Below are 144179 nucleotides of genomic sequence, written 5' to 3' on the forward strand. Positions count from 1 at the left end.
AAGTGTCTTAGTCACTGTCCTGTTGCTGCAGACACACTATGACCAAGGCAACTTATAAAAGAAAACATTTAATTAGGGGCTTGCTTAAGGATATGTATTATACGATGAGTCTATGACCATCATTGTAGGAGCATGGAAGCAGGCAGGCATGGTAATGAAGCAGTGGCTGGGAGCTCACATCTGCAAGTTGGAGGCAGAGGGAGAACTAACTGGGAAAACCTTGAGCTTTTGGAAACCTCAAATCCCACTTATGCTAATTCGTTCATTTGGATCTTCTTTTTCTATGCCTTTTAGTTCACTGGATAAGGGTTTGTCAGTCTTTTCTCAAAGAACCAACTCTTTGGTTCATTGATTGTTTGTATTGTTTTGTTTGTTTGCATTTTATTGATTTCAGCCCTGAGTTTGGTGATTTCTTTCTGCCTCTTCTTTTAGGTAAAATTTCTTCTTTGTGCTCTAGAGCTTTCAGATGTTCTGTTAAGTTGTCACTCAGATGAGAATGCAATTGCTAGAAATTTTTTTTATGAAGGCACTCAGTGCTGTGAACTTGCATCTTAGAACAGCCTTCATTGTGTCCCCGTAAGTTTGTGTATGTTGTATATTCAATTTCATTCGAGTCTAAAAAGTTTTGAAATTCTTAATTTCTGTCTTGACCCTTTTTTTCTTTCCTTTTCTAGAGAGTCATTCAGTTTCTATGAGTTTGTAAGCTTCCTGTTGTTTCTGCTGGTATTCATATCCAGCTTTAATCCCTGGTGGTCAGATAGGATGCAGGCTGTTGTTTCAATTTTCTTCTATCTGTTGAGACTTGCTTTGTATGTGAGTATGTGGTCAGTTTTGGAGAAAGTTCTATGAGGTTCTGAGAAAAAGGTATATTCTTTTTTGGGTTTGGGTGAAATGTTCTGTAAATATTGTTAGGTCATTTGGTTTATAATGTCTGTTGGATAATGAAGTCTCTCACTGTCAGTGTGCGAGAGTTAATATCTGGTTTAAGCTGTTCCGTTTATGAACTTGGGTGCCTGTGTTGGGGGAAATATGTTAAGAATGGCAATGTCCTCTTGCTGGACTTCTTCTTTGATCAACATGTGGTGTCCTTCGCTAACTCTTCTGGTTAGTTTTACTTTGAAGTCTATTTTGTCGGGTATTGTAATGGCTACCTTGGCTTGCTCCTTAGGTCCATTTGCTTGCAATATCTCTTCCATCCCTTTCTCTTGATGTTAAGGTGTGTTTCATGGATACAGGAGAAAGATAAATCCCATTTTTACATCCTGTTATTTTCAGTTTATATAATAGTTTCACATACTGTTATTATGTGTCTTTTTATTGGGTAACTGAGACTCCAAGTGCCAGGAGATATCAATGATTAGTGTTTGTTGATTCCAGGTCTGGGATTATTTATTTCTTCCATTTTCTTAGCTGTGGTTGGCCTCTTTATATTGGAATTTTCCTTACAGCACTGTCTGTAAGGCTAGATTTGTAGATAAACGTTGCTTAGATTTGTTTCTTTCATAGAAAGTCTTATTTTCGCTACCTATTGTGATTGAACGTTTTGCTGGGTATAGACACCTGGACTAGCATCTGTGGTCTCTTAGAGGCTATACAAGCTCTTTCCATGCCCTTCTGGATTTTATCGTCTCTATGAGAAGATGGGTGTTCTTTTAGTAGGACTACCTTTATATGTTACTTGGTTTTTCCATTGCAATCTTTAACATTCTTTCTTTGTTCTGTATATTTACTGTTTCGATTATTATTGGTTTTGCATGTGGCCTCTTCTGCTGCTGCTGCTTTTCCTCCTCCTCCTCCTCCTCCTCCTCCTCCTCCTCCTCCTCCTCCTCCTCCTCCTCCTCCTCTTCCTCCTTCTCCTCCTTCTTTTTCTTATTCCTCCTCTCTTCCTCCCTCCTCCTTCTCCTCATCATTATTCTCCTTCTCCTTCTGTTTCTCCTCCCCTTCTTCTTCTTCCTTTGGTTTTTCAAGACAGGGTTTGTTTCTCTGTGTTGCCTTGGCTGTCCTGGAACTTGCTCTGTACACCAGGCTGGCCTCGAACTCACAGAGATTTGCCTGCCTCCCGAATGCTGGGATTAAAGGTGTGTGCCGCCACTACCTGGCTGTATGCTTCTATTATCTTCTTGTTTTCTATTTTTTTTTTTTATTCTTTGACACTTTTATGCATACATACAATATATGTTGACCATGCCCACAACCCACCTCTCTCCTTCCAGTTTCCCCAGACATCTCCCTCCCATCTTCACATTCTGCCTTGCCTCTTCCATCCCCACCCCACCCCACCCCACACACACTTTTTTTTTTTTTTTTTGTAACTCTCTAATTTAACTAGTGCTGCCTCCTAAAATTATGACTGGTTTTTTTGCATTGAACTTGTGCGGGTTTTATGGAGGTAACCACGGGTGAAGGTCAGAAGGCACATGCATCTTAAGGACCATTAGTGAAGCAAATGGACAATCATAATTTCCCCCATCACTTTGAATTCCAGTTAGGTTTCCAGTTAACCACCCACCCCATTCTGTAAAAGCCTGTTACAAACACCCTAGTTTTCCACATCTCTAAGGTTAATGTCTGCTCTGCTTGAGGCCCTGCCAAGATCCTGCCTCAGCATGAGCGGGGTCCTGAGAAAGGCAAGAATGGAAATCGTGCTGATTCAATAATGACTCGGAGTCAGTAGTGGATGCAAGCTGCTAGTTCAGGACTCTCTCTGTTCCCTGATGACTCTCGGGACTCTATATTCTTCAACCTCAGTTTAATTTCTTCTCCCTTCTCATTCTTTTGTCTTCTCTTCTCTCATGCCGTTGCCTTCTCCCAACGAGAGATCCTGAACCCAATCTTTTATTTGCTAAAGCTACATCAAGGCTTTGATTATTGATAATAATTATCAAGAGTTCTTAGATTTTTCATAAACTCTATGAGTCCTGGATCAATGGTCCCAGCCCCCGTTTCCTTAGAACCAATCACAAAGCAAAAGCACACCTCCTTATAGGTTTACACAGCCTGTCTTTTACGGGCAGATGGGCACAGCTCTTCCAGTTTTCTGGTACAGCACACAGCAGCCTTTAGAAACTGCTTCCATGTAAGAATAGAAAAATGACAGACTACTGAAATTAAAGTAATTCCTTACAAGGTTTTGAATTCATGTAAGTAAAACAGTAAAACAGCTCTCTAATATCTTTCCGGGCATTGTTATCTTCAATCTTCAATCAGCTAGAAACACAGAGTACTAACTTTTTATATGCTTCTACATCATCGTTTAATTCTCGAATCTTCATTTCCTTATCCTAGCAATTCCATAGTCTTGTGCACTCTCTTTCTAATACTATTTATTCCTAAATCACACATGAATTTATAATTTTTTTTACCCTTTTTTTTCTGAGACCAGTCAGACTCTCTCTCCTTGATGTCTCCAAGTTCATCCTGGCTAATCAAGGCAGCAGTCATTGAACCGAACGGTACATGTGCTTCCTCGTGATTCCAAAATCAAGGCCAAGTCTGACAATGAACCATTTCCAAAAAGGACCATGTAGGCTTTTTACAGTCCTTGTGGTTATATTGTCTAGATCCTTTCCCATGGCCCTAAAGGCCAAGTGGAAGGCCTGTTCCACAGACTCATGACTGTCTTTGTTCCTCAGTCCTGAAAACCACATCTGTTTCATTTATTATAAACGATTAGCTCTGAGTAATGGGGGATATATACTACCAGAAAGAAAGATTGGAAGTAGAGTAGTAAATACAGCAGATCAACTTTGGGGGCAACAGCAGCCATCAGCATGTGTAGGGATCAGGGGGTCAAGGCTTGGTGATGCTCTGTTGGGCTGAACTCTTGTGTCTGCTCTGCCACTGGGCACAGCCACTTGGGGAGGCAGAACATGGGGAGTTTGCACTTATCCCACACCAATGCCATCAAGACGGGTGCTGGGCCATAGGATGTGCCATGGTACCACTCTGAGGGTAAAAAAACACAGTCTGAGATATGGGAAAGTCAAAGCTGGTTCAGGGGTCCCAGGGCCTATGATGAGGCCTGCGCTGTGAGGTTCTCAAACTCTTGGACACCCAGGAACTTCTGGGAGTCACAGAAGAGCAGAGAATGGAGTTAGGGGCTCTCAGGCTGGAAACAGCATCTAGTCTGGGCCCAGGGTGGGGTGAGCCCAGGCTTGTCCCAGCAGGAATGAGTGTCCATAGCTTGATGGTCATTGGCTTGGTGGCAGTTGTGGCTGAGAGCACAGAGAGGTCTTCTAAGAGAGAGTACGCTGTGGCTCTGTAGGGGAAGGTCTGCATGGCTCCCCATGGAAGATCTTGGTGGAAAGAGATTGTCTGTGGTTCCAAACAGTTTATTGTCATGATGAAAAATGGATGTATAAAACCATACCCCACTTCTCAGGGTGGGCCTGAGATTAAATACCTTTTGCAGGGAGGAATGTCTGGGAAGGGAAACTTATTGACTAAGCCCTCCAGGCCTCTAGGTACCTCATTAGCATGGAGAACTCTGTCTTGAGCCTACATGACAAAAAGTCACATCTCTTTTATGTGAGAATTATGGCATGTGTTCCAAGTCAGGAGTCTGGCAGGGATCTGGGAGTCACTTAAACCTCAGGTGTATGCCCACCGAGTCTCCAGGTCTCAGCCAGCTCTACCTTACCAAACTTCCTGGCATGGTTTTATGTTCCACAGTGCTTCAGGGGCAGGGACTGTGTCACACTTCCCTTACCCAGCCATGTCGGACCTGGCAAGGCCCAATTGGAATACAGCCTGCATTTACTTCTCCACCTCTTCTCCAATCACAGAGCTTCATTTGTGAAGCAGGTAAGTAGACAATTCATTCATCCCAGCAGAAAACTTTCTTCCCAGCAAACTGAGATAGCTACTCTTCCTCTTCATCTTCTTCCTCTTCTTGCTCCCTCCCTCCTTCTCTTCATTCTGCCCTTTTCAGTGCTGGAAATCAGTATATGCTTTTGTTCAGCTGAGTTAAATTCCCTCTCTTGTGCCTTTCTCAGACTTTTAACTCCTCCACATACACCACCAGCTTTCCTTGTAATGTGAATTTTGGATGGGGAACTGTGCAGCGTAGGTGTTGTGGAAACACTGCCTGACACAGGGTGTGCACACTCAGAAACCTGCTCAGCATGCTGGGAAGAATGCTGCTTCTTTTGTTTTGATAGGTATCTCCTTCTGTATATTAGGGAAATTTTCTTCTACGATTTCGATGCAAATATTTTCTATGTCTTTGACCCCAGATTCTCCTCTTTCTCCTATTTTTGTTATTCTTAGATTTGATCTTTTCATAGTGTTCAGGATTTCTTTTATATTTGTACCAGATATTTTTAAGATTTAACATTTTCTTTGACTGGGTATCCATTTCTTTCTACATTGTATTCAATACCTAAGAGTCTCTCTTCTATCTCTTGTATTCTGTTGGTGAAACTTGCCTATGAAGCTTCTGCTCAGGGTCCTAAATTTTTCATTCTCAAATTTTTCTCCCTTTATTGATCCTGTTTTCACTTTCAGGTCTTGAATTGTTTTATTTATTTCCTTCTATGGTTTGTTTAAGTTATAGATTTCTTTAAGGGATTTATCCATTTTCCCTGTAAGGACCTCTATCATAATGGTAACAGCTATTTTCAGACCTTTTTTTTTTTTTTTTTTTTAATGTATCAGCTATTTTGCAATACTCAGGGCCTAGTATGGTAGGGTTGCTGGGCTTAGTGGAGACATAATGGCTGTTATTGATAGTGTTTTTATGCTGGTTTCAAGGCATCTGGATTTTGAACAATTGTAATTCGAGGCTCAAGTATCTTGTCTTGTTCTTGCTAAGTGGCTATTTTGTTCCTTGGTTTTTGTTCGCCTCTTTTGTTCTTAGGAGAATGTGTGGTCTGTGAATTTCCTGGTAGGATATTCTTCTTGGATCCTGATAGGCGTGGGCACTCAAATTCCAGGTAAAATGTGTTTTAGGTATTGGGAGTTGACACTTAGAAATACGGACGTTTTAGGGAAGAGTGAAGGAGTCCACAGGAGGGAGGAGAGCAGGCTGTTTCTCATGGATCTGCTTAGTCTTCTGGGTATTGCAGTGAGGAAGAAGAGGGCTTAGGAGGTAGTCCATTCCGGAGTTGAGGACGAGACTGGGTGGTTGCTCTTGAAGGAAAACCCGAATTTGGCCTGTCTGCTTCTCTGGCTGCAGTAGCCTGTGGGTTCCCAGTAAGTACTTGCTGGAGTTGGGGGAGAGAAGTGAGGAGAAGATCTGTGTGATCCACTGGAGATAGGGAAGAAAAGGGTGAGTGCAGCAGGAGGCCTGCTGTCAAGCTGGAGATGAGGCAGGGGGTTGGATTCAGAGGAGTAGAATGGTAGGTAAAATCTGCAGTGATCTTACCTGCTTCTCTGGCAACTATAATCTGCCAACTTTCAAGTCACAGAAAAGGCATCTTTTATATTGTTTTAAAATTTGGTTATAAGAGTGCCTTTGTCAAGGTTGCAGAGTAAGACATCTGGCTTAATAACTTGTCTGGTTTTTTTAGCACGCGTACATATGAAACACAAACCCCATTGGCTTGTTCACTTGTATCACTTCTTGTTGACAAGTCTTCTCATCAGACAACGAGCATCCTCAGGAGATTCTCCATGTCAATGCTCACTTCCCTCCACCCCAACGTATGCCCTAGAGGAAGGGAAATGAGACTCCTCTCATCCTCTTCCATTGCTTGAGTGCCTCTATAGTATAGAGAATGAAACCAAGTTCTGTAAGACATCTCTCTCCATGGACCTGGCAAGTGGAAGGCCAGCCAGGCCTTTGATCCTAACACCTACTCATTCTCCCAGTTTCTGTGAAGATAAGAAACTCTTATTGCAAGAATTCGCAGGCACTATGTTTGTCCTTCCATCAAGCTGAGGGGAATTCCAATACGCATGTGAAAGAGCAGGATGCAGGTGTCCCACTTCCTGCTGGGGTTGGTCCAGCTGCTGGAAGTCACCAGCTCATCACACCACCGCAGAGAAGCATCTGGTGAGAGCTCTTGGGAGAGTCTAGAATTCTGGATCCACAGGAGAATTTGACAGTCCCTGGATTTATGAACTTGTGTTCATACATGTAGACGTATGAACTACTCACACATGTAGATGACTAGCTTCTCATGAAAAGTTAATGAAAGCAGAAATTGATCCAAATGGCCCATGACTGAGGCAAGAAGGGCGTGGAGAGAACTAGGAAATTTCATATTTCTAAGACTCTGCATGGCAAGGCTAGTAGTGTTCTCATGAGGCCAGTGGGATGGTTTGGTTCTATCTGTCTTGAAGGAAACTAGCATTGGGGCTGATGGAACTAAAGAACCCCAGACAGAGTCATCTCCTATGGACTGGCACTTGTGGTGTGTTAGCCAGGTCCCAGGTGGTCCTCTCTCCAAATCCTTGCTTCTAGGTAGCCACAATCCCCTAGTCTCTGCCCATATACTACAAAATCCACTCATTTAGCAGAAGAGAGACTATGCCACATGAAGATTGAATTGTAAAGGGATAGTGTGTATATTTACAGCTGTTTTCTGTGTTACTCTCTCAGATCTGTCCTCTGAGGACAGGCAGCACTTGCTTCTCCTTGCAAGAATTCACAGGGACCATGGTTCTTCTACCATCAAGTATCTGAGGAAACTAGAAGAGAATGAATCTAGCATAACAGGGAAAGCATTATGTCAGCCTTTACTTCTTCACATATACTGAACATTCCATAAACATGCCACACCATGCAAAAGGGTATACAGAAAACCACATGCTAGCAAAATGAGCCCCACCCCTCAAAAGTTCTTCAATCAACCCCAGGCTTCTATTTAAATATTCTAGCCTCAGTTAAGACCTAAGATATCTGTATTCTAATCTAATAGCTGGACTTCAACATCTTGAGATATTGTGGTCCCGAACCTCTGAGCTAATTCATTCCAAATTCTTGATCCTAAAATATACAAGTCAATAAATGCTTGTTGTCATAAGTGGCTCCATTTGCTATGTATCAGTTGACAACCAGCTGACGAAGGCAACCTTTGACTCAAAGAACTTTGTGGGGTAGATAACCTCTGAAGATCAAAAAGAAATCGCCAACTGTGCCTTACAAGTTCCATCAAGATGCCAGTAAGAAAGAGTATAAACAGGATTTTATCTTCAGTATACCTGGTCTAAGACCTGGCTAGGGGAAGCCCAGAAGGACAGACAAAAATCTAGAAGGTAGAGGGAAAGAAAAATAAAAAGAAAATTGTGTGGGACTTTTTCTTTTATCTATCATCTATCTATCTATCTATCTATCTATCTATCTATCTATCATCTACCCATCTATCATTGATCTAGTATATGTCTTTCTTTTTCTTCTCTTCTATTTTTTTCTTTCTTTCTCTCTTTCCTTCTTTTTTGAGGCAGGGTGAATGACCTCCAACTTCCTATGTAACCTAAAATGGGCTTGAACTTCTGATTCTCCTGTCACTACCTCCTGAATGCTGGGATTATAGGTAAATACCACCAGGCCCTGAACTTTACAGTGCTAGAGATGGAACCCAAGGCTTTCAAGCACTCTACTATATCCCAAGTCCAGAATACAGGCCTCTTTCCTGCTGTAGCTGCTAATGCCATAGTATAGTCCAGAGTTGGGGAGGAAATAAGGTGGGCAGAAGAAAGTTTGATTCCAGTGGTTGTAATTTAGCCTTATTTGAAAGATGTTAATTTTTTGTTGTGGTAAAACACATAAAATATAAAATATAAAAACTATCATAGCCATTTTAGGTATATAACACATACACACAGGCTACTATGGCATTGTCATTTCCCATCTCCTGATCATTCCCACTTCTCTGACTGAACTGTGGTCCTACATGACAGAAACTGAGTTTTCTCATTCCCTTTGGGCAAGACTTTGGCAACCATGACTGAGATTTTTTAGTTTAGCTACTTCAGATATTCCGATACTTTAAGTAGAATTTTTCAATATTTGTTTTTCTTTGACTGGCTCTCTCTCTCTCTCTCTCTCTCTCTCTCTCTCTCTCTCTCTCTCTCTCTCTCTCTCTGTGTGTGTGTGTGTGTGTGTGTGTGTGTGTGTGTGTGTGTGTGTGTGTAATGTTCTCAAAGTTCATCTCCATGTTAAAAGCAAATGTTCCTTTTAGGGGCGGAAAACTGTTCTATTGAACAGACACATTGCACCCTGAATCTCTTTACCTGAGCCAAAGATCCTTTAGAAATGACATTAAGTATGTAGTTCTCATGATATTCAGACAAAAAGGGCAGTGGCCAGGCCATGACCTTCCATGTGCTCAGAGCTCAGAAATCTAAAGAGTATGTTTTCCTTTTTTGAATAATGATAACATTTCTAGAAAAAAAAAGTTAATTCCATAATGCAAAACATTATTCCTAACATACACACCTATTAAATGAAATTTAGTCCTTTAAGAACATTGACCCTAAAAGTGCCATTTAAAAGAATACATCAGTTCCAGACTTCCATCTTGAAAAGAAGACAGAATGATTATACATGGGATTGGATTTGGTTTGGTTTGGTTTGATTTGGCTTGGTTTTCTTGAATGCTTTAACTCTGTTTTTACAGGTTATGGAATAATTTTACATCCTACCTCATGCACAAGAAGGTTATAATTCACCAGTGTAACAGAAGATTTCCTAGTTTCTTGCCTTGATTAAAAATTTTTGTTCTTTACATTTAGGTGTACGAAGCCTGACCAAGCCAAGGCTTTCTCAGAGGCCCTGATAAAAGAACACAGGGAACCTTTGTTCTGTGTCCTTGTCCAGAAGTAGACTTGGAAAGGCTAGTTAGGGCTGGAGCCAGGCCCTCACAGGAGTCAAGGTTACCAAGTCTAGAGACACAACTCTTTCCCCTGAGCTGTGGTTATCAATCCTTAGGCAGCTGTGTCTGAAGCACCCTAGGTTCTATTTGCCAATATTTGTCTGATTTAGTTTTCTGCTAACCTATGTCATCTCCGCCAACCCCCTGCAAAGAATATGATGCTATATTTCTCAATAAATTTACTGCGTAAGTTATAAGCTTATGCAAGACCTCCTGGTCTAAACTATTGCTTTTGTCTTCTTTATGTCTTCTTTTGTCTCACCCCTGTCCTCCTAGTTGACACCTCATTATCCAGGACCCTTATTTCTACAGGCTTAGGTCACATGGGGATGTAACTCAGTTAGTTTACCTAGACAGAATGCATGAATTTTACCTGGGCTTAATTCTTAGCATCGCATGAATCTGCCCTTGTGTATAATTTCAGTTATTGGAATGCAGACGCAGGAGGATTATGAGTTCAAACTCATCCTTGGTCACAGTTTGAAAGCAGCTTGGGCTACATGAGACCTGTCTCCAAAACAGGTACCATCTATAACAAAGCTTTGCTAATGCCTAAGGAATTTTCTGAGTCGGCATAACCAGACACAGTTTCTTGGAAAGTCCCTGAATATTTCTCCCAAGGGTTTGGTTTTGGGGTGTCTGGAGGTGGAGGGGAAGGGGGAAGAAATGCAGAAGAGGTGAAAGGAACCTGCATGAGAAGTTACATGTCTTTGTATTATGCTACTAGGTTATGTTTCTCAGAATTTAACAAACTTAAAAAACCAGAGGTTCTTTCTCAAGGCAGTGTTAAAAGAAGAAGTAAAAATATTTATAAGGAAAGGTGAGGTTTTTGAAAATAGAAAAATTCAAGTAAAAATGACATAGTGTCTTCTTTTGAAAAATTCAGCAAAACCTAAAAGCTTTGCTAAGATGTGTTTCCATGTGTGACACTGTAGGAAAGTAGGCGCACATCCCACCCTGCATAGAATGAGGAATTGAACCTTAGGATATCCTCAAAAGTTAAGCTAAGTGCAGTCAACAAAATTATGTAGTATAAGGACTGGAGAGATGGCTCAGTGGTTACCTGTGTACTGCTCTTCCAGAGAACCTGAGTTTGGTTCCCAGCATCCATGCCAGGTATCTTGGAACTTGATACCTCTGGCCTTTGTAGGCATGTCCACTCATAGCTACAGACTCATACACATACTCATAATTATAAATAAAATAAATTACAAGATACAAATGTTTGTTTACTGTGTGTAAGATATAGAATATAATTATATGTAATGTCTATATAATACATATATAAAAGAGGACTTAAAACAGCCATAAGTTGGAAGCTACCTAAAATGTAAAAATAAAAAGCATTGAAAAATCATACTATAGTTACTGTTACATACTGCACAGGAATTAAAATATACTGATGTGAGACATTATTGATTATTCCCCACCCCGAAATCATGCTCATCCTTTTCAGGGCTGAGGTTAGACTGCCTGAGGTACTTTTTAGCCTTTTTTTTTTTTTTTTTTTTTTTTTGCAGCTAGGCAAACTTATGTACTTTAGCTCTCACCAAACAGGAGTGAATGGAATTGGCACAAATACCTGCCAGTTCATCCTCTGAAAGAGTTGCTTTTGAATCACTACTGATATTTTTTCTCTGTTTCTAAAGCCATGGGACTGTCTGGCCAAGATGTCTTCACTCGTGGTTGCTGAATGGTTTCATAGAATAGAACCCATTGACTAGTTCTGTGCTGGTAAGAAATATCTGTCAGACTTAAGCCAGAGACCTTGCGTCCCCTTGACAGCTCAGTACTTGCCCTGAGTAATACAAGTGAGTGTGGCACCAGTGTAACCAAAGCCTAGAGCAGTGGCTCTCAGCCCTCCTAACGCTACAGCTCTTTGATACAGTTCCTCATGGTGTGGTGACCCCCAACCATGGAATCATTTTTGTTGCTATTTCATAACTGTAATTCTGCTACCTTTATGAATCATAATGTAAATATCTATGTTTTCCAATAGTTTTAGGCAAACCCTGTGAAAGGGTCATTTGACCCCCAAAGGGTCACAACCCACAGGTTTCAAACTGATGCTCTAGAGTGTGGCATTGGTACAGTGGGAATGATAGGGAGAGTCTTAATAAAGGATTGTCTAGACCAGGTTGGCCTGTGGACTTCGGGAGAGATGGGGTTCACAGCTAATTGCTGTGGAAGGACCTAACCTAAAAGTGTGCTGTCATTCCCTGGGTTTGGGTCCTGGAAAGCATAAAGGAGAGAAAGTGAGTTGAGTATAAGCACGTGATCATTCATTCTCTCTTCCCTTGACTGGTTGGATCTGCTGCTTCCAGTTCCGGCCATCTTGACTTCCTACTGCAACCTGGGCTTGTTTCTGAAATAAGCCCTTTCCCTTCATTTGACTGTTAGGGTGTTTGATCACAGTACTGGGAAATGAAAGCAGGACGACGGGAAGATCGATGATAGCGGAAACCCAGGCATTTTGCACCACCGAGGTCTGATGCCCTGTTGTCACATTTGGTAAAAGCAGCATCTGCAATAAGTGAAAACACGTAGGCTCCTTCTGCTACTCAGTGGAAGACATTGGAAGCCATGAGGAGGCTGAGATGGAGCAGCTATCCTGCTGTTTGTAGAAATTTTTTCTTTAAAGAACGAAGACAAGACATGGCAAGCTTGCAAGTGGGGATAAGCAAAAGTAGAAATCCAGAAAGATAAGGCAGGTAAGGCTTGATACAACAGCTGATAACACGGCCCAAGCTGAGGGAGAGAAAACTGTTGCACACGGGCTTTATCAGGGGCCTGTCAAGACTCCTCCACCAAAGTGAGCAGCCCTTGAGCAAGGAGAACTGTCTTCCCACACATCCTCATATTCTTCAGATGATCTTAAAGAAGAGAAGAAATCTGTCAAAAGACAACCATACCATGTTCGACTAAAGGTCTGGGTACAGAAAGGAACTGTGAGGGTCTTCATTGGCTCAGATATCTGACAGGAAGCATAGCCACACTGACAGGAAAAGGGACGCTACAATATGCCTCATCTGGAAAACACTGTTGCTTTCACAAGACACAATTAAAATTGTTTAGACTTAACAAGAGATTAGGACAGCTCATAAAATCACCTGGGTGGGAGTTAGTTGGGGAGAGAGAGAGAGGGTTTTTTTCTTACTTCCTGGGTTTTACTAATCTGTCTCCATAAACTGCCTGCTGTTACACGTGGATTGCTCCTCCATCCGGAAGTTTAAGGGTAAGACACCCTGCTAACAGTAGACTAGAACACGGCAGCTGGATATCTGCTGTTTTTCATATACAGTTCTTACTCAGTCGACGTAGGAATATGCAAACCCAGCTGCACAGAGGGAGATGGTAATGGAGGAGATTGTAGGGAGAGCCACGGTACCAGGACTCTCAGAGACAAGGCTGACCACCTGACCAGAGGGTTTGCACTTAAACCTTGCGGTGATTAGTTCCCATTTTTCTTTGTTTCCACTCCCTGCAAAGTCTGATACCTGGAGATGAGATGTAAAGCAGATTTCTAGGATGCCGATCAGCTGCCTTCTCAGTGGTTCTGAGTTAAGTTCAACTAAAAGACTCAAATCCAGGAGCTCTGTCCATTTCGCTTTTGCAGTGACAGGCAATACAAACTCTGGTGTTCCAGAGCAAGTAGACTTGATGTCAGTGAAGTTTGAGTTCTTTTGTAAGAAACAGTGCTATGTGTTGAACCACGAAGGAAGATTAAGTGAAACATTTAAGAAACCCACAGTCCTATCTTGTACCTCACTGGTACAATTAGGAGTAAGTATGCTCCAATTGTATTTTGAGAGGAAAGTTTTACTTTAACAGGAAGAGAGATATGTAGGAGGAGCTAAGTGGGAAGGAGTATTGAGAGGAAGAGATGGAGTAAGGAGAGAAGATGAAGGAGAGGAGAAGCTAGGTGATGAGAGAGAGAAAGAGAGAGGGGGCATGGAGGCAGATGTTCACAGGTCTCCACCAGTCAAAGATAGTTTTTATATCTATGTTGGGTATTAGGTTATGCTTCTTCTGATTGAGCATTACCAAACTTATAGATCCTTTGATTAACATTTTAAAAAATTGTATAAAAGCAAAAAGGAAAGGGGGGGGCATGGGACAGGGGTTTTCTAGGGAGGTGAAATGAGGAAAGGGGATGGCATCTTAAATGTAAATAAAATATAAAATTAAAAAAAAAAAGTCACAAAAGAAAAAGCCCACAGTCCTGGTCAAACAGAAGCATGATAGGCTATAAAAGCCAAGCCAAGTATAGATGTGTTCATGCCCCTCAGGGCAAATCACCGTGCTTTCCAAAGCCAACGCGCTGTGTGTTTACCCATTGCTACGACCATTGGCTGATGGGATAAATGCTAAGACTTCTCAGCCTAAGGAGAGGAAGCCCCAGCTTGCCTAGTCAATGCTGCTGCGTTACTTTCCTCATTTCAGTGACAGAATGGGTGACAAACAGAACTTCAATAGGACAGGTTGACTTTCACAGTGTGAAGATGCAGCCCTTCACGATGGGGCAGTGATGGAGGCAGGAGTGGAGGCCCTGACAATCAGGATGCAGAGAGAGAGAGAGATGAATATGTGTGTCTAGCTTGTTCTCTCCTTTCTATTCTGTGTCAGGACCTCAGCCTATGTAATGGTGTTGCGAACGTTTAGAGTGGATTTTCTCACCTCCGTTAATTCGGTCTGGAGACTCCCTCATGACTTGCCCAGAGCCTTGTCTCTAGGTAACTGAAGGTTCGAACAAGCTGACAATATTAACCAGACACCAGAACTCCAGAGGGCTCAACTCCCTCTGCATAGGGACTTGTTCATGAGCACACTGAGGAAAAAAGGATATGTCTGTGAAAGAGACTGAATGGGTACATTTTCAGAGTGAATCCCCCCGTGCTTATAGATCCTAAATATCTTGCAGCCCATTTATTACACAGAATTATCAACCAGGAAAGAACTGGGGTACACTACAGAAGAAGAACTTATTTCGAAATAGGAATGGCACTTTTGGCACACAGCCAAGCGCAGGCCCGGAGCATGTTCTGACAAAGGACAGGGATAGAGGCTGCAGGCAGAAAAGCTGTTGGGGTAAGGCTGTTCTATGGCAACTGGTAGCATACAGTCTTACAACCATCCAGGTCTGGAAAGACGGAGAGTTGCTTGTTGGGGTCCACACTAGCCCCACGTTGGGGCGGCCAAAACATGTTGCGGCCCAAGCAAAATGTTGAGGCCCGGGCTGACCCACGTTTGGGCGGCCACTGTTTCCCGGCCCAAGCTGCTGCTCTGGTCCACGGGTCAGGGTTCAGCAAGAGAGAGAGTGAGGAGGGACTCGAAGAATGCAGACCAGACAGAGTGTGATTCAATCCCGTTTATTCTTCAGTCTAAGTCCTAAGTCTTGAGTTTCTAGTGCCTAGTCCCTAGCTCCTAGTCCCACCAAGTTCCAAGTTACTTCTTCCAAGTTCTCTTCCAAGTGCCTGCTACCTGTCTTCTCTCTGCTGTGCCTGGTTCTCTCCTCTGTGTCTCCCTAATGTCTGATTCTCTCTAAAGCCAAGTGTCTTCTACCTAATGTCTGATGTGTCTGATTCTGATCTGTTCTCTCTGCCTTTTATATGTCTCACTTCTAAGCCACGTCTTTTGGTCACACGTTTAATCATGCCTTTAGGTCTTGTCTCTAAATCTGATCTCTACACTTCTAAGTCACGCTCTTAAGTCACACACCTTTAATCTCACACACCCAAGGTATCTAAACCAGGATTATCGGAGTGTGCTCAGCTGTTGTAGGCTATTGTAATCCAAGTCTCATGTCAGGGTATATGGCTCAAGATGGCTGCAAAGCTGATAGCCGCTTTCTGCTAAAAGTCGGCCCCCAACAGTTGCTCAGCCATGCACATTCAGCTAGTTTCCCTTTTAAAATGATAGGTTTAAGAGTCAAGATGGGGTCCATTTGGCTTTTTCTACATTCCAAGGGACGTGGTTGCATTGCATATAATCATGAAACGTTCCTCCTGCTTTATGGCTTGAAAGAACAAACCACATCCACTCATGATGGAGTCCTCACATCACGTCAGCATATGGAGTCTCACGCACAGCCTTCCAGCCTTCCGCTGCTAAGCCAGTTGCGTTTTTCAGACTAGACTATTACTATTATCTGTTGGCAAAGATAGGAAAGCATCTTGGCTAATATCGAGGCATGTTACAGACTTCCTGTTTGGTGCAATGCCTGCTTTTACCTACTTCCTTTTAATTTTCATATACTTCCAGAGTAACCTTTCTAAAACTAAAATCAAAACAGGCTAAAATCTTATCGTCAATTCATTCAATCAGGATCCTTTCATATGTAAATAAACACCAAATGTGCCCAGTTATAAACCATGCAGCATAAACAGGGAACAAAGAAGAAGACAGTTGTTTATCTTTTGAGTCTCCAAAACAGGTGCCTCCCTGACAAAGTAACTTAAGGCACTCATTTTTTTTTTTTTTTTTTTTACTGATGCTTAAAAATTTGTTATCAGACAGTCATTCTTTGGACAAAGTTGTTGAGTTTTCTACCAAAGTACAAACACACTTGTCTCATAAACAGGAAGAGAATTTCCTTCTAGAATAGACTTCAGCAAGATCTCAGCCCCAAACTTGTTCAGTGTTGTATACATAAATATTATGGGTTCTTTGGCTGAAAAGAAGGTGAAGATATTATATATTTTTAATTAAGTTTGTAAAAATTGTAACTTCAAACCCTTGATATCACTTGAGTTTTTAAGTTCAGCTAATGTATTTTGTTTTTCTGACTGCTTATGAATCTGGCAGCTTTTAACAATCACTCCTAAGAAAGCTTCCACAATTTTCTTACCTTAAATATATATAAATTTGGAGGGTTCAGCCTTCATGGTTTTCAGTGCTTCACCAAAGGACAGAGGAGTGGTCAGGAATGGCAGACGATGTGATCTTTAATCTACTTGGAATCAACTAAGTGAACTTGTAAGAGCTTTGTAGAAGACTCCTGAATCAGACAAAGGTCTTTTCACAGCATCAGCGAGCACCATCTTGTAGCAGTTCAATGTGCAATACATCTAGCTTGGGGCCCAAATGTCACATGCTGATTATTTTTAATGTGTTATCCTGAATGATACCTGGGAACCACAACAACAAAGCGCTAGGTAAAAATAAGGCCATATTTATTTGAAAAGGAGAGGCTTTAGGTAATGACAATGTATTGATTTTAGGTCATCAACCACACTAAATGTACCCTACTAACATCTGACGCTAATAAGGGGAGAACGGAGAACTCCACGTGTGGTACACGTGAGCTCTTTGTGCAACCTTCACAGTGATCTTGCTAATTTTAAACTTTTTTAAGTTTGTTTGTTTGTTTTAAGAAGAGTACATTAAATATTTTAAACAAGTGGCAAAGCATATTTTACTTGTATTAGAATCATTTAGAAAACTGGAACCAACTGGCTGAAGGTTGGGAAGGCTGGGAGCAAGAATGGCTGAACTGTCTGCTGACCCCTGCTTTTTTTCCCACCAGTGGGACAGAAAGATGCATGAGTAAACTGCACAACATCTGCCCACAGGTGGCGATTTCAGCCACTTCTTCTGTGGCAATAATTAGAAGAGTCTTACATCAAGTGCTCTAAAAAGAAACAGCACCTAACCACCAGAAACAGAGCTGACACTGCTTGGGAAGTGAAACATCTGTGCTGTCTGGAGGGAACCAGGTTGTCTCGGAGTCTGGATTCCCCGGGGATTTCTTACCAAAGTGTCATTATCAGCACTTGGTTTACCACAGGGCATGACCCTCCAGGAGCCTCTTTTCTGTTAGTGGCCTACCTTGGCAAACATGAACCCTTATCTGCAGACAAGAACTATTACCCCAAGAGACAAGAGAGGGAGCTGAAGACTACCGGCCTTCTTAGTCCTTTACCATCTGACTCCCCATGCTGTGCACAACCAGAGGAGAAGGATCTGGGGAAGAAGTGGGTTACAGCACAGGACGCAGTCCCATCCTCCAGAGTCCCATTCATTCTGCAACGATTTGTATTTCCAACAAGTCCCGAGGCAATGGCTGAGACCTGGGTTGGGCCCCAATTTAAGATCTACTGGTTCAAATGATCACAAGAGCAACTTTCTGCTCTCGTGTTTGTTAAATTCATTTGTCTTGAGTGCATGTGATGGTAAGAATCACCTGGAAATTTGGCTACAGCTCAGCCATCCCCACTTGAGGCTCTCAGTGAGTCTTTGGTGCAGCATCGTGGTGAGTCTTACCATTTGATTGCGCCAACACTCAAGGGAACACTGGTGAAGGTGGACACTGAGCAAGCCATGAAGGAATAATAGTGGATATTCAAAGACAAGTGTACAAGGATGAGAAGGCACCAACAGGGCTCTGGTTCAATGTGTGCAAATCATCTCAACCAGTTGTCAAGGGCTTTGTTAACCCACTACTGTTCCCATGGGTGGGGAGCAAAAGACTCAAGGCAATACATTCAGTCGATGTGTTCCAGATCAAGGGACCATACTGGAAGATCACTGATGAAACGTCAAGGCCACTGAGTATATTAGACACCACTGTCCTCAAGCACTTAACATATGCATAAAGAAATCCTCTGCTTACTTTTTGGCTTTTTTCTTCTTCTTGGTTATATGGTGGTGTTCAAACACAAAGCTGGCATGATGGGTACTTAGTACATGTTTTTATCAACTTAAATATCAAAAGGAAGCTCCTGAAAGAACAGTAATATTTAATCTAATTGGGATTAGAGTGGGAATACGCAGGCCATAGTCAGCTATGAAAACATGCACTGGTTTGGGTAATGGGAAGCTGTTGTGTGTCAGTGTGTGTGTGTGTCTGTCTCTCTGTGTGTGTGTCTCTGTGTGTATATGTTTTTGTATGTGTATGTTTCTCTGTGTGTGTTTCTGTGTGTGTCTGTCTGTCTGTCTCTTTGTGTATGTTTCTGTATGTGTCTGTCTATGTGTGTGTGTGTCTGTGTGTGCATCTGTCTGACTATCTCTGTGTGTGTGTCTCTCTCTCTGTATGTCTTTGTGTGTGTATGTCTCTGTGTGTGTTTGTGTGTGTGTGTCTGTCTGTCTCTCTGTGTATGTTTCTGTGTGTCTGTGAATGTGTATCTATGTGTGTGTGTCTCCCTGTGTATGTCTTTGTGTGTGTATGTCTCTGTGTGTGTGTTTCTGTATGTGTATGTCTGTCTCTTGTGTATGTCTCTGTGTATGTCTGTGTGTGTGTCTTTCTGTCTCTGTGTGTCTGTGTCTCTGTGTTTGTGTCTCTCTGTGTGTGTGTAGGTCTGTGTGTGTGTGTCTCTTTATGTGTGTCTGTCTGTCTCTCTGTGTGTGTCTGTTTCTCTCTCTCTCTCTCTCTCTCTCTCTCTCTGTGTGTGTGTGTGTGTGTGTGTGTGTGTGTGTGTGTGTGTGTGTAAGGCTGTGGTAGATTGTGTTTCTGATGGTGATTTGCGAGTTACTATCAGGAAATCATGAATGACAGTTCCTGCTTTGTGACTTCTCTGCTTTATTTTTTTGTTGCTCGTATAAGGGACTCAATTTTCATTATGACAGCTTTCAGAGTTTCTAGTTACTCTTATAGACAGGAATAATAAAGATGCAGGTTTTCCCTGAATAATTTGTTATTATCCTAGTAGTCTCTACAGTCTTCACTTTTTTCTCTCTCAAAAATATCCTACTGAGAATGGTAATTAAGTCATCGTATTATAAACCAAATACTCCACATGTCCATAAATATCAAATTGTAGTCAATATTTGTTCAATGTCTTGTGTCTTAGGAGGTACTTTATATGGGTTGGAGATCTTAACCCCATTGTGAAATTCTGGAAACACAGATCTGGAGAGACTAGGTAGTATAGTCAACATCACAAGTTTATATTGCTGGCAGAATAAATACTAATGTCTCTTCTAATGTCTAGGGCAATGGGCTTCTTCCAAAATGGTGTTACTGAAAGGTAAGATAGTATTTCTCTTTCCATTATTTTACCTGCTTGGCCTAGAAGATGCAATTCTACAATGAAAAATTTTAAAATGAAGTCTCTTTTAAAAATATTCCAAGCCTCTTCCAAATTAGGAGTTAAAAAGAAAGGCAGTGGAAACCAGAGTCTAATACTACCTAACTACCTCTTCCTGGTGAGCAGCACGAAGAACATGGGAAAAGAAGGGAAGGGCAGTGAGTGAAGACAGGTCAGAGGCCTGTGGTGTGCAGTTCTGAGCTAAGAAGGTTTCTTGTTTACTCTTCTTGTGTCTGCATTACCGGGAAGAAAAACAAATTACGAGTGAATAGGTTTATTTGGGATCAAATGTGAGTGTCCAGACCATCATCACATAGAAGGCGTAGCTATGGAAGCATGAAATGCTGCCACACACATCTGCACTCAGGATGTAGAGAGGTAGAGGCTGAGGTTCAGCTTGCTTTCTCTTTGTTGATTTGTCTTAGATTCCAGCCCACAGGACAGTGTTGTCCATATTCAGAGCAGGTTTTCCCTCCTCATCTTAATCTCTGTAGAAATGCCCCATAGATAGACTCAGAGCTTCCATGGGCAGCTCTAACTCCAGCTAGACTGACAGATATGGTTAACCAACCCAGAAAGCATCATTGTGCTTACCCCTCTTCGACAATATAGTCCTCAGTGAGTATCCGCTGCTTTGAACTAAACAGAAACTAATACTCTCACTGGAAGCAATCAGAGGTTAGTTTGGCCTAAATCTTCCTTTTATGAATTAAGGAACAAAAAGACCCTATCCAGTGATGACAGCCCAAGACTCTTCTTGTGAAAATGTAATTTCAAAATGCACCCTCATTTTCCCCTGAAGGTGGTCCCCGCTTTTTCCCTGCAGTATCATGAGGCCGCTCTACTGACTAGAGGCTCAAGAATAAGGCTGTTAGAAAATTGGAAAGAGAGGCAGCTAGAGAGCAGATGCTCCTGCCTTATAAATTAGGAGAAGATTATGCATGGCCAGCTGTACCGTATAAATGCCCAGTTTTTATACCACACCATGATTCTCTGTGTTTATCATATGGTCCAGCAGCTGGTCAATTCTGCCCCCGACTCCCATATATCTATTCCAATCAAGCATTGGCTGGGGATTTATTTGTGTGTACTTCTCCATCTCAGTCAGGATCCCTGCCTGCAGTGTTAGCTTGCAATGTGGTCGGGAATTAAGCCAGCTCACAGATAAGATCCTCACTCAACTGAGCATAATGGTGGTGAGACAGAGAAAGAGAGAGAGAGAGAGACAGAGACAGAGACAGACAAAGACAGAGAGACTAGAGTTCAAAGTTTTTATATATTTTATATATTAAATATTTTATATATAATATATTTTATTATTTTATATGAATATATTTTATATATTCAGAGACACTGAAATTAGGTAGAAGCAGTGTGTGGTTTGACTTGTATAATAACTAAGAAAAAGGACAAGAGGTTTCACTGTGTTTTAAAATATCTTGAGCTAAATCTGAGCCTGTGCATATGCCTCGGTGTATCTCCTGTGTACAGTTCATCCATTGTTCTTTTGCTTGGGACCTGGGTGCATGACTGAGCCCATCTCTGTGGTTCAGTCAAAGGGGACACTGTCCCTCTTCTCAGGTCATCAAAGAAACTCAAGGCTGACCCAACAATAAACCTGAAAATACTACTGACTTAAACTTAGAAGGCAGTGCTTACTTTTCCATTTCTCTAGAAAGTGGAGGGATTTTAGAGCATAAAACAATGGAGGGGGGTCAGGCTGAAAAAATTTTCAGTATTTTGTAGCATGCAGAAGACTTTATGAATCTTAAAATTCTCATAAAGTGAATTTAAGGGGAAACAATGAGACAGAAATTCTTTTGCAGAGATCATAAACAAAGAGTTAATATTCTTAATATTTAAAGACTTACAAATCAATAAAAATGACAGAGCTAATACACAGACAGTTCTCAGAAGAGGAAATTTCAGTTGCCATTCATTTTTATTTTTCAACTCATTACTAATTTTCAAATCTTAAACAAAATGCCATTGTATATATGAACTAAAAAATATTGAATTATAATATTCAATTTGCTAATGATGAAATGAGATAAATAAATTAGAGAAACCAGTTTGGAAACCAATTGGCTTTAAAAGACCATATCTTTTGACTGAGTAATAGTCTTCCTGGGCTTAGTTATATCAAAAGCAAAAGATTTTAGCCCAGATAGAAAAAAAGAAAATGTAGAATTTAATGAAAATGAAGACACATCATACCAAAATCTATGGGACACAATGAAAGCAGTGCTAAAAGGAAAACTCATACCTCTAAGTGCTTACAAAAAGAAACTAGAGAGAGCATACACTAGCAGCTTGACAACACACCTGAAAGCTCTAGAACAAACAGAAGCAAATACACCCAAGAGGAGTAGATGGGAGGAAATAATTAAATTCAGGGCTAAAATCAACCAAATAGAAACAAAAATAACTACACAAAGAATCAATAAAACCAGGAGCTGGTTCTTTGAGAAAAACTACAAGATAAATAAACCCTTAGCCAGACTAACCAGAGGGCAGAGAGACAGTATCTAAATTAATAAAATCAGAACTGAAAAGAGAGACATAACAACAGAAACTGAGGAAATTCAAAAAAATCATCAAATCCTACTACAAAAGCCTATACTCAACAAAATTGGAAAATCTGGATGAAATGAACAATTTTCTAGACAAATAGCAGTTACCAATGTTAAATCAGGAGCAGATAAACCATCTAAACAGTCCCGTAACCCTGAAAGAAATAGAAGCAGTCATTAAAAGTCTACCTACCAAAAAAAGTCCGGGATGGTTTTAGTGCAGAATTCTATCAGACCTTCCAAGAAGACCTAATACCAATTCTCTTCAAACTATTACACAAATATACAAATTATACAAATTGCAAAAATACTCAATAAAATTTTCACGAACAGAATCCAAGAACACATCAAAACAATCATCAATCATGATCAAATAGGCTTTATCCCAGGAATGCAGGGATAGTTCAGTGTATAGAAATCCATCAAAGTAATCCACTATATAAACAAACTCAAAGAAAAAAAACCACATGACCATCTCACTAGATGCCGAGAAAGCATTTGACAAAATTTAACACCCCTTCATGATAAAAGTCTTGGAAAGATCAGGAATTCAATGTCCATATCTAAACATAGTAAAAGCAATATACAGCAAGCAAGTAGCCAACATCAAACTAAATGGAGAGAAACTTGAAGCACTTCCACTAAAATCAGGGACTAGACAAGGCTGCCCACTCTCCCCCTACCTATTCAATATAGTACTGGAAGTGTTAGCCAGAGCAATTAGGCAACAAAAGGAGGTCAAAGGGATACAAATTGGAAAGGAAGAAGTCAAAATTTCACTATTTGCAGATGATATGATAGTATACTTAAGTGACCCCAAAACTTCCACCAGAGAACTCCTAAACCTGGTAAACAACTTTAGTAAAGTGGCTGGTTATAAAATTAACTCAAACAAATCAGTAGCCTTCCTCTACTCAAAAGATAAACTGTGCTGAGAAAAAAATTATGGAAGCAGCGCCCTTCACAATAGTCACAAATAATATAAAATACCTTGGTGTGACACTAACCAAGCAAGTGAAAGATCTGTATGACAAAAACTTCAAGCCCCTGAAGAAAGAAATCGAAACAGATCTCAGAAGATGAAAAGATCTCCCATGCTCATAGATTGGCAGGATTAATATAGTAAAAATGGTCATCTTGCCGAAAGCAACCTACAGATTTAATGCAATCCCATCAAAATTCCTACTCAATTCTTCACAGAGATAGAAAGAGCAATCTTAAAATTCATTTGGAATAACAAAAAACCTAGGATAGCGAAAACTACTTTCAATAATAAAAGAACTTCTGGGGGAATCACCATCCCTGATTTCAAGCTATACTACAAAGCAATAGTGTTAAAAACTGCATGGTATTGGAACAGAGACAGGCAGGAAGATCAATGGAATAGAATTGATGACCCAGAAATGAACCCACACCCCTATGGTCACTTGATCTTCAACAAAGGAGCTAAAATCATCGAGTGGAAAAAAGACAGCATTTTCAACAAATGGTGCTGGTCCAACTGGAGGTCAACATGTAGAAGAATGCAAATTGATCCATTCATATCTCCTTGTACAAAGCTCAACTCCAAGTGGATCAAGGACCTCCACATAAAACCAGCTACACTGAAACTAATAGAAGAGAAAATAGGGAAAAGCCTCGAACACATGGGCACAGGGGAAAAGTTCCAAAACAGAACATCAATAGCTTATGCTCTAAGATCAAGAATCAACAAATGGGACCTGATAAAATTGCAAAGCTTCTGTAAAGCAAAGGACACCATCAATAGGACAAAGTGGTAACCAATGGATTGGGAAAAGATCTTTACCAATCCTACATCTGATAGAGGGCTAATATCCAATATATACAAAGAACTGAAGAAATTAGACTCTAGACTATCAAATAACCCTATTAAAAATAGGGTATAGAGCTGATCAAAGAATTCTCAACTGAGGAAACTTGAATGGTTGAGAAGCACCTAAAGAAGTGTCCAACATCTCTAGTCATCAGGGAAATGCAAATGAAAACAACACTGAGAGTTCATCTCACACCAGTCGGAATGGCTAAGATTGAAAGCACAGGTGACAGCAGATGCTGGTGAGGATATGGAGAAAGAGGAACACTCCTCCATTGTTGGTGGGATCGTAAGCTGGTACAACCATTGTGGAAAGCAATTTGGCGGTACCTCAGAAAATTGAACATAGTATTACCTGAGGACCCAGCTATACCACTCCTGGGCATATACCCAAAAGATGTTTCAACATACAACAGGGACACATGCTCCACTATGTTCATAGTAGCCTTGTTTATAATAGCCAGAAGTTGGAAAGAACCCAGATGTCCTTCAACAGAGGAATGGATACAAAAAAATGTGGTATATTTACACAATGGAGTACTACTCAGCTATTAAAAACAATGAGTTCATGAAATTCTTAGGCAAATGGATGGAGCTTGAGAATATCATCCCAACTGAGGTAAACCCAATCACAAAAGAACATACATGGCATGCACTCACTGATAATTGGATATTAGCCAAAAAACTCACAATACCAAAGACAATGCATGGACCACATGAAACTCAAGAGGAGGAAGGCAGACCAAAGTGTGGGTGCTTTGGTCCTTTTTAGAAGGAGTATCAAAATTCTCATCCACAGCTCCCAGGGTCTAAACCACCAGCCTGAGAACACAAAGGGAGGGACTCATGGCTCCACCTGTATAGGTAATTGAGGGTGGCCTTGTTAGGCATCAGTGGAAGTGGAGGGCCATGGTCCCCAAAAGTTTGGATCTCTAGTGTTAAGGAATGCGAGAGCAGGGAGGAGGGATTGGGAAGATGGTGGGAGCACACCCTCATAAAAATAGGAAGAAGGGGTATAGGATAAGGGGTTTGGGGGGAGAATGGAAGAGGAGATAACAGTGAAAGGTAAATATATAAAATATCCAATTTAAAAAAAAAACAGATAATGGGTCTGGCAAAAAAAAAAAAAGATAGTTCACTTATTTCAAATTATTTTCAAAAGTTTCCAGGAGATGCTTATTGGCTAAGATCTTATTTTAAGCTCTTCACAAAAGAATTTAAGTCTCTGTTTAATATTCTCAAGAGAGATGCAAATCCTAATTTCCCTCAACAATAAATTGACAAAAGAGGAGTAATTTTACAAAAAGTAGAAGAAGTTATCATTAATCGATATATTATATAGATTGATTAATTGTTGGCTTTTTTATAACAGTTCTTTGATAAAGAGATTATTAATAAAGATTTATATTTCTTTAAATAGTGTCTTCATGACTCTCTGAGGGTGGAAGGAGTGGCTGTTGGCGCTTCTGCCCTGATTTTACAAGAACTCTGAAAAATTGGCTTTAAAAACAAAAACGTTACTCCCAGAATGAGTCTCCCAAAAATACTGTCATACCTTGTTCACTTTTAACTTTCTAAAACTGAAAGCTCATGGCAAATCTGCCACTGACTGCCTCTGGCATCACTGAGACCAATAAAAACTATGCCACAGCTATGTGGAAGGACCCTCTTACCCTTAAATAGAATGGCCAGGACCCAGTTCTCATATGGGGCCGAGGACTGATATGCCTGTTTGATACCACAGAAGGCACAGCTAAATGGCTGCCAAAAAGATCAATGAAATAAATAAATAACCCCACAAAACCAGGCCCAATTATAAATAAAATGAATAACAATTGACATCCAGGGAAGAAAAATCTCCCTGAGAATTCCCTTCTTTTTCCTTTCCAGGTAAAAATGAATCACCCATGATGTCTGCTGTTAGGAGTTCTAATCCTGATGCTGGCCTCCAGACTTATACTACTCAGACCTTCAATGGGCCATTGACAAGGACATCAAACAGCGAGAGATTGCCATCACTAATCTGAAGAAATCTTGTTTTGCTGTCTGAAGTGATCTCCAAAAATTGCAGAGGATTTTATTGGACTTAATTTACTCTTTTACAATAGAAAAGACTGTGTACAGCTCTAGACTGTGTGCAGCCCTTAAAGAAGAATGTTGCTTTTACATAGACAAGACAGGGATGGTTAAAGAGAGTATGAAAAAGGTCAGAGAAGGTCTTGCGAAAAGACAGAGAAAGAAAGAGAAAAACAAGAGCTTGTAGAAGAATTGATTTTCAACCTCTCCATGGTTGTCAACCCTACTTCCTTCCATCTTGGGACCATTAATTGGGTTATTTTTGCTTATTTCTTTTGGTCCCTGGGCCTTAAATAGGCTGACTAACTTTGTGAAACAACAGATAATCTGATAGCAAAATCTATTCTGATACATTATCATAAGTTAGCTATGGAGGACCACAAGACTCAAGATGAGGTTGTTACTCTATCCAGGGTGCTCCCGAATCCCATCTCCACCCAGCCTAAAAGAGGGGACTTCCACCCCTAGACCAAGCAGAGAGGGGCCACCCAGAACCCCCTCAGACTGGTGATCTGAATTTTTGCTTAGGCTGCAAGGCTAAGCACTGCAGGGGAATACAAATAAAGTTAAAAATATGTTTCTGGGTTCCCTGAGGGACAAGCCTGACTGCAAAGGGGTTGATGTCAAAAGCATCCCCTCTCCAGAAAAAAGACAACAGGATGGGTATGACCCTCATGCCTTACTGGACAACGACAGGAGGACCAGAGCCATTACAAGGTCCCCTTTAATTACTGGAGGTCAGGCCTCTATCCCTGCCTTGGCAAGATTAAAATCACCATGGCCTTGCTATACTTGGAGAAGGGAGGAGATGTCAGGGGCAGTTCTGCTTATATACTGAAGGCCTAAAATCAGCCATAAGCCTAAAATTAGCAATAGGCCTGACATACATGCCTGCTAACAAAAAGTCTTGGGTCTCTGTGGAGAAACACTGAAACAGATGGCTATAACTTATTGTAAACAGGCAGCTTTTGTGGAAGTTTACCAGCCTGAGTAGTCATAGACCTTGTAAATAGGCAGCCTTGGCAGATAGTACCAACTTAGATAAGGACAAGTGAAGCATAGGCAGAATCATAGTGACCTGACCCCTGAAACTTCACCCAGCTGATACCCTGTTCTGAAAGATATCTGTACTCCCTCTGAACACCTATGCTCCTGTGTCATCCCCTTCCCCACATCCTGCATTTTTGTGTTTATAACCCCTGTGTTAAAAAGTAAAAATTATGATTTGATAATAAAAAAGAAAAGGAAGAAAAGAAGAAAAATATTTCTTTATTAATTCTTTGTTAATTATTTCTTTATTAATTATTATTAATAATACCAAAACACACAAAAGTGGGAAACATCAAAATGTTTTTCAATTATAGGGATTTTGTAAAACATGTAAGTGTGTCCATTAAGTTATTGTATTCTCATTGAAATATCTTTCTTGGAGCAGGTAAGAGGACTGGCTACTTTCTCAAGGACCTAGGTTCCATTCCCAACACCCATTGTCTATAACTCTCATCTCAGAGAATCTACTGCCCTCTTCTGGCCTGTGCAAACATATATGCAGCATAACACCCACACATATAAAATAAAAGTGAAATTAAAACATAAAACTATGTGCTCTTAAAAGAACTTATAGTGACTGGAGCGGATGCACACTGTTTTGTTTGACTTCCAGTGACAGCTTTTCTATAGACACTCGTCGGTAGGTATGTTATCTGGCAAAGCTCTCATCCACACCTAACATGTAAGGATTCCTTTTTGGATCTTAACTATTACTTTCATTCTCAGTTGATCTTTGAAATAACTCCCTGAACTTGACTTACCTTTCTCTGCTTCACCAAAGAGTAAGACCAAACTCCCTGAGTTCGGTTTCCAGGGCGCTGTTGTGGGCTCTAGTTCAAATGCAGATTGACCGAGCTTCACAGCTATGTTTTGGCCAATGCATCACACTGTCGAAGGTTGAAGGATTCAAGAGTGGTCACCACACTTTGCCAAATGCCTTTTTAAGACGCTGTTGCCTGGAGCAAAGACTGAAGGAGTGGCCAACAAATAACCAGTCCAGCTTGAAACCCATCCCATGGTCAAGCACCAATCCCTGACAGTATTAATGATACTCTGTTAATGCTTACAAACAGGAGTCTAGCATAACTGTCCTCTGAGAGGCTCAACCCAGCAACTGACTGAAATAGATGCAGCAGTTTCCCACAGCCAAACATTGGAGGGAGGTCAGGAACACTTATGGGACAGTTTTGAGAAGGATTGAAGTCCCTGAAGGACACAGGAACCCCACAAAGAGACCAACAGAATCCACTAACCTAATCACCTCAGGCTCTCAGAGACTGAGCCACCAACCAAAGAACACACATAGGCTTGAAACAAGGACCCAGCATGTGTAAGAGTAGGCATTAAGCTTGGTCTCCATGGCAGCTCCACAACAACCAGTGTGGAGGCTCTCCCAAAAGCTGTGGCCTCACTGTGATACAGGCTCACTAACAGGAAGGGCTGCCTTGTTTGGTGGGAGAGGACGTGTCTAACCTGGCAGAGACTTGATGTGCCAGGGTTAGGGGAGATTCAGAGGGGCCTGAGGGGGCATCCTTTCAAGGGAGATTGGGAAGTGAGAGGGGGAGGAGGGGTTCTCTGTAAGGGGGAATCAGAAGGGGGCAGCGTTTGGTATGTAAATAAATAAATAAATATAAATAATAAATAAATAAATAAATAAATAAATAAATAAATAAGCTGTTGTCCTATATGCTAAGCTTTTAGTTTGTACTTTGATGGGGCTTCCAACTGTGTGAGAGTGAGTCTCTGATTCCTGAACCTACTTTGAGATTCTTTAATTTTATATTGGCTTGGCTTGTCCAACTTCAATATGATGGTTTTGTTTTATCTGACTATATTTTATTTTGTTGTTACCTCTTAGAAGCCTGTTCTTTTCTAATGAGAGACAGAAAGGCAAAGGGTCTGGGTGGGAGAGGAGATGAGGAGGAGCTAGCAGGAGGAGAGGGAGGAGAAAGTGTATTCAGGTTCTATTGCATGGGAAACGAATCTGTGTTTAGTAAAAGGGGGAAATTTATATACTGCCATTCTAACTTTCAAAGTGACAATACTAGGAAGTGGAACTGTGTGTTGCTATGGTAATTCTTACCTGACAGAGACAGAAGAGAAAAGGCTAATTTTGGTCATGGTTTCAGAAGTTCACAATTTCTAGGCCCCAGGTGCTTGAGCAGAAAATTATGCATCAAGATTGGTGGAACACAACCAGCCATATAATGGTTGACCAGCCAGCAGAGAAAAAATGTGATCGGAACCAGAGATGGGTTATTATCTTCAAAGCCCCTCCCCCAGGAGTTACTTCTGCCACTCAGGGTCCACATCCTAAAGGTGTTCCACATTCTTCCAAAATAGGGGCACTAGCTGGGGGGGCAAATCAAATCATACTACTGTGGCAGAGGATTTAAGAGTCAGACTTAGCCAGGATATTACAGAGACCCTTCAAGAATGGAATAGGAGCTCTCATCAGTGGAATTAATATCCTTACCAAAGAGACATAAGAGAACCTTTATCTTTCTACCCTCTGAAAACGACACAGCAAGAAAGTGCTACCCAGGAACCAGGACATGGGCTTTCAGCAGACTCAAAACATGTCCAGTCCCTAGAGCTGTGTGTGGGGGGGGGGGTGGGGGGGTAAAACGTAGTTTAGAAGCCACCGGGGCTTAAGTCCAAGCTAACACAAGTATTTTTATATAGACAAACCAGTATTCTGAATATTTCTCTCACCATTTCATACAGAATTGCAAGCTATTTCAAACTCTCAGATATACTATAAAAAGTGGTATCTTCTGACAGTTTTTACGTTAACTTTTGCATGTTCAATCTAGGTAGTCTGTCACTTCTGTTAGGGACCACACCATCTATGTGACAGCCTCTTCTAAGAACACTGTATATTCTGATGTGGCACCTCTGTAAAGCACATGACCGAAAATGGAGGTAACCTCTTCCTGTGATATCTGTGGCATGCCCTGCTAAAAAGAAGCCAAACATTTCTGTGCAATCTTCATTATACAAATTATTTTCATTGTTTTTTATTTTTCCTGTTTTCTCCTGCTGAGCTCTGGATTCACAAAATTTAAACATGTCTTTGTAGCTATCTTCAACAGAAAGCAAGGTTTTGCATCCCGATGGGTAAAACACTGTCCCTTGGCAAAGGCATCTTGATCAGCTGTTCTTTTGCTAGAGTCTCATCCACACCTGCAAGTAAATGTTTTGTTAGAGGTAAGGGGAGAAGCTGCTGCCCAGCTCCTTGGAGCCTTGTGGTTTTTAACTTAAGCTGTGGAACAAGCTTGGATGCCAAGAGGTGGGTATGTTAGAATCTTGGTGTTGTTTCTCATTTCTCAAAAGAAAAAAAAAAAAAAACAATCATTTTGACAATATTTACTTGCCAGCTTAAAATATATATGGAGGAAAACTTAGAATCAGAACTTCTTTGCTCTGTTATTGTTGTTGTTTTTTTTCTAAGAAACTTTCCGATATCTGGTAGTAAGTCTGCCTATAAACTATAAATCCGAAAATCCAGATCTGGACCCTGAATTTTTACTGAGCCAATGCTGTGAATGCATCCCAGCTGTTAAGTCTGCAGGCTACAAAGACAGCGATCTCAAAATGGCTCATCAAGTGACTTATAAATATTAGTCATGCAAGGAGGAGCTTGTGGCTTTTTTTCTATGACATCACTATGCTAACCCTACTCTCCTTGTCAGATTCTAGTACTTTCGTTTTTTCCTTATTTAGTTTTTAACCATATCCCAGTCGCCCATCAGGACGGAAGTATGCACGTGAGTGTTGGGAGATGACGGCTCACTAACGTTCTCTCTGGCGTAGAGAGGATCTATAAAGTGAGTTTGAAAATATCTAACTAAAAAAATACTATGAAAATATCTAACTAAAAACAATACTATTACACATTATTTTACAAGGAAATAGTTTTTAAAAGAAAGTGTTTGAGCTAAGTCCTTTTTTAAATGGGGCTTATCGTCTCATTTTAACTGGTAGCTATTCTACAAACACATCTATAAACAACAACTAGAAATCATGGGTCTTAAATCTGAAGCATCTTACCAAAGGGAAAACTACAGACACATCCACCATTCCTATTTACACATCCAGCTCTTCCTACACGCATTAAGACATAGGCGCCCCCAAATGGCCATCCATGTGAATTTAAATAGTGGCGACGTGAGAAACATCACCTTGGTTTTATATAGTTGGGCACCATTCTGATTTTTAAGGCTTTACATTTTGCTGCTAGTGAAAGCTAAATGGATTTCCCTTGTCACCAGTCTCTTCAGCTCAGATCCAACAAAAGTAATTAGAAGTAAAATCACATGGTTTACAAGGTGTGCTGTCATCAACCTAGAATATAGACGATGCAAACATCTTTTCAAAATAAGGTGTGACGCCCCCATGTCCAGTCATACCAGGAGACAGTCTTTGTCCCATCCCATCTCATCTGAGGAAGCAGGCATGTGAGGGAAATGTGTGTTCTCTCCAAGATCATTGTCAGGCTAGTGTTATATCCATTTGGAGAAATAAGATTTATTTGGAGAAACAAGTGGCAGCCGGTTGGAAGTTGGTTGTTGTTTTGAGAAAGTCGTTTGGTTTTAGTTGCAAGTTTTAAGCCACAGTGGGCTATTTGAAAAATGGATGACATTTAACTTCAGAAACCGAGCAAACAATCCTTCTAACATCATCTAATATCATCCACAAGATGCAATGTAGTAGTCACGTAGAAGTGTTTGGTAATTTATGCTTAGGAACGCATGCTTTAGTAAAGAAGTGTCTATATATACACGTGAGTACACGGTGCGCCCACTGGTCCTCATCCCAAAGGGTTTCAGAGACATTTACATTTTCTGCTACTTGGGTTTAAGGGATGAAGTCACTGGTCCAAGAGGAAACATAGCTGGAGAGCGGCAGCCTTCAAAGCTGGAAGAAACGGAAGCCAAGCCCTAGTGAGGGTTTCCAGGGACATTTCATGGCCATGGGCTTCCCAGTTATTCTCAGACACCCTTCTGTTCAGCCCCCATGGCAGGATGGTCAAATCCCTGTCCCCTCAGTCTAGAAAATACCACTGTAGTATTTTTTTTAAATATATATATATATATATATATATATATATATATATATATATATCCAATTTCTCCTTGACAGTCATTATTGTATTGTGGAATAAAATTCAGAAAAAGCTCCACTTTCCACCAGCTAAAGTACCTTTTCACCAGAAAATTTTACACTTATACCAACTTGAAGTACAAGCTTGCAGAAAACAGATCATTTCATGACAATTATTAATAAAATTTAGTTTATTAGAAAGATACAAAATAGTTCTAAGAAGTTCGGGGAAAACCATGTTTCCTTCAGCAGAAACCAAAATAAGCAAAACCACACAGCATGCTGCTGTACTCTGCTGATCCTGGGTACTTGCTGGGAGTCTCACATCTGCAGCAAATGATATCTAAATGCCCTTTGGCATGCACACTCCAAATGGGACCATCTGTTGGCTGTACCCGTTGGCTACCTGCTTTTGCTCTAACACACAGTAAAAAATAGCAAAAGACCTATGTCCCTGACAACCACTTGGGAAAAAAAGCACTGTCATCTCCCATTTTTGGATTCTGCCTAAATGAGAAGGATACTGAGTATCCAGAACCACAAATGTTAGGACCTAATGACAGACACTTACCTACTGTGGTGGTCTGAAGAAAAGTGGCCCATATAGGCTCATATATTTGAATACCTGGTCATTAGGAAATGGCACTACTTATCAAAGGCATTATTGGAGTGGGTGTGGCCTTGTTGGAGGAAGTGTGTCATTAGGGGCGGGGCTTTGGGGTTTCAAATGCTCAAGCCAGGCCCAGTGTCTCTCTCTCTCCTTCCTGCTGTCTGTGGGTCCAGATGTAGAACTCTGAGCTACCTCTCCAGTACCATGTCTGCCTGTGTGCTGCTGTGCTGCCCACCATGCTGACACTCACCTCTGAAACTGTAAGCAAGCCCCAATTAAATGATTTCTTTTATCAGAGTTGCTATAGTCATGGTGTCTCTTCATAGCAATATAACACTAAGACACCTACATTATTTGACTTACATGTGACATGGCCCTTATTTCTCACTCATGACAATGCTAAGGATAAATCAAAGCTGCAAGAAAATGAGCTACTACCTGTGATGATTATATTCAAGACATTATAGATGTACCATCCTGAATGTCAAAGTGATTCTCTATGATGCTCAGTAGATTTTTCTAGCATTAGCTGCATCTGGGAATATTTTCTTTTAACACTAATGATCTAAATGTGATCTCTGTGTTAGCAATCTTACCCACAGCCTACGTTTAACGAAAATATCAGTTTCCTCAAACACATGCTTACCACAGCACATGAATCTCTATGAAGGTATTAGTGGGTGTTCCATTTTGTAGATTAAAAGTATACGTTCTTCAAGCTAACATACCATCTGTCTAAAGGAATAACATACTCTTAGCTCAGAATAGGAAAGTTGTAACACAACACTGTATTGAAGGGCTCAGTTTTGCTTCTTTGTAGAGCACAACACATGAGTGACCCCCTGTGGCCATATTTTCTTTCTTTTCTTAATTTTTTTTATTAATTATTTTGTTTACATTTCAAATGTTGACCCCTTTCCGGTCTCCCCTTCACTAATCCCCCACCTTATTCCCCTCCCCTTTGCCTCTAAGAGGGTGAGCCCCCACCCACTCCAGCTTCACTTCTTTAGCATCCCCCTGCTCTGGGGCATTCAAGCCTCCCCAGGATCAAACCACATCCTCTCTCACTGATGGCAGATGAGGCAGTCCTCTGCTACATATGTAGCAGGAGCCATGGAACAGCCCATGTATACTCTTTGTGGTTTGTCTCTGGGAGCTTTGAGGAGTCCAGTTAGTTGATACTGTTGTTCTTCCTATGGAGTTTTAATCTCCTTAAGCTCCTTCAGTCCTTCCCCTGACTATTCCATTGGGGTCCCTGGTCTCAGTCCAATGGTTGGCTGTGAGTGTCTGCCTCTGTCTTAGTTAGGTGTTGGCAGAGCCTCTCAGAGGACAGTCATACCAGGCTCCTGTCAGCAAGTGCTTCTTGGCCTCAGCAATAGTGTCAGAGTTTGGTGTCTGCGGATGGGATGGATCACATAGGAGAGAAGTCTCTGGATGGCCTTTCCTTCAGTCTCTGCTCCATTTTGGCCCCCGTGATTCCGTTAGACAGGAACGATTCTCAGTTAAAATTTTTGAGACAAGTGGATGGCCACATACCTCAACTGGGGGAGCCATGTCTATCTACTGGAGGTGGTCTCTTCAGAGTCTATCTCCCCACTGTTGGGCATTTCAAGTAATGTCATCTCCACTGGGTCCTGGAAGCCTCTCGCATCGCTGGCATCTGGGACTTTCTAGTGGTTCCACACAGCCCCTATTCCCCCACTCCTCACTGCTACATATTACTATTCATTCTCCTGGCCCTCTGGACTTCTTTCCTGTCTCTTCACATACCTGATCCTGCCTTCTTTTCCCTCCCCCTTCCCTCTCCCACCCAGTTCCTTCATCCCTCTGCTTCCCATGATTATTTTGTTCCCTCTTCTAAATGGGATTGAAGCATCCACACTTTGGCCTTCTTGTTAAGCTTCATATGGTCTGAGTTATATCACGGGTATTCTGAGCTTTTGGTCTAATATCCACTTATCAGTGACTACGTACGATGTGTGTCCTTTTGGTCTGGGTTATTTCACTCAGTACGGTCTTTTCTAGTTTTATCCATTCCATTTTGCCTGCAAAATTTGTGAAGTTCTTGTTTTTAATAGCTAAGTAGCCCTCCATTGTGTAAATACACCACATTTTCTGTATCCATTCTTCCATTGAGGGACATCAGGGTTGTTTCCAGCTTCTGGCTGTTATAAATAAGGCTGCTATGAACATGGTGGAGCGTGTGTCTTTGTTATATGGTAGAGCATCTTCTGTGTATATGCCCAGGAGTGGTATAGCTGGATCTTCAGGTATAACTATTTCCAATTTTCTGACAACCTGTCAGATTGATTTCCAAAATGGTTTAACCAGCTTGCAATCCCACCAACAATGGAGGAGTGTTCCTCTTTCTCCACATCCTCACCATCATCTGCTGTTGCCTGAGTTTTTGATCTTAACCATTCTGATTGGTGTAAGGTAGAATCTCAGGGTCATTTTGATTTGCATTTCCCTGATGACTAAGGTTGTTGAACATTTCTTTAGGTGCTTCTTGGCCATTTAAGATTCCTCAGTTGAGGGAAGGCTCAGTGCCCCAGTGTAGGGGAATACCAGGGCAGGGAGGTGGGACTGGGTGGGTGGGGGAGCATCCTCATAGAAGCAGGGGGAGGGATGGCATGGGGGGGGGGTCCAGAAAGGAAACTGGAAAAGGGGATAACATTTGTAATGTAAATAAAAATGTATCCAATAAAAAAAGAAGGAAAAAAAGATTTCTCAGTTAAGAATTCTTTGTTTAGCTCTGTACCCCATTTTTTAATTGGGTTATTTGGTTTTCTGAAGTCTAACTTCTTGAGTTCTTTGTATATTTTGTATATTAGTCCTCTATCTGATGTAGGGTTTGTAAAGATCTTTTCCCAATCTGTAGACTGCCATTTTGTCCAATTGACAGAAGTTTTTCAATTTCATGAGGTCCCATTTGTCAATTTTTTGATCTTAACGCCTGAGCCATCCATCGGTGTTCTGTTCAGAAAAATTTCCCACTTTCAATGTGTCAATGTGTTTAAGGCTCTTTCCCACTTTCTCTTTTATTAGACTCAGTGTAGCTGGTTTTATATGGAGGTCCTTGGTCCACTTGGATTTAGCTTTCTACATGGAGATAAAAATGAATCAATTTGCATTCTTCTACATACAGACTGCCAGTTAGACCACCATCATTTGTTTAAAATGCTTTCTTTTATCCGCTGTATGGTTTTGGCTTCTTTGTCAAAGATCAAATGACTATAAATGTGTGGGTTCATTTCAGCCTGCCACTGTGCCAATACCATGTGGTTTTAAGCTATTGCTCTGTAATATAGCTTAAGGTCAGGGATGGTGATTCCCCCAGAAATTCTTTTACTGTAGAATTTTTTTTCACTATCCTGGTTCCTTTTTTGTTGTTGTTGTTGTTGAGAATTGTTTCTATCTCAGTGAAGAACTGAGTTGGAATTTTGATGGGTATTGCACTGAATGTGTAGATTGCTTAAAGCCAGCCTTGATGACAGGCACAGAGCATCTGTAGCAGTGGCCCTCCTGATGATGGGCACACGGCATCTGTAGCAGTGGCCTTCCTGATGACAGGCACACAGCATCTGTAGCAGTGGCCCTCCTGATAACAGGAACACAACATCTGTAGCAGTGACCCCTCTGAAAGCCTACTACAAAAACCTATACTCAACAAAACTGGAAAATCTGGATGAAATGGACAATTTTATAGACAGATAGCAGGTACCAGAGTTAAATCAAGACCAGATAAACCACCTAAACAGTCCCCATGTCCTTTAAAGAAATAGCAGCAGTCATTAAAAGTCTCCCCACAAAAAAAGGCCCAGGACTGGATGGTTTTAGTGCAGAATTCTATCAGATCTTCCAAGAAGACCTAATATCAATTCTCTTCAAACTATTCCACAAAGTAGAAACAGAAGGAACACTACCCAATTCATTCTATGAAGTCACAATTACGCTCATACCTAAACCACACAAAGACCCAACAAAGAAAGAGAACTTCAGACCAATCTCCCTAATGAATATCAATGCAAAAATACTCAATAAAATTCTTGCAAACCGAATCCAAGAACACATCAAAACAATCATCCATCATGATCAAGTAGGCTTTATCCCAGGAGTGCAGAAATAGTTCAATACATGGAAATCCATCAAAGTAATCAACTATATAAACAAACTCAAAGACAAAAAACACATGACCATCTCACTAAATGCTGAGTAAGAATTTGACAAAATTCAACATCCCTTCATAGTAAACATTCTGGAAAGATCAGGAATTTGATGCCCATACCTAAACATAGTAAAAGCAAGATACAGCAAATCAGTAGCCAAAATAAAACTAAATAAAGACAAACTTGAAGCAATCACACTAAAATCAGGGACTAGACAAGGCTGCCCACCCTCTCCCTACCTATTCAGTATATACTGAAAGTCTTAGCCAGAACAATTAGACAACAAAATGAGATCAAAGGGATACAAACTGGAAAGGAAGAGGTCAAATATCATAATTTGCAGATAATATGATAGTATACTTAAGTGACCCCAAATCTTCGACCAGAGAATTTCTAAACCTGATAAACAACTTCAGCAAAGTGGCTGGATATAAAATTAATATAAAATAACTTGGTGTAAGTCTAACCAAGCAAGTGAAAGATCTCTATGACAAGAACTTCAAGTCTCTGAAGAAAGACATCAAAGAAGATCTCAGAAGATGGAAAGATCTCCCATGCTAATGGATTGGCAAGATTAATATAGTAAAAATGGCCATCTTGCCGAAAGCCATCTACAGATTCAATGCAATCCCCATCCAAATTCCAACTCAATTCTTCACAGAGTTACAGCAATTCTCAAATTCATTTGGAATAACAAAAAAAAAAAAAAAATAGAATAGTGAAAACTATTCTTAACAATAAAAGACCTTCCGGGGGAATCACCATCACAGAACTCAAGGTATACTACAGAGCAATAGTGATAAAAACTGCAAGGTATTGGTACAGAGATAGGCAAGAAAATCAATGGAATAGAATTGAAGACTCAGAAATGAACCCACACTCCTATGGTCACTTGATTTTTGACAAAGGAGCTAAAACCATCCAGTGGGAAAAGGTCAGCATTTTCAACAAATGGTGCTGGTCCGACTGAAGGTCAGCATGTAGAAGAATGCAAATTGATCTGTTCTTATCCCCTTGTACAAAGCTCGAGTCCAAGTGTATCAAGGACCTCCACATAAAACCAGATACACTGAAACTAATAGAAGAGAAAGTGGGGAAGAGCCTTGAACACATGAGCACAGGGGAAAAGTTCCAAAACAGAACACCAATGGCTTATGCTCTAAGATCAAGAATTGGCAAATGGGACCTCATAAAATTGCAAAGCTTCTGTAAGGCAAAAGGACACTATCAACAAGACAAAAAACAGCAACTAACAGATTGGGAAAAGATCTTTACTAATCCTACATCTGATAGAGGGCTAATACCCAATTAAAAATGGGGTACAGAGCTGAACAAAGAATTTTCAACTGAGGAAACTGGAATGGTTGAAAAGCACCTAAAGAAATGTTTAACAACCTTAGTCATCAGGGAAATGCAAATCAAAACAACCTGAGATTTTACTTCACACAAGTAGAATGGCTAAGATCAAAAACTCAGGTGATAGCAGATGCTAGAGAGGATGTGGAGAAAAAGGAACACTCCTCCATTATTGATGGGATTGCAAGCTGGTACAACCACTGTGGAAAGCAGTCTGGCGGTTCCTTGGAAAATTGGACATAGCATTACCTGAGGACCCAATTATGCCACTCCTGGGCATATACCCAAAATATGCTCCAACATGGACACATGCTCCACTATGTTCATAGCAGCCTTATTTATAATAACCAGAAGCTGAAAAGAACCCAAATGTCCTTCAACAGAGGAATGGATACAGAAAATGTGGTACATTTACAAAATGGAATACTACTCAGCTGTTAAAAACAATGAATTCATAAAATTCTTAGGCAAATGGTTGGAATTAGAAAATATCATCCTGACTGAGGTAACTCAATCACAAAAGAACACACATGGTATATACTCACTGATAATTGGAGATTAGCCCAAAAGCTCAGAATACCCAAGATACAATTCACAGACCACGTGAAGATCAAGAAGAAGAAAGACCCAAGTGTGGGTGCTTCGATCCTTCTTAGGAGCAATAAAATACTCACAGAAACAAATACGGAGACAAAGTACAGAGCAAAGACTGGAGGAGAGGCCATCTGGAGACTGCCCCACCTGGGAATCCATCCCAGGAGCCTGATATACCAGTCTCCTGAGAGGCTCTGCCAGAATCTGACATATACAGAGGCAGATGCTCACAGCATTGAACTGATCATGGGGTCCCCAATGAAGAAGGTAGAGAGAAGACTGAAGGAGCTGAAGGGGCTGAAGGCCCCATGGGAAAAGCTACAATACCAACCAACCAGAGCTCCCCGGTTCTAAACTGACACCCTGGAAACACACATGAAGGTTCCTATGGCTCCAGCTGTATATGCAGTGGAGGATGGCCTTGTCAGGCATTGGTGGGAGAGGAGGTCCTTGGTTCCATGAAGGCTGGATGCCCCAAAGTGGGGGAATTCCAGGACTAGGAGGGAGGAGTGGGTGGATGGGTAGGGCACACCCTCATAGAAGCAGCAGGAAGGGAGACAGGATGGGGCTGGGCTTCTTGGTGGGAATGGGGAAAGGCGATAACATCTGAAATGTAAATAAATAAAATATCCAATAACAAAAAATTTAGATGCCAAGAAACTTTCTCCTGAGTGTCTATGGCACTCTACAACTAGGTATACTTATGCCTAGGTGAAAAGGACTTACTGACATATGGCATGATCCCAATCAGGTATCTAATATGGGGAAGAGGGCATGTTTGTGTTTTTTTCTGCAGGATGCTGAAGGAGCGTGGTGGCTGCCAGAGAGATTGGTGAGACATGCTGATGCTAGGACAAAGAATGATGCTGACCTGTGAGCTTGCTGAGTGCCCTGACGAGGAGACTGGGGAGCTGTATTGGACATAAGCTCCTAACCCGCCTTTACTTTCCTATATCCCAGACGGAACAAGCTGCCTTGCCTCAAGTTTTAAAACTTGTGGGATAGAGAATCAAAAACAGAAGTTATAATGACTCTTGCAGTTTTCTTAAATGTGACCAGTTACTCGAATCATGGACTGGTCTAGAATTCAATCCAATATTGGGAATAAAAATCTTCATTCGGGCACTTGGGAGGCAGAGGCAGGCGGATTTCTGAGTTCGAGGCTAGCCTGGTCTACAGAGTGAGTTCCAGGACAGCCAGGGCTACACAGAGAAACCCTATCTCGAAAAACCAAAAAAAAAAAAAAAAAAAAAAAAAAAAGTCTTCATTCGGAAGACTGGATCTGGACATTTTCAGAGACATATTTGGAAGTTAGCTGCACTTTTCTATGATGTTATGTTAGCAAGAGATAAAGTTGGGACAAGATCTGGATTTCAAACAAGTGTTACTGCATGTGTTAAGGCTCTTTTAATTATCAGGTTAAAGTTTCTTTTGCTTCTTCTACAGTATTTAATGTAAGTTGCATTGATTGTACACCTTCTAATTGTGTTAGTGTGTTGAAACCTGGCATGTTTGTTATGGGCGTCTATCAACCAGCTTTTGTTTTATTGCCCTGAGTATTACAGAACCTTGGTTTTCTGAAAAAAGTTTGCAAGTACTGGAAGAAGTGAGTCAGGCTTTAAGCAGAAAAAAGACAGTAGTGGGCTTGATTATTGCTGGTATAACAGCTTTAATTACATTAACTGCTAGCACCACTGCTTCTGCAATTGCCGTGACACAAGAAATTAAGACAGCTACTTTTGTTAATCATTTAGCAAAAAAAAAAAAAAAAAAAAAAAAAGTTACTAATGTGTTGAGCATACAAGAGGATTTAGATAGGTGTTTGACACAACTTATTGATGCTCTTTATCCTATTCAAATTATTGGAAGGAGGTTTAGAGTATAAGATTTAGGAGCCATCTTGAGTGTCATGCCAAATACCAATGGAGTTGTGTTAGTTTTAAAATTCACAATGATAGTCATTATAATTAGGAAAAGTTTAGAGGGACTTGCAGGGTATCTGCCATAAGTAAAACACCTCTCTGGCCATTTTAACTTTGCATAATGAGATTATGAACTTAAAGAATGCTGCTCTGCTGAGCTTTGATGCTTCAGATGCTGCTGATAAAATTATCCATGGCTTGAGGTCAGTACTTCCATTTTGGTCAAGCTTTGAGAATGGCATATATAGCTTGATCATGCTAGCCCTTTTTGTCCTGGAAATACTTTTATTCCTGCCTATCACGTTAAAGCTTGTCTTTAACATCAACATGTTGGCAGCCACAGTACATGACTTGAAACTGACAATGGACCTCTAGACAGAGTTATTAATTTAACAGGCCGGCAAGCCAAGGACGGGTAATATTCTGCACAGACACTTACCAATCTAAGACAGAAGTGCATTGCTTTGTTTATAAAATAAAAAGGGGGAGATGTGAAGAGCTTTTGGGGCTGCTTGGAAAGAATCAGACATTGGTCAAGAGCAAGGAAATGGGCTTCAGGCAGGAATCTGACATTACACTAGAACAAAGAAGTAATTTCAGTCAGGAATCTAAATATTAGGTTAGAACAAAGAAGTAATTTCAGTCAGGAATCTAAATCTTAAGCTAGATCAAAGAAGTAGGCTTCAGGCATGAGAATGACTTTGGGCTAGTACAGGGAAGTAAGCTCAGATATTTTGGTCATCCTGATAAGCCCTTAGAAACAGTGATCACAGGAGTGATCTTGGGACTCTGTTTATTGCCTTGTTCTTGGACTATTTGTGTTTATTGTCTTGCTTGTTCCTTGAATGCTTGCATCTATTATATTGCTAGTTTGTCAACCTAGAACTGACCTTAATACTTGCATGTAATTAAAATGGTATAAAAGCAAAAAGGAGGAGGGGGGATAGAATGGGAGATGACATCTTAAATGTAAATAAATAAAATATCCAACAAAAAAAGATAAAAACTAAAAGATCTTTCTGGAGACAGTATTTGTAGTCACAGTGGGAGAAAAAAATGGTGATAACTTGCTGCATGCTAGGGATAACTCAAAATTTGTTCATGTTCAAATTGGCTGAATCCCTGCCTCACCTCTATGGTTCATGTAGACTCTTGTGGTAGTCTGAATATGCTTGGCCCAGGGAGTGGCACTCTTAGGAGGTGTGGCCTTGTTGGAGTAGCTATATCCTTGATTAAAGAAGTGTGTCATTGTGGGGTTGGGCTTTGAGACCCTCCTCCTAGCTTTCTGGGAGACAATCGTCTCCTAGCTGCCCTTTGATCAAGATGTAGAACTCTCAGCTCCTTCTCCAGCACCATGTCTGCCTGGATGCTGCCATGCTTCCTGCCATGATGATAATGGACTGAGACTCTGCACCTGTAAACCAGCTCCAATTAAATGTTTGCCTTTAAGACTTGCTTTGGTCATAGTGTCTCTTCACATAGATGGAAACCTTAATTAGACATTTCTGTAAGAGAGAAAACTGAGACACTCGGAAGTTAAATAAATTGCTTCTATGGACTGAATTATATCTTACCACGATTCATATAATGAAGTTCTAAGTCCTAGTACCTAGGACATATCCTTGTTTTTCTTTTTTTGATTAAAAAGTTATTGTGAATATTATTAAAGATGAGAATCATGCTGGAAATGGCTGGGCCCCTAGTCCAACATGACTGTTGTCCTTGTAAAATCAAATGGCTAGAACAAAGCAGCCACTCAGATGAGGAAAAGATATGCAAAGCCGGCAGTTATGCTGCCATGTGTCAAAGAATATCAAAGATTGTCAGCAATTGTCACCAGAAGCTAGGCATAGGACACAGAGCAGACTCTCACTGGTGTCTCCAGAAGAACTTATCCATGCCAACACCATGTTCAGACTTCTAGGCTCTAGAACTGGGAGACAGTATATTCATTCTGGTCTAAGCCACTCTATTTGTGGTACTTTGTTACAACAACCCTAGAAAGATGAAACAGGGGGATATGGAAAGAAAGGGCACGGATGGGGGCAGAGGTGCCTGGGGCCCAATGGCAGCCAGCATCTGGGACCAGGAGGAAAGAGATTTCATATACAGTCCACACTGTAGATACAGTATAACCATCCCAACCTCTCCTTTATATTTCCTATTACAAGAATCCTCAATTCAATACCATAAACTGCATATAAAACTCATATAAAAAGCTGCATACAATAAGCTGTACATATTTTCAGTGTATAGTCTGATAAGTTACATGTGCATATACCTTGAAAATTTTCCCCAACCCTACCTTTTCCACATAGATTTGACTTCTGCTTTTTTGCCTTGAGACAACACTGCTGTCTTCTGGTCACCAAGAGCACCTACAGGAATATGGCACACACCAACTTGTGTAAAGACAAAATTATATACATGAATGATAAATAAATATATGAATCTTTTAAAACTAATTGTCAGATCATAAGATGTTCAAAACATCTTGATTTAGCCACAAATTGTAATCTGTTTACCCTTGTTCTAATCCTTGAGAAGACACATCCGGGAGAGAAATGAAAATAACCATGTGGTCAAATATTGCTAATTTTACTTATGTGGCACTATTTCTGGAAAGAGGTGAATGAACATCTATTAACCCTAGATAAGGAACCGATAACTGCCCAATGCCACCAAAATCCAGCTTGACAAGGCAATGGATTTATTGGGGTTACTTACAAAAGTATGGGTGAGGAGCTACTTTAAAAAGCAGAAATGACTCGATCACCAAACCCATCTCAGCATAGGTGACTACCCAAGAAAGCAGGAAACCTGGAGCTCATAGCACAGCTGCAGATGGCTCAACAGTTTATAGAGTGTCCCCTGCGTCTTGCCTGAGAGTCTCTTTCAGCAGTTCTTACTGCTTAAACATGCTTGGGACAGGAGGAGCCTGGTAAATTTGGTCAGTTTCTGAAACTTCCTGAAGCAATTAAATTGTTTACTTCCTGGGCATGAGAGAGCTTCCCTACAAGAGAGAATATTTCTCCTCCCCTTAGAAGGAATATTTCCTCTCCTTTTAAAACATCCTGTGTCTTAATAAGCTTGCTTCTAAGATGCAAGGGTTATACTGAAGGAGATTAAGGCACAACACTTGTTTATGATTGTTATTTGCTGGTCAGAGTTTTCTAGTTCTTCAATGATGTGGGGCCACAATGACTTCTTTGAAAGCTCCTTGTAAAGTCTGTTGCAGCGATGTTTTTCCTTTATGCAGAATTGCGCACGAGCCATTGCAACTACAATTATTTTTAATAAAACTTCTTCCAAAACTTAAAAACACCATGTTTAAGTACCCAGCTGTCCAGCAGCAGCAGAGGACCAAAGCAGGCTCAGGTTAATACTTTAAGATCCATGATTTTTTTTTTATTTTTCTATTGCTCTGATAAAACATCGTGACCAAGGCAACTTATAAAAGAAATGTTTAACGTAGCTTATGGTTTCAGACACTTAGCACCCATGATGGCAGAGTGAAGGAACATCTGGGAGCTCATATCATGTCCACAACCACCACAAGGCAGAGAGAGAGAGAGAGAGAGAGAGAGAGAGAGAGAGAGAGAGAGAGAGAGAGGAGAAAGACTGAGAATGATGCAAGAAAAAAAGTCTGCCTCCAGTGACACACTTCCTTCAACAAGCCCACATCTCCTAATCCTTCTCAAATAGTTCCACCATCTGGGGACAAAGTCTTGTAATGCATGAGCCAAGGTGGACCATTCTCATTCAAACCACCATGATCCCTTAACTATTCTAAACTGCTACTGAGAAAAGTTCTTGGCTTTCTAGTATTGGACAATATCTCAAATTCAGCTCTACTTAGTTACTGTTCCAGGCTCTGACTCTGAAGGTACATTACCTGGCACAGAGTAAGTGCAAGTCTATAATAACTGAATGAGCAGTTAGAGCCAAATGTCTGAGCCTGAGCCTTCTGTGAAACATGAAGTTCTCTCAACCACCCAATTACCTGTGTATTCCAAATGTGCTGCTGCTGCTGCTGCTGCTGCTGCTGCTGCTGCTGCTGCTGCTGCTGCTGCTGCTGCTGCTGCTGCTGTTTGAGACAGGATCTTTCTACATACACCTGCTTCCCTGGAACTCACTATGTAGACCAGCCTGACCTTGAACTCAGTGAGATTCTCCTGCCTCGGATTCCTAAGTGGTATTAAAGGCATATATGCTACCATGCCCAGCCTGTATTCCAAAAGTAAGGAGATATTCTATCCACCTAGAAAGCTGTCTTTGTAGCTCAGTGCACCAGGTACAAATGAAAGGAACACTCCCTGTATCCAGCATCTACCAATCTATGTAGTAACATGGATAGATGGCTTCCTTTACACTTCAATTTTCAACAAATTAAATCAGAATTATATTGTATTGATAAATACATATTTTTATTTTATATCCTATGGACTTGAGCTTTTTGCTCTGTCTATGCATGTGGAACGTATGCATGCCCGGTGCCCTCAGAGGCCAGAAGAACATTGTATACCCTGAAACTAGAGTTATAGTCTTAGGTGGGTCGTTGTGAACCACCAGGGGGCGCTGGGAACAGAAGCCAAGTCCTCTAATAAGAGCAGTAAGTTCTCTTGGCGGCTGAGCCAACTCTCCTGTTTTAATAAACATATTTTTAAAGAAAGAAAGGGAAGAAATCCCCTTTCAGAAGGGATCAACCTGGGATTAAAGACCATCAGGGATGGCCTACACCCATTTCCCTTTCATTATTACTTGATGTTTAGACAAGGCTTAGCTATTTACAAATGCTTTATAATAATTTATTAATCTGGTATGCTCTAATGGCAGAGGGTTTGAGAGCACTCACAAAGATTAATTACAAAAGGTAGAGGCCCAATAAATGATTAATTAAACTCTGTAGCATACAAAGATCTGCCCAGCTTATCTGTTGTAAGGAAGGCACTCAGGAGAGCTCTCCCAAGATCCAGGAAAAGAAATGAGCTTAGAGTAAATGGATTTATGTTTCTTGATTAAAAATATAATTGCAACTTTTCTTTTCAATTTAATAGCATTTAAAAATGGTTTTATGGGACAGGAGAGATTGCTCAGTGTTCAGATGTACTCATTGATCTCTCAGAGGACCCAAGTTTGATTCTCAGCACCCATATAGAGCCCATGGACATAAACACATAGCTATCACACACAAACAGCGAGAAAGAGACAGAGACAGAAAGAGAGATAGAGAAATAGAGAGAGACAGAGACAGACACAGATATAGAGGCAGACACATAAATAAAAACAGAAAAAAAATCTTTTAAACGTGATTTTTGTTTTAATTTTTAATTTCAATGTGCCAGTTAAAACCTACTTCCCATAACTCTACAGTCTCAGAAATCATTTCTCTTCCCTCTAGGGCATGAATTTGAACATCCTCCCTTTTAGCTAAAAATCTATCAATCTGAAATATATCTTCATTTCCCAAATAAAATATTTTATTGCTGTTGTTTATTGTTTAGCCAACAAGCAAAGGGTAATAATAAAAGTAGATTTATAAATCAAGTTCTAGAAAAGACAGTAATAAATAAAAATCTTTAGATATCATTGTAATAAAAAAAGAGTACAGCCACACACACCTTTAGCATCTATCACAAATTACGATAAAGAAGTAGGCAAGGAGTTCCAACGTGTATTAGCACCTGCAAAGACATTATAAAAGCCCACTGAACAAAGCAGCCAGGGCCATTAAGAAAGTGGTATTAAAATGGACAGAAAGAAATCTCTGTGGGTCCATTCAGTCTGGTCCATGTGTTCTTACAGAGTTGTGAAATCACACAGCATTCTGCCACTGCCTACTTTTATTCATCTCTTGAGAAGCCACATCTTTACCAGGATGCTCCTCCCTGTAAAAGAAGACTGGGAATTCTACATGCTTGTGAGAGTCAAAGCAAATGAGAAATAAAGGAACATTTCATAGCAACTTTGGTGGATGGAAAGGGTGAAATCAAACAGTTCTACCATTACATAATTGATCCCTGCCCCCCAAAAAATCACTAATGAGTTTTTCTATTGCCCAATCTCATGATATGTACAAAATTGTCACCAGGGCATTGGGGATGTAGCTCAGTTAGTCACGTGTTTATTTAGCACACAACAAGCCCTCTGTTTAATCTGGGCATAGTGGATCATTCGTGCAATCCGAGTGCTGGGTGAGTGAAGGGTCTAAGGTCATTCTCGCCTGCAGAGTGAATTTGAAGCCAGCCTGGGCTTGCGACATTCACAAGACTCCATCGTCACCTCTCATGCTGTAGTAAAACCATAGTGATTGATGACTCTTGATGACTGTCTGTCAATTTACCCATTTGTTTCCTATGGCAGCACCTTAATCCCTGATCACTGTTTTCTCTGCCATTCTTCATGTTAAGGAGCGTGTTACTTGATTAGCAAGTAGTCTGTGTTTCCCAAAACCTCTTTCCAAGAAATACTAGTCCCATGCAATTCGGTTTAAAAGGGAGATTTATTCTCAAATAAATTTGAGTAAACTGCTTTGTGATTCTTGCCTTCGTGATTCACACTGGGCTGAATTTTAAATTTTCTGAACAGTCTGGTGGTAGAGAACTTCTTTGGATTTTGGATTGGGGGTTGTGTTCCATTTCATTTTTATGAAACATTTACTAACAGTCCATGGAGTTAGGGTTTACAAAGACCTCTACAACATACTTAAAGGAAGAGAAATCCGTTGAAAGTTCACGGCTAAGCATACCAACGGGCAAAGATTTAGTATACAGAAAGCAATGCAAAATATCTTAGGACTTCATGTTGATTGGTATTCTAGTTTGCCTCTGTGTTGCTGTGATAAACACATTGAGCAAAGCCAACTTGGGGAAATAAAGGTTTATTCATCTTACATGTTACAGCCCACCAAGTCTTAGAACTTGTTTATAAGACTGACCTTGAACTCAGAGATCTGCATGCCTCCTGAGTGCTGATATTCAAGGTCCTAAGCCTTTCTTTAGCTTTTCACGAGATTTTTATAAGTCCCGGATTATAGATCATTCCAGATATGGTCAAGTTGACAAGCAAGAAAAGCCATTACAACCCATCGTCATATCTCCTTATGTCCAAATAAAAATAATGACCAGGTCATAATAATGCCTAACATGATATAACTATCCCTTGTACAACTGCAAATGCATAGACAGTAAGCTTAGCTGGGTAGAATCTTGCCCCAGGTCACCACTCCCATAATCTGTTTATCTCTTTGAAAACAGGATTTAGTTCCATTCCATTTCCTGGTGCCCCTTCATTTCTTGAACTATGTATTTTGTATTTTTTCTTTTCTAAGCTTGCTACACTTGAGCAAATGATCTTCGTGGGAGTGAACCACAGGGCACAGTCTACTGAGGCTTCCTTTGTCAATGCAATTAATCTAAATCTCTTCACTTCAGAATCAGGCAGACTCTTTTTTTCTTTTTTTCTTTTATTTTTTTTTTATATTTTATTTACATTTCAGATGCCATTCTCTTTCCCCATTTCCCCTCCCTAGAAAACCCCTATCCCATGCCCCCTTTTCCTTTTTGCTTTTATACATTTTTTTAAAATGTTAATCAAAGGCTTTATAAGTTTGGTAATGCTCAATCAGAAGTGTAACCCAATACCCAACCTAGATATATCAACTATCTTTGACTGGTGGAGACACGTGAACATCTGTCAGGCAGACTCTTAAGACAATGGAAAAAGCAGCCACATTCTTCACCAAAATATCAAAATATCACACACACACACACACACACACACACACACACATACACACACAATCTCTAGGTAATGTATTAAAACTCTTCTCCTCTGAAACCTCTTGAGCCAGGCCCCCACACTTTAAATAAACTTCAGTACAATTGTCTTCCATGTTCTTACTAGTGTGGTCCATTGAGTCCCACTTAAAGCACTCCACTGCTTTCCTAATCCAAACTCCCACAATCCACATTCCTCCAAATAAAATCATGGCCATGCCTATCACAGCAATACCCTACTCCTGGTACCAACATCTGTCTTAGTTAGGGTTTTATTGCTGTGAACAGATGCCTTGACCAAGGCAACTCTCATAAAGGAAGACATTTAATTGGGGCTGGCTTACTGGTTCTGAGATTCAGTCCATTATCATCATTGTGGGAAACATGGCAACATCATTGGGTGCAAACATAGTTCAAGAAAGGGAGCTGAGAGTTCTACATCTTGATACACAGGCAACAGAAGGGGACCTCAAAGCTCATTCCCATAGTGACACATTTCCTCCCACAAGACCACATCTACTCCAACAAAGCCACACCTCCTAGTAGTGCCACTCACCATGGGCCAAACATTCAAACACATGAGTCTATGGAGGTCGTACCTATTCAGACCAGCACAAGAACCATTTGTAGTTAAGGTTACAGGTGGGAAACAGCCCAATCCTCGAGAAACAGAAGTTTAATCACAAACAGGAATGAACTTGGTTTGACTTTATTGTAAGATGGCTTTCAAGCCCAAGATGGAGGCAGGCTGACTTATCCCAAGGTATGGATGAGGAGAATGAGGGAGGATACAATCAGAGGCATCTGGAAGAATCCAGAGCAGAGAGAGAAAGTAGTAGACTAAGTATGGCCAGCAGACTGAGCGGGGCCATGGAGTGGCGGGGTGAGTGAGCAAGAGATGGAAAGGACGATAGAGGAATCCAAGAAAAACCCCAGAATGAAGAGTGAGTGTAGGGAGCCGCGGCGAGCGGTGACAACATTTGCCATTACAAGATGGAGCTGGCATCCGGTGCTCCCACAAGTAAACAACTAAGAGTGAGGAGCAAGAAAGCACGTGGCTGAAATGGCAGGGTTGTATAGGAATCAGAAGCTAGGAGAAGGGATGCCCATGAGCTGGAGAAGTTCAGGGTAGGGGGCATGGTGAGAAGGGGTAAGAAGAGCCAGGAGGCTGGCACAGGACTCTATAACAGGTATTTGCTGAAAGAGCCTAGAGGCCAGCAGGTGCTTTGGTGTTCTAAGTAGATACCTCAGTTAGTCGTTTGTTCTGAGTTTCTTTTTTTAACAGTTCCTTCTTAACACGTGACTCTAGTTTGTGCCAATTTTACAAAAACTAGCCAGCGTGATTAAGTGCATATTAAAATACTTAGGGTACATTAAAGCATTTTTTTCAAAAAATGTAAATTCATAGCTGTAATTCAATGACTTACTTCAGCTTACACAATACTCTGTACCAGATCTGTTCATTACTTATCCACTCTTCCCCAGAATATTAATGTTTTCTACCTTCTCTGTGGCTTAGCTAAAGTTATCCACCTCCATCGTGATGATTCGTTGGTGGTGACTGTCAACCTGACAGGATCCAGCATCTTCTAGGAGACATCCCTGTGAGGGATGATAGGTGAGGTTATCTGGGCGTGGCTGTGAGGATTATCTCGATCAGGTTAATTGAGCAGGGAAGACCCACTCTACTAGTGGGCTGCAGCATTCCTCGGGTTGCATAAAACAGGGGGAAGTCAGCTGAGCTTGGGAGACACCTTCCTCTGCCTCCTGCCTGCAGATGTGAGCAGCCACCTCAAGCTCTGCTTCCTATAAGGACTTCCCTGCCATGGCAGACCACACCCAGAAGCTGTGAACCAACCGCTCTCCTTCAATTTGCTTTCGTCTCAGAGGCATAGAAATAAGTGAGACACCCACTAAGACTGGGATGTTTTAAGAGACTTTTTTTTTTTTTTAAATTCTTTAACCCTGGGTGAAAATTGGACCTCTGACCTTACAAGTTAGCAGCACTTGAAAAATACATGAATGTAAGTAAATAAGACAAAGTATAAAAGTGGGTCTGGGAAATTAAAATAAAAACAATATGATTTTAAAAAAATATTAGCTTGGGGGGGTAGATCATGATTTTAGAACAAAATAAAAGTATAATAACTATAGCTATTTCCACATGACATTGTATTTTCTCCAACACCAACAGGCAGTTGTTTAAAATGGCCAGAAGTGGGTAGGAGCCAGAAGGGAAGAGAGAGAAGGAGAGGATGGGAGGGTGAAGATCAAAGGGAAGAGGTGATGGAGAGAGAGAGAGAGAGAAGAGGGCAGAGAAAGCTGATTTCTGCAATTTTGTTCCGACAACGGTGAAACTGAGAAAAATATTTCATTGAAGGAATCCTGATGCAAATTGCCTTTTTTTTCGTGCTCCCCCCACCTTCTTTATTCCCCTGCCACCTGGAAGTCATCAGCCAGGAGTTCACCACCATCACAGTCAACTTTCTGAGTGAAGTGGATGTGCCTTGCTCATCTCACGAGAGAAAGCCCTATGCCCGCTTGTTCATCCCTGGGTCTCCGAGACTAGTGCCTGGAGCACATAACGTATGCCAATAAAATTCTGACAAAGGAAAGAAGGGATTGACTTTTAGCTTTGGAGTCATGATGGATTTATACTCTCATATCTTAGGGGCCTGTGGCTTACGGTCATAACCTGTGGCCATGAAACAGGATCAACCCAATAGGCATGAAATGACAATATTATTTTCATTTCCTCTGTATTCTAATCTCTCTTTGAAATAAGACATTCAATTATTTCTAGAGAAAGACAAACTAAATGTGTGACTCTTATACTAAATGGAATCCATCTAAACTTTATACCCGGATAGATCAGGAGGTCACATGAGACCATTTGGGGAAAAGAATAAGGTGAGAGAATTTTTAAAACGTATTCTTTACACCCAACTGAAAGATTCACATTTGAACATCAGAGAAGAAGGACCTATAATGGAAATTTGATGATTTTGTCTCCCACTGCCCCCTTTTCGACCAATAAAACCATAAACCAGTGCCAGGTGATCTAATATAGTTGTTAGATATATGCCTGCACCCTTGCCCCTGTCTTAGTCAGGGTTTCTATTCCTGTACAAACATCATGACCAAGAAGCAAATTGGGGAGGAAAGGGTTTATTCAATTTGCACTTCCAAATTGCTGTTCATCACCAAAGGAGGTCAGGACTGGAACTCAAGCAGGTCAGGATACAGGAGCTGATGCAGAGGCCATGGAGGGATGTTTCTTACTGGCTTGCTTCCCCTGGTTTGCTCAGCTTGCTTTCTTATAGAACCCCAGACTTCCAGCCCAGAGATAGTACCACTCACAAGGGTCCCTCCCCTCCCTTGATCACTAATTGAAAAAATGCCTTATAGCTGGATCTTTTGTCAACTGAGGCTCCTTTCTCTGTGATACCTCCAGCTTGTGTCAAGTTGACACAAAACCAGTCAGTATGCCCCCACATCATGATTTTCCTAAATCTGGAAGTTGAAGTGAAGCAGACGATGATTGTAAGATACAAGGTGGCAAGCTCTCCAGTGTTGCTAACTTCCTGGCATGGTTCCTGAAGCCACTGATCCTGTTCACCGAGCAAAGCGACAAAAGATACATCCTTTGATCAAGTGTTTTCCAACTCTGATGGTAGGGAGGCAACTAAGCCACACTGCAATTTTCATTATTATGCTGGGAGAGTATTAAAAAAAAAAAAAAAAAAAAAAAAAAAAAAGTGCCGCTTCAACAAAATAGAAGGGGGTTTGGATACTCTCATATTTCTTCCCTGAGCCTAGATTTGAGCAGAGCCATTACATTTGATTGTAATTCCTCCCCATAAGCAGATGGGCAGGCAGTACACCAGGAATGATAATAATCTATACGGAGTGTTCCTAAGACATGAGTTAGTGCTTCCAGGCCCATAAAACTTGGGGTTTTATGAAGATGAACCCTATTATAGGCCCACGAGCTAGCACGTGCTAGTCAAATTACCTCAGCCGAGTCATCAGCGCAGAGCGTTTCTGCATCTTAACCTTCCGGAATGGACCTCGCTCTCACACCACTTCGCCTGTCTAAAGATTCAAATCAGATGTAGAAAACTGCACTCCTAGGCTTCAGAGTCCTTGCTGTAAAGTGAACTCGAGAAACAGAATACGGCACTGCTATTAGCAATGGATTATAAACCGTAATCATCAACTATCTTCCCCCCACACACACACCACCCCCCCCCACCCCCCACCGCCCACCCCACGCCACCCCCTTGCCTACAGCTTCCGTGATGCTGCCTGGGTGATTCTCGGAAAGAAAGGAAGACCAGACAGACAAATCACCACAGAAAACTTCTGATTAACCACAATTAACTGAGAGTCGGTTTGGGTACAACGGAAAGAAGTGGGGCTTCGTACCGAAAGAGCTGGGTGTGAATCGTGGCTCAGGCAACTTCCTCTTCGGACTTACCATATAACCCTAATTCTCTGCAGAAATAACAGACATGAATCAAACAGAGATCAAATGCAACATCTAGCAGGCCCATAGTTTCAGCCTCTGGTGAGTAACACACATAACAGAAGGAGCCCAAGATGCTTACAGGACTGAAAAGCCCTCGCTCCACAGGCTCACTTCAAGCCTCCAGTGACCTAAAGACTCCCCGCCCCCCAAAGACTCCTAACAACACCACTGATGCCTTTACACTCATCCAAACTCCAGCAGCAGTTAATGGTATCAAGAAGTTCAGCCTTCCTCCTTCAGAAACCTTACCCTTAGAAGTGGGGAGAGCTGCCTACTGTTGCCTAGCAACACCCCTATGAAGCACCTGGCACCACAGAGCCAACAAACACGATTTACATTTCTTGCTTAACAGTAATACTTTTGAGGGGAACGGTCTTCCTGCTTTCAAAGCTTGTTAACGCGGAGTTTCTCAACTGAGCTGAAGACAGCACGTGAGATGAACATGAGGAAAAGTTTGCTCATTAGAGAAGTGAGGTCTGTTCGGGACCCCAGCCCTCTTCCCTCTGTAGTCCTGTGCTGATTCCTGGAGTCTGACCAGTGGGGCCGCTGTAATCACAGGAGGAACTAAGTCAAAACCGCAGATTCTAAGACAAAACGTAATACTCCGAGATCTCAAGACGGCACTAAGTTACAGGGACACTGGATATTATAGTTACCTAGGTGACCTCATCCCGTGTGTACTGCAGAACTGACACCACAGGAAACTACAAATAAATATCTCATTAAGAATTATAGGCTATACGATATAAGGACTAATGGGTTCAGGATAGCCATTATTCATTTTTAAAAAGCATTCTTTTTGTATAAAATGCATTTTATTTTAAATTTACATGTGCACGAGTATATGTGCATGGGATTGCAGGCACCCTCAGAGGCCAGAAGAGGGTGTAGAATTCCTAGGAGCTGAAGTTATAGGTGGTTGTGACCTATCAAACATGGGTATAGAAACCAAACTCAGGTCCTGTGGAAGAGCAGCAAGCACTCTTAACTGTTGACCCATGGATCAACCTCTTAAAAACTCATCCTTGTAATTCTCAATAATTTTGCTTGCTTGTCCTTCTAAACTAACTAAATAATTTTAAACTAAAAAAAAAAAAAAAAAAAAGAATCTTGTTAGCAAGTGTTGTTTGTTGACAGAAACCTGCTGTTGACATGTAAATAGGTAAGATTTTTATTTACAGTTCTTTGAAAGGTTAGTGTTAAACCAGGAGTGTATACCAGTTAGAAATACCACTTGAAGCATATAGTAAAGTAATTCACGGAGTGGTTAAGCACCACTAGGAAAACTTTTTTTTCTCTTTTTAATCTAGTTTTTATTTCACTTGTTGTATTACTTCTGGGAGTCTCTGTTGTTGTTTAAAAAAAAACACCTTTTTTAAAAGAAATATTTATTTTAGATAAATAAAATGTCTAATATAATATATAATACAAATAGACACATTTATTTTAGAAATTAAAAGAGTGGGGCAAAGAGATAAACTAAGGATTTCAACACACTTCAGAAGAGATCCAGAATAAAGGACAATATTTGAGAAGAGAGCAAGCATAGCTCAGACTGCATGTTCTTCTTCCCCATGACCAGCGTCTTGACTATTTCCGGGTGCATCCTTCTCAAGGCTCTGCCTTTGCCTGAAAGGAACTGCCCCCACCCAAGGCTGTGTTCTCACTGACTGAGAAATGCCAGGTCGCTCCCTTCTCTAGCCTCTGGCATCAACCGGGACAACTCAGAAAAAGCAATTCTGCCCGCAGATTTCCCCCCTCTTCTCCCCCCCCCCCCGACACACACCTAAGTGGGATTGGGTCCAACTTCTGCAAGGAGTCGGCATGCAGCCCCTCTACCACAGTTACTCCTACGTCCCCTTGCTGGGGTTGACCTCCAGAGTATTTACCAGTAAATTAAATATTGCCCATAAGTCTTCATTTCAGAACTGTTTCAGGGGACCCAACCAATGACACTTGGCTTCAAAAATGATCCTGACAGGTACTCAGCGGCATTTTATAGATAGATTGTTTGCTGGTCAGTAGGCAATGAAGACCCCCCCTCAAAGATGGAGTGTGAAAACTGAGAGCAGTGTGCTGTAGGGGTCAAGTGGCAAACTCCCCTTGCCATGGAATTGCTACAGAAAGGAATGTGCTGTTTGGGGCATCTGAGAAGTGTCAGGGGCACGAGTGTCATCGGGTCTGTGGAATGTGGGAGAGCTGACTAATGCAAGGCTCTGGCTTCACTGTGGAAGTCACCAGAGTTCAAATTGACACTTGAGTGAGCTCGTGGCAGAGAGGAAGCGAGAGCTGTTACAAAAGAGCGTTGCAGTCAGAGGAAGCTTCGCTTACCAAAGTCCCCGGTGCAGAAACTGCCTGGCAGTTAGAGGAAGTTGGGACTGGTAGTAAATCTAAGAGTAGATAAAGGTGTTGCTTAATAATGCTGTAGAAGTGGGCATCGTCCAAGTCCCAACTGCGATGGCGGTGAGGGGCCACCTTAAGAGTTTAGGATTGCAGGGCTGTGGGTGTTGTGTCTTAAGAGCATCAGACTGCAGGGGTGGGGGTGTTATATCTTATGAGCAAAGACAAACTACTGAAACAAAGAAAAAGCTCCAAAGCGCGATTTATCTTTAAAACAAAACTCTTCGGCTCTTTGAGAACATCCTTGACACGACTTCCTCAAGGCTGTTGTGGGACTTAATTCAAAGGCACAAAGATATCACAAAGCTGCCTCAGTAGACAGAGGAGCTGAGCAAGCCACTCTCTGGGTATGGGAAAACAAAAGTCCATCTCCACACACTGACAGACAATATCTACAAAGCAGTTTGTGCCCTTTGCCTTAAGATCTTAATACAGAAATACTTCAATTCTTCAGTAATGGGTACTGCATGTACTGTGTCCCTGCTCAACCTCAGTTCTACCAGTGTCGGGAACTCAGAAAACAGCATCCAATAAACTCACATTGTCAAGTTGACTAACAGAGTAAATACACTCCCAGGGAGGTGCCCCACAGCGACTGCTAGCAAATGGCTCTAGGCTTCTTAAAACCTTGATTTAAATAATAAGTAGGTACATTGGCTCAAAGACAATGAGGTAGGTAGTAGACGTCAAAGTAGCTTGTGTCATCATGGTAGGTAGGAAGCAGGAACTCTCAGGCCACGCATGTACGAAGAAACCCTCCAGGAGCTGGTGCTAGGGTGGCTTCTGGTTCAAGCTGTAACCTTTGCTGTTAAAAAGTTCTTCCCAAGGGGGAAAAAAAAACTGTCCCGAGTTCACGGTGGTCACTAAAGCCCATTTTGCCCTTCCCGTTCTGTCTTGTAATGAAAGGATTTCTTTGTCTTATTTACGTGCAAGCCATGCCCGCTGGGAAACTAAAATGAGTTGCAGTCCTTGATTCCAGCTGTGACCCTGTGGGTGAGCCTGCCACCTCTTGACTGACAGGTCCTAGCAACTGTGTCTGAACACCATCTAAGTGTCTGAATGGGAAAGCCCCACTTGAGCCCACTCAGCTTTTCTCAGTCTATGCTGCTGAGAATCAGAAATCAATTTCACTTTGGAAATGCAGGTGATCCCATGTTGAGGGGCCTGCACAGGCGAGCCTCTTCCCTCTGGCCTGTCTGAGGACATTGCATATTCCGAATGCAGAAGCCTGGAAGGACAACCAGACTTGGGAGCATGAGCAAAGAGTGACATCCAGTGGCCAATGGGTCACATTTCTGCTATGCGAGGCACTCGCTCGATTTCTGAGGATGGAGCTCACACTTTGCCCCAGAAACTAACTTCTGCCCCTGTCATTACAGGAAGACTATGACTTCAGATCAGACTCAGCAGATGCTTCCTGCCCGTACTCCCCAGCAGCTTACACCCACGGTATAAGCACTCTGTTCTCTCTAGAGTTTTAAAATGCATCACAAGGGTAACAAACGGAGGCTAGAAAGATGGCTCAGTGATTAAGAGAACTTGCCGCTCTTGCAGAATATCTGAGCACCCTCATAAAGGCCCACAACCAACCATTCATAACTGCAGTCCCAGGGGATTCGAAACTCTTTTATGATACCTTCAGGCACTAAGCACACAGATGGTACACATATGTACATACAACAATCTTACACATGATTTTTATGGAGCTACAGAGGTGGCTCAGCCGTTAAGCGCACTGCCTCATCTTCCGGAAGACCAATGTGGAGTGAACCACAGTTCATAACTCCAGTTCCAGGCGATCTGGCGCCCTCTTCTGGTCTTTTTGAGCACTGTGGACACATGGTGAATGGACATAAACGCAGGGTAAAATAAATACCCATACGCATAAAATAAAAACAAATGAGCATTCTGAAATAAATAAAAACTAAATTTCTAAAAATGTAGAGCCCAAAATTATATTTCCCTATGGTTTTCAAAATAAGGACTACCATTCAACAAATGTTTACTGAGCACTTAGAAAGGAATAAAGAATTACAGCTTACATTCTTCTTAGGAAAGGCAGGGTGCGATGTACACAAAGAGTTGCATATATGTGCAGGCACACATGCGCTGACAAGCTGTGGCAAAAGCTAAGAAGAAAAGCAGCATAAGGTAAGGTCACCGGGTCTGCCCAGAAGGCTCGTGCTGTTCGGGTGTGTGACCAGGCAAAGATTCTTTGAGAATACTTGGGCAGAAACCAGAATCAGGTGAAGGTCAGGTGAGGGAAGAGCTTCCAGGCAAACAATAAAGTGTGGTACAGAATGAAGTTCCCAGAGAAAACTGAAAGTCAGATCATCGGTGTTGATATATGATATATGACTGTTTTTTTCTTAATATTCCATCTGTGAAATGTATTAATGTTGCTATGTGTAGTAATAATTTACTTTTCTTTGCTATTTAGTGCTCCACAATATGAATATGCCACAGTGTACTTCTTTCACAGGCATTGGGGTTATTTCTTGTTTGCAATCATGAAAAATATGTTATTAACATTTTATAATGGTTTTTGATAAAAAAATAAACATTTACTGTTAATGAGTATGCATTTATGGTTAAAATTACTGATTCATAAACTGAATCAGATACATAATTGTAAGTCCCAGTGCAAACTGAAAATCCAAGGGCACTTATTCAAAAGTCAGAAAAAAGTAATACTAAAGCATAGAGATATAATTTTTTTAATTCTTTCTCCACTGCCCAGCTATTCCTTCCAACACAGTGTACACTACATAGTATATACCTGCTATTTAGTGTCACTCCAAGTAAAGAAAAATTACAGTGGTTAAATATTAGCTTAAATTTTACCATCTATCTTTATTTTGTCCAGAGGCAATTTTAGAAACAGATACAAGAATATTTAGTCTCTTTGTGAACGCCTTAAATTATGTAATTCATTCTCTATTCCTTACATATGTAGATTTTGTTCTCAAATATACTATAAAAATAGTTATATTTTTTAAGGATTTATTTATTTTATGTATTGAGTACATGGTCACTGACTTCAGACACACCAGAAGAAGGCGTCAGATTGCATTACAGATGGTTGTGAGCCACCATGTGGATGCTGGGAATTGAACTCAGGACCTCTGGGAGAACAGTCAGTGCTCTTAACTGCTGACCCATCTTGCCAACTCCATAATTTTCAGTTCTTGAAGTGTTTACAGTGGGTTAAAACATTTTACTTTTAGTCTATTGGTATTAAAAAAGACTAAGAGAAACGTGTGTGTGTGTGTGTGTGTGTGTGTGTGTGTGTGTGTGTGTGGTGTCGGTGTCCTTAGATGGCAGCCTCTTCTGCATTCACAGTAGGTTCTAGTATAAAGGAACTCAAGGTATTTGGTGGTGTTCAGAGCCCCTTCCCATCCCAACTCTGCTTACCACACTTGACCCTCACGGAATGCCCAGCACTTGGTTCCTTCCACCAGGACTCTGTGCTCACGTGACTTGAGAAGAAGGAACAAGAACCAACCATGATGGCTCCCCCAGCTGCTCATTCCTCCTCTGCCCAGCAACTTGCTCCATGACCTGTTGTCTTCTAAGCTTTTACTTCCAAAGACTGAGTCTCATGATAAGCTTAAGAACTTCAGGATATTGAGAGCAAACTAGTGAGCCATCCCCGGGACTCTTCTGAGTTTGGGGCAACAGTTCAGGTCAACTATCTATGAACCTGGACTTAAATTTATATATCAGTGCTAACCAATAGCTTGCTTCTACCAGCAATGTCTGAGAGTTCCAAGTGTCTCCATACCCCACCATATTTTGTAGTGTTTACCACCAAAATGAGAATGTACTCATATCTCTCTGTGCTTTGAATTGCATCCCCACAATGACAACTGATGTCAGAGACTTATTTTCTAATTTGATGTCTTCTTTTGAACGGTACCTGTTCAAACTTCTAACCACTTATATACTACTGTGGTGTTATGGATGAGAATGGCCCCCAAAGACTCCTATATTTAAATGCTTGGTCCCCAGTTGGTGAAACTCTTTGGGAAAGGACAAGTAAGTGTGGCCTTTTTGGAAGAGATGTGTCACTGTGGGTAATCTCTCTCTCTCTCTCTCTCTCTCTCTCTCTCTCTCTCTCTCTCTCTCCCTTCTTTCCTTCCATTCTTCATTTCTTCACTGTGATTGGCGGTGGCTGACGTGACACCCAACGCCATTTACAAACCCTTCCAGAGCTGTCTTTGTTGATAGAAAGGCTGTTTCCCTTATCAGAACAATTCTCAACCTCAGCAAGGAAAAGAAATGAGCAAAAACCCTTTGTTGAAAATATCTTTGTAGTTAATTGAACAACATTTCCTAGTGTCTAGGATTTGTAAGATATGCATGGGTGTATCCAGAATACATACAGCAAACTTTTAACATAATACAAGGTAAATATGATGTGCACATGTTCTTTCAATGGTCGGTTTATCTCTTAAACTCTTGTAGTGTCTTTTCATGGACAGAATTACTGACTTTCAACACTGTCAAGCTTGCCCGTCTTTTTATCTCTGTTGAGTCGATGTTTTAGACGCAGTGTCTGACCCCAGGGTTAGAGACATCCTGCTGTACGCTCCCCTCAAATCATCCTGGTTTCACCTTTACATTTGGCCCTTGGAGCACTTTGTTGGGGCTTCTTTAATGGCAACTGGAGACCCATGGCTTGACGGACAGATGCTGCCACCCACAGTCCAGGAGGCCAGCCGGTGAAGTCAGAATGCCCACAGGAGTGATGCTCTGAGGCCTCAAGAATCTGTCCCTTGTCCCTCTCATACTGTCTTATAATTTAGCAGCAATCTTTAGCAGTCCTTATCATAAAGCCAGGGTCAGCCATACCTCAGTGTCTGTGTGGCATACTCTCTGTGTATGTCTCCTCTATGAGGTCACCAGTTCAGCATGATCTTATCCTAACATAACTATGTCTACAGCATCCTTCTAAACAACATCCCATTCTTGAGGACAGGAGGTTAGGGCTTCAACATAAGAGTTGGGAGGACAAAATTCAACCCATAATGACTTATTAATCTTTATGAAATAATTTCTATTTGCAGAGTAAAATAAAATAATTACCCAATTTTTCCACAACCATTCATGGCAGATCCTTTCCCTGCTAACTGAAATGCCTCTTGTCAGCAATCGAAGGGTGTTAAGGTGAGACTGTTTCACTGGTCTTGGTTGCCATGTCCTTGTGGTAATTTATAGGCCTTTATATGTGTGTGGGGGGGGGGGGAAGAATTTCTAAACCCTCACAAAAACGTCTTATTTACATTCCAATTTTAGAATCACTGTTAGATTTTTGCCAAAACATTTGTCCCATTTTTAAAAATTGTATTGAATGTATGACTAAATTGTGGGAGGTATGGACCCTCAGTCCATAGCCACAGGTCATTCTATGGAATTTTCCCAGAAAACATGGTATTACAGGCCTTAGACATCCTTGATGCTGTTTGAAAAGGCACTTTACCGTTTTTTTTAGCTGCTTGTTAGTGGAGGATGAGTGTACAATGGCTCAGTGAACATGGAATTCAAGTCTAGAAACTTTGCAGATGTTCACACTAGTATTTGAAGCATGCAGACACACCGATGTATTTTTTTTTTTCACTGTACACAACAGTCATTGAACCTACAAGAGAAAACATGTTTCTAATTCTTGGGAGGGGGCAAGTATGGGTGAGCATGCACAACAATGGGCTACACTGTGATATTTTCATGTATCTGTGCCATATATCACAATCACAATCTATATTGCGTTTCATTCTCTCTTTACCCTGGTTCTCTCCTGTCACCCTTCTATCATGTCATCTCTAATTCTTTTTCTTTTTCTTTTTCTTTTTCTTTTTCTTTTTCTTTTTCTTGTCTTATGACAATGGCCAGAGTACCTAGCATTCTACTGAATTCAGAAGGAATGACAGGTAACACAACTGCTCTGTTCCTGGCTTTACTGAAATGTGGTAGTATCACATCATTGATTATACATTTTCTATAGCATTTTTGTTTTAGGAGCCTCAATAACAGGTCGGAGAAGTCTCCTTCTATTCCAGTCATGAGCATCTCTGCTCTTCTCACCTAGCAAGACAGTCATCTGCATTTTCTTCTTTGTTTGTACTGAATTACAAAAGACTCATTTTTTTAACGTTATATAGACATTTGTTTTTATTTTTATTTATTATATTCCTAGCATTGGGATTTTTTGGATCATATCATTCTTTGTTTAAACATTTGAAGAACTAATAACTGTTTTTCCAGAGTTCATACCATTTTATACATTCCACAGTAGTATGTAGGAGATAAGATTTCTCTAAGTCCTTACAACTACTTTTTAATGTATGTCTTTTTCACTACACCTTGAAGTGATATCTCATATTTGAGCAACGCCCTCCTGAGGACTAAAGATATTAAGAATCTTTTCATATGCTTATTCCTCATCTTCCTTATTTGTAAACTCTTCTTAGACCCTGTGACATTTTTATTGATTTGTCTTTTGATTATTAAGCTATAAGAGTTAGCAATATTTTAGATACAAGTTCCTTACTAGAAACACAGTTTCCGAATATTTTCTCCCATTCACTTAGTGTGCTCTGAAGCAATAAAGATAGATAGATAGATAGATAGATAGATAGATAGATAGATAGATAGAGGCTTTTAATTTGATGATGTACAGTTTGTTCATCCTTACCTCTGTTGTTTATACTCTGAACGCATTCTCAAATGCAAAATTGTAAGATTGGCCATGTTTCCTTATGAAAGTTTTATCTCTCTGTTCACATTCAGTCTCTGACCATTTTGGTTCAATGTTTATATGTATACTAAGGTAGAGTAAGTTTCGTCTCTTGACTGCTAGGTTTACAGTGGTCCCACACCATTTGTTGAAAGGACTCTTATTTTCCAATACTGAATTTCCATCAGTATTGAAAGCGGGGGCCCGTTAATAATTGTTAGTAGACTCTCATGTGTATGTCCTCCAATTCGACACTGTCTTCACCACCTTCACTTTTTAGTAAGTTTTGAAATCAGGAAATATAGGTTCTTTTTGATTTTCATTTTTAAGATATTTTGGCTATTCTGGGTTGCTTAAATTTTCATATAAAACGACAAGATTAACTTGTCAACTTCTGCAAAGATACTAGTTGGTATTTTGTTAGTGATTGTGAGTCTGTAGTCGGACTAGTGGTTTCCTTAGGCTGAAAGGAGAAAAGACCCAGAGAGTGACTCCTGAAAAGCTGGAATGTCCTATAACTTGCTCTAGAACTAAGCACACTGGACCTTTAAGATATGAGGACTTTGCTGTACATAAAATATGCGTCAATAAGGAGAAAAGAGAAAGTAACCAGGCTCCTCTCACTCTCTTCCATTACTAAATACCAATTCCCTGGACTGGAGAAATGGCTCAGAAGTTAAGCGCAGTTCTGCTCTTCCACACAAGCTAGGCTCAGTTCGTAGCACCTATACAGTTGCTCACAACTGTCTGTAACACAGTTGTAGGGAATCTGATTCCCTTTTCTGGTCTCTAAGGGCAATGCATGCACATGATACACAGACATACATGCAGGTAAAACACTCATACACATAAAATTTAAAAAATAAAATACTAAAGTTAAAAAGGTACACAATGAATGTGAAGTGTGTGTGTGTGTGTGTGTGTGTGTGTGTGTGTGTGTGTGTGTGTGTATTTAAAATGTCCTTACCTATGAAAGAGAGAAGGATCAGATGTCTGCCTTGCTCTATTAAATGTGCTCAGGGAGAGTTGCTGGGCTGCACTCAGCACTTCTGACTTCCATTTGTTCATCACAGTAAATTGCTATAAATAGTGGCCCTGGGTTATCAGTCTATGCTGTGTTACTTTGAGTCTGAATTCCTAGTACGAAGACTGGCCATCATTCACTTTCCTGCCTCCTGACATAGCTTTTTTTTTTCTTTAACCAAAAATAGAATTAAAATTGTAAGTCAAGCAAGAAACGTTGCATGGCCTCCTCAATTTTTCTATATACAAGGTACAAAGAGAAGGAGGAGGAGGAGGGGAGAGGAGAAAGAGGGGAGGAGGAAGAGGAGAGGAGAAGAGAGAAGGAGAGAAGGAGAGAAGGAGAGGAGACAAGGAGAAAAGGAGGAAGAGAAGATACATATATCACATGTATCCGTTTTCATGGGTCATCAGCATACCTTGTATCATCAACAGAAGCCCTAAATGATTAGCAAACTTGGAGAGACTCCTAGAAGCTACACACTGCTTACTTATTACTTCCTCTTTCTGAGAGAGGGAAAGAAACCTTCTCTAATATGAACAAATTCTTTAGAAACTCAATTAATTCTCCCAGGAAGGAAAAGGGGAAAGTGCCTCAATATACGAAAAACAGCTAAAATAATTAAATGTGAAAAGTCTTTTTAACAATAGAACAGAAACAACAGGACGTATATTCACAGATTTAATCTTTATTAACCTCTACTCACAAGAACTCACTAAATATTATAAACCAAATTTGTAAAAGCTAAAAATAATCTTATCTTAAGATGTACAAAAATTCTTCCAGAGGATACCATAATTCAATAAAATAAAGAAGCAAAAATTGAAAATTTTTAAAATTAAAAACTTTTACTCTTGCAGATGTCAGTGTAAAAATAAAGACAACCCATAAACTGTGAAAACAACTGTAACCTATACCTAGCAAAGAATCTGAATGTGGAATATACACAGATCAATGATGAGCAAGAAACCGAATGCTGGCCAGCAGGAAGTTAATGCATTACAGCACAGTAAAGTAGCACCTGGTAATCAATGCTCCATATTTTCGTGATTCTAGATGGCTTGTCTTTCTGAACAAAGGTAATTAGCCTGCCACCGATTATCTGCTTTGTAGCAGACTCATTACCTTCTCATGTCCTAAGGTGTTAGGCTTGGCACCAACTGTTTCCATGCTGAGGGAAATAAAAACTATGTCCTTCATGGCCAAACTATCTCCTCTATAGAAATCCAGGGAGATACTTTACCCTTCGCCTTCTCTGGGGAATTGATTTAATTTCTAAAGAATTTATTCACATTGAAGAGGGAGGTTTCTTTCTTTCTCTGAGAAGAAAAGAGAAGTTAAGCAGTGTGTAGCTTCTAGAATCCCCCAAGCTCTCTCACTGCTTCTGGCTTCTCCCATGCAGTGTGATGTCAACCATGCAGTGTGATGTGTTCCATGCAGTGTGATGTGTCCCATGCAGTGTGATGTGTCCCATGCTGTGTGATGTGTTCCATGCAGTGTGATGTGTTCCATGCAGTGTGATGTGTTTCATGCAGTGTGATGTGTTCCATGCAGTGTGACGTGTCCCATGCAGTGTGATGTGTCCCATGCTGTGTGATGTGTTCCATGCAGTGTGATGTGTTCCATGCAGTGTGATGTGTTTCATGCAGTGTGATGTGTTTCATGCAGTGTGATGTGTCCCATGCAGTGTGATGTGTCCCATGCAGTGTGACGTGTCCCATGCTGTGTGATGTGTTCCATGCAGTGTGATGTGTCCCATGCAGTGTGATGTGTCCCATGCAGTGTGATGTGTCCCATGCTGTGTGATGTGTTCCATGCAGTGTGATGTGTTCCATGCAGTGTGATGTGTTTCATGCAGTGTGATGTGTTCCATGCAGTGTGACGTGTCCCATGCAGTGTGACGTGTCCCATGCTGTGTGATGTGTGCCATGCAGTGTGATGTGTTCCATGCAGTGTGACGTGTCCCATGCAGTGTGACGTGTCCCATGCTGTGTGATGTGTGCCATGCAGTGTGATGTGTGCCATGCAGTGTGATGTGTTCCATGCAGTGTGATGTGTCCCATGCAGTGTGATGTGTCCCATGCTGTGTGATGTGTTCCATGCAGTGTGATGTGTTCCATGCAGTGTGATGTGTTTCATGCAGTGTGATGTGTTCCATGCAGTGTGACGTGTCCCATGCAGTGTGATGTGTCCCATGCTGTGTGATGTGTTCCATGCAGTGTGATGTGTTCCATGCAGTGTGATGTGTTTCATGCAGTGTGATGTGTTTCATGCAGTGTGATGTGTCCCATGCAGTGTGATGTGTCCCATGCAGTGTGACGTGTCCCATGCTGTGTGATGTGTTCCATGCAGTGTGACGTGTCCCATGCAGTGTGATGTGTCCCATGCAGTGTGATGTGTCCCATGCTGTGTGATGTGTTCCATGCAGTGTGATGTGTTCCATGCAGTGTGATGTGTCCCATGCTGTGTGATGTGTTCCATGCAGTGTGATGTGTTCCATGCAGTGTGATGTGTTTCATGCAGTGTGATGTGTTCCATGCAGTGTGACGTGTCCCATGCAGTGTGATGTGTCCCATGCTGTGTGATGTGTTCCATGCAGTGTGACGTGTCCCATGCAGTGTGATGTGTTCCATGCAGTGTGATGTGTCCCATGCTGTGTGATGTGTTCCATGCTATGTGATATGTCCACCCAGTTTATCCCATTATCTCAGAAGAGGAAGAAGAATGGAATGGATATGAGAATGGATGTCATTTTGCTTCTAGACTAAAGAAGGAATGAACAGAGACATTACATTTTATAGGATGCTGGACATGGCAGCACACACTTGTGATGGAAGCACTTGGGAAGTTGAGGTAGAAGATCAGGGTTTAATGCCAGCTTAGAATGCTATGAGTTCAAGGTTTGCCTGATGTAGTGTGAGATGCTGCCTCAGAAAAGAAAAGAAGGTTATGGAAGCTAAAAAAGCAGCACATCTCAATGATCCAGGAACTTAGAAAATGCACACAGGAGAAACATAAGTTGGAGACTAGTCTGGGATATGTAGCAAGATTCTATTACAAAAAGAAAAAAAAAAAAGCTTATGAAACACACTAGCAGGGGACTGTAGAGATGGCTCAGAGGTTAAGAGCACTGGATGCTCTTCCAGAGGTCCTGAGTTTAATTCCCAGCAACCACATGGTGGTTCACAGCCATCTGTAATGGGTTCTGATGCCCTCTTCTGGCCTGCAGGCACACATGCAGACAGAATGCTGTATTCATAATAAATAAATACATCTTTAAAAAAAGAAACATAGTATCAATAAAAAAGAAGATAAAATTATGAATGAATTAAAAAGACATCCTAATTAATGAATAGGTTTGTTTATGGGCAATGTTCTGGCCTATAAATCTACTTATCTATTATTATTTTAGTATACAACACTTCATGTTTTTGTCAACAGAACAGTTCCTTTTATACTGTTAAGTACTTTAAGTACTTAAAAGTCTATGTGCTTTAATCCTTTTTTAGTCTTTATATTTTTATATTAATGTGACCGTTTATCAGTTCCTACAAATCAACCAGCTGAAATTAGTTTTTTTATTTTAAATTAAGATATAAGATAGATAATATACATAAAGCACATTGGTCTCAATATTTTATTTTGATACACATACAAATGTCATGCCAACCTTAGATCAAATTGCGGGCTGTCTCCAGAACCCCAGGAGGCACCTCACGCTCTCAGCAGCCCCACCTCACAGGAACTCACTGTTTCGACTTGTTTTATCATTTGCTTTGTTCAGCTGCTCTTGACTTTCTTGTCAGTAGGACCATAAGTGGTCTGTGTTCTTTTGTGTCTGCCCTCCCCATTCAGAAGACTATCTACACTTGACCACACATGCATCAGTACAAACACTCCTGGCCCCCACATACACATATACATATACAATAAATCAATAGAAACATAGCAAAACAATCTATCTGAAAAAAAATCAAGAAAATCCCTCATGAAAAAGTATTTACATGTGGTCATTACTTTCTTACATTCTTGTGGCAAAATACCCAACAGAAATAACATATAGACAGAGGGATTTGTTTTAACTTTGTTTGAGAGCACAGTCCATCACGGTAAGGAGCCTATAGCAGCAGGGGCTTAAGGCAGCTGCTCACACTGTGCCTAAGTACTGTTTACTGTCTCTCTCCTCACTCAGTTGGGACCCTACCACATAGGATGATACCTCCCACTGTTATGGTCATTCTTCCTTCTTTAGTTAAACCTCCCTGAAAATTTTCTCGCTGATCTAGAGGTTTGTGTCCTGGGGAACCCATTGGAGACAGCAATTAACATTCAACTTCACAATTTAAATGGCTAATAACCTTTATGCACAAGTCTGAGAGCTCCCTTTCATGCCCCACTAGAACTAGATAGTAAGATCCCCTTGCCAATGACACTATGCTTTCTGGATAAAAGTGTTTCTCTGTGAAACCAAGGTGGAACTGTAGAGTGAAAACTTATAAAGACCATTTTATGAAATATGTAGACTTTTTCTTTGCCCTTAGACCTGGGCAGAAAAATGCAAGTTCCAGAAAGCGGAACTGAATGTAAGATTTTCACTACCCCAGGACACATTCCGGGTGAAGGACATTGCCCCTGAATCCGAGGACACTTGCTGGATTACATTCCTCAAGCCTCAGGCAGCAGGCCCATCTGTGGGTGTGCCCCCCCCCCCCAGCAGGAAGACACATTCCTGACCATAAAAAAATACAAGCCATCTAGGTCGGGCTGTGACTGGAGGAAGTGAGAAATATTTTGTAATGACGGTATAGGGGACAGTGACTTGGTAAGACTACATTTTTGAGAAAAATGATTGTACTGAGTAATTTCCATGGCTATTAACCTTTCAGGGTGGGTTTCTCTGGAATGTTTCACTATTCTTATGTTATGTATCCTTGGCAACCCCTCACCCCCTCCCCACTCCCCTGGTTTGTGGTTTTGCTCTTTAAAAGACCCCTTACCCATCACTCTGGGCCAAACCTGGCTCTTCAGAGAGAGAGCTTGTGGTTTGACCGCCAGCCAATTTCCCTAATAAAGCCTCTGCTGATTGCATCCAGGTATGGTTTCTTGTGATCTTTGGGTGGTCGTGATTTCCTGAGACTTGAGGAAGGGTCTCCCGAGTATGGGGGTCTTCAGAACTGCACTGAAAGCTTCCTCCCTTTTGGCTGGTGTTTGGAGTGCCAGGAGGTTCTAGGCAGGCTGTTGGTGAAGGTAGGTCAGAATCAATAATCTCACTCAGCTGTGCTCTCTGTGTGCACCAATACTACTCTGCTATGTAAGGTACACTCATTGTTGCAATAGAGGCAATGTGGTTCCAGCAGGTAACCAACCAATTCTAAACTGAACTTAGGATTTGTTCTGCATGCTTGGTACTGTAATCCTGGTCAAAAACCTATAGCTAGGGACGTTACAGGTTCCACAGGAGCAATCTTCTGTTGATGTTTCATAAAATGGACATAGAGTTAAATTACTTTCTAGATATTTGTTATTTATAAGGATATAAGTAACTATATCCTTAAACTAATGCAATTGCCAGCCTAGTCAGAGAAAGCGCTTCTGTCAATGAGTCAAAGACCTAAACAGGATGTCTATATGGCCCATTTTAGACATGGGGGGGCATTGAAGAGAAGAGGATGGGAAGACTGTGTGAGCCAGAGGGTAGAGAAGGATGCTATAAAATTCTACCTGCTTGACACCACATGGCCATTAGAGTCACAAACACACAGCAGCTGTGAACAGCTGCATGAGATCTAGACACACAGACACTGACCAGAAAGGAAGAATACTCTTAGGAAAAAGAAAGAGGTTGGTTGGTAGCAAAGGGGGGATAAAAGCTGGCAATGCAGGAAGAACACAATCACAATACATTGTATACAAGTATGATATTGTTAAAGATAAAAACTTTAGAAAATTCCCAGTGTCGTTCATCATCAGAAAAATGTAAACGGAAACCCAGTGCACACCATAGTCTGCCCTCTAAGATATCCACAGTCATGGAGTAAACAGGATGTTCAGGCACTCCCTATGGGCCTACAGGGCCATTTTCATTCAAACCACCACACATTTGTAAGTGTATAGTTAAGTGAAAAAAGCCAGATGTGAGAGAATCCACTGAATTATTCTAAGAGGAGAGCTGTTAACTGGGTATCTGGTGTGGAATCATTATTTTGCTCCCTGACCTTGCTTGGTACCAGCACATTCACTTTGTGAGGATTCAAAGGGCTACGTCTACTTTGCTCCTTCTTTCTCTTTATATATTATGCTTCGAGTTGCAAGTCTCTTTCAGGGCTGAAATTGAATACAAGGCCTTATAAAAGCTAACCGAGTGCTTGGCCACTGAGCATATCCAAGAATTTTACTTTTTTTTTTTTTTTTTTAAAGCATAATCTATTTCCCAAAAGAAACGTGGTTAAATAAAATGATTTTGTGGAAGAGTTGGAGAGACCGGATTTTATAAGATTTTAGATAGTAGATAAAATCTGTATTTAAGCTGATGATATGATGCAAAAACAATGTTAGGATTTTTTTTTAATTCCACACAGAACAAATGACAGGACACTGAAAAAAACTTTGGAAACCACATGTGGCCTGGATGTTTATTGACCACTTCCCCAAGACCTCTTTTCTGCATTTGTACCCACCCCCAACCGGTTACAAATAACTCCATCTCACCAACTTTCTCCTGTAACCGATACTCACTCAAGTTGACTTTAAAAGTAGTCATATTCATACAGACCTGCCTCCGACTTGATTTTCAGGAATGAACACTTTTCCCCCCATTCACTATGCACTTTACAATCTAGAGCCATAAATTAACAACTACACACACTTCAGCTGACCTGCTCATCTGTATAGTTCAAACGCCAAGGTTATTCACTTCATTTTCTTAAATTTAAGAGGCATAGAAGAAAAATATTAAAGACACAGACTTGAAATTAGAGTAAGAAGAACTCAAGTCCCACTCCTTTTGCTCTTAAAGAAGAAACCTGTAACCTGTTCAAGCCTGTCTGCTTTCTTTGAAACTTGGGTGGTATGACTACTTCATAGAATTCTTGGCTTTAAAGGAGTCAGCACATGTCAAATCCTTAGTGTAGTATCTGGCTAAAATGAAGCAATCACTAACTTCATAGTATCAATATTATATATCATACCCGGTACTGTAGTTTCACTTCAGTTGCTGTGATTAAAAAAAAAAAAAAGCAAAAAACAGCTTGAGGGTGGGAATTATTTCAGTTTACAATTTAAATTTAAGGTCCATTCACCACTGGGGGGACAAGGTAGAAATTTTCATTGGGAAGTTACACCGCATCCACAATAGAAAGATGACAAAAAAAGAATGTGTGTAGATTCCCTTGCTTGGTTGTATCAGTTCAACATATCTACTCTTACACAGGGTGGAACCTCTTGCCGAGGGAATAGTGCCCTTAGCGGGTTGGGTCTTCTACATCAATTAACTTAAGACAATCCCATGCAGATATCCCCACACATCAACCCAATGTAGACAATCCCTGATTGAGACTCTCTTCCTAATTTGTGTCAAATTGACAAAGCTAAGCACAGCTGAAAACTATTTAGGACTTAAAGTGGAAAAGGAAAATGTGCATTTTGTTGGTGTGGGGTTGGGGGTGGGGTTGGTGTGAGTGCTTGGAAGTGGGAGTTGTGGAGTGATGCTAACTTAGTTCAATGAGGGTATTTTTGTTTTGTTTTGTTTTGTTTTGTTTTATAGAAAACCCATAAAGTCTTAGTCCATTAGTCTCATAAGCTGAGATTCACTGTGATAAATGGTGACAAAGTTGTTGTAATGTGGAGAAGTTGAAGAAAATATCTATTTGGTTAGTTAATTCTCAGATCCTTGGTGGATACACTGGAGTTCATGTAGCCTGGAAAGGACGATGATTCTTTTACCTGAAACGAATAGATATGCTTGAAAGTTAGAATGTAGAGAGATACAAAGAACAAACACCACAAAAAATACATAAAGATGCCAAAGAAGTGTCCTGAGGTGAGCTCTGGGTGACAGGTTTATAACAAGATATGAAACTCTCCTCTCCAGTGCATCGGGAGCATCAGTGAGTTCGAACCCAGTGAGTCCGAGGGCTATACTCAGACATCCTGAGGACATAGGAGTCTGTTACTGTAAAAATTCAGTCCTTACAAGTGAACCTTGGATTGGCCACCCACAAGAACTCTTACAAAGAACACCAGAGAGTGCAGGATCTGGTTGTCTCCCAATCTCTAGCCAAAGAGAGCAGGACAAAGAATATCAAGAAATATCAGTGTTGAGGTTGAGAAGGCAAGGTATATGTCTGCTTGAGCTAGCCCCTTTAAGGCTATGGATGAGTCATATTTAAACAGAAAATCATACAAGTCCTAACATTAGTATTAAAAGAACGTATTGCTAGCATACAGTCTTCTTACAGTTTTCAGGAATTACATATGAACCAGTAAGAACCCAGTTTCTACAGGAAAGGCAAGAAACAACAGTTATCTTAACAAGTAAGATGTCAGAGAACTGGTCGCTGAAAAAGAAGTCGAAGTTTAAACTAGTACCTACTACTGATAGCAATTTCCACTCTTAGGGCTGGAGGATACCGACCAAGGTAAGGCAGCATGCCAACAGTAAGTTGAGAAATATGTACCTATTTCACCCTTCCAGCTTCTTCCGGGATGAAACCTGACATTTCAAGTGACTGATAAGACGATAAGACTTTGCTGTGCTGGGGTGAGCCCTTTCCGGGCTGACCTCCATCACCCCTTGAAGCCTGTGGACTTGGAACTGAAACCCAGTCAGCCACCCTCCCGCGGACACGCTGCGGGAGAAGCTGGGTGTGCGCAGCGGACTCTGGGCTCCAACGCCCCGGGTCCCGCGGTTGGAGAGCCCTGGGAAGGCCACGCCTCGTTCCCGGAGATGTGACCCGAGCTGACTGCCCATGCCTGCTCCCGGGACCCCGGCGCCCGGCCACCCGGCCCTGACGCCGCTGCTGCTGCCCAAGCTGCTTCTGCTGCTGACGGCTTCAGGACGCGCAGGTAGGAAAGTCGCGCCTCGGGGGCAAGGGCGACCTGGCAGGAGCCTGAAAGGGCCCGCGTCGGGCTCCAGCTTGCCGGATCCGAGCTGGGGCTGGGGGTACAGGAGTGGTAGTAGCCCTCCTAAGTGGCCCAAAGCTTGTACCTGGGAGACTGCTGACCATGATGGCAGGGGCAGCTCGCACTAAAACCTTGGTAGGTCCAAGACTGGTAGCCTGTGGGAGCTTGGATCAGAGTTTGGAAAAGCCAAATCAGCCCCAAAGGGGTAAACCACGTTCTCCTGGCAATCCTGACACGTACATATATGTGCTTCTGAGAAATAACAAAGCATAGACATAAAACACTAGAGAGACTTTCTCTGTTGTTTTAAAGTTTAAACCGAAACCGCTGTAATTAAGAAAGACAAGATGATCCGCTTTTTAAAAAGTTTCTTTCTCTCTCTCTCTCTCTCTTTTTTCTTTTTGTTTTCTGCCATATAAAAACATACTCTTTAAAAAAAGCACGGTATCTCAGTAAGATAACTCAAGGTTTTAATTAAAGACAACAGCCTTTAGCCCAGAAATAAAGACAACCCTTTAGCCCAGAAAGAACAGCGAGTGGGGAAAGAAGGTTGCCTTGAGACTGCAATCGGAGAAAACATGAAGCTCATTACGCTTTCAGAGACAAGAAGCATGTACGCTGGCCTTGGAGCGGTTTCTGAGCGGTATAATCTATACAAAAAGTTTACTTTCTAATTTCTAAATTTATTCAAATGTATGATTATATTTTAATAATCCAAGATAAGCCAAATGTGAAGAGGCTTATTCAGATATCCCTGAAATGAATTTGGTTTCTGTTTTTAAAGTACAGTTGAAGTTTCTTATAAAAGTTTTAGACAGAGATTTAAGTACAGTCATCAAGGGGGATGAGAGACACATATGTACACACACACACACACACGTGAATGATTAAGGGAAGATGTCCACATATTGTGTATGCAATAAAGCCACCATACTAAACTTGCTTGGATAAAACTTGCTCAGTAGCCGGGCAGTGGTGGCGCTCGCCTTTAATCTCGGCACTTGGGAGGCAGAGGCAGGCGGATTTCTGAGTTCCAGGCCAGCCTGGTCTACAGAGTGAGTTCCAGGACTACACAGAGAATCCCTGTCTCGAAAACAAACAAACAAACAAACAAACAAACAAAAAACTTGCTCAGTAACTGGACAAATGGAATGATAATAGAAGGTGGCAATATTCCTAACTTAAAAGCAAAATTTGAAGCAATCTCTCTCTCTCTCTCTCTCTCTCTCTCTCTCTCTCTCTCTCTCTCTCTCTCTCTCTTTCTCTCTCTCTCTCTCTCTCTCTCCAGGGCTTTTGAGCTATGAGAGCCAGCATTAGCATGGGACTGCCCTCCACAGACACTCAGTCTTAGGAAACAGTTAGGAGGTACCTTAAGTGCTTGGATAACATCCCTACACCTAATCACTCAACCCACGGAGAATCTTCATGGCTGTACGAATGTGGATTTTTAAGAATTGTATGACATCGCCATTTGTGGGTAGATAATATTTTAACTTTAAGACTTTTTTTTTTTTTGCACAAAATTCAGAGTTATGCAAGATAGTGTTGATAAGATCAGACTATATCATCCCAGAACACCGAAAGAGAAATAACATCACATGTGGCATCAATATTCCATTCACATTTTGATGTTTTATTTAAGGTAAACCACTACAAGAATTTCGAATGCCCCTACTGTTCCCTAAGGGTAGGGTAACGTTAAGGAACCTTCTACCTCTCTGGGCAGAGGTTTTTACCAGATTCATCCCTATGGCCTACCAAACTCAGTCCTATAGATCATTCCTGTATCCCCATGTCTGTGTATATTTCTGAGATCATTCCTGTATCCCCATGTCTGTGTATATTTCTGTATCTCCACAAGGATGAGAATCTATGATCAACGTTATGTGAACAGACATTTTAAACCTGTAAGAGTGGGAAACCATGAATTCCTTACACAATATGCCCCTGTTCAACCCCACAAAGGCTTCCATGTGACCTGTGCTTTTGCTCTCACTCGCTCTCTGTCTCTCTCTTGCTCGCTCTATTTCTCACTCTCTCGCTCTCTCCAACCATAATTACTCCCCTCTGGTCTTTTCCCAGTTCCCAGAGCAAGCCAAATATCCAGAATCGATATTTGCAGTTCCCTCCGATAAAATGTCTCTCCCTCATCTACCCTGACTAACTCCTGCCGACTCAGCATTTCACCTCAACGTGTCTCTCGCAAGGTCTTCCCTTCATCTCCAAAGTGGAAAGCCAGACTCCATAGGTCTTAACTGGTCATCCTATCCAACTGCTGCGTCTTTGAATTACCCTTGCAACATCAAGGGCTAACTAATTACCTGTCTGCTATTTGAGCAAGTCTCCCTTACCGGAAACTCACTACCCAGACAGAGAAGATGCCCTGCCCACTACTAAAAAGTCCTTCCATAACCAGCACGGCACTTGCTCCTTGTTTTCATCCATTCTCTGGGTTTGGTTTGAGCTGAACGGTCCCTCGGGATAAGAAGCATGTGTTTTGATCCAAGAGGCAACTACCACATAGTCAGCCTCCTTTTTGCTCTCCGTTCACAGCCTCTTACATGCCACGCCCACTTTCTCCGTGTTTTCCTGGTATCTCCCAAAAAATCTGTGACTTCTTGGGCTGACTTCCTGCAGAGCTTGATGGGATGGCTACCTTACCTCTTATCTGTACCGAGTTCTTCCTGCTTTTTGAGGGCGGTTACCACATTCCATCTTGAGCCATCAAGATGGTGGTTTTCACCACTCTACCCACTACCTGATCCCATGCCAATCTGCTTCTAGCACAGAAGATGGGAATAGATACTCCGTGCTGCCCAGACTTGTCCCAGTCACACTTTGCTTCCTCATGGGTACGTCCTCTAGCTTCCTCTGTAGATGGAGAGTCAGTCTGCCTCCATATAATTAAAGAACAAAAATGTTTTGTCGGCAATGGCTATTCTCGGTACATTTGTTTACATGTTTTCACCAGTTAAATTTCCCCCTTCCCTACTTTGCAACTGTTCTCCCTTTCTCTGCCTCCTCCTTCTTGCTTCTGATTAACCTGGCAGTTCTTTCAGAATTCCTTAAATAAACACGGTATTCTTTCTGAGAAAATAGATAACCACATTATTTTTTTTAAAGCTGTCATAACAAAGTACCATAAACTGTGTGGCTTAAAAACACATAGATATTGCTCATGGTTGTGGAAACCGAAAGTCCAGGCACCAGGTGCCAGCAGGCTCACTCGTCCTAAGCACTGGGGGGAGGGGCACTATCACATGTCTGATTTCCTACTTTCAGAGGCTGACAGTGTCAACAGTAAGATGCCGCCCCAATCACTACCTTCGTCTAATCTCCTCTGCAAGTGGCCACCTCTGTGTCCCTTCACATGATCCTTCTTGAAGATTCTGTGTGTCTGTCTGCCTTTGTGTTCAAGTTCTCCCTTTTTGTTAGAATTTCAACCCAGCTCATTGACTGAAAAAGGCCTATTTCCAATTAAGGGCAGGTTGTGAGGTGCTGGTTGTCGAGAGGGGGGAGTGTCAGAATTTCAGTTGCTTCTCTTGTCAAGTACAATTCAACTCTCAACATCTACCATGCACCCTAAGATCTATCCACAGACGGCAAGATGGCATATGTAGTGAGAAAAGGGGACGGCTTCCCAGCTGTGTTCACAGGAGCTTTTCCTTATTAACATCTTCAGTGGTCTGTGTCCACTACTAAAAGGAAGTCTTGCAGAAGTGTCAGGCTGGGAACAGCGTGGCCCTGAGAAGGTTGAGTAGCTGTGAGGGCTTCTGTTTTGCTTTCCACAGCATAAACACAGGGGAGCCACAGTGCACTCTCAGCACAGATGATGACGTGTTGGGAACCGCACTAGCCCCAAGCAAAATGTTGAGGCCCAGGCTGCCCCGAGTTTGGCGGCCACTGTATCCTGGCCCAAGCTGCCGCTCCAGTCCGAGGGTCGGGGTTCAGCAAGAGAGAGAGTGAGGGCGGTCTTGAGGAATGGAGACCAGACAGAGTGTGTTTCAATCTCGTTTATTCTCAAGTCTCTCTTCCTCTAAGTGTCTCTACCTAATGTCAAGTAATGTGTTACTTTCTCTACCGTCTGCCTCTATCCTTTTATGTGTCTCACTTCTAAGCCTCGACTTCAGGTCACGCCTTTAATCATGCCCTTAGGTCTTGTCTCTAACTCTGATCTCTATACTTCTAAGTCATACTCTTAAGTCACACACCTTTAATCTCACGCACCCAAGGTATCTAAACCAAGATTATCAGAGTGTGCTCAGCTGTTGTAGACTATTGTAATCCAAGTCTCATGTCAGGGTATATGGCTCAAGATGGCTGCAAAGCTGATAGCTGCTTTCTGCTAAAAGTCGGCCCCCAACAATGATGTATACACCTTCCCGCATCTGAGACACTTGCTCCTAAGATTGCTGCCTCTCTGCACTTAATAGTTAATAACAGACTTTAAGTACAAAATAGAATTTCATGTACAGAGGAACGAGGAATTTGAGGTGGTCAGAATATACAAAATAAACTTAGTGTTCTCTATATATACTTTGTGTACTCAAAAATTTTAAATATATCTTCATTCAGTGTGATTTTAAAATAACTTTTCTTTGGCGGCTTTTCATTCATTCATTCATTCATTCATTCATTCATTCAGTGTCATTCCTTTACACATAGGAACTGTTCTAGGCTCTTAACTGACAAGCAAAGGACCCATTCTTCATGTAGTTTTCAGAGAAAGACAGAAATATTAGGGTGCAAATGCCAGAACTGCGGGGAAAGACTTATAGAAACACAGGACGGGACATCTGATCTAGTCAGAGTGCAAGGATGAGCCTTAATATAATGTATGCATGTGGCAGTTTGAATCTGAAATGTCTCACGTCTTGACTGTCCCTCCCCAGTCTGCAGGCCTGTTCTAAAGGCTGTATGCTTAGGGAGTGGGCTTGGTTAGCAGAAGCAAATCACTAGGGGCAGATCGCTGTGCCTGGTTCCAGCCTGCTATTTCTACTTCCTGGTCTATACCAGGTGGACAGCGGCTACCTTGTGTTTCTGCCTTTACAGTTAGAGCTGCTTCCACCTCCAACCTCCCTCATTACCCTCTGTTGTGGTAAGTCTCCAACCCAAATAAGTCCGGGCAAGGAAACCACAACTCAATATTTATGATTATAAACTGCAAGCCTAGATTGGGCAGATTTACCATTGCACTACTCTATTCCCCAGCTATGAGATCCCTTACAACTTGCGGTTTTTCTAGGCCACGTTCTTCTTCGTTGTCCTCCCACCTCCAGCTCCTCTGTAACCTCTCTTCGGACTGTAACTTCCTCTTCCGACTCCTCCCCTAAGCCTTTTCTCCACCGCCCCTTCTACTGCCCAATCACTGGCTCCAGCCTTTATTTTACAAATTCAATTGGACAGAAGGTTCACAAGATTCACTCCTCCTCCGCAGCCCCTCCCAGGAGTGGAACTACCATCAAAACAAGAGGCTGGGCTATCCACAACACCCCTCCATAAAATAAAACCTTCCTAGCCTAAATTCTTTTGCTAGGTGTCCCTGTCACCAAAGGTAATTAAGACAATGCACCATATCACGTTCTCCCTACATAGGACAGAAGGAAAGATGCAAGAGAAGACAAACATGTCTTAATAGAAAAAGAAACATTAGATGCTTTTAGAAAAAATGTATATAAATTCAGCAAATAAAAGTTTCCTGTCTTATTTTTATGTTACATCAGATACTATATGATATAATAAATATATTATATAATATAGATTTATATATTTATAATCTTAAATATTTATAAATAATATACAAATCTATTATTTATATTACATTAAATATTTACTTTGATATACATCTAATCTTTTTTAATTTAAATATTTACATAAAACCAAAAGGAAGGTAAATTTCACACTAAAGTGAATTCTTTTTTTTTTTTTTTTTTTTTTTTTTTTGGTTATTTGGGGACTTCAGTTTTTTTTGTTTTTTTATTAATCATTCCATTCGTTTTACATTCCATTTCCTGGCTACCCTTCCAAAACCCCCCATGCCACATCTGCCCTCTCCATTCTCCCCTTTGCAACTATGAGGGTGCTTGCCCACCCACCCATCCTCTTTTCCCCCCAGCCCCCACCCCTCTAGCATCCCCTTACGCTGGGACATCAAACCTCCACAGGACCAAGGGTCTCCATCCCATTGATGTCAGACAAGGCCATCCTCTGCTACATATGTATCTGGAGCTGTGGACCCCTCCCGGTACACTCCTTGGTTGGTGGTCTAGGCCCTGGGTGCACTGCGTGGTGCCAGCCTATGTTGTTCTTCCTGAGGTTGCAATCCCTCTGCTCCTCCAGTCCTTCCGCCAGCTCCCCTACCAGGGTCCCCAGGCTCAGTCTGATGGTTGGCTCCAAACAGCCACATCTGGTTCCTGTCAGCAAGAGCCTCTTGGCAATGATAACAGTGTCAGAGTTTGGTGTTTGCAGACACTATAGATCCCCAGGTAGAGCAGTCCCCAGATGACCCTTCCTTTGGTCTCTGCTCCATTTTTTGTCCCTGTTATTCCTTTGAACAGGAACATTTCTGGGTTAAAATCTTTGAGATGGGTGGGTGGCCCAACCCTCAACCAGGCGCCCGTGCCTATCTCCCCTTCGCTGCCCATTTCCGCTAAAGTCATCCTGTTGGGTCCTGGGAGCCTCTCTTTTCTTTGGCATCTGAGACTCTTCAGTGGCTATCCCCAGTTCCTCATTCCCCTCCCCCGCTACATATTTTTATTTGATTTCCTGACCCTCTGTGCATCTTTCCTGTCCCCTTCAGTGCCTGATACCGCCCCTCTTATTTCCTCCCCCCCTTCTCTCTGTCTCCCACGTCCCCCCTCCCTCCGCCTCCCGCAATCATCCTATTCCTAACGTATCAGGTACTAATGTTCTTTTTCACATACGTTTTTCACTTACAAAACACATCTGAACAACAAAAAAACAAACAAAAAAAAAATCACAGAAAGGATGTCCTTTCTCAAAGTGGTCATTACCAAATGGGTAGGAGTTAGGAGTTCTGTGGGTATACACCTACTTCCAGGTCATTAGCAGAACAAGTCACTGTGGTTCGCAGCCCTCTGTAGCAGACACATTGACTCAAACCACAAACAGTTAGGGAAGAGCACGTGTGTTAAGCTGTGGGTTTTTTTAAATAAAGATGCTATGTCCCACTTCCTGAGTCAACAGAGTTCTTGAAAGGCCCTGCTAGTTTTAATGAATAAGTGCGAAGTGGGTGGCTCATTGATCCAGTTTCTACCCTGTTTCTGGAAAAGTTCCAACTCTGTCAGTGCAGCACTGGATTGGTTGACGCTAAGGTCTCTGAAAACCCAGATCACCCCACGGCCCCTGAATAGAATATTTGCAAAGGGGATCTCTGTGGGTATAACTTAAAGACCTCATTATTTGTTTTTGGTATTTTGGCCAGACTGGTGCACTTACAGGAAGACAAGAGAACTCTGAAAGGCCCCATGGAAGCAGAGGTGTACAAAGCTTAAAGTTACAGCCACCATAAGCCTAGAAACCCCATGAGCCCCAGAAACTGGAAGAGATGAGCGAGCATGTTTTCTAAGAACCTTTAAAGATGGCACAGCCAGAGGACACCTTGATTTGAGATGTAGAGCCTCCCTGAGTCTTAGCCCCACCCCACCCCCCACCCCTTTACGGTACATTACCAAGGAAGCCCTAGGAAACTGCCACTGGCCATGGATTTTTCTCCATCTTGCTGCCTGCTTCTATACTGACTTTTTCTTTTTTGAATATTGCAAATTAGTACAAGCACCTCAATAAGCAAGCCTTCTTCAAGGCATATGAAGCAAGTAAAACACCCATTCATTTTATTGCATCTAGCTCTACAGCTTTCTCAACTCAACTCCAAAAAGGTCTGCCTTCTTCCTGTTTACCCTGTTTACAGCAAGGCACCAGCCTGCCACTACAGAGAAGAGTCAGTCTATAGCAGTGGTTCTCAACCTGTGGGTCACAACCTCCATAGGGTCACCTAAGACCACCAGAAAACACAGATATTAACATTATAATTCATAACCATAGCAAGATTACAGTTATGAAGTAGTAAAAAAAAATAATTTTATGTCTTGGGACACCACAACATGAGGAATTGTATTGAAGGGTTGCAGCATTAGGAAGGTTGAGAACCACTGGTTTATAGGAAAGCCCTTTCTAACAGTGCTTGGACTGGTTGTTATACTTTGTCTCCAGGGTGTTCACTTAGACAATCTGAAGTCTGTCAACCTTGTTTCCTCAAAATCTAAACCAAGAGTGAACAGAAGTAGCCTCTGTTGGTGACTTTCTTGTGACCTAAAATAGCCTGGAACAAGGGCTGGACTGTGCTTCATTTCAGCAGTCAAAGGTCTTGTGTGCACCTCTTAGGATGACTGTGTGATTTTGTTTGAGTCCATTTATACAGCTCATGGTATTTATTTACTTGTATATATTGAACCATCCCTGAATCATCAGATTTTCAAATTAAGGATATTCAGTGTGTGTGTGTGTGTGTGTGTGTGTGTGTGTGTGTGTATGTGTGTGTGTGTGTGTGTGTTTGTGTGTGTGTATACTATGTATCTGTCTGTGTTTGTGTGTGTGCATGCATGTATATGTGTGTGTGTGCACATGCTGGATGTGTGTGTGTGTGTGTGTGTACTGTGTATCTGTCTGTGTTTGTGTGTGTGCATGCATGCATGTGTGTGTGTGTGTGCACATGCTGGATGTGTGTGTGTGTGTGTGTGTGTGTGTGTGTTGATTCCAGACAGGACATTCTTCACTATAATTCATTGATACAAAAGGGGTGGGAGGGAGTCTGTTCTTTCCTCTCTCCCTCTACTGCCCTGTCCATCTTTTCCATCTTAAATCACTTGGTATTTTATTTCCAACTCTCAATATATTATGACTTTAAAGCTCCCTCACATTTTTCTATTTTTTTCACATTTTTCTCTTGTTGGCTCTCTGAAGATTTTAACAATGGTGATGTCGGTGAAGAATTGCACTGCCTCTAAGATTGAGAACAAAAAGGACAAGTTTCAAAGGGAGATGGAAGTAAGATTGAAGATGTGGGTTCCTATTAAAGGCTGTCTATTAATTGAACTTGGTGCTTCCGATCACAATTCATTTCAACACTGTAGTGATCCCAGATGCTTTGGCCTTCACTATATTCTTTCTGCCAGATCTTTCTCTCGGAGGCATATAATCAAGGATTAGAGACACCAGCCTACCTTTAAATCTGCTGCTCTACAAGTACTATAAAAATCATTATTCTTTTTAACATCCTAAAGTATGGAAAACTTTGGCCTTTGTTCTTAGAAAGCTCCTATTCTAAAGAAGGGAAGGGAAGATGATCCAGGAGATGCTATAACAGTGGACCAGGGTCTGTAACAGACAACAAACCTGGCATATTCAAATTAACCACAGCCTCTTCCAAGGAGGTGCCTGGGACAGGCTATGCACAAAACCTCTCAATAGGGGGTGTCCTAAATTCTTTTTCTTTAGAGTCACAGGTAGACCCTAACATATGTGAGTCCAGAAATCTCAGTTAGTAACTAAGCTGAATCTTTGGGGAGCAGATTGCAGTTTCAAAAGCATTCAAACTACTTTTAAGAACCTTGGACAATCCAGCTGTAAAATGCTAGGCTGAGCAAAAGCAAAGCAAGTTGAATCCAAAGTAAGACTGGATTTGTTGTTACTCCTGCTGTTGTTATTGTTGTTGTTACATGTTTACCAGCTACTTATAACAACAGTGTTACTAATAGGAAGTATATCCCAGATGCCCCAAGCTAATCAGTATCATCAGGACAGTAATTAGCTTCTTAAACTCTTTTGAAGATACACTGTCTTTGATGGGTAGATTCCAATATATTCATTGGGGGGAAAATATCTTTATTTGAAATTCTACTTGCTTCAAGCATGAACAGCAAAATGCATAAAAATATGTTTAAGCACATAGATTTGCATATTGAGATATGACTAAACAGAATAATGTCAAGGTTTTGTTTTTTGTTTTGTTTTGTTTTTGTTTCTCTGCATGACTTACCCTTCATTCACCCATGTAAATGTACACATTCTAAGCGGGAGAAAAATGTGTTGTGTTGTATTATGTTCTATGGGGAAAATATGAACAGTCATTCCAGATTTGGAATCCCTGACTAACTGTAGAAACTGTTCCTTCTATGTCCAATTTGATGAACCACATACTGGAGAGTAGGTGACTGGAAAACAAGAGTATCCCTGAACAGACCCATTCCAACACAGGGGACCACCTGAAGGAAGCTGCACCCCTGGTACTTCAGGTCACCTCCCACCACTTACATACTCATCTTTCCTGTCAGTTTTAAGACCGGGGGCAGCAGGAAAACAGGAGGGTGTGGTAAGTGGAATTCTGGGTAAATATCCTGTCACCCTCCTTCCCCTTTCTACTGAGGGATGCTTATAGCTCATTATCACTGTCATAGACTTCGATGTCACTGCATTGTCCCGTCTCTTTTGTCATTATTTGGAGCTCAACCATTCTGTGGGTTACCATAGCAATCTCTGCCCCAATGACAGCTAATGGTCAGGTTCCCTGATCATATACAGTGGTGGCTAATGCCCCAGAATCTCTGCTCTGTGAGAAGAAAATCTTATGTGTATTTCTGTCCCCATGGTAACTTGGTACCTATCATAATTTTCATTTTTAGTCCATCATAGTTACTCACTAATGCCTCACAATTTAATTTATATTATTAATTTTATTTATTAATTTATATATTAGTTTAATTTAATTTAAATTACGTGATTGTGTTTTTCCACTACAAAAACTTCAAAGAATTAGTTTATCTTGTTGACTTTCTTCTGCCCTTAGAAATTACCATCTTTAACATGTAAAATAAAATGATCTCATAATTTTTAATTCCACAATGCTGTTCTTTGGAGTATTCCTGAAGGCAGTGGGCGAGTATCCTAGCAAACAGAGACAAGGAAACTTGGGCTTACGCATCTGCCAAATAACTGAATTACTCAGAGCAAGTCATCCAGCCTCCCTAGGCTCCTATCTAGCCAACTATAAAACTAGAATAGTTACTATGGAGAATAATGCCAAGCTAACAATTATTTTATTCAGCTCTTTCATCATGCCATGCTCTGCCAAGAGCTTTACATTAAGAATATTGTTTAATTATAGAAACAAGCCCAAGAGGCGGGTTGATTGTTACATTGTTACAAATGAAAAAATTGAGACAAAAGTTAAGTCACTTACTTAGCTGTGCCGTTAATGAGTGGTAACAATAGCTGCATGCTCCTGTGGGAATCTAGAACCTCTCTGACCTGCTCATGTGAAAACAGTTATTTTGCAGCCAATGAGATACAGTAAGTGGCAGTGCCGTGTATAATGGACAAGTCAGAGAAACTGAGGCACACACAAGTAAAACAGAGAGGACTCAGAAATGACAGCAGGGATGGGTAGAAGAAAATCAAGTTCAAAAGAACTGATGTTAACACCAAAACATGCAGTTAAGTAATGTGTGTATTTCTTCCCAGGTAAGTACTGACTCATAAAGTACTGTTAAGACTTCTTTTCCATGGATATTTAGTATGCAATTAGATTCGAGAGGAAGAGAAAGCAGCTAAAACATTTCAAGGTAAATGGTTTACAATGCAACAGAAAAACTTTGTTTCCAGCGCCTGAAGTCACCCAGTGTTTCAGATAACTCACTTGAAAGCAATCATACCTGTTTTGTCCTTTGGAGATTAAGATGGAATTATTATGTCTTTTACTTCTTGAAATGGGCTAATCACCCTCTGGTGCATTTTTGTACTCAATGCCTTTAACCTTGTTTCCTACAGAAGCAAACTCACTCAGGGCTGAGAGGTTTGTGTTGTGTTGTGTTGTGTTGTGTTGTGTTTTCCTTTACAAGCCTATTAAGGTGTTTCCCTATTGAGAAATGAGTTTACAGTATGTACCAGCCACTTATCATGGGCTGTTCTTCCTTCATTAAAATTATAATATTCAAACAGCTGCCGAGCATCTGCAGGTCGCGCTGCTCCCATGTGCCACATAAGCACACCCAGGTGATTTCAAACTATATATCAAACCACAAAGATTTGGTGACTCAAGCTGTTTCACCGCAATTGAGATGCGTAAGTGAGTCTGGGGTCTGCACTGATGCTCCAATTCTGTCGGCATGGCAGGTCCCTGCTCAGCTTGGCTCCTAACAAGGTATACATTTGTCATATGCTGTACTCAAAGACTTTAAGATTATAGTGTCCCAGTCTGTTAAATAACCCAGAGCACTGGGACTTTTTATTGTACCAGTTTAAAGGAACAGAGTGGGCTTGGGCATCTGAGAACATTGTTTATCCTGGGCAAGGCTGGGCAGGGTGTCCTCCATGCTGAGATTTTTATAGGTAGGCACAGGCTTGAGCGGCTTGGTCTCACATAGTCCCCAGAAGTGGCTGCATTTGGCCCTTCTTTGTCTCAGACTATTTCCTATTGCTTGGTCAACATGATATCCTTAATAGGAACGTAAGAATGTTTCAACTTCAAAGGAGAAAACTATGAAGAATCTCGGAATCTACTCGCCCTGGATCTTTGTGCATTCTGTTGGAGAAATGCATCTTTTGAGAGTGCAGCAGGCATGAATACCCTCTTAGTTTCTGCAGTATAGCAAAATGAAAATACCTCTTATTCTCAGGTATAAAATTAAAACTGCAACATTTAAAAAATATTTATTTTATTATGTATTTTTCTCTCTCGCATACACACACACACACACACACACACACACACACACACACGCATGCGCACACTGAACATGCATGGCTGCAGGTTGCCCCCAAAACTCAGATAAGGGCATCAGATCTCCTAGACCTGGAATTACATGCAGTTCTGAGTTGCCCTGGTATAGGTGGTAGGAACTGAACTCTGGTCCTCTGCAAGAGCCCCAAATGCTCTTATCTGCTGAGCCATCTCTCCAGCCTCTAAAGTGAAACATAAGTTATGTTTTTGGCATTAGCTTTGAGACCATGAGGAAAATATCACATATCATTCTACCATACCCAGACCACCACATCCCAGACAACTCTTAGAAACAATGTTATAGCTGCATTTTACGGAACCAACATAGCAAACGCAGGCACAGTTGTGGATGACTGTAACCTCACCTACTCTGAAGGGTGAAACCATAGAGTATAAAGCCCTGGGTTCAATCCCAATTACCACAGTATCAATCAATCAGTCAACTGACTAATGAAATTGTCTTAGAGACACAAGCCTCAGTTTTCCATTCCTTTTTGGAAGGACCCAAGTGCAGACACAGGACTCTATTTCAGAGCTGTTTTGAAGATTAAGCTGAGCCCCTTGTCTCCGTCAAAGGACAAGTATCTTCATCTATTCAGGGTGCTGTAAAAGACACCACAGACTGGAGACTTCTCAACAGCAGAAATTAATTTCTCAGAGCTCTTGAGACTGGAGCTAGAAATTCCAAGATTAAGATACCAGCAGATCTGATGACAGCTCACTTCCTAATGCAGTCCACCATTTTCTTAGCATAAAAAAGTAAAAGGGGTCTCTCTGGAGTCTTCAAAAAAAAGAAGGGACATTGGTAGCATCCATGCAGCTTAGCCCGTATAACCTAACCACTCCCCCAAAGCCCCACTTTCAAATCTAACACTGAGCATTCAAGTTTAGCATGTGAATGGGAGCACATTTGGCACCAAAGTGTAAGAGGGGGAAATAGGCACCCGGAGGTCCATAAACATAATGAGTTAGTTCACCAGTAGAGGCAACCAGTCCTTAATTTTCAAGTTCATTAAGTTGATTGACAAACACTTCCCTGACAATCCCTGACAGCTTTGTTGAGGTGGAGATCTTTTGAATTTCTAAAACTTAAAGGCATTTAGCGCCTCCAGTAATCAAGAAAACCAAAAGGGAGCCCATAATTCCAGCATGTTTCGTGGGTCTGAAGAGTTCCATATTTCTTTTAAAGACCAGTTTCCACCCAGATACGTGTCTGTTGTCATGAATGTTTAGTGGCATGGAGACCACAGTGAGGTATAGAACCCCATACCAAACACACACACACACACACACACACACACACACAAGCTGATACTCTGTACGTGATGCACAGGTAGAGTAATGGTAGCATTTTAATTCCAAAAGACATAGCAGACACTAATATCTAAGGACATAAAAAATCAGACTAATTTCCGGCACAGAAGATGATTAAATGTGTCTGGTGAACTTGGTGCACTTGGAAAAACAGCGAAGAGGAGACCAGGGCTGGCAACAAAGGACCTATGTACCCTCTAGATCTATAACTCTGCGTTCTGATTCAGCGAGTTTAGAATTAAGGGTGTGGCATCTGTGGATCAATGAATCAGAGTTATGCTTTCAGCCCACAATCTATGGAAACAGTGCTGTTTTTCTAACGTTTTAATTGGTGAGCGGCTCCTGTCAGTGACTTATTTTTTACTTTATTATTGATTACATTATCTTAGCAGTATGAGCTTACAAAAAATAACTCATTGCAAGTGGAGCATTTAGTCAGGGGACACTTTCCAGTTTCCATACTTGACCACGCTGTATTCCTGCTGGAAGCCTCCAAAATAATTTGTTTCCACCTTCCCCTAACTTCTGGAACTCCTGGGGGGTCTTGGACTTACATGCAGATGCATCATCCTAGCCTGGGTGACCAAGTCACACTGTTCCCTCTATGTGTTTCTCTCTCTTCACATGGCTGTCTTTTATAAACACACCCAGTGTGTTGAAGCCCATCCTGTTCCAGTGTGACCTCATCCGAATGGAGATGCTGCACTAAACCTATTTCAAACGGGATCGCACCCAGAGATATTGAGGGTTAGGGTGTCAGTGTATCTAGGAAGAGAAAGGACACAATTCAAACTATAGTGCTAAAAATTAAGTCAGATGGATAAATGACATGTAAGGAAACAGTATTTTTCATTCGTGCAGGTGGAAGTGAACATAATGTGCTCTGTATGAAAGGCAGTGAGCTGAGGTTCAAAGTGAAGGTGAAACCTGTAAAAGTACAGACATTTACTATGGTAAATCAATCATCAATTTAAAAGAAATTAGAATAAACCAAAACACAATATTCTAGGAGTCTTTACCTTTGCCGTCACCTCACTGGGGAATGTGTTTGTCAAATACAGCTCCTATGTGCATTCTTCAGGGTCAGATGTGGAAGGAAAATAATGAAAGAGCCTCCTGCTATATAAATGATGTGGTGAATTTTTTTTATTAATGTGTTAGCCAGATCAATATCAAATCATTATAACACTTAAATTATTTTGTATAGCAATTCCATAGAATATACACATTTTCCCACAAGCTCTGCCTTCTCTGTGCATTACTGCTCTGCAAGGGTGGTGGCTGAGTGAGTCACTAAGGGTAATATGTATTCTCAAGTTCATGTCTCTTCATATCAGCTGCATAAACTTGTGTAATTAACTTCTCTATGTGTCGGTTGCCTTGTCTGTATAACTAGGGTGGCGATAGCATCTACCATAGGCCTTTTGTGATTGTATAAAGACTAAGTTGACTGTATAAAACACTAAGTCTTAGCAACTATACATATATACATATATAAATGTACACATATGCACATATACACATGTACACATATATACATATAAACATATACACACATATATATGTATATACATATATATGTATATATATGTATATACATATATATGTATATATACGTATATACATATATACACATATATATGTATATACGTATATACATATAAACATATACACATATACACATATATATACATATATGCACGTATACACATATACACATATACATATATACATACACATATACTTATACATATACATATATGTGTGTATATATGTATATATGTATATGCATATATATACATATAAACATATACACATATACACATATATACATATATACACATATACACATATACACATATACACATATACACATACGTATACTTATACATATACATTCTTGCTAAATACTATAATATATGAAGGGTTTTTTTTACAATTTGTATGTTTTGTACAGTCTTGTGCAAGCTGTTTTGTGTTCATAGTCTATCCACTATTAAAACAGAGTTTCTTATCATTTTCAGTTGTCTCTAAAGAACCCTTATCTACTGAAATGAGACCTGGAGCAAGAGAGCCACCAGCTGTGAGGATACTCATAACCCTTTGCAGAATGCTCAGACTTCACTGTAGTTAGAGCCATGTAGTGTCACTGACCAAAAACAAGTTATTAAAATTCCATAATTAACGAAAGGTGTGACAAATACAGACAGACAAATTAGTACCAGTCTGCAGCTGGTCAGCATCCACTTCTAGAAATAAACAGTCTGTGAGCAGAGAAACAAAATGTTCTGTGCTCAAGAGAAGATGATTAGCATGGTTTAATGTGCTCTGATAAAAACAGTTTGGAAATCAGCAGGCCATGTCACAACAAGGAATAGATGCTGTATCCTGGAGAGATGGAGAGACAAGATGTGACCTACTTTGCTCATAATGGGGCCACCCCTGGATAATACTTTGATTCATTGACAGGGAGATGATCCAACATTGATATAGTTTCTGCCTAAATAATAAAGCAAATTATGTCAGTCCCAGTGGCAATTGTGTGGAACTGAATATTGCAGTGTTCTTTTGAAAAATTGTAAGCTAGACAGTAACATCTACTTTAAAATGTGTTTCTTCTTAAAAAAAAAAAAAAGGTGTACACTCTGAAACCTCGTCAAAATATTTATAGTATTAACTAAACAACTATTTTTTAAGAAGAATCTTTCTACGGCTCTCATTCGTTCTTAAACTGATGCTAAGTTTCTGGTCTCTCTCTCTCTCTCTTTCTCTCTCTCTCTCTCTCTCTCTCTGTGTGTGTGTGTGTGTGTGTGTGTGTGTGTGTGTGTGTGTGTGTGTGTGTTGGGTTTTTTGTTTTGTTTTGGTTTGGTTTGGTTTGGTTGCTTTTGTTTGCTTGTTTATTTTTCTGTTTTTGGTTTTGATTTTTTTTTTTTTTTTTAAGATTTCTCTGCATAGCCCTGACTGTCCTGGAACTCCTTCTATAGAACAGGCTGGCCTTGAACTCAGAGACCTGCTTGCTTCTGCCTACAAAGGGCTCAGATTAAAGGCCTGCACCATTTAGTTTCATTTGATACTTAAACTTCTTCATAAATAAAACTGTTCAAGGTTAGTAAAGTTTCACACATATACTCACTTATAACTGAACATGAAGGGGGCGTTTTCTTTCTCTCAAACTGAGCATCTAAAAGAATTGCACATTATCTCACACAGTTTCTGAGGGTCAGGAGACAATAGAGGCTTCTCAAAGTAGCTGTAGCTAAGGTTGTCTTATAAGTATCTACTCAAGAAACCAGCATGGCTATCTTCATCTGAAAACTAGCCCAAGGCCGGTGCTCACTAAGGTTTTCTTGGCGAGAGATATTATTCAGGTCTTCAACAACAGCTGGCTGAGTTATTTCATTGGCCTCTCCTTAGATGGGCTAGTAATTAGCTTAGTTTGCCCAAAAGAAACCATCCAAGAAAGAAAACAAAAGAGACAGACAGACAGACAGACAGACGGATGGAAGGAGGATAGAAAGAAAGAAAGAAAGAAAGAAAGAAAGAAAGAAAGAAAGAAAGAAAGAAAGAAAGAAAGGAAGGAAGAAAGAAAGAAAGCAAGCAAGCAAGCAAGCAAGCATCTTATACCCTGATCCTAAGAAGTCTTAGTTTCTGTCATGTGGTATTGGTTACACAGACCATCATCCCAGATATGTTCTAGGTCATAGCTTCTGCATATCATACAAACGTCAGTGTGTGAGCATGCCTCAGGGGCTGGCTATCATAATCATGGTAATACACATGATTTGCTGAAATTTACATGTACAGGGCAGGCACAAACAAGATTCACACTATTTATAATGTGTGTTTTATTTTCAAAAAGTGGAATGACATGATGAGGATATTTAGAAAGCATGAGGAGGCTTAGTGGGTAAAGCATTTGCCACACAAGCCTGACAGCTTGAGTTTGAACCCTGACACCTACACAGTGAAAGGAAACCAATTCCTGCAATGATCCTCTGATCTCCACACATGCACCAAGGTACATGCATGCCCATATTCACATGCACACATCACACACACACACACATAATAATAATAATAATAATAATAATAATAATAATAATAATAATAATTTTATTTAATGTATACTATGAATTACATTGTGTGAATTTCATACATATATGCAATATATTTTTAACCATATGTACTATCCACACTTCCAACTCTTCCCAGACCCTCCCCCAACTCTTTATGTCTTCTTATTCCTTGTATGACATATTCAGTTTAATTAGTGATACACTTGGTTGTGGGGCTACCCACCGGAGCAACATAGCAGTGGGCCACACTCTCCCAGAAAATTGACTGTCCCTCCCACAGCAGGGATGGGACCTGAGGAGCCCCCGTCCATGCTGGCATTCAGACTGACTGATCTTGTGCTGTCCTGGCAGGCTGCCAAGGCTGCTATGAGTTCAGGAGTGCAGCAGTTACATTGTATCTGGAAGATCCGGTCTCAGTAATCCTTCCCCACCTCCTGCTCTTGTATTCTTTCTGCTTCCTCTTCTGCAAAGTTCCTGAGCTTTGGGGTGGTGGTGGGGTTCAAACAGATATCCTACTTAGGACAGAGTACTCACAAACACTTCATCCTAGCTATTGGGCCAGGGATGAGTCTCTCTGCAGTAACCACTGCCCACAGCAAAAAAAGAAGCTTCTCTGACCAGGTTGAAATCAGCACTGGTCTAAAGATATAAATATTCAGAAGGTTTCCTATTATTAAAACAGTTCCCCTTTCTTTAAGTAATGGGACTTATTTCCGTCAATGGCACTACCTCCCTCCATCCCTAGTTCCCTCTTCAAAGATCAGATTAAAATTTAGGACTTCCTAATCCATGGAATGATATTAAATCCCCACTAACTGCTCAGTGTATGTTATCTATGTTATGAGGGCAAGCTGGTTCTTATGAGACTCTCCCACCACAGACATCACCCCCACTAGGCTGTGTGCAGAGATTGGTTAAGCTGATAGTGCTTCTCTTTGGGTGTTGAACTTTCTCCTTAAAATTAATACTGAGGTATTTAAAAAGAGCGATCAAGGTGCAAAACAGGAAGCATGACAAACACTGCACACGCACACACACAAATACACACACTCAGCCACCTAACCGTTAAAGAGCTTATTTGACTTAGAATCAGAGTCATATTGCACAGTTTAATTCTAGAACAAATAACTTTTTTTCTTTTTCTTATTTGCCTTGGGCTATTGTAATTCATCACATGACCCTCATCTGAACCAACGATTACCCCAAGCATTAAGCTAATTCCTTTTCTTGACATTAGTCCCAGCTAATTCGCACAAGTATCATGGGACTTTGCTGAGAGTTAGACCCCGTCACAAAACCTGGTTGAATGCACTCAATATGTTGTGATCTCTGCAGTTTTAAGTTAATGCTTTAATTCCTACATGTACACACTAAACTTTTTCATTTATTTTAATTCATGGATCATTCTTGATCTTAGTGATACAAGACACGCTTAGCATAGTCGAGGCCAGGATCCCACTCTGTACCCTGCCATATGCTCAAAAAAGTATCAGCCTATTTTATTTATACTACATTTTATTTATTTTAGGGGGCAAGCGTACATACAGGACACAAGAGCCCAGAGGACAGCCTCCAGGAGCTGGCTCTCTCCTCCATCTTATGCATCCCAGGATTGATCTCAGGTCCTCAGCCTTGACTGTAACAGCCCTTACCCAGTAAAGGCCATCCTATTTCAGAGAAGTGTTGTTTTTGGTAGCTTCTTGGTTTTTGATTAGTTCTTTCAGAGGATTACTATCTATAAATTCTCTAAGAGAGTTTTGCTTAGAGAACAATTATGTGAACATTCTAGTGTTTAAAGATAAAATCTTCAGGCTGCAGAGATAGCTAGGTGGTTAAGGGTGCTTGCTGCTCTTGCAAAGGACCAGAGTTTTGATTCCCAGCACCCACAGGGTGTGACTCACATTTGCCTATAGCTGCAACCCCAGCGGATTCAGTGCCTTTTCTGACCTCCTTGGCTCTGGGCACCTGCATCCATGTATACACACACACACACACACACACACACACAAATAACAACAATAACAATAATAATAACAACAATAATAAATTACCTTGTACTGGCTGGTTTTTTGTCTGTAGTTTTATTATATACTTTAGTTAGTGAATCTAATCTAGAGATTCAACCTCCAAAACTCCAGCTTTTTAATAATATCTATCAGAAATTTTATTTCTCATCTTTAATACCGTAATTGTATATTTTAGAATGACTCATGCTTAAATAACACTTCAGGTGTACAGTCATAAAGAAAGCTTTTCCAGGCTTCTCATATAGCTTTAAAATCTGGATAGTACAAACAGGAGACTCACAAAATTTTCATACCTGCTTCTGTTTGGATCGTAAAAAGAAGCCCACAGTCTCTACACTGGGAATGCGGTTATCATCATACTTCAGAGAAGAGAAGGCCTGCAAGTTAGCTGTATAGGACCAGACATTGTGCTTTCATGCCCACAAGGGCTTTAGTGCACAGAGCACAAGCTGAGTCGTGGTGAGAAGTGGAGACTGGGGGTCCAGCCTCAACTGCAGACTCATGGGTTTCATATCTAACTCTAGAACATGAATTGTTTGGATTTCTGATGGTGTGTAACAAACTGCCCCCAAACCAAACGCTCATGACCACAACCGTGGTGTCACTTCTGGGCTCTCAGAGTTGCCTAGGACTCTGTTGCATGGTTTGACTGGTTTCTCTTGAGGTTGTTCATGCAGCTTCAGTCCATGACAGGTGATGCCACCACGCTCACAATTATGTCCTTTGGAAGTCCAGACTCAGCTGGGACCTTGAGACAGAGGACTCTTTTCTTCAGATAACATCTCGATGTGGTTTCTCCATCAGTCTGGCTGTTGTTTTACATGACACTTGGGCTTAAAAGCCCAAAACTGGAAACTTCAAGGCCACCTATTAATTAATTAGTTAATTCCAGAGTCACATTTGCTACATGCTCTGGGATGAGCTGAGTCACAGCTTACACTCAGGGTCAGGCTGAGAAGAAATAGGCAGTCTGAGGCATTGGAGCCATCTTTAGAGATCAACCAACTTACTTTAAGAATTAAGTTCTTCCTTCCATTAAAACACCAAATCCTTTCCATTCTTTTTCTAGTTCCTTATGTCTTCTGTGGTTTGCCTAAACCTACAAATATCACCTTCTTATCAATCGACATGAAGAATGTCCTGCACTGGAATCCACCCGAGGGTCTACACAGAGTTGAAGTCACATACACTGTGCAGTATTTCATGTAAGTTGCTTCACTTTCTTGCAGCTCGTTTATAAACCATCTCAGACTTCTGTCAATTGTGCAAAGCTAAACTTTTTATGGCATTAAATTTTCTTTGCAAAAAAAAAGTCCAGGCATTGACTGTTTCCTTGATATTATAGTAAATTACAAAGTGTTTATCTTGCGGAGCCGGAAGCATTGACTGTTCGGGTAAGAACATTAGGGCATGCCTGCAAAAATTGAGAAATAGAGACAGTAACATGGTTCAGCAGGTTAAGGCGCTTGCCACCAAGCCTAGAGCCCTGAGTTCCTTTCCTGGGACCCACATGGTGGGAGGAAAGAGTGGACTCCAGCAAGCTGTCTTCTTACATTCACATGTGCATGTATGCAAACACAAGTGCAGAGACACAAACACAAGTGAGTAACAAATGAGATGGGTGGAGAGAAGGAATTGGTTAAAGCAGTAGTCTCTGGACACACAGTCAAGGCAATCCAGCGACTCTGAGACCTCTAAGCTTATGGGAATCATCATTCTTAGCTGAAACCGTGCAGAATTCTATGCAGTGGTCTGCTCCCACTAAACATTGCTGCAAATAGACACTTTTCACGACCTCCATGACCCTTCACAGGCAAGAGCGAATGCAAAATAGATAGTGTCCATCTCCAGAGAGCAAAAGAAAAGGACACAACCCAGACCACCAACTGTGAAGGATGCAAACACCATCGAGCCAGAAGTGAAACGACCACAGACATTCAAGCAAACCAGCACCTCTTTTCGTTAAGAACTGACTTGTATTTATTTTAAGATTTATTTTTCTTTACGTGTGTATACCTTTGTATGTATACCTGTCTGTATGAGTGTATGTCACATGTGTGCAGGTACCCAGGAAGGCCAGAAAGGATGTTAGATTCTCTGTTGCTGGAGTCATAGGCAATTGTATGCCACCTGAGGTGGGTGCTGGAGAGTGCTGGGAGAAAAGCAAATGTTCCTAACCTTTGAGCCATCTTTCCAGCCCCACATCTGCATTGCTTGAGCTCTAAGTGAAAACAACCCCACACTAAAAAGTGCTGGAGTGGTAAAGGGTTCCTCTAACACTCCAAGAAGGGTTAGTTAGTGTCTTCACCACCAGAAACCAATGAAATAGCCCCCAAGGCACTGCAGTTTGGTGACAAAGGCTGTCTTAGGAAGGGAGCTGAAGTGAGTGACATTTGTTATGGAGGCCCAGGCAGAGAGCAAGGAGAGATCTAGACTGAGAAATCCAAGAAGAAAAAGTGTAAGATCGTGACCTTCCAGGAGTGCTGGAAGCCACATCAGCCCCCTGGAGTCCACAAGCCAACGGCAGGCAAGTGCTCCAGCAGAAAGAATAACAGACTTGATTTTAAATATATATATAACAGAATATATATTTGACAGAAGCAGAGGTTTAAAATTCTGCACAGAAAAACCTCATTGGATTCCGACTTCTATACCTTAGGCATTTAAATATTATTTTGTTCTTTTTCACAGTTCTTGGGGTTTCTTGGGCTGGGGTGTTTCTTCTTATGCAGGTTTCACTTGGGAGCTCTCATGCAGCTCTTAGTCGGTGACAGATGAGGCTTGCCTAATATTCAGCCAACAGCCAATTCAAGCACTGGTAAGAAATCGGGGTAGCACCTATCCGTAATTATTGACAGTGACGGAGGAAGGCAGCTTTTCCATGGGAGGGAGAGAAGAGTTCATAGAGCAATGGTCTGCACAGTCCTGTTAAAGTGGATAAACAACAGAATCTTTTGCATTTCTTTGCTCCCTTGCTCTTGTTTTTGAGATGAGGCCTCACGTAGCCTAGGCTAGCCTTTGACTTTCAGTAGAGATGAGGGTAACTTTGTACTCCTCATTCTTCTATCTACTACCCAAGAGATCAGATTATGGGCATGTACTGAAAAACAGGGTTGTGTGTAGAATTTTTCTAGTCTGAATAGTGACCGTAAGTATGATTATAGAGTTTCCTTGTTTTCTTGCATCCATGAGGAATTGAGACTTTTCTATAGGATGAGATGGCCTTGCTCTATAATCTGCATATACCTTCCTATGTTCTTTAAGTCATCCCTAGGTTATTATAATACATGCTACCGAGGTAAATACCATTGAAGGATAGCCATACTATAGATGTCCAGTAAAGATACAATTCTTCCTCCAATGTTTTCAATTCACAGTTGGTTGAATCCACTGAAGTGGAACCCATGGATATAAAGGGTTAACTGTGCACCACTGTTTTTTTTTTATTCTTTATTTTTATTTATTTATTTTTATTGGATATTATATTTACATTTCAGATTTTATCCCCTTACCCCATTCCCCCCTCACCCAAGAACCCCCTATCCCATCCCCCCTTTTCCTGTTTCTATAAGGATGTGCCCCCACCCATCCACCCATTCCCACCTCCCCGATCTCAAATTCCCCCAATCTGGGGCATCCAGCCTTCCCAGGACCAAGGACCTCCTCTCCCAGCTATGCCCGACAAGGCCATCCTACCCTACATATACAGCTGGAGTCATGGGTCCCTCTCTATGTGCTCCCAGGCTGGTGGTTTAGACCCTGGGGAGCTCTGGTTGGTTGGTATTGTTGCTCTCCCCATGGGGCTGCAAGCCCTTCCAGCTCCTTCAGTCTTCTCTCTCACTCCTCCATTGGGAACCCCTTGATCAGTTCAATGGTTAGCTGTGAGCATCCACCTCTGTATATGTCAGACTCTGGCAGACTTCTAAGGAGACAGCTATATCAGGCCCCTGTCAGCATGCACTTCCTGACTTCCACATCAGTGTCTAGCTTTGGTGACTGCACATGGGATGGATACCCAGGTGTAATGGTCTCCAGACAGCTCCTCCTTCAGTTTCTGTCCCACATTTTGTTTCCATATTTGCTCCCTTGAGTATTTTGTTACTTCTTCTAAGTAGGACTGAGGCACCCTCACTTGGGTCTTCTTTCTTCATGGGCTTCTTGTGGTCTATGAGTTGAATCTCGGCTATTCAAGCTTCTGGGCTAATATCCAATTATCAGTGAGTAAATACCATGTGTGTTCTTTTGTGATTGGGTTACCTCACTCAGGATGATATTTTCTAGTTCCATCGATTTACCTAAGAATTTCTCGAATTCCTTGTTTTTAGTAGCTGAGTAATACTCCATTGTGTAAATGTACCACATTTTCTGTATCCATTCCTCTGTTGAGGACATCTGGGTTCTTTCTAGCTTCTGGCTATTATAAACAAGGCTGCTATAAACATAGTGGAGCATGTGTCCTTGTTATATGTTGGAGCATCTTCTGGGTATATGCCCAGGAGTGGTTGAGCTGGGTCCTCAGGCAACACTATGTCCAATTTTCTGAGGAACCACCAGACTGATTTCCAGAGTGGTTGCACCAGCTTGAAATCCCACTAACAATGGAGGAGTGTTCCTCTTTCTCCACATCCTTGCCAGCATCTGCTGTCACCTGAGTTTTTGATCTTGGCTATTCTGACTGGTGTGAGGTGGAATCTCAGGGTTGTTTTGATTTGCATTTCCCTGATGACTAAGGATATTGAGCATTTCTTAAGGTGCTTCTCAGCCATTCGAGTTTCCTCAGTTGAGAATTCCTTGTTTAGCTCTGTATCCCATTTTTAATAGGGTTATTTGATTGTCTGGAGTCTAATTTCTTGCATTCTTTGTATATATTGGATATTAGCCCTCTATCGGATGTAGGATTGGTAACTTTCCCCCTGTGCCTAGGTATTTGAGGGTCTTACCCACCTTCTCTTCTATTAGTTTCAGTGTATCTGGTTTTATGTGAAGGTCCTTTATCCACTTGGACTTGAGCTTTGTACAAGGGGATAAGAATGGATTAACTTGCATTCTTCTAACTGCTGACCTCCAGTTGAACCAGCACCATTTGTTAAAAATGCTGTCCTTTTTCCACTGGATGGTTTTAGCTCCTTTGTCAAAGATCTAGTGACCATAGGTGTGTCTGAGTGTAGTGGCTCCTCTAGGATGTCTCAGGATATGGTGTCTTCATGGGAGCAGACCAGCTAGGTGTCTGCTCCAGCCACAAGGACCGCGCGAGGGAGGGCTGTGCATCACTGTTTTATAACTCACTATTCTGTGGTTTTCAAACTAATTTCTTTACTTAAAAGTTCATAAGGAACCAACACGTTTCACAGAAAAGAACACTTAAACTTCATCAATTCACTTAATTTTACCTCATGTCTTTTTGTGAAGATTAAAACCAAATAAGAATCGCTGCTTTATTAGAAGCATGTGCATCAGGTCTGGCCTGCATCAGGTTTCACCTGATTTCTGTCTATATAGCTGCCTAATCATCCTTCTGTCTATATGTAGAATAAAACACCCAGCATAATCCATACCAAATATTTCTGGTTAATGAGCTGAAGAGTAATTTATTTCTCCTTTGGTTATACTTCCTGAAATGCTTGCTAATATGAACTTTAAAGCTTGTACCATGATTGCAAAATAGGATGACCATTTTTGTCCTTGGAAAACGAATGCTGACCGCTAAAGACAGGTGAAAACCTCAAAGACAACTCTGGTAGCCATTGTCGTGAACTCTATTCTCATTTCCAAGGATGGTCTCAGGAGTGGTGTTTAAAGAAAGACTTCAGCTATGCAGAGAGAAAGCTCACCAGCTTGTCTTCACTTTTCCTTCCATTTGGTGGGGCAAAGGGCTTGCTTTCTCCTTTCAACTTCCAGGGCTTCAGAACACTTTAAAAATAACCAGAATCATCATTGTTGAATGGGAACAAAGAAAAGTTATATTGTGCAACTTTTCAATGACTACTTAAAGAGACACTTGCCCTGTAGGAGTTCTGGCATGCCTGAGTTTGTACAGGGTGGACAGGAATACAGGGCACAGTGCTGAATGGAGTCAGTCAGTCCTGGGATCATGGCCAAGTTGTGAACCTAACTGAGTAACCTTGTGCAGGTTACATGTGTTTATACTTTTTATAGAGGTTTGTTTCCAGAGCAAAATTTTTAAAGCTTCAATTATATCCACAGAATAATTTAATGTAGAAAATGGCATAACACTCAGACCAGCTTTGGCACTGGGGAAAGTGATTCCAATTTCAGATAAACCTTCTACTACTTCTACAAACTTGACTGGATCCCTTAATCTTACTGAGTTTCAATTTCCTGCTCCATAAAAGTGGGACAAAAAACAATGAAGCCTACTTCCTGGGGCTGCTATGCCATTCAGTGAGGTGGAAAAGGTAAGCTTGTGGTGCCAACCTCGGCTCATCATAGGCACTGTTAGGTGTTTGTCGTGCTTATAAGAAAGAGCCACAGCCCAGTGAGGCCTCCACAGGACTTGTCCCAGGGGAGGCCATCATTACTGGAATATTTGTCAGCTCTTCTATTCAATCATCAGTAACAGGAGTTTTCTCCTTGGTCAGCATTTGCATAGTGAGAAGGTGCCCTACCCTTGGCAGAGTGAGGCAGTTTAAGATGGGGAAGACAAAGGAAACAATGACAGTACTTTTCCAACTTCAAGTCAAGAAACCGACCATGGGCCCAAAGCAGGAGGATGGAGAGTTCAAGCTCACCTAGAGTTCAAGGCTAGCCTGAACCATCTCAAAAGACCAAAAATAAAATAAAGTTGAAAAGCAAATCACTTTTGAGTAACATAAATATTATCTTTTATGGAAAGAAACATAATGGTATGAACTGGGAAATAACCAAACACACAATGTGCAGAGACATTTGGGTGTTATCTAGTAAAGCCTGTTTCTCTGAGTTAGATAGTATGTTTCCTGAACTGAATCAAAATGTAACTGTAGATATAAATACAGATCCATTTTTCTTTTGATCATTCATCAGAAGATTCCCCAGGCAGTGCTGATAATCTGCAAGGAGAAGTTGATTAAGATCTGACTGTATTTGCAGCATGTCTGACAGACGTGGCACTTATGAAATGAAAGAGATTTGCTTCGGATCTCTGTTGCCACATCCTTCAATGATTTGGGTGATACTCAATAATGTTGCCACATCCTCCTCGTCAAGACTTAGTCTTCCCATGACTTTTGTGAATGATGTTTCTCCACTTGCCCTTTTGCTGTTATTCTCAAGTCTGTTTTGTGCCCACCTTGACGCTCCTGAAGTTTTGATCCAGGCTTTTCTCTGGGTATCCATGACCAAAACTTCTTTGAGAAATTTGTGTATTGACTTCAAAATCTCTACCTCTCACTCCTACCTCTCTCTTGGCCATCAAGTTCCTTCATTTGGAGAACTCTTACATATCTCAAACTCAGCCCAGCACTGCTGAATGTATTAGTTTTCCCTCTTCCTCTCCTTCCCTTCCCCGATCTTTCAAGCCCACTCTTCTTTGGTGATTTTTATCTTAGTAAATATTACCACATTCCACACCTTTGCCCTGAACAGAAAGAGGTATTTCATCATCTTTACCTGTGTGATCTCTTGCATGCACTCAGTCACCCGATTATTGTTTCTGTGGTGTCCTCGTTCATTTTACCGCCTTGCCATCATCTGTGTACATAATATTCTTCCACCTGGACCACAGTAATGTGCACTAAACTGGTCTTAACTGCCAACACACTATATTCTCTTCAGACAACTGGTCAACCTTCTAAACCACAGCTTTCATCGTGTTCCCCAATAGCCCTGCTTTAATTTCTTTAGTAGCCTCGAGTACAACCCTGCCTCTCCCACTGACTTATCATTTACCTGAATGTTTTATGCCAAGGTCTCTTTTATCTGAGAAGCGCTGAAAATATTTCCCAATCCCCATTTTCTTTAGAATGCTGTATTTTAACAACAGCAAAATTAGTACGAACAATCTAGTCAGTTCAGTAGCCATATGGTATAACCTCACACTCTACATCCTAGTAAATTTTTCTCCAGACTTTTAATACTTGGTAAACTTTTAAATTTTATGAGACTGTCAAAGTAATTTTCCTTCCAATAAAAAAATGGTTAACTTTCCTTTAATGTATCTACCAAATTAGCCTCATATAGGTATATAGTAGACTAAAGGCTTAATTACTAGAGACTGATCACACAGCATGTAAACATTTTACTTTAGCTGAAGTATGAAACCGTAACATGCTTTAAGGATGCACTATCCACATTGTAATTCACATAAAAGCAAGGTGTTTATAGAAATTCTGACTCATGCTCCTGACGGCTAATGAAAATGTCGCCAACAGCAAAAGTGGATCCAATTACATCAGAATGACAGACATCTGTGTTTTGCTGAAGAGAAAGTCTTCCATTCAATTTTATATAGTGACTTTTTTAATTGTAAAGTGTGTAAAGGGCTTCGTTATTAATTCATAGTTTCTTTCTTAGCAGATATGGGCAGAAGAAATGGCTGAGTACCTCTAAATGCAGCAGTATCAGCAGGACCTACTGTGATCTTTCTGTTGAGACCTCAGACTATAAACACCAGTTCTATGCCAAAGTGAAGGCCATTTGGGAAACCAGGTGCTCTGAATGGGTGGAGACGGAACGCTTCTATCCTTTCTTGGAAAGTGAGTAATTCATTGTCCAACATTGCTGAGCTGGATTCCTGGTATAATACTCTGGCCTCATAGGCAACTTTGCCCAGAAGAAGGGGTCTCCTTGACTCCCGTCTGTGCAACAGGTTGAGTAACCAGACCTGCTGCTTTGTTTGACTGAACCCCAATGTCAAATATATAGACGGATAGGTTTGGCCAAGGGACCTTTAAGATCTCTCTCAGATTCAGAATTAAAGACAGGTGCCAATAATACCAGATTTCTATTCCGTTTCATCATTCGATGGAGACTTTGTGTTAAAAAAAAAAAAATATTGTAGATTAGTGAATTGTTGATATGTGCCCAGAAGATTATGTGTGCCCAGAAGATTATGTGTGCCCAGAAGATTATATGGTGTCCTGATCACACAACTAAGTCTCTTTTTCATTAAACTTGGTATTTCTAGATGTAACTCAAAATTAAGACAACAATCTTCCTGTTATTTGCTTTTGTAATTTCCTTTCCCTGATATGTGACGACCCCAGCCATGAAGGATGCCAGCAGGGCCACCATAATGAAATATCCAAGGGCTGCAGAGGCCCCAGGATGTGCTGCCTTTTCCAGTGCTCTGCAAGGCCAGAGGCTGGTGACTTATGCCCTCAGGTCAGATCCAGCTTCTATGTCTGTTTTTCTACAGGCCACGAGCTGAGAATGGCATTTATATTTTTTTAAAATAGTTTTTTTTTAAACCAAAACAATATTTTTGACATGCGAAAATGATACAGAATTAAATGTCAATGCCAGGGACTGAAGAGATGGTTCTTGCAGAGGGCTCGGATTTGGTTGCCAGCATCCACATGGCTTACAACCACATCGAAATCCAGTTTCACGGGATCTAATACCTTCTTTGGGCCTCCACTCACAATGCATGCAATTCGTTACACAGACATACAGGCAGGCAAATCACCCATGCAAATATAAAAATAAATATATTTTTTAAAATAAATTGTACTTACGTACATATTATCTAGAAAATATTTTGTAAGTTTCTGTGTCTGTATATAAAGTTTTCCAGAACACCGACCCTGTCTGCCTACTTACATTGCTGCCAATGGCTGCTTTTGCACCACAAACTGTGTCCCTGTAACAGAGATCACGTGTCCTGCAATGACTCTGGGCTTTTATCGTGAAAGGATCTCCCATAAAAGAGTGGTTTTAAGTCTTTGATCCCAGTGGGATTGTACTATAGCTTTATCTCAGGGAAAGAGGGGTTCACACCTGAAGACGTTAATACCCTCTTGTCCTCTAAGCTCAAGTCAGCCCACCAGAGGTTGCCCTGACAACTGGTGAGAAGTCCATCTCTATTGCCCTGACAGCACCAGAGAAGTGGAAAAGAAATCCAGAAGACCACACTGTTTCTATGCAACAAATATACCCCAATCTGAAGTACAACGTGTCTGTGTATAACACTAAGTCAAAAAGAATGGTAAGCCTGGCCTGGGATGGGGTCTATCCTCTGAACTTCCCTTTCGGTACTTCCATGACACAAGTGGTCCTGGTGCTTTGGTTCTCTTCGTGAGAATGTGGCAGCTGATACTCTTCAAGAGAGATACCACACAAGATACAAGAAAAGCACTTGGTCCACAATTCATGATGTCACTATTGTGCATCTCACTTGATGATGTTTCTTTGCTTGCACACCATCCATCAATCACTTTCCAGGGATTTAAATTATATATGATATATATATATATATATATATATATATATATATATATATCACATATATACTAATACATATATGTAATATATATGGATGTGTGTATATATATGTACTAAATACATATATGTCATATATGTGTACATATACATATATTATATACTTGTATGTGTATATATGTGTGTGTATATATGTGAATGTGCATACATATACATGTGTATGTGCATGTGTATGTGTATATATTTGAGCAAGAGGAACACAGGACAAGCTAAGAAAGAACTCTACCCTGAGTTATTATTTACAAGTGTTGCTAAAATTCATCCATTTCTAACTGTGTTCTGATTAGCTAAAAATATATTTTGAAACTGTGCTGAAAAAAATAAAAGCGTATAGTGTCATGAGTGAATGATCCAGTAGTATCTTACCCTTTCACTTTTCTTTGGAGCTGTCCTGAGAACATCCTGGGACCTTTGGCTCTAACCTCTGTTTGTGCTTCTCTGTCCCAGTGGTCCCAGTGTATCACCAACAGCTCTCTGATGCTCAGCTGGCTGGAGCCCAACACTGTGTATTGTGTCCACGTGGAGTCCCTTGTCCCAGGGTCTCCTCGCCTCCCTCTGCCTTCTCAGAAGCAATGCATCAGTACTTTGGAAGGTAAGCTGCAAGAGATTTCAGCTAATCTGAAGAAAGAAAGCTGATTAAACAGGATAAAATAACAGTATAGATCAAGTCTTAACAAATCTATGTCTATCAAAATCAGATTGAAGTTATGACAAAAACATCTACTTGTCTAAACACATTGAACTATCTGGAACTCTGCCTTTGAACTTGATCAGTATTGAGAAGGGGGTGCTACACCATCTGGAAATTGTCAGCAAGGCCCAGGAGTTCATGGCAACAATCCTCCCTAATTAACACAGCTTCCTACCTTGGGAATACAATGAAGGTCTTCCATACACATCCTCTTTCTTCTTTGCAGCCAGAGGCAGCAGGTTTTGAGAATACCAAGGCAGGAAGTGAAGGATGTCCTGGGAACACTTTCAAACACTGCTGCTTTGTCATCGGTCCCTTGTTAGCCACAGGCAGCTCTGCAGTCACCACAATCCCTCTCTTGCCGTTGCCTCTCTGTCTCCATGTGTTTTCTGAACAATGCTACCTCAGGACTGTAGTTTCGGATGCTTCTTTTAAGAGACCTGGAGTCACAAGCATTCTGTTTGTTTAACATGTCTGCTCTACAGTAAGAACAACTTCAACCTTGAAAATGGAAGGCAGATAGACCCGCAAGTCCCCTGCATTTCCAAATGGTCTTTATCCATTATTACTCTGATTCTCCCTTCTAACAAATGCTCACAATCTTTTGCCTCGGGTTCTGGTCCTTTCCCTTTCTCCTGCTAAGAACCCACAGCCCCATCTCCAACCCCACTCCCGCCCCACCCCCAGCCCCAGCCCCACCCCCACCCCCAGCCCCAGCCCCAGCCCCAGCCCCACCTTACACCCACCCCTACTAGACCTATGCTACTTCCCTCATTTCAAGTTGAAACAGTCCCTAGGAAAAGGAAAGGAGTGTAGAAAACACACTTGAACAGTAAAAAGCTTTACTTGAGTCACTTTATCGTGTCATCTCTTTGAAAAGAAACCACTCTCTCCCCTGTTAATACAAATAAAACGCAAATGCCACACAAGCAGGAAAGGGACATAAGTAGACTGGATTGATCAGCTTTGCGTCTGGAATTAGTGCTGTGTTTCCTAACAGTTTGATCAATGCCAAATGGTAGGAGCGAATTTCCAATGTAGTTCAGCCAACAGATCACACTCTTCCCCGAGGAAGAAGATAAAGCATATTTCCTCACCAGTACAATAAAGGAACAGATAAAGGTACACCATTTCTAGTGTTGAAGTCTCCCACAATATCCCACCTAGTCCTTCACCAGAGAAACCTTCTAAGATAGTACTTTCTTTTAAAAAAAAAAAAAATTCTTTAAGAACTATACCTTGAAAAATATCTCTGCTCCCTGCAGTTTCTGACCCCCCCCCCAATGAAAATGAAACGTATTGGTTCACTATAGTAAATGGGCTATCACACACCACACTAAATACCAGCGGTTGTTGTCACCAACTTCTTAGTCAGGATACTGGGGCTGCACTGTGGCCTGAGCTAAGCTGCCATCTAAAGCAGAACAGGTGCATCCCAGCATTTGCATCTTAGCCCCATCACTGTGTAGGCAGATAAGCACTGTCTCTGGGGACTATTGATGAGGTAGAAGAGTTCTTCAGGGAATGCCCACATTCACCATCACTGTCATAATACATCTGTTTCCCATCTACAGCTGGTAGTTAGTGGGATAGATACTGCACTATTTTATCTGTCAGACAGCGGGCACATCCAACATCCATGTGGATTAGATTGTTCCTGTGGCACACTGGCTGACTTTATTGGTGTATAAAGAATGTTGTGGGGAGAGGATCGTGGTTTGTGTTAAGTTTACATGTCTCTTTCCTTTCTTTCTTTCTTTCTTTCTTTCTTTCTTTCTTTCTTTCTTTCTTTCTGTTTTCTACAGCTCTTACAATTCTCCTGAAAAACAGATCCAAAGACTTTAAAGTCAGCTTCTATCATTGTGTAAAACAGATACACAAACACTTAAGGGTAGGCACCAGGATGGGAACCCTGGAGACAACTAGCAAGTAGTTCATCCCCAAAGGCCATGTGGCAGCAGAACTCCCTCTTCCTCAGGCTTATCAGTCTCTTTAAGACTGTCAGTGAGTAGATGAAAGTCATCCACATTATACAGAGCAATTCTCTATGCTCAGAATCTATTCATTAAAATGTTAATCCATCTAAAATCTATACATCTAAAGAAACATCTAGAATAGTGTTTAGTCAAATATCTATGACCTACACAAGCTGACAGATAAGGTTAACCAGCCCAGTCTCCAGGTAGCTCATACAAGCTTCACAGATATGTTAGACATGGTGGAGCAAACCTGTATAAAGCTCTCTGGTCAGTGGTGGGCCAGGATATTCCTCTTAAAACTCTTTACTAAGCCTTTCCATTATTGGACAGACTTTTCACTCGCCATAAGCCTACACAGCAAGACTCCTTCTCAAATTAATGAAGTCATCTTTTTAAATTATTCTCTCTCTCTGCCTCTCTCTTTCTGTCTGTCGCTGCCTCTGTCTCTCTTTTATGTCTCTCTCTCTCTCTCTCTCTCTCTCTCTCTCTCTCTCTCTCTCACTCACACACACACACACACACACACACAGACACCCTACCAAGTCAGTTTACTATTGTTTCTGTGCATAGATATATATTTAGGGCTGACCACTTTGGAATAGATAAGCTACCAGGGTTTTTGTCCCTGGAGAAGACTGAATGCCCCTGTCTCAGGAGCCATTGATTGTCTGTAATTCTTTCTGAATAGGGACTTGTGACATCTCCCCACCCATATTGCCATGTCAACTGGTCTTGTCCAGATCACCATATCTTTGAGATTTCATGGGTGTGGCTTTCATATGAAGGCACTATTTCACAGGAGATATCCTGGTCCTCTGGTTCTCACCCTACTAAGAACATGTTCCCCGAGCCTTAGGTATAATCAGTTGGTTATACAGATCTGCTGGGTTGGACACTCCACACTCAGTTGTTTCATGCATTATGTCTAGTCGTGGATTTTTGTAATGATATCTGCAGCAAAACAAGCGTATTTGATCAGTGAGGTTGGGAGCTACATTTTTCTTTGGGTATAAGGATACAGGTATGTATTTGGAGTATAATTAGAAAGTATATTAGTTTAGGAAAGTGGTCGTTGTAAGTTCTCCTCTAGGGTCCATGACCTCACTAGCTACAGCTGGTTGGCTAGGTTTACAATACCAGGCTTGAATTCCCCCTACTGAGCCAATGTTAGGTCCAATTAGATGATTGTTGGTTACCCCAGGAGGCTGTGCCACTAATGCTCCATTGAGTATATCTTGTCACTTGCTCATAGTTGTTGTGGTCTGTATGCTTTATAATAGGGTAGGACCATTGATTGATTTTTTCTCTCTTGGTAGTTTGTATACCTAAAATACCAAGACCTGGTTCTCAGGAGAGAGGCTTCCAATTCAGCATCAGCTTGCTTTCTCTAATGTCTGTTTTCCAAGTGTGTGATATCTTCAGCAATTGGATCTTACCTTCAAGCTCTGGGAAGCCACAAAGGGCAACAGCACTAGCCTATAATATTTGAGGACTTCTCTGACCAATAACAAAAGGGGAAGTTTCCCATGCCTGGAACTAGGGATTTTGCTAAAGAGAGTCTTGCTGTTTGGTTTGAAGAGCTGTGAATTGCTAAGGTGATAGGCCCATTTGTTTTGACATACATGAGCCAGGATGAGTTTCAAAGCCTTACATAAAGTTTTGGAATACCCAAAGACTTATTATTAATGTATCCTTACTGTAAAGATGTGGGGGGGGGTGAATTTAGGCAGTGCCTTGAGAACTTTATTGTCAGAGAGATGACAAATTCGTAAGTTTCTCAGTGTATAAATGAGAAAAATAGGTCTATGAATGCAGGTGACCTGTCCACAGCCTCAAGACATTGCCCAGGTTTCATACCATATTAAATCATAACTTTACAGTCCCAACTCATGATTTCTCTTTAACAGTTCAAACATCAACATGGAAGGATAAAGTCATCTTCTGGTATGTCTTGCCTACATCTGTTATTATGTTCCTTTTCTCTGTGATTGGCTACTCGGTTTACCGTTACATCCATGTTGGCAAAGAAAAACACCCAGCAAATTTGGTGAGTACTTGTCATGGCCGAAGACTGTCAGGACGACGGGAAGAGAAATGAGGACTGGTAGAACAGATAGTTTCCTGTAAGAACAAAGTGACCTTAAGCTGTTGATGAACTCTTAAACTTGTTCTGAGCTGAGAGTAGCTTGGTAGGAGAGTGCACACATAGCATGTGTCCAGTCCTGGGTGTGACCCCCGTACCCCAAAACCAGGCATAAAACAGTCTCTGTACTGAATTCACTCATGAACATACCAACGCTAAAAGTTCTCTAGGTTTGAAACAATTTTCTAAGAAGATAAGGTTGTGGAAGAAACAGGTAAGCTAAGTCACAATCACACTGCCTTTCTCAAAGTATGTGAAGGCTAAAAACACAAACAAGATTCGCGGACTCGCAGGGTACAACGAATCTCTGAAACCTTTTGTGGGGAATCAGTCCCCATGTTCAAGCTCAGGTATGAAAGTAAGAGATAGGACACTTACTACAAGCAGAAAAGGTAGAAGAGCAAGGTGGGGCAGTGGAGTGGCCAGAAAGCTTGGCATGTGGCCAGTCTACCATGTTCTCTATGAGGGGGGCTACACTGGAGAGCAGCATCAGGCTGTGTAGTGGGAGAACACGGTGCTGTTGTCAGAGCATGGGTTCAGTCTAGAGAAATTTCAATAAGGTTCTGAGTTGTGATGTCATGACCACCATTATGTTATAGATGCAACTGGATGCTTGTTTTAGAAAAATAAAAGCAGCTAAGAAACCACCTATGGGAGAAAAGATGACAGTCCAGCGTGTGCTTAATATCAAAATACTTCCCTTGGAAATTACTAAAATATGCATTCACATGTAATCCATATGTCTGTTTCTGTTGATTCTGTTCATACAGTTCTCTGCTACCCTGTTCCACCTAGGAGCTGGGATTAGCATCTTTGTAGCACAGGGAGACCTTTTCTGGGAGGAAAATTCACAGAGAGATTTGGCTGCATGTGATTTTTTTTAAGCCTATAATTCTGTCAAACAATGGAGTGAAAGGCTCTGTCGTGCAGTGTTAAATGAAATCATGTCATCAGGTGACAGGAAGATTGCACCCCATCACTGATGCCACTCTATAGCAGGCACCGTCTGTGTACCCCAAAGCAGAACAAATATCATGTCTGTGGTATTCAGGATGGAGTCGAGAGCCTCACACATGGACTGCATTCCATTCCTTGGCTATATTCCCAAACAACTTTTTAATCTTTTTTTTTTTTTGAGACAAGGTCTTGCTAAATTGCCTCAGCAGGCCTTTCCTCTCTTAGCCCCCAGAGTGGCTGGGACTATGGGGGTCTTACCGATTTTCTATTCTTGGGCATCCCTGACATGATTTAGACTTTTTAAAAAAAAAAATATCCCATAAACTAGCGGATGAATCGCCTCATTTTTGTTGTTGTCGTTTTTGCTTTTTTATGTTTTTGGATTTTTCTAGCAGTTTGAAGACTTCAACCTTGTATCCATTGCCTTTTCTGGTGTTGTGATGGAGTGACTTAACTACATCCATTTCTGGGACAAGGGGCTGGCTTCCAGTTTTCACCCACAGTTTCAGCTCCAGCCCATCATAGTGGAACTTGGGATGGGGGTAAATGTGGTAGAAGCTTGAAGCAAAGTATCATAGAGAACAATGAATTCATGCCTCTGAGGCCCAGCCTGGGAAGACACTGCCCATGTTTAGGGTGTGCCCCCCCCCCACTACCACCTCCCTTGGTTTAATTAAGAAAATCACAGGCATGCCCACAGACCAACTTCACTAGACATAAATAGGCCCTCATTGAATTTCTTCTCTGGTGACTCTATTTGTGTCAAGGTGACAATAGAAACTATCCTATTCCCTTTCCCAGATCCATTGTTAAGCCTGTGTATGTTTCATGTCCACAGTATAGAAAGGGCTAGTAGTCCAGAAACAAAATGAGCTATCTCTAGTCTTAGTCTCCACCGCTCTTCATCCAATAGACTTTTGCTAACTAAGGTCAGAGTCTGCCGTTGACTGGAAAGCCTTCCAAGCTCAGCATAGAATGGAGGACTCCATTCTTTGGCAGGGCTTCCCCTTCTCTGGCCTTGTCTGGGGAATTCAAATCCATCCCGTACCTACATCTACCTGAGGAATGTCACATAGCCTCAGTCAGATTACAGGGTCAACTTCCTTTCTCCCAATAAGGACTCATGTAGCTAGGACCTAAAATGGTTCCCCATGCTAATGAAGCATTTAGGCACCTCAAGCCTTCAGCCAATGGCCTTTGCTCATCCTGCATGTTTCTACTCCCTCTCCCTGTCCCATTCCCCAGAACTATGTAAGTCTTTAATCACCCAGGTAAAGCTGATCTGCCTCCCTTCAGCTGTCCAGGTGTGTCTTCACCATCTGTACTCACAGGCCTTCCGAATTCCTGTCAGTTGTCTCTGCTCCCTTTGTCCTCATGTACCAAAGCTGGGAGGGTCACAGGCTTAAGAAATGTTCCTTCCTTTGCTGGAAGGAATAGAGTTCCCATTCTTAAAGAATTGAGATGATTAGAGAACTTAATTGACTCAAGTCCCTCTCAACCACACCCCTGAACCTCACAGGGAGGACACTCTCCAGTGACACAGTTTACTGCCAGTTGCACTTAGTGGGTCTTGGTCCCCTTGCCTCTTCAAGTGAAGCTTTCTCTATATGCCCAACATAACCCCCTCTCATGGGTTGGTCAGAAAAAAATGTCACACATTATCTAGTGACACTAGAAGTTGGCAGCTATTAGCAATGTCTTTCTAAAGTGAAAAGTTAAAGTTCATTCTCTTCTCTCTGCAGGTACTGATTTACAGAAATGGAATTGGCAAAAGAGTATTTGAGCCTTCTGAAACAGTCACACTTAACTTTATCACCCTCAGTATGTTGGATGATTCTAAAATTTCTCAAAAGGATATGAATTTACCAGACAAGAGCAGTGATGACATCACCATTAATGGCCCTGAGCTCAGCGGGAACTGGGAGCCACACTGGGAGGAGGGGGAGGGGCAACGCTTAGGATTCCCTTCGCATTCAATGGACATTGTCTATGGTGCTGAGCAAAGCGACAGAGTCACTTTCCTAACCCAGCACGCATGGCTCAACAGCACCATGCCCACAGGAGAGGCAGACACTGAACCTCAGTACAAAGTCCTAACTGTCTTCTACAGGGAGAGTGAAGACCAGCAGTTCTGTGGGCTGGAAGAGGCAGTCAGAACAGAGAAATTGTCTGAGCCACGGGCAACTTCAGCAAATTTGGACCTTAAGCTTGAAGACCTACATCACCTGGGGCAGGAGCATCCTGGCTCAGAAGATGAGCCAGAGGAAGAGCTGTCTGCAACACTAGTGGATTGGGACCCTCAGACTGGCAGGCTGTGTATCCCTTCTTTACCTATCTTTGGTCATGATCCTGAGAACTATGGGCATTATGAGAAAGACCAGCTCTTAGAGGATGGCCTTTTGTCTAGACTCTATGAGAACCAGACACCTGAAAAGTCAGAGGAAGAAGATGAAAACTATCTCATTCGATTTATGAAAGAATGGGGGTTACATGTACAAATGGAAAGCTAACCCCAGACTGGCTGTTGACTGTCAGCAAATGAAGGAACCATTTCAGGGAGTGAACAATGTTCAGATTTTCAAGTGTCAGTGATGACACTATTCTCTGTTCAGGCACTCGGTCGGCCCTGCCTCCTTCAGGTGGTTGGCTTCCACTCAACCTTCTTCTCGCTCCACAGAGAGTCCTGGAGGAACTTTCTGAAATACAGAGCCCTGAGCTTTGTTGTGGACAGAGTAAGCATTTGCTGGTTAGGCGGGGCCTTTATAAAGAAGAGCTCACCATGGTCCCAGTTTATTATTTTCTAACAGTTATTTCTGGGTTTTTAACTGTATGTATGTAACACTATCAAAATATTTTATAAAGTCCATTCATTTTATAAACATCCTTTTTCTAGAATTTGTTGATTGTTGACATAAATTTTTGCAACCTACTTTTAATAAGGGTTCAACTTCTCCAGCCTACCACCCACCAGAGGTAGTGGAAGAGAAAAGTTATTAGGATATTGGGGAAGTGGACCTGTTTAGAAATAGTTCTTTGTAGGCAAGCTCAATATTCTTTGTCTGAACAGTTCAGTCCCATAACAAACACCAAAAATGGCTCAGCAGCTGTAGCCCAGTCCTCTAGGGAGGCAGATACCACACACTAACCAGCAGCTACAGTCCAGTCCAGTCCAGTCCTTTCAGCAAACAAACACCAGGCACGAACCAGCACCTGTAGTTCAATCCTGAAGAAATTGCAAGGCTTGCCAACTGGCCCCAAGGTCTTGGAAGGAGCACAGGAACCTTACAAGCAGTTCTTGGGTGAGTTTCTCCCAACGGCAGTGTTACCACAAGTGGAGCTTAACAATGCTATGTAAGGTGAAGCAATATATGCATGTCGTTAGCGAAAAATAGCAAGGCAGAGCAAACCAAACCAATGTTCCTCTCCCACTATCTGTGGAGTCATATTTATATTCCTTCATCATGGGTCCTTCCATGTCTCTGCTATAGCAAAGCATCCTTTCCCATGTGTCGGTTTCAGGAAAATATCCTTTCATATGTTTGCTTCAGTAAGACATCCTTTCACCTGTGTGCCCCAGCAAAACATCATTTGGCATGACTGACTTTCTAAACAAACCAGAAGTTTCCACTTTAGTTGATCAGGGAGATATTAAAGACTTAAAACTATGCCAGTGCCACTGAATGGATGGAGAGTGGCTTACATGTACAGGGCTCAATTCATTGTTCAGACATGATAATTAGTGTTCAGAGTTAGTCAATCAGGCATAGTCCTTCGAGGTTCAAATTCATGCTTTTGTCTTTTGTAAGAGGCTGTGTTTATTAATTTTTGAGCACTTTCGTGGTATGAGCTTAAGTGACTATTCTTCTGTAGTCAGGAATATGTCCAGTCAATAATTTAGTAGGGTCCTTTGTTGTCTAAAAGACATGTCATGTTTTGTAATAGAATACCATGTTTATGGGGGGAGGAATGTTGTTAGAAATATGTTAAGTAGCTGTAAACTAAGGAATGTCCCACAGCTGAGGCACTAAATTAATAACTATTCTGCAGGAGCAGGCAATACTGCAAAGGCTCTTAGGAAAATGTATGGATGAATATTGCCTCTCCACATAATAGTAAAATCGGTAGTAAGTAAACACAGGGCATAGAAAAGAAGCAAGTTAAGTGAATGCATAAGGAAGGGTTTATTAAAATTTGACACCATTTACTGTGGGAACTGGAGTCCATCATAAAACAACACCTTTCTAGTAATTCCAGTAACTACTCCCACCTTCTTCAGCATTTAATTAAATTCTATATCACACTGCATTAAATGTGACAGACTGTAAAGTTGAACTATGTAAAAGGATAGATGTTTCAATGTTTTAGACCTACAGAAACATCAGAGTTTTGTGCATTTGTGTAATTATGAACTCAGTCCACAGAGACTCTTTCAGGAAGACAGATACCATCCTATCTCCTTAGTCATGCTTTTGGCAGAAGCAGACAGCTCTGGTAAGAGAGATGGATTCTGGGGTCATGGTCTTTTGAAATTATCCACAAATCCAAACAGTTTCTGATTTAATGGTTTAATTTAGAGCATAATTTTATTAATCAGAGTGTTCTGTTCTTCTTGGTCTTTGTAGAGATGATTCTGGTGGCTCAGAAGAACAGATTTATGATACAAACTGGAAAAGAAATTCAGGAGTAGGAGAGAGAGAGAGTATAGGTTGTTTTTAAGGGCAAAAAGAAAAATAATTGATAGTTTGGCTTATTAATTTCATTCACAAAATATTTATTTATTTATGAGGTGCCTAGTATGTCCTTCAATACTCCTATCTGTGAAAAAACAAATAAAAACATTCTTATCATTGTTATAAGGGTGAAAAGGCCTAGACAATAAGGAACACTTAGAGTGGGGCAGGGCATAGAATGATGACTGTGTGGCATCGTCTTCATTCTCTGCTGATCCATGTGCTTAGTATCGGAGGTGGAAGCCATCCTGGTGTATGAGAATGGTGGGGATGTGTGCTTTACCTAACTCTGTTTTTCTTACCTGAAGGTACAATAGTAATTTGCATCCTACTCCATGCCTTTGCTGAAATCTTTCTGTGTTGAACCACATTTTCTGCCTTTGTGCAGAAGATTCTAATTCTGGGTTGTCTTTCTGTCTCTTGTCACTCTAAGCATATCTGAAGTATGCAGCATTTCGGTATCTTGCAGCGTGTGAACATACACACAGAGGGGGACAGAGACAGGGAAACAAGAGTTCCTGACTTAAAGAGGATTCAGTTTAGATTTTTCGACTTGCTCATGGGATGAACGGTATATGCATTCTATAGCAACTGTATTCCTCCAATTTTGAGAGTTGACTGCTCTCTTGTTTAATGGGATGGGATGTCGCTGCTCCTGTTAATGCTCACAAGTAGCAGGGAGTCACAGTTCACAGGCAACCCTGCAGTCACAAAGGGGAAATATCTTTAATGTGGACTGAGTTGCTGTGTTAGTTAAGTGAGTAATGCTAAACTTTGAGTGAGTGTCTCCTCAGGTTCATATGTTAAAAAAATGGACTCCAGGGTTATGTTACTAAAGGAGACTGTGGACCCCAAGGGAGCAGGGCTTTAGAAGGTGGAACTTAGGTCATTGGGGATATGCCCTTGAAGGAACTTGAAAGACCTAGGTCTTACCAGTCATTTTTTCCTGATTTGTGCTATGAACATGGGTTTCCTTGTGCACTCTTGACCTAGTATGTCACCCTTAAAGAGTCCCAAACCCAAGAGGCTGTCCAGTTTTTAGTTCAAACCTCCCCCAGAATTGTGAGCCAAAGATCAACATTATTTTTGCGAGAAGCCAAAATGTCAAGAATGCGATTACGAATATGTGAAAGTTCTGCGGTATATTAAATTTATTTTCAAGTTGTATGTTCAATCTGTGATGAATTAATTAGCTAAATCCTATTTATACAACTAAACAAGTCTTGTAGGGGAGATCAAACAAGTCTTACAGGGGAAAGTCACTACTCAGATATGGGAGGCAACTGTCATATGTCCTTTCTTCTGTGGCCAAGCCCCCATTATCTTCTCTATAATCTTCATGGGAGTCTGTCCCTGAGGACCAGGTATGGCTGTGAAGTGTCGGGGTTCTTGACCAATGGTATTAATCTTATCATTAGTCATCACTCAAGCCCAGGGATTTATGCACTACTTCTACATTAGATTTATTTTATTCATGAGAACATTCACCATTGAATCTATACTCATAGCCCATAATTTCCAAACAACTGATACATCAAAATGCCACCACTGAGGCTGAAGAGATGGTTCAAGAGTTGAGAGCACTAGCTGTTCTTCGAGAGGACCCAGGTTCAATTCCCTGCACCTACACAGAAGTCCACAAACATCTGTAACTCCAGTTTCAGGGGATCCCCTGCCCTCTTCTGTCTACCGGGCACATATGTGGTACACAGACATACAGACAAGCAAAACATCCATGCACATTTAAAAAAAATAAAATAAACAGTTTTGACAAAAAAAAAAAAAAAAAAAAAAAAAACCATCACTGGGAAGTGAGTGAAGCCAAGTGTCATATCTTGCTCATGGATAAGAATGGGTAAAGAGAACTTGTCTCCCAGCCAGCAACAGGAGAAAGATCCGATGTCCTGGGTTGTGCTCCACTGGGTTTTCCATCCAGAAAGCAAAGAAAACCTCTCTGTACAGCCCAGAGCACAAGCCTGCCCAGTGTGATAAACATAATGAGACCATTAAATAGAACCAATCATCATGGCTGGGTGCATTGGGTCATAAATCATATTCTCTCTGGCCCACACATTACCACCCCCCACATCTTCCAGATGAATTCAAGCTAAATTATCTTAGGATTGTTTTTCTCTCTTTCCCTCTTTGGTTTCTCATATTACACATCAATCATAACTTCTATCTACAGTTGTTTCTAAAAGCTTTTCTTTTTTTAAAAAAAAAAGTGTCTATAATTTATAATAATAGAATGATGGTGGGTGTTTTAATAATTTTATTTTTATCATATGTAATACACATGTATATATTTATCATAGACCAACTAGAAATGGAAATAGTTTTAATTATTTGTAATTAAATCCAACACAGATTTAACTACTATATGTGTATTGGAGAAGAGAAATTACTCTCAGTGGGGGACCATTTTCTCCTCCAGGGGACACTGACAATGTATGGAGACTTAATTTTTTTTTAAAGCTCAGAATCTCACTGTGCAGCCCAGGTTTACCTGGAAATAGGTTTAGAACCCAAGCTGCTGTTCGATGTGTGGGCTCAAGCAGTTCTCCTCCTACCATAAGCTCCCTCAGTGGCCGGCCCTACAGGCATGTGCCATCTCACTGGCCCTACAGGCATGTGCCATCTCACTGGCCCTACAGGCATTGCCATCTCACTGGCCCTACAGGCATGTGCCATCTCACTGGCCCTACAGGCATGTGCCATCTCACTGGCCCTACAGGCATTGCCATCTCACTGGCCCTACAGGCATTGCCATCTCACTGGCCCTACAGGCATTGCCATCTCACTGGCCCTACAGGCATTGCCATCTCACCTGGCTGGGAGACATTTTTTTTTATTGTTATGCCTCAGAGGGAGGTATCTAATGGCTTTCACTGGAGATAGAATCAGTAACTTTCAGTAATAGACTTTTTTATTCTGCACACACAAAAAAAAAAAAAGCCCCTATAACGAAGAGTTACCCAACCCACATTAGTCCTGCCATAGAACTTTCCAGACACTTTTCTGTATACACCCCCAAATGGAGATCATGTTGAATTATCCTGAAACTTGTTCCTTTCACCCCAAAAAGTCTAATGAACTATTTTATTTTAACCAATGATTACATTTTGATGTACCAGACTCATTAACAGCATAGTGCGACAGTATAGTGAGAATTATTTTTTTCTGAGCATAATACTTTAGTTATATAATAACCAAAACAGTGAAGAAACTTGGAGATATTAAGATCCTTCATAAGCCAAGCATGGTGGTTATGCCTATGATTCCACCACTTGAGAGGGGGAAATAGGAGAATCAAGAGTTTAAGACTCACCTTAGCTACATAAATTTGGAGCCAGATTTGACTATATAAGACCATTTTTTCTCAAAGGGGAGCGGTCCTTTATAGAGTCCGTAAGGATTCCGTTTGACCTGTCTGCAGCAGTCAGAGCTGTAACTATCATCTCAACCTGGAGTATCCGTGGGTGCATTTACCACATAATTTTCCAATATAAAGAAACAAACCAATAATGTATTTAACATTCCCCTCCCCCTCTGGAAGAAAAACACCGGACAGAAGCAACTTAGCAAAATAAGAATTTACCTTAGCTCACAGGTCCTTGGCAGAGGAGACCCAGCACAGGTTCTCTAACCAGGGTGCTGAAAGCTTGTGAAGTGGCTTGTGGTATGGCCTGTTACAGCTCACTTGATCAGGAAGCCCAGACAGACAGGTCCCTTGGCCACACTCCTGTCACCCCTTCTCTGCTCTCCAGGGCTCATGTTCAAAAGTTTAACAACTTCCCGAAACAGCACCACATCCAAGAATAACTGTTCACATGCATGAGCCTCCTGGGAACATTTCACATTCAAACCATAACGAGTGGAACTTAATGACTACCCTGCACATAATAGAGATTACTTCAGTCTATACCTGGAATGTGCCTCATGCCCTTGATACTATCTTAAGACAAACCAGTCACATTCCAGCTTGGATGAAGTCACCTTGTCTCAACCACTTTATACGTCCCTTACTTCTCATTCAAACAGCAGTTTGGACCCACTGTTCTTGCTTCTACCCAAGACCTTGCTTCTGTAAGTCCATGGATGCATTACAGTGTCAATCCTGAATTTGCCTGCCTCATTTTCTATGCTCTTAGACATGGATCTATTCTCAAAAACTGGGGCCTGGTTGTTCCGGAACATATAGGATATGTGCTTTCATATGACTGAGTCTCTAAAAACGTGACCTGATGACTACTGGCTGCATCTTCACCTATAAGTACTGGACAGGTGCTAGCTTTGGTCCTGCCCCACTCTTCTTAAGGACTGCCGCCCCTCATCACGATGGGCAGGTGATTGAAGGCAGCCATGTTTGTGCAGCCATTCCCATTGCCTCCCTGCCTGGGGCAGCAAACAAGATTTTGATATTACATTCCCTTTTGAATATAGTAAATTTTCCAGTCAGTTTTCATTCTGATTTTAATTCCGGTAAAATCCAGATGAAGGTTCTTCTTGAGTAGCTACCCACTTAATGTCAGCTGTATGTTTGCATCATATGACAACTTCTTGTTAGTATCTGTGTCAGTAGGAGAGACTCCCTCTGTCAGAAGGAGATACATCTTCCTTTTATTGCCTATGAAAGCATGGGAGCCATTATCTGCCTTATACTGCTCAATAGACGTCTCTTTGTTTCTGAACCTGTCATCTCTGGATAGAACAGTACTCAGAGGCATATGTGCATGAGTGCGTGAGTGCATGCGCACATATGCATGCTTACACACACACACACACACACACACACACACACACACACTAGGGCTAGATGTCTGGCTCATGTTCTTGCTTCCATGCTCAGACCACTGACACAGAAGAACGGATGGGGAGGATTATGACCATCCATTTGCATCTCTGAAACTGATTTCCATAGAGTGCTGCCCTGGAGGACCTTATACGATGATGGTAGATTACATACTGTGCTTCCTCCCCATATATTCCCCAGGCTTTAGATAGAGATTGATGGATGTGTTTAAATCTACTTAAGCTGATTTGATATATAGACATTTCATGATATTTGATGTGTGAGGGGAAACACAGAGATTTCCATCCCAACCTCACAAAAACAGATGTGAGGTTGACTCTCTAATTCACTGGTTTGTTTTTAAAAGAATGTAGTGGCAAAACCATAAAGAAAAGTGGACAACTGAGTAATGCCATGTGTGATAGCACAATTTCTACTTTGAAATGAGAGGACAGAGCGGGAGGGGTATCATTGTTTCTGCCTCTTGTCAGACCCCTAGCAACCCAGCCAGCTGATCATGATCTCTGAAAACATAAGCCCAAATAAACAATTCCTTCTTTAGGTTCTTTCAGATATTTAACACAGTGACATTGTAGATAACACTAGAACAAAGATTTCTTTGCTGGAGTATGACCTAATATGACATTGTTAAATATAACTTGACTCGGACCCCTTTTTCCTACTGTATTCATTGTCTGAAATCTGAATAATCAAACCTCAGGTTAAAAAGTGAAAGTAGGGGCTGGAGAGTTGGCTCAGCAGTTAAGAGCACTGGCTGCTCTTCCAGAGGTCCTGAGTTCAATTCCCAGCAACCACATGGTGGCTCACAACCATCTGTAATGGGATCCTATGCCCTCTTCTGGTGTGTCTGAAGACAGCTATGGTGTATTCATATACATAAAATAATTAAATAAATCTTTAAGAAAAAAAAAGTGAAAGTAGAGTCTAAGAGATTGTGTCCTCCTACTGTGTGTTCATAGCACCTGTACCTCCCACTGTGTTCATAGCATACACAGTGTGTAACAGCCAGCCTGACTTTATGATAGACAAGCAGCTGCACTGAAAGCAGCAGTGCCTAGCTGGACAACAGTTATAGTCACAATTGTAACTAAAATTATTTCAATATATAACACATCGTTTGACTTCTACAATGTTAATTTTATCAAGACAAGGACTCTTGTTCTTTTCTGTGTGTGGATTTTGTGACAATTCTTCTTCTATATGAAAATGGTAAGGATTCAAGTCTTTCCTTTTTCACTCATATGTTTCCAGTACCTAAAATAATAGCTATCACATCACAGCTTATTCAGTTAAATTTCTGCAGATAGAATGTGCAAATAAATAAATCTTCAAATTATATGAGTTAGTGTCCGGTACTAAAGCCACACAAATGCAGGCAATTGCAGTTGGATAATGACACAAGTCGTTCAATTAAAAAAAAAAAAAAAAAGGACAGTGAATATTCTTCAGGTAGTGATGTGTCTCCGAGACTAACTGCCAAGAAAGCTAAGAGAGAGAGAGAGAGAGAGAGAGAGAGAGAGAGAGAGAGAGAGAGAGTTAGTTTAAACAAAGACCTCTGGGTTTTTTTCATAAGATGATTTTATGTGTAAAAGAAAACCACAGAAGAAAACTCTAACTTGCCTGGGTTTGGCAATGGTTTTGAGTTAAAATACCAAAGCATAATCCAGGAAGAGGTTCATGGACAACGGAATCGTGAGATGTGCTCAGTTCCTAGCTTGTCTGTGTGTGCTTGGGAGGAAGTGAGAGAGAGACAACTAGTAGTTGTGAAGCAAGAGAAACCAGCTGGGCTGTGGGGCAGGGGGCAGAGAGAGGGACTGTGGGAGCGGGGCTATCCTCTCATCCCTGGGAGAAACACTGGGGCCCTTCACAGAGCCTGATACAACGTGAGGAGGTCAATAAGGGGCGGCTAACTTAAACTTGACTGTGGAGGATAAATAAGTGCCTTTGCTTTAGAAAAGATGACATGGGCCAGCCAGCCAGCTCAGAGTACCATCCCTGACACCCTGGGTGGAAGGAGAGAACTGACTTCAGTGTATTGTGCTCTGACCTTCACATGTGCACTGTGCCAGGCGCACACACACACACACACACACACACACACACACACACACAAATATATATGCATGCACATACACACACATCTACAATAAATAAGATATAAGAAGATATTCCGAAATGTTACACAAAAAGAAAAAATGAGTTGGGGGGTTTCTTGGGCAGTGAGGGGTTTTTTTTGTTTATTTGTTTGTTTGGTTTGGTTTTGGGTTTTTTTGCTTTGTTTCTTTGTTTGTTTCTTTGTTTTACCTTTTCTGTATTTGTTTTCATTTTGCTGGGATTTTGGAGTAAAGCATGGTTTATGTGCAGGAAACTTAACGTTGAGATGTAAAGAGAAGAAAAAAAAAAAAAAATATAGGCAGGAGCCCTGAGAGATGGCAGGAAACAGGAGATTATCAAGATAACTCTGACCAACTTCAGGCAGCCTCTAGCCCAGAAAACACAGCAACTAAAATGAAGAGTCTGGAGGATCCGGTAAAGCGATCCCACCTTCCAAATCAGCAAGACCAGTTCACACTGAAGCAGACAGGTTGAAGCCATGAGCAGAGCTGTGGTAAAAAGGAAACTGCCTAGCAACTTAAATCATGAAAAGGACTGAGCAAATGTTCAGGAACAAAACTATAAGATGCCCATCCCTGTACCAGCTGTAGCCAAGATCTGAAAAGAATTTGCATAAAAAGAACAATTAAATCAGTTCTGTTGTTTATCTACAAGGCAGAACAAGGCCACCATTTGAGTTAAGGAAAATAATCACTGTATATTAAATAGAAAAATGTTTCAAAGCAATGGGACATGTAATATTTTATAAGTATGTATGTTTTTAAAATATACATTTCTAAATATACACGTGTAAGTGCATGGTTTTTCTGTTTCCATTCTTAACCATGGGTATGCATCACTTGTGACATTTGAAAATTTTTAATTGGCATTTGTGTGTTTTGCATGTGTGTGTTTACATGCAGGAATATTCATGGAGGTCAGAGAATTTTTTTTATATTTTATTTACATTTCAGATACCATCCCCTTTCCCCATTTCCCCTCCCTAGAAAACCCCTATCCCATGCCCCCTTTTCCTTTTTGCTTTTATATATTTTTTAAATGTTAATCAAAAGCTTTATAAGTTTGGTAATGCTCAATCAGAAGTGTAGCCCAATACCCAACCTAGATATATAAACTATCTTTGACTGGTGGAGACATGTGAACATCTGCCTCCATGCCCCCCCCCCTTTCTCTCTCTTTCTCATCACCTAGCTTCACCCTTCCTGTTAAAATAAAAAATTTTTTCTCTCAAAATGCAATTAGAGCATAATTATTCCTAATTGTACCAGTGAGGTACAAGATAATCCTAATACCCAGTCCATCATTTTGTTGACTAACCAGAACCTCTGTCGTCTCTCCTAACTAAAACACTTAGTTCTGAACCTGGCTTTTTTCTTGGCTTTAGAATGAATGTCAGCTGAAAACCATCCACTCAAATGTTTTCTCTCAAAGTAAATAGCCAGGATTGGCTATGAGACTATAGATCTTCAACCCCGTCAGAAATCCAGAATGACTGAGTTAACTGAAATTATGGGAAGCACTAAGCATAGCTTCTAAAACTTAGCCAATATATAGAGACCGCTGAACACCTGGACAGTCCTTATACTACATAACATTGGAGCATCCAATCTTCAGCCTTCTGGCCCAGGATCATCTGACAGACCTTAGTGATGCAGAATTATTAAGGGCTGATTACTCTGTCTAGGCAGATGTAATCAGTCGACTATTCTGCAAGTGTGTTTTTCTGGACAGTAATTTGTCTGTTAATGGAAAGAGGCAATTCTCGCCTAGTGGCTGTCACTGCACAACTGGAGTAACTCCAAGGATGTTCAATTTCTTCTTAGAATCCAAGACAGGAAGCTGTCAGGAGCAGACAGGTCTCTAATCAAAATGAACATTAATATAGAAATATTTGTAATGTAAATTCTATGGACTTATGATGTTTTGAAAACCAACTATCCATGTAAGGTAACCTGTACTGTTGCCTGGTAACTCCTCTCAGGTATTTCTAAATAAAATATGGAAAACCTCCTAACAATAAGCTCAAAGCCATGAATTTGCTATAGTCCCTTAACTCATAGGCTAACCATCCCAAATCAGTTAAAAAAGTTAAAGAAGGGCTGGGTCTAGGCCTTGTATTCCTAAATGTGTTATACAGGCACAATGCCCATGAGAGTATCAATATTAATTTCACTTTTATATCAATAAGAAGATCATACCAATGAAAACCTTAAATTTGAAATCAAAGTAAATTTTGTACCGCCGGGCGGTGGTGGCGCACGCCTTTAATCCTAGCACTTGGGAGGCAGAGGCAGGCGGATTTCTGAGTTCGAGGCCAGCCTGGTCTACAAAGTGAGTTCCAGGACAGCCAGGACTACACAGAGAAACCCTGTCTCGAAAAAAACCAAAAAAAAAAAAAAAAAATTTTGTACCATTTAAGAAATTATAACTTCATCTTGATATTAATTATACAGATTTCTACCAATAGGTTATGGGTATGCAATAGTTCTAGCCAGAGAATGTTTGTATACAGTTCTCTCACTGTATACTTTATTTTCTTGAGACTTAGGAAAACCCAGTGATCATCTTGTCTCTCTCCTCCTCCCCAACCAGTGTTACAGACACATGAGATTACACCTAGATTTTCACATGTGCACCAGAGAGTTTGAACTCAAGTCTTAATGCACATAAAGCAAGCATTCTTACCCACTGAAATCTGGAATTATTTGAAAAGGAAACCGTGGAAATTTTATTACAAACACATTTAATCTGTGATTGGTACCACCCTCAGGAACAGAGAAGCGTCTGGGCTACTGCATCTTTAAGGACCAAAGCCTCTAGAAAGTTTGTGAAGACATAATAGTGCTATATAAATGAGTGTCTCTTTCCAGTCATGTTAAAGAGGCAGATAACACATTATAGAAGCTCAGATAGGAACATTCAAAATGCATTAGAATAAGCACACCAGATGACAACACCTGACGTGAACGATCCTGAAATAAACAGCAGCTTACTACTGTCAGTGAGAGCAATGGAAGTTCTTCAGCTCAGCCACAGAAAAAGTATCGTCTACCCAGGAACACTTCAGCGTAATCGTCTGAAACAATTCTCAACATTCCTCATGCTGTGACCCTTCAGTACAGTTCTTCGTGTTGTGATGGCACCCCCCCCCCAACCATATGCTACTTCATAACCGTAATTGTGCTACTGTGGTGAGACATGATATAAATACCTGTGCTTTCTGATGATCTTAGACTACCCCTGTGAAAGGGTCATTTGAATCCAGGGGTCGCGACCCACTTTTTTTGAGCACCCCTGGTCTAAAAGACCTGGACAGGCTGGGATATCTAACGTGCCCGCACCATAGACTGAGTCCTCATCGTTGTAAATAAATGTGTCAATAAGCCCAAGTGAACTGAATAGCAGTGTGAATTTTCTTCTATCTTGAAGTTAAATATGGAACAAAATTTCTCTTGAAAACTGCACTGGACTTGGTCATAACCCGGTGCATAAGAGTATAGTTGTGTAAGCAAATGTCTCGATCCATTAAATACTGTTTGAGGCCACACCTTACACATGAAAGAAAACAAAATTACTAAGGGTTCAAAGTTTGTACGGATTTTAAAATGACTTTACATGTCGAGTGCGGGAGTGAGTAAATATGACCATTTCTGGTTTGGATTTGTACTTCCAGGTTGAGTACAGAAGACTGGGCTTTGGAATTAAACTTTGGAATTGGGCGGAGGGCTATTTGCAGCACCATGAAGAGGAAAGTACAACATCCAGGATTCAATCCCTAGCACCAAAAAAATACGTAAATTTTTAGAACAATAACACATACACACTACCTTCTCATTTATTGTAAAATACACAGGCTCAGCCTCTCTCTTTAGCATAGAAGGTCTCAAGTTTTAATTTATTCCTAGGAAGTTGTTGCATGCAGTCATTGGCAGAACTTTCCCTCTGACTGCCGGGGTAGCCTCTGCTCTCATGCAGAATCCCAGCAATTGTCTGGCATTTGAAACGGTGCTGAGTGTGGGACAGAACCGTGGCTGCCTGCCATGTCTCTGCAGAGCCTGCAGATGTGCTACTGAAAGGTGGGTGGTTAAATGAGGGGAGAGGAGTGCAGGAAGACAGAACGAGCAATTAAGTCTTCCCTGAAGAGCGCAGGGGAAGCCACGAACGTTTATATCCAAAAATGACTCCATCTGATCGCACAGCCTTTTCAGAAAACTCTGCCGAGTCCTGATCACCTGGAGCCTTTCCTAATATGGATATGACAATGCCCATGCCCCACTCCACAGTTTAGAAATGGAATAGAGTCTAGTCACTGCCCACCCACCCACCCGATATCCACCCACCCACCCGATACCCACCCGATACCCACCCACCCACCCGATACCCACCCGATACCCACCCACCCACTGTGGTTCCGGCCTATCTTCCTGACACTTGGTCAGCTTGGGTCTTGAGGAAATCCTTATCTCACCACCACGTTTCCTCACTGTGGACCGTAGTATGATAAGAACCAGAGCTACCCGAGTGTCCCAGCCCCCGCAACACCTTCAGTCTGCCCCACACAGCCTTAGAAGTCTCCTCTTTGCTAAATGCTTTCAGAAGAAGCTCCCTGCAAGACGTAACTAAGGTGAAAATAGCTTACCTCAGGTTTGTAAAAAAATCATTACTATTTCTGAAGGATTCAAAAGAGAACAGATAAAGTAAGAGTGGTCTCTGGCCAACAGACATAATAAGCCCACTGCCATGTTTTCATTGGTGTTTAACAGTTTGTACATGATGCTTGCCAACCAGAGTTGCAGGGAGTGCAAAATCTGGTATTAAACCTCACAGATTTGATGATCTGATTCATTACAGAGTATTTCTCATGCAAGAGTGAACACGCTTGGGAGCGATTTTGGATCTTGTTTTCTTGTGAGATTCTTGTTTTATTGGTGGTTTTGCTTTCTAGACAACTGATATTTTAAGGCTGCCTTTTTTTTTTTTATTTTTTTTTTTTTTTTTTTTTTTTTTTTTTTTTTTTTTTTTTTTTTTTTTGCCAGACACATCACTCATGTCTCAGAACTATTTGATAAAGAATAAAATGTTTCCATTTCTAAGACTTAAGAACTTTCCAAATTCGAGTGGGGGGGGGGATTAATGTGACTGCCACAATAAAGGTCAGTAATTAAAATCATGAACACATTCTTTTTAAGGAAGTCCTGTGATGCATCTGGAGTGTTTTCTTATATCCAAACCTGACCTAATGCAGATCTTTTCCCTTGAGCACATCTTAACTCTTTTGCAGGTAAAGATAAGCTCTCCCTGCTCCCCAGGAAACTACTAGGGATGGAGAAAGTTGGGGGGGGGGGTGCTCCACAATTTGGAAGAGGGAAATTTGACAACCCTTGCCTGGATCTGTAAGCACACAGCGTCAGTAGCACACAGAGACTGAGATCAGAAGATCGCCCTCGGGCTCCTTGCTCCGGCTGAGCAGGGAAGATGGACAAAACAAAAACAGCTGGAGCCTGAAGAGATGGAAAGGGTGCTGTCACAAACTCCTGTCCTGTTAGACAACATGGACCTTTCAACTCCCTGAAGAGAAACAAGTTGAAAGATAAAATATGATCAGGTGTGGTGGTACACACCCTGACTCAGGGTGTAGAAAAAAAGGTGGGGAGATCAAGACCAGCCTTAGCCTTGCAACTTGGAAGGCAGTTTGAGCTAGTGAGATCCTGTAAGGTACAAGGATGCTGCTATTGGTTAAGGGACAAGGACATCTATACGTTTGTCTTTTTTTTTTTTTTTTTTTTTTTTTTCTTGCTGCTGGAAGATGACAAAAGGTCACGCTGACTTTGATTGGTTTTTAGGAATCAAATAAATGCACTAGTATTGCTAAGTGTCTACCACACTTGGGCACTGAGGATGTAGGATAAATGATGTGTGTCCTGCCCGCAAGGAACTTAGGAGGAGGCTCTCTGTGCACCAGACACTTAAGATGAGATGTTTCTTTCCATGGCAGGAAAGTCACTACTAAATGGGTTTGGGCTTCTCTGACCTTTACTTGTCGATTTCTGAGTCTCTATTTCAAATGTCAGCGGGATGGGAATGATGGTCTCCGGAGAGTCCGTAGCCCCAAACTCTTTCACACCCCCAAATCTGAGCTCTGTCCTTGTCTTTCTCCTTCCTCACACCTAGTTTCTCAGCCTCATTAGAAATTCTGTTCACTTCTTTGATCTTTCAAGTCTCACCCACTTCAAGAGCCTGAGTAGAAGTGTATTTGAAGACTTGGTGCCCCCAGTGTGGGGGAATTCGAGGGTGGGGAGGTGGGAGTGAGTGGGTGGATGGGGGCACATCCTCAGAGAAGCAAGAGGAGGGGGGATAGGATAGAGGGCTCCTGGTTGGGGGTGGGATAGAGGAATGGGGGGGAGGGGATAACATCTGAAATGTAAATTAAATATCCAATAAAAATTTTAAAATTTTTTTAAAATTTAAAATTTTTTTTTAAAAATTAAAAAAAAAAAAAAAAAAAAGACTTGGTCTCCAGCTGGGAATCCAAAAGGAGCCAGGGCAACAAAGATAAAATATAGACTTAGAGGGCACTAAGCCAAGGTTAGAGAAGGGAAATGTGTGCTAGCCGCAGGGAGGATGAGAATTGCCCAGCTTTTGAGCACGCATGCGCGCGTGCGTGTGCGCCATTCTGGAATCCAGATAGCTCCTGGGGAGGGGCACACATGTGACCCTCTGGGAGCCAAAGCGGTGTAGCCAACTACCGCTACAAATGGCCCCAACATGGTAAGCAAGAACTCACTATTAAAAATAATTGAGAGATCCTTGGGTGGAACACACGCAAGCAATTGATATAGGTCAGTCTAGGAGGAGAGAAGTGGTTTCTCAGCTAGCTGAGCTGAGTCACTTGGTTCATACACAAGCCAAGGAACTAAAAACAAAGGGACTCAGCCACCAAAGAAAGCATCTGCTCAGAGATGCTGGGAGCCCCTGCTGTACAAAGAGGCTGGCTAGTTCCCTGACCAGGTGCTGGGAGGAAGGCAGTGAGAAGCAGATGATAAAAGCTGCCTGCCTCCAGCCACCAGATAAATAAAGGATACAGATTTATAAATTTGATTTAATTCCTTTCAATGACAGAAGAGAGTATAATGTTAACTGTTTTTAATTGTTTAAATGTTCTTAAGTATACAGAGATATTAAGCTCCACAGAAGGGAGAAGTTGGGAAGATTGAATGAAAAATTACTTTAAAGAAATGTAAAAGTCGTGCCAAGGCAAATTCTCAAAATCTTTGAACATGGTCAACATGGGGTTTCTGGGATTGCTTTTGCCTGGTATGACATAAATAGATCCTGAAAACAGGCTCATACAGTAAGTAAACATAGATAATAAATATTGAGTCTTTCTTTTTTTTGAATTCTAAGTTTATTGGATATTTTCTTTACATTTCAGATGCCATCCCCTTTCCCCATTTCCCCTCCCTAGAAAACCCCTATCCCATACCCCCTTCTCCTTTTTGCTTTTATACATTTTTTTTAATGTTAACCAAAGGCTTTATAAATTTGGTAATGCTCAATATCAATCAGAAGTGTAACCCAATACCCAACCTAGATATATCAACTATCTTTGACTGGCAGAGACATGTGAACACCCACCTCCATGTCCCCCCACCTCTCTCTCTTTCTCTCTCTCTCATCATCTAGCTCCTCCTCTCTTTCTCCTCCTCCTCACCTTACTCCTCCGCTTCCTCTCCATACTCCTCCCACCTTAATTCCTCCTACATATCACCCTTCCTGTTAAAATAAAACTTTTCTCTCAAAATACAATTAGAGCATAACTATACCAATTTGTGTCAGTAAGGTACAAGATAGACCTAATACCCAGTCCATCATTTTGTTGACTAAACAGAACCTCTGTCATCTCTCCTAAATAAAAGACTTAGTTCTGAAACTGGATTTTTTTCCCTGACTTTAGAATGAATGTCAGCTGAAAACCATCCTCTCAAATCTTTTCTCTCAAAGTAAATAGCCAGGATTGACTATGAGACTGTAAGTTTTCAACACCATCAGAAATCCAGAATGACTGAATCAACTGAAATTATGGAAAGCACAAAGCATAGCTTCTAAAACTCAGCCAATTTATAGAGACCACTGAACACCTGGACACTCCCTATACTACAGAATGTTGGAGCATCCGATCTTCAGCCTTCTGGCCCAGGATCATCTGACAGACCTAGTGATGCAGAATTATTAAGGGCTGATTACTCTGTCTTGGCAGATATAATCAGTCAACTATTCTGCAAGTGTGTCCTTTTCTGGACAGTGATTTGTCTGTAGATGGAAAGAGGCAATTCTCGCCTAGTGACTGTCTCACCACAATTGGAATAACCCCAAAGATGCTCAATTTCTTCTTAGAATCCAAGACAGGAAGCTGTCAGGAGCAAGCAGGTCTCTAATCAAAATGAACATTAATACAGAGATGTTTGTAACGTCAATTCTGTGGACTTCTGATGTTTTGAAAACCAACTATCCATGTAAGGCAATCTGTATTGTTGTCTGTTAACTCCTCTCAGCTATTTCTAAATAAAATATAGAAAACACCCTAACAATAAACTCAGAGCCATGAATTTGCTATAGGCCCTTAACTCACAGGCTAACCATCTCAAATCAGTTAGAAAAGTAAAAGAAGGACTGGGTCTAAGCCTTGTATTCCTAAATGTGTTATATAGGCACAATGCCTATGAGAGTAACAATATTAATCTCACTTTTATATCAATAAGAAGCTCATACCAATGAAAACCTTAAATTTGAAATCAAAGTAAATGTTGTACCATTTAAGAAATTATAACTTCATCTTAACAACAATTATACATATTTCTACCAGTAAGTTATGGCTATGCAATAAATCCTAGCTAATCCTCCCTGTTCCACAAAAAACACTACTTTTCCCTAGAAAGACAGCCCAATATTAACCACCTCAGTCCCCAAGCCCAGGGAATAGGGGTGCTGACTCTTCATTAACTTCTTCAAGCTGATTATGGGTGTTGAGATATTAGAAGAGGGGTTGCAGGAAGAGTAAATTGATAAGCCTCTGACACTGCATTCAGCTGGAATTCCAGGATATCAGAGGTTCGAGCAGGTCTGCTCAGCTTGTCTGATGAGTAGATACACCAAAGCTATGTATTCTGAAATATAAAAATTCTCAAAACAAATTTTAGTATCAAGATAATTGTGTGTTTGAATTCTGGAATCTAGTCTTCTGGCGCCCTGCCTCTGTCATGTCTAATCCATATAATTCTGGGAGTTTCTATGAAGGTGTGATCCCACCATCCTCTCATTCCTGCCTCCCTGCTCTTGTAATTCCCCAACACTAGGGAATCCAAACTTTCAGGTACCAAGGCTGTCCACTTCCACTGATGCCTGGCAAGGCCACCCTCAACTACCTATACAGATGGAGCCATGAGTCCCCCCCACCCACCCTTTGTGTTCTCAGGCTGGAGATTTTAGAATGGCTACTCCAGCTTGTTTCTTAAGACCATTTGCTTGAAAAATTGTTTTCCAGCCTTTTACTCTAAGGTAGAGTCTGTTTTTGTACTGAGGTGGGTTTCCTGTATGCAGCAAAATGCTGGGTCCCATTTATGTATCCAGTCCATTAGCCTATGTCTTTTAATTGGGGAACTGAGTCCATTGATGTTAAGAGATATTAAGGAACAGTGATTGTTGTCTCCTGTTATTTTTGTTATTAGAGGTGAAATTATCTTTGTGTGGCTATCTTCTTTTGGATTTGTTGGAAGAGGGTTACTTTCTTGCTCTTTCTAGGGTATAAAATCTCTCCTTGTATTGGAGCTTTCCTGCTATTTTCCTTTGTAATGCTGGGTTTGTGGAAAGATATTGTGTAAATTTGGTTTTGTCATGAAATATCTTGATTTCTCTATCTATGGTAATTGAGAGTTTTGCTGGGTATAGTAGCCTGGGCTGACATTTGTGTTCTCTTAGGGTTTGTATGACATCTGTCCAGCATCTTCTAGCTTTTATAGTATCTGGTGAGAAGTCTGGTGTAATTCTGATAGGTCTGCCTTTATATGTTACTTGGCCTTTTTCTCTTACTGCATTTAATATTCTTTCTTTAGGCTTCTTGTATGTTTATGGGCATCTCTTTCTTTAGATTAGGGAAGTTTTCTTCTATAATTTTGTTGAAGATATTTATTGGCCATTTAAGTTGGGAACCTTCACTCTCATCTATACCTATTATCCTTAGGTTTGATCTTCTCATTGTGTCCTAGATTTCCTGAATGTTTTGTGTTAAGAACTTTTTCATTTTGCATTTTGCATTTTCTTTGACAGTTGTGTTGATATTTTCTATGGCATCTTCTGCACCTGAGATTCTCTCTTCTATGTCTTGTATTCTGTTGGTGATGCTTGTGTCTATGACTCCTGATTTCTTTCCTAGGTTTTCTATCTCCAGCGTAGTCTCCCTTTGTGATTTCTTAATTGTTTCTACGTCCATTTTTATGTCCTGGATGGTTTTGTTCAGTTCCTTCACCTGTTTGGTTGTGTTCTCTTGTAATTCTTTAAGGGATTTTTGTGTTTCCTCTTTAAGGGCTTCTACCTGTTTACCTGTGTTCTCCTCAAATTCTTTGAGAGTGTTATTTATGTCCTTCTTAAAGTCCTCTATCATCATCATTAGAAGTGATTTTAAATCTGAATCTTGCTTTCCTGGTGATATGGGGAATTCAAGACTTTCTAGTGTGGGAGAACTAGGTTCTAATGATGCCAAGTACCCTGGGCTACTGATGCTTATGTTCTTGTGCTTGCCTTTTGCCATCTGTATCTCCTTAGTGCTACCTGCCCTGTCCCTGACTGGAGTCTGTCTTTCCTATTATCTTGATTGTATCAGAACTTTGTGGGGTGGGTGTAACTACTAGGGTAAGTGCTGAGGCCCAAAATCTGCTCAGTGCTCAAGCACAGACAGGATGCTGCCCAGGTTGAGGCCTGTTGCCTCTGGGTTCTTAGAGATTGGGGGCAGAGCTGCCACCCAAGATCTACTCAGTGCTCTGGCCCAGACCGGAAGGAACCAGTGCTCCGGGCTGGGAGTGACTTCCTGGATCCTTGTGGGTCCCAGTCACTCCCTGTTTGGGGTGAACATTGCTGTCTACTTACCTAAGATACTGCCCGGGTTAGAGTTCCTGGGATCCCCGCTTCCTTTGGGTTCTTAGAGATTGGGAGCAGAGCTGCCACCCAAGATCTGCTCAGTCATATTCAGTCTTTCAATCTTAAAAAAAATTAGGTCGAAAGCAGAGGATAGGGAGCCTAACCTATCTCAGAAAGTAAAAACATGGGCCTTGAGAGTTATGTAAAGAGAAAGAGGCAGACTCCCATAAGTATCCACAGAGATATTACTCTCCATGGTAAGGAGGACTTAAGTATACATAGATGTAGTAAGGCTTTCGGCCCTAAATAATAGGTTAAAAAGCAGGAGACGGTGAAGAAGCACTGTCTCAATGGTTAATATTTGTTTAGATTGCTTTAATTATTTTTGGTTGTTTCAATGATCAAAGTGCGTTCAGTTATGGATTTGGTGGTTATATTAAAATTCCTCTGAGAGAGAAGTCAAGAGGTATATAGTTTTAATGATTTATGGACCAAGGACATGCTATTTTGGGAAAGAGGCTCTGTATTTGTGTTGACAGGGAAGGAGAAAAGGCTTTGGACCCCTTCCAGAGTGATATGAAGCAAATATGACAGGGGAAGACCTCCTGAAGATCTCAAAAAAAATTTGAGAAAATAAAATAAGACCAGTAACTTGTTCTGCTAATTCTTTGGCCTGCGGACAGCCCAATAACTGGCTTAGACATAAAAATGTCTCTAGCTAAAATTTCAGCTAAAATTAGACAATAAATCTTGTTGGTTATGAAATTCTTAAGATTCTCTGTGCCCTCTTTCATATGGCATAATGAAGATTTATCACAATTGGTTATTGATAAAAATTAAATCATATAAAAGACAGTTGTCTTTCACCTGCTCAAACAAGGAACAAAATTCATCCTGAACTGATCTGTGCTCCTTGCACAATCCATATGAATATCTTAATGGTACTAAAGTTTGGGTGTGAGATTTATATATTACAAAATGTACAGCTTTGACAAGATTCATCCTCAGAGATCCTAAAATTGACCTGCTGTTCCAGCCCTCTGCTTCCTGATGCTGTCCAGAGAGTTGCATAAGCCCAGTCAATCTCTATTTACATTATTATAGTGTTGTTATAGGCTACATTATAACTTTCTGCAGTGAATACCAAGGTTTTGACTGTTGTATCTTGGAGTGTGCACTACAATAGGCTAGAGACAAACTCTTAACTCAGCGTTATTACAAGTATTCTAGAGTCATGAATGGATACATATGTCATTGCCTTTCTCCCAACTACTGTGATTTTTTTCTTGAAAGATAACAATAATCGCTGTCAATATTTTAGAAGCACTTTGCTTCTTAAGAAATTATTGGTTTCATGTGCCATGAGCTAGCAAACCAAATCGGCACACTTATTTGGACAACACTTAAATCACGAGTGTGAACTCTGTGAGTCCCTCTTGTATGGGCAGCAAAGCTGAAGACTTCCGGGGCACTGATTTTATGCAAACTGTTTCAGCAACTCAGGGAGTTTTTACTCTAGGGCTCTGGTCCAGGCTGCAGGTGATACTCACTTCTAGGTCATTAAAGTAGGCTTCTGTGTGAGATTTTTTTTTGTAATCAGTAGTTCTAATTTTTAACAGAAATCTTCCAAATTTGCCTGTGAAAATATACAGCAAGAGTCTTGGACTTACTACAGTTTCATTATCCGTTGTTATTGTCCCGTGCATGTCATGATGTACATGTGCAGGTCAAAGAACAACTTTGTGGGGTTGGTTCTAGCCTTTCATCTTCATGTAGGTCACAGGGATCAAACTCAAATTGTCAGGCTTGTGTTTGCAGAGCCATCACACCAGCCATTAGCCTTACTATATTTTTATGACAAGCATGTGCCCAGTCCTGGGTTCAGTCTCCAGTCTCTGTCTGTGTCTGTGTCTCTGTCTGTCTATCTGTCTGTCTGTCTGTCTGTCTCTCTCTCTCTCTCTCTCACAAACACACACACTGTCACACACACTCAAACACACTCACACACACACTCACACACACTCACACACACTCACACTCTCACACACACACTCAAACACACTCAGACACACACACACTCACACACACATGCACTTACACACACACTCACACACACTCACACACACTCACACTCACACATACACACTCTCACACACACACTCACACTCACACACACACTCACACACACACTCACACACACTCACACACTCACACACACTAAAGTGAATTTAGACACCCTTAACTAAACATGAGTTAACGTTTATATCATTCTGTCAAAATTCTCCAAGTGATCCTACAGTTAATGGTTTGCTTTATCTTCTTCTTCTTCTTTTTTTTTTTTTTTTTTTTTTTTTTTTTTTTTTTTTTTTTTTTTTTTTTTTTTTTTTTTTTTGGTTTTCTGAGACAGGGTTTCTCTGTGTATCCCTGGCTGTCCTAGAACTCACTCTGTAGAACAGGCTGGCCTCGAACTCAGAAATCTGCCTGCCTCTGCCTCCCAAGTGCTGGGATTAAAGACGTGTGCCACCACTGCCTGGCAGTTTGCTTTATTTCTAATACAGACTATGTTTAGGTTAGATGGTGTTGCCAGAATGAAACACAACAAGCTGAACATCTTAAACAACAGACTTATATTTTCTCACCGTTCTGAAAAGCAGAAGTTTATAACCAAGATGGTGTCAGGGATGTTCATTCCGTAACCCTTCTTCCCAGCTTGTAGACAACATTCTCCATCTCACAGTATGCCACACAGCTATCCCAAGTGCTCGCTCAGGGAAAGATCTCTAGTTTTCCTCTGCTTCTCACAAGGACAGTGGCCCTACTGGACCAGAGCCCCCACACCCAGTTTCATTTAACCCTGGTTACCTCATTAAAGACCCTCTCTCCAGATCAGTCAAGCTGGGACACACACAAGAGGGATAGTAACCCATGGCTAATCAATGAAAAAAAAAAAAGCATTCAGTGTCATACTCTTGTATACTAAATAATACTTTGTGTGATATCTTGATTGGTCATCACATTTTTCTCTAATGTCTGCACAAGTATACACTAAGTCATCAAAACATATTCTTCTGGCAGCTTCACTTTCAATCACTGTAATTAAAAGTAATACGAATTTCTCTTGGAAAATAATGACTGCAAGCATTTTTTGGTAATTTTTAATTTTGAGGAAGGTAATTCTGCTGATTCAACCATTAAGAGCATTTTATAAGATGTGAACCCATACTGAGTAACTTTCTGATGAATTTTGAAATATAAATATCAGTAGATCCAGGGCTGATCATTACAGAAGAATATTTTACAAAGATTTGATTTTATAAACAAACCAGTTTTACATCAGCCTGAATTTGATTTTAAATGCAAATTTGTACAATTGTATTTTAATGGTTCCTTTTACATTTTCTCTGCCTTAGGGAGACTTCACATAACTGACTCCATGGTTTGTGTATAACCAAGACTTCTGCTTATCTGCTATCACTAGTCATTAACTGCAAGAGAAAAATGAATTTAAAACAGCCTGTTTTGTTAGTGACTGAGTCATCTGAGCCTTCATATGTAAATAGTATTCTATTCCATCAGTTGAGCTCCTCTCTAAGATTGATTTCAGGAGTTGGAGTGATGGCTCAGCGGTTAAGAGCACTGGCTCCTCTTCCAAAGGTCCTGAGTTCAATTCCCAGCACCCACATGACGGTTCACAACCACCTATAATGGGATCTAGTGTCCTCTTCTGGCATGCAAATGAACATGCCAACAGAGTACTCATATATAAATTAATTAATGTCCATTTCCAAGTTTGCTAACGTTTGTCTTTCAAAAGGTTGTAATAATTACTGAAGCGAATTTAAACTCAAAAGAAATCCTAATAACTCCCTGAAAGACTTCACCACAACATCAATGTATACATTTTTATTTTGTAATACTTTACTAGAAAATTTTTACTTGGAAGAACCAGTTACTGACTACCAAGAGTTAAGATGTATGCATGTGCTTTAGGGACCGACTGGTAAACTGGTCTCTGGGCAGGGTCTTGGCAGAGCCAGCATAGAAAGCTTCTCCTTGCTGCTGCTGCTGCTGCTGCTGCTGCTGCTGCTGCTGCTGCTGCTAACTATGATAGTGATGATGATGATGATGATGATGATGATGATGGTGGTGGTGGTGATGATGATGATGATGATGATGACACTGCCATCATCACCAATCTGAGCCAGGGCAAAAGTCCTGGCTCTGTGGCCAGATACATTGCTGAATTCTTTTGCTTTTTGTTTAAATCTAAAGAAAATATATTTGTATATCAAAGATTGAAAACGATAACATAGTAAGCTTAACAGATTTGTTATCAAAATAAAAAAAAACCCTCAAAAATTTGAAAAGATGGTGGTTGTTTTAGTTTCATCTCTCTTGTTGTCTGAAATACACTGACAGAATCGGCTTTAAAGGGAGAAAGTATTTATCAGCTCACAATTCCAGGTTAAGCCCATCATTGTAGGGAAGTCAAGGCAAGAACCTACAACAGCTAATCTATGATCAAGAGCTCAGAGAGAATGAAAGTATTCATGTTCAGTTTGTGCTCTGCACTTAAATGGCCATTATACCCTGCCTAGGGAGTGGAGCACCCACAGTGGACTGAATCTTCCCACATAAATTAACGTAAGACAATCATTTAACAAAGCTGTCTTTCCAGATCATTCTAGATTTTTTTCACACCAACAATTAAAATTAACCATCATAATGATTAATCATTGTTTGATTAACATGCCTCTTGATTATATTAGTATTTCTGGTGTGTTCCCAACAAAATCTTAAGCCTGATGTAATTCAGTCTTCATAGATGAATTATTATTATCTTTCCATTAGACCATTATTTCCTTGTAGGGACCTCAGAGTCATCTTGAGACACCTGAAGACCATGTTCACCACCCAAAAGAGATTTATTTGCCCCAGAGAAACAAAGGGTAGAGATAAGGAACAAAGATGGGGACAGAGGAAGAAGGGGACAAGGATGGGAGATCAAAGGGCCTCTGGATAGAGAGGAGACAAAGGAAAATGGTGGCTTATAAAGGTAAAAGGGGAAACCTTGTGTTAGGACAGGGTGTTTAATTGGGCAAGTTAGGGCAGCCAAAGGTGGCTTTTGATTGCTGGACTTCAATGCTTTGATAGCTGGACCTTGGTGGTCAGCCTCAGGATGAAGTAGTCAAGTAAGGGAACAGATCTTTAGGGCTAACTTGAAGAATGTAATTTGATGGTTCTTAACAAGGCAGAGGAAATGGGGGAGAAGGGCAAGGCCTTGCAGAGCCATGTTTGCCATGTTCAAAGAGTCCCTTCAATCTTAATATCTCTCTCTCTATCTTTCTCTCTCTCTCTCTCTCTCTCTCTCTCTCTCTCTCTCTCTCTCTCTCTCTGCACTCTGAAAATGACCAACAAGGTGCTTTGAAATATATGAAGTTGTATAGGCAAAACGAAACTATTTCTCTTAAAAATAAATTTTGAAGCTATACCTGATTGCAGAGGCCTGCAATCCCAGCAGTTTGAGAGTGTGGGGCAGGAGATCAAAGGTTCAAGACTTACCTGAAATTCAGGGTAAAATCAAGGCCAAGCCCCTGCAACTTAGTGAGACCCTATCTCAAAATATGAGGAGAGAAAGAGAGAGTTCTAGAACCCTTGCTTCATGAATGAAGCTCCTGTTTCCACTACTGAGAAGAGTTGGTTCTAGGAGAGAAATGGATTATACCTAAAACTATACAAATCAATGCCAGTATGCTGAATCAGGCTTGGTATTGTACACGTGAAGTCCCAGCATTTGGAAGACAGGCAGAAAGCTCAAGAATTTAAGATTATCTTGTCCTTCCTTCACAGTGAGCCTGGCCCCACGCTACATGAGACTCGTTTCGAACAAAATATAAAATGAGTTTCTCTTTGCCCACACAGTGCCACAGGCATCAATCACAACTGTGTTCCACTTCGTGCATCTCCTCTACACAATTGTCCAATCAGATTCACTTACAAAACAAAAACTCAAAGATGAGGGGGATATTTTAAGATGGCAGATACTCAGACAAACAAGAAGTCCTTTCTGAATTCATGGCTTTTATGACTATCCTTTCTCAACTTCTGATGGGCCAGGTCTCCTATCCCAAGCTCTCTTTCTGTCTTCTCCATTGTGAACTCATAAAAATAGCCTATTGTCTTTTTAAAAAGAAGAAAGAAAAGGAAGTTGAAAATGGGAGAAATCCCCAATTCGATAGCTATTACTATCTACCCAGTAATTACCCATTCTCTCATCTTCACTTTTTAAAACATGTAGTTCTTCTCAGGGGCATGTGCCATCTTCACGGGATGCCTTACCTCAAAAGTATGTGATCATCAGTTATGGCAAGCTCAAGCAGAAGTCCAGAGGTCTGCTAACGGTTTTTGGAAAAATGTTTGCCTTTCTTCCTGTTCCCCTTCCTCTTCTGAAAATGGAAGGCTGGAGGTTGAAGGGTCATCTTGCCACCCTAAGAAGACAGAGCTGGAACACAGTACATTGAGTGCATCCTGAAGCTGCTATGCAAAGCCTAAGCAGTCAATCAAGCTGTGCTCTTGGTGTTACCATGGAAACATCTCAGCTACTCTCTACCTCTGCAGCCAAATGTAGTGTTAATTCAGATACCCTCACAGCTTACTGTTTGTCTCCATTCACATTATCTATGACATCTCTCTGTCGTCAGTGCCTTCTCTTGTTGTACTTCCAGTCCTGCCCAGCAGTACCTACCCCTCTCTAGGCTAGGAATGGCCTCAGGCTATGAAGCCCCAGAATGTCAATCCTCAGCAGCTCCTCCTACTCTTTTCCTCAGTTGTGGAGTCCTCAAGGCAGGAGCCTTACATTTTGTACTGCCTCACACAGTTGCTTGGTTTCCTAATTCCCTGCTTCCTACCACTTTCTCTCTGCAGATTGTTCTTGAGGGAGTCCTCATTTTCTGGATCACTTATTGGAAACCCAACCTAAGTCACATTCTGAGATATCTGTGTAGAACAGGTGTTACCAGGGATTGACCAAAGATAATTTATAAAAGAATCAACTTTGTGTCTCCTTGCTTTTCTGTTTAGTTTTTGTGACAAGAGAGTCTATGTAGCTCAGGATGGCCTCACATTCATAATCTTTCTTCCTCCATCTTGCAAATGATGGGATCACAGGTGTCACTACCATACCCCAATGGCAAAGCCACGCAGTTTAAGTGATTGTCCCATGTCTGAAGAAACCTTCCTCCCTCATCACACATCCCAGCTGAGACCATCCCAGGAACCTTCAGAAAGTCCACGTGTTTCATATATTTCAGTACACTGGAACTGGTGTTACTCTCAAGAGATGGCCCCAGCATGATACCAACAAGAAGAAAAAAATACAGAGAATACAAAAACATATATTTGTTGACTGAAGGGCGCTTTTTCACACCTGAGAGCAGGGTTACTGAAGACACTTCCCAGCATGGTGCCATCTCCTATAGGGGCACAGCTTGACACCCTCACCTCCAAAGATATGATTACCTAGCAGGCATGCTGTTCTTTTCTGCTGGAGATAAGGACGCCATTTCAGAGGGTTTTTGGGTTTTTTTTGTTTTTGTTTTTGTTTTTGTTTTTTGGGGTTTTTTTTTTGCATATAAAAGAAAACAGTTTTATTCACAGAGTTTTATCTTGATGTTGTTAGATATCTTGATACTGATGAAGCTAGTAATTCTATCTAAAGACCTAAACCAACACTTTCACTGAAAAATATTGCCCATTTCTGGCCTGGAAACTCAGAACAACCAAACTGAGCCCCTGGGGCTCTGGCTAGCAGTGCCCAACTGAGGCCTGAGATGGGAACTGAAGGCTCATCCTCTCTTGAGGAGGCTTGATTACCTCCCACTGCCAGGGGCCTGATGGGTTAGTGAAAAGACATGCAGACACCTCTTAGGAAGCAAACAGACCCTCTGAACTCAATCCGGGAAAAGCGACATACTCCTGGTTTGAAGAAGAAATCATTTTCTTAAAATTGAAAAGTTCTTTCTGCCTTAAGAGGTCTTTCTCAATAATACATTGCCTTGTGGCTCCTACTTTTTATTGAATCTTTTGTTAATTTAGAGTTCCTCCAAGCTACGTTTAGAAAAAAAAAAAGGCCAATATAAAGAAAGCTTCATTAATTTTAAAGATTCACTGAACTACGTGGCTGGGAAGAAATGTCCACCTCAAGTTCATTTAATATTGAGCTGAATGATTTTGATTTCAAAAAGAGGCAAGCGACCCTCCCTCCCTGCCCTTCTGAGACCAGAGAGCCACACAGTCTGCCCTGATCTGTAGTGAATACGAAGGCGGCTGTGTCCCAGTAAAAGCTTTTCTATTGCATTATCAGAAACCTGCTCCAGGTAGCCTAAATAAAGAAAAGGAGAGTGTGTAAGTGAAATGACCTTGCAGTTGTTTCAGAGAATCTGGGGACAAAGAGAACGTGTGAACTCAATGGAAATGTGAGAAACTTAAAAGCCCTCAGGAAGTCATGAGCACCCTGCTCCACTCAGGAACATCAGAGCTTCCTGCATATCTGCACGTTCATCTTGCACATGGCCCAACATGCTTGCCATCTGGTCTTTCTGGCGTGAGCTCTCAGCTCCAGAGCTCATCACGTACTGACTGGATAAGTTAAACCCTCAAGAGAAAAACCTAATTGGTCTCACTCATGTTGTGCCAACCTGGGCACTGTCTCCCTACCCTCAGGTCAGGAGCTCAGTCCTATCAGCCACCTGATGTCTGCTGCTGGACAAAGGAGAGCCGCTTAACATTCAAAAATCTCTGTGACAGAAAGCAATGGACAGTTTGACAGGCTTAGATGGTTTGTTTTCCTGAAAATACTGTCAAACAAAATTAAATCGTGTGGAGTATACTAGAGTTTATTAATAAAAGAGTAGTTCAACCTATCATTTATCGTTGTTGCAGCAGTATAACACATCCATGGATTTTTAAACAAGAAAGATTATCAATAGATACCAATGAGGTATTTGATGAAATTCAACAGCTATTCATGTCTGACTAAAAGCGCCATTAAAAAGGCAAATTGTAAGCCTATTAAAATTTGTGATAGACAAGAAGTTAGAAACTTTAGTATAGAAAGAATTCTTACAAGATAGTAAGTTTCATTTATTGGCTTTCAGTGGAAAAATTGGATGGAGAATGTGAAACCACTATTCATATACACAAAAATGTCTCATGAGAGATTAACACCCAAGTAGTTGAAGATTAAAGCATGTGATCTCCCAAGGGTAGACATACAGTCTCCTACAATGATTTCAGATGAGATCAGATGTGTTCAAGGTAGTATGACCACAGACCCTGCAATAATTGCAGGAGCACACCTTGGTAAAACTTTTAGGTACGTTTTTATATTATTTACCAAAAGCCTTAAAATGTTGTATCGGTTACTTTCCTTATTCTGTGATAAAGCACCATGATGAAGGTGCTCTAGAAGAAAAAGATTATTAGGACTTGTGGTTCCAGAATGGTAAGAGTCCATCAAGGTGAGGAAGGGGCGAGCAGGAGGCAGCCTGGCAGCTGGAATAGGGGCCCAGAGTTGACATCTTGAAAGGCAAGCACAAAACAGAGAGAGTCATACTGGAAATGGCTTGAGTCTTTAAATTCCCAAAGCCCATCTCCAATGGCACACTTCCTCCAACAGAGCCTTACCCCCTAAGCCTCACCAAACAGTGTTACCAACTGGAGACCAAGTATTTAAATGCACGAGTCTATGGTGGATATTTTCATTCAAGCCATCACAGATTATTATACACCAATACTGAGAATTATCATACATGTTCCGATATTTATGTCAACAAAGTACATCCCTTACAATACAGAGAATTATAAACAATGAAATTACATAGCAAATGTGAGAGATAATGATGTATGACATTATAAGACAGAGGTAACTGTTAGTTAGGGTCTAAGAATTGCTGAAGGAAGACTCCTGACTCAAATCATATGCAAAGACAAAGAACATTTATTCTGTACAAATTACCAGCACACAGGGATCAACCATTCGTTAAAATGGTGGTGACTTGAGAGGCTCATGAACACCTTTTATGCAAGTCTAGGGAAATTTTCCAGAAGAGTTAGGTAGCCTCTAATATGATTGGTAGGGGCAAAGCAGAGACATTAGTATAATTTTGATTGGTTGTTGTGTTCATTATATTTGGTGAGACCTTGTAGAATTTTGGAAACCAACTCAGTTCTGGCTTTGTTTTCTCCTCCAGCTAGGTGTCCCAGGAGCTAGCTCAGCTCCAGACTTATCCTCCCTAAGTCAGGGTCATCTTTAACTAACAGGCTCCTCCTTCTGAGGAGCCCAGCATGCTTCCTGGGGGATTAGAAATTTTTATTCCCAAATTCTTTGGGCCTTTCATTATCAGAATCTAAGAAAAAATTCACACAAAATAGTTTACAGTCTTAGTTTCAGGTAGAATGTTTTTATGTTATCTGTGGCTTTCATTTTATTTCTTTGTGCTTCCCTCACCCCCAGATAAAATTTCATACAGAAGAAGAAAACTGTAAAGGTATTAGATTTATTTCTCCTGGACATCAGAAGCAGAGAAGATGCTATAAGCACTCAGTAGTTTCATATTTTGCCAATCCAAGAAATCAAACATAACAGGACAGAGCTTAATCCAGAGGAAAACAAGTCAGACAAGGTAAGCCAGCAATCGCAGACCAGAAGTACAGTGACTATAAGAAAACACAAATGCTTCAGGAGAGGTAGTCATGTTTGACTGCCTTCTCTCAGGTTCTGAAGATTAAAGACAATAATAACCTTGAAAGTCCTTTCGCATTTTCAGAAATAGTGGCATAACAGTGGCAGTAATAATTAGATGGGTGTGTCATTTTAAATTAAAAAGTTATATGATCTTCTGCAAGCAATAGTCACTATTCTCTCTTGCCAGAACCTTATGGATTTTTGCTTGCTTGCTTGCTTGCTTGCTTGCTTGCTTGCTTGCTTGCTTGCTTGCTTGCTTGCTTGCTTGTTTTACTGACGGACAACAAATGTGCTTTACTCTTTCCTTCCTGGGCTGTGTGAGGCAGAGGAGACAGGAAGAGAGAGAACTAGGGTCACAAGTTCTCACCTTTCCAGGCACTGGAAAAAGGGGGCTGGGGTAGCAGCAAGTACCACCATTGAGCGTCTTACTGCTTACAGCTGGCCCCTAGAGGAAGCCATCAACTTCTCCATAGGAAAAAACTAGGGTGGCAGCTGAGTCCATCTCTAGCTCATTATGAGCAGCTCCACAGAGAAGACCTGGCTGGGCTCAATCCTCTAATGATATGAAGCTCACTGTTTCCCGGCAAGGACTGATCCTGAACTCTGGCTTTTTGGTGGCATGAGCATGTATGTATTCTGGGCAGAAGAAGGGGTCAGTTTTTAAACAAGATTGTGTGATTTCTCGAATCCTTCTCCTCCTCCTCCTCCTCCTCCTCCTCCTCCTCCTCCTCCTCCTCCTCCTCCTCCTCCTCCTCCTCCTCCTCCTCTTCCTCCTCTTCCTCTTCCTCTTCTTCCTCCTTCTCCTCTTCTTTCCTCCTTCTTCTTCTTCTTCTCCTTCTCCTCCTCCTCCTCTTCTTCTTCTTCCTCCTCTTCCTCTTCCTCTTCTTCCTCCTTCCCCTCTTCTTTCTTTTTCTTTCTTCTTCTTCTTCTTCTTCTTCTTCTTCTTCTTCTTCTTCTTCTTCTTCTTCTTCTTCTTCTTCTCCTTCTCCTTCTCCTCCTCCTCCTCCTCCTTCTCCTCCTCCTCCTCCTCCTTCTTCTTCTCTCCTTCTCTTTCTCCTTCCCCCTCCCCTTCTTCTCCTCTTCTCTTTTTTAGGATGTTGCTGAAAGCCATTGCTAATTTTTCGTATTTGAGCTCTTTTCTACACACTACACAGAGAGGACTTTTAAACTCATTTACAATTCATTGTTGCTGAAGCATAAAATTACTAGGGAGGCTGCAGCTATGGCAGGACTGCAAGTTCAAGGCTATCCTGGGCTACATAGTAAATGCAGGGCTAGTCTAGGCTGCACAATAATTTCAAGGCTAGCCTAAAGTTCGTGAGACACTCTCAGAAAACTGAAGGACAGTTAGGGGTAGAGCCTAATGGTGGAATGCTAAGAAATCATACATATACATGTACCCAACAAACTTGCCAAAACCTGCATAGAAAGATAGCCATGAGTGCATGTTTCTGTAACCCCAGGATTTGGGTGGAAGCAGACAGATTCCTAGAGCTTGCTAGCCAGCC

The 144179-nt window shown here is 41.2% G+C and overlaps 1 protein-coding gene and 3 long non-coding RNA genes across 10 annotated transcripts in view; 1 reads left to right on the forward strand and 3 right to left on the reverse strand.

The window, feature by feature from the left end:
* Positions 1-52063: 52063 nt before the first annotated feature.
* Positions 52064-54058, reverse strand: LOC143440716 (uncharacterized). Of its 2 annotated transcripts, none has more exons than XR_013108185.1 (4): positions 53522-54058; positions 53340-53408; positions 52927-53072; positions 52064-52522 (listed from the first exon to the last, which is right to left on the reverse strand). It is a non-coding gene; the product is annotated as an uncharacterized LOC143440716 (long non-coding RNA). The 2 variants fall into 2 exon arrangements; XR_013108184.1 differs by having other exon boundaries at positions 52927-53060; positions 53522-54051.
* Positions 54059-72330: 18272 nt separating this feature from the next.
* Positions 72331-115036, forward strand: Il20ra (interleukin 20 receptor subunit alpha). Of its 6 annotated transcripts, none has more exons than XM_076928053.1 (9): positions 72334-72662; positions 81702-81799; positions 82948-83109; positions 94002-94137; positions 101444-101625; positions 102901-103076; positions 103817-103961; positions 107947-108086; positions 110882-115036. In XM_076928053.1, exons 4-9 carry the CDS (start codon positions 94061-94063, stop codon positions 111647-111649), a joined length of 1488 nt encoding a protein of 495 aa, XP_076784168.1. In that variant the 5' UTR covers positions 72334-72662; positions 81702-81799; positions 82948-83109; positions 94002-94060; the 3' UTR covers positions 111650-115036. The 6 variants fall into 6 exon arrangements, with proteins under 6 accessions (XP_076784166.1, XP_076784168.1, XP_076784167.1 ...); XM_076928052.1 differs by having other exon boundaries at positions 81702-81785; XM_076928054.1 differs by lacking the exons at positions 81702-81799; positions 82948-83109 and adding an exon at positions 92434-92527.
* On the reverse strand, positions 94152-100556 carry LOC143441021 (uncharacterized). Its single transcript, XR_013108269.1, has 3 exons — positions 100541-100556; positions 98764-98842; positions 94152-94346 (listed from the first exon to the last, which is right to left on the reverse strand). It is a non-coding gene; the product is annotated as an uncharacterized LOC143441021 (long non-coding RNA).
* A 21083-nt stretch (positions 115037-136119) lies between the features above and the next one.
* The window catches only part of LOC143440717 (uncharacterized), a 19666-nt gene continuing 11606 nt past the window's right edge, over positions 136120-144179 (reverse strand). Inside the window, exons 3-4 of the long non-coding RNA XR_013108186.1 lie at positions 138267-138429; positions 136120-136193 (exon numbers count right to left, since the gene is read on the reverse strand). This is a non-coding gene — a long non-coding RNA (uncharacterized LOC143440717). The remainder of the gene's footprint in view (positions 136194-138266; positions 138430-144179) is intronic.

This window comes from Arvicanthis niloticus, chromosome 30 (genome assembly GCF_011762505.2).
Source record: "Arvicanthis niloticus isolate mArvNil1 chromosome 30, mArvNil1.pat.X, whole genome shotgun sequence".
Classification (NCBI taxonomy): Eukaryota; Metazoa; Chordata; class Mammalia; order Rodentia; family Muridae; genus Arvicanthis; species Arvicanthis niloticus.

Coding starts and splice junctions, on each gene's coding strand:
- Il20ra (XM_076928049.1), top strand. CDS start 72,566: ATGCCTGCTCCCGGGACCCCGGCGCCCGGCCACCCGGCCCTGACGCCG. Junction 72,663..94,001: donor GACGGCTTCAGGACGCGCAG/GTAGGAAAGTCG, acceptor TTCTTTTTCTAG/TTCCTTATGTCTTCTGTGGT. Junction 94,138..101,443: donor TACACTGTGCAGTATTTCAT/GTAAGTTGCTTC, acceptor TTTCTTTCTTAG/CAGATATGGGCAGAAGAAAT.